Source organism: Homarus americanus, unplaced genomic scaffold (assembly GCF_018991925.1).
Source record: "Homarus americanus isolate GMGI-L3 unplaced genomic scaffold, GMGI_Hamer_2.0 scaffold14467, whole genome shotgun sequence".
In the NCBI taxonomy this organism is placed as follows: Eukaryota; Metazoa; Arthropoda; class Malacostraca; order Decapoda; family Nephropidae; genus Homarus; species Homarus americanus.
This window is the reverse complement of record NW_024733734.1, coordinates 9,642,225-9,786,403: the sequence shown is the minus strand read 5'-3', so window position 1 is coordinate 9,786,403 and position 144,179 is coordinate 9,642,225. Positions and strand designations below refer to the sequence as shown.

Here is a 144,179-nt window from a genome sequence, read left to right as displayed (position 1 = left end):
TGTTTCCTCGTTCTCTTGACACCTCGTGAGGATATAAGGCGCTAAGGGTCGAGAGTGTTTGGTTGGTGATGCTTCAGGTGTCGAGAATATAACCCATTTAGTGAGGTGAAAAAGGTGATGTGGTGGTGGTAGTGGTGGTGGTAGCGGTGGTGGTAGTGGTAGTGATGGTGGTAGCGGTGGTGGTAGCGGTGGTGGTGGTAGTGGTGGTGGTGGTAGCGGTGGTGGTAGCGGCGGTGGTAGTGGTGGTGCGGGTGGGTTAATTTTTTTTTTCTGTGTTGTGTGATGTCTGATGTTCTTATTTTTCTTTCTTCCTTTCTCTTTCTTTCCTCCCTTCCATGCTCTTCCCTTCCTCCTCACCTACCTCACTTCCTCCTAGCAACAAACCTTCTCTCCCTCTCTCACCATCACCACCTCCTCCTCTGACCAAAACACACAAAAATAACAGGTAACAAATTAGGACAAAACAGCGATGGATCCTCCCCTTGTTGCAGGTCATTCATGTCACCATTATCAACCCCCATTACTGTATTCTTCTTCTACTACTTTAGAGAGGGGGAGGTGAGGGAAGGGGTAGGGGAAGGTAAGGGGGAGTAGGGGAGGTGGGGAAAGGGAAGGGGAGGGGGACGTCTCAAGATAGTAAATAAATGGTTCTTCTTTACAGCAGACAAAAACAGGTCGTCCATCTCTCCTTAATAGAACAACGACGACTTGGTTAGGTATTCTGGGGAGGTATTTGGGTGAGTGGAGGGATGGAGGGTTGGTGGGGGTAGAGGAGAGGTGAGGGGTAAAGGGGGTGTTGATGGTCCTTGTAATTCTTCCTGACGAGGGATAAGGTCGTTTATGTGTCCTTTACTTGTCTCGTGTTCCTGAAGGAGGGAGGGAGATGTTACTACCATAGGAGACGCCCATACTTAACACACACACACACACACACACCCCTAATAAAACACTGTCACTAACACCCACGTCAAGTACTCGGTCGCCAGCACCCACACCCACACCAATACCCACACTAGCATCAACATCCACACCTACTTCTCATCCACACCCGAAGCTCCAAACCTCGAGTGTACGTTGGCAACAGGATGCAAATGTTGATGAAACGGAAATAGAGAGAGAGAGAGAGAGAGAGAGAGAGAGAGAGAGAGAGAGAGAGAGAGAGAGAGAGTTTCTATCTGATACTAGCAATTTGTATTTAAGAAAGGCATCAACAGACAGACAGAGTGAACGTGTTCTTCGTAACTGTATATAGTAATGTTTTAGCTGCTAATTTGCATATTACTAACAGCTGACGTTTGAGTGCGAGTTGGTGAAGTTAGTTTATTATTATTATTATTATTATTATTATTATTATTATTATTATTATTATTATTATTATTATTATTGTTATTATTTTGTTATTATTGTTATTTTTATTATTATTATTGTTATTATAAAGGTTATTTTTATATTCTACTACTACTACCACCTCTACTACTACAGAAGCGCCACAGGCTACGATTATCACACCAGTAATCGGCTACACCTCCTGGGCATAATACCCGTTAATACGTGCCCTCAATCATACCTAATTGAACCTGGGTATAATTAAAGGTGTTCTCTCTCTTTCCTTGGTCTAGTTCTTCTTAAACTCAATAGGTAACGTAAACAATTGAACGTCGTCGATTTTATGTACTAACTGAACATCGCCTACTATAAGATACTAAACAAATGAATATCGCCCGTAATAAAACAACTGAACATCAACCTCTATCTTATTAAACAAATGAAAATCGCCTTCTACCTTATAAAACAAATGAACATCAACTTCTACCTTATAAAACAAATGAACATCACTAATAAAAACAAATGAACATCAACTACCTTATAAAACAAATGAACATCACTAATAAAAACAAATGAACATCAACTTCTACCTTATAAAACAAATGAACATCACTAATAAAAACAAATGAACATCGCCTTTCCACGTACCTTATAATTAGCTTTCTCCTGGACCTACAGATTCTCGTACTTATTATTAAACTAATTACCCTACCCACACGTTACCTGCTCACAGCTAACGACAACCATTACTCTTCTTCCCTAATACCGACTTAAAACATTACTTGTGAGTATAAGGGGCCTGTGGGAGTATAAGGGGGCCTGGTCTGGGTGTCAGTGGTAAATAGGAGACGGTAGATGTTAAATAGGGGGAGTGAAATAAATAATGTGTTGGCCTTAAGGTGTTTTGGGTGAAAATTAATTGTGGGTGAATGTTAATATTGGTGGTGTTGCTTCCGTGTTGTGGGGGGTCTCTCTCTCTCTCTCTAGTATTTTTCATTTCCTATTTTCATATCCAATTTTACATACACACACACACACACACACACACAGAGTAAGATAGGTAGAGAGAGAAAGAGGAGATAGAGAAAGAGAATTAAAGAGAGAGAGAGACAGACAGGTAACAGGTGGTGACGGGAGGACCGACAGGTGTACTTGTCTCCTGGTCACACCTGTTGTATTCCAGTGATGATGTGGATGACGGTGTGGCTTTCTCCCTCATAGGTGTGCCAGTGTGGGTGTGTCCTGAAGGGTATCTGTGCCTGGTGGTGGCGCTGACGAAGGTAATCTAATGGTAGTGTGAGGGCGTGATGAGGCGATGTGAATTTGATAGGGTGGTGGGTGTAGTGGGCGGTGTGGGTGGTGACTGGTGTGGGTATTGGGTTGGGTGGCTGTAGGGTGGTGACTGGTGTGGGTATTGGGTGGCGTGGGTGACGGTGTGGGTGGTGACTGGTGTGGGTATTGGGTGGCGTGGCTGTAGTGGGTGGTGACTGTAGTGGGTGGTGAAGGAATAACAGTACTATAATGAGGTAGGGAATGAGGTAGTTACAGAATTACACCTGTATCTGTAACTATACCTGGACTTTGATAATATACCTGTAATTTAAGCTTTTATATGTTCTTGTACCTGTATTTACCTGTACCTGTAGTCTTACCTGTACTAGTTGTTAATGAATAATTGACTTGATAATTAATTGTTACCTGGATACTGAGATATAAGATTCTATTGTTATATAAAGATCTATTGAAGTAGTGGGCATGGGGAAGAGGCGGTGGGGGCGTGGTGGAAGGAGACGTGGGTGTGAGCGTGTGGAAGAGGCGTAGGTGCGGGCGTGGGGAGACGAGGCGTGTTGACTGAGGCGTGTAATATCCCTAAGCCAGATCATGCAGGCCAATCGATCACCCCACGCCTTTTGGTATGCGTTTCTCTTATACCCCCCGTGTGACTACCCATGCCCTAAATCCGGGTACATGGCGTTAGATACGGGTATAATGGTGATTGATACAAGGCTACTGTTGATTGGTGCGGGTATGTTGGCGTGGTTGGGTATGTAGAAGACAATAGTGCGGGTATGTTGGCGTGGTTGGGTATGTAGAAGAACAATGGTGCGGGTATGTTTATATAGTTATCCTGCCCGGTGGGTACAATGCGGTGTTCTCAAGTCATGTCTGATTCTGAGTTGAGGTGACATCTGCTGGATCACATGAAGATAAATCACCCCAATACTAACCTAACCAACCCTAACCCCCCAGGTAGTGTTAGGGTGATTAATCTACAGGTGAGATAATAGGTGGCTAATCATCAGGTGATCTTAAGTGTGGTAGTGTGTCAAGCACCTCTCACTTAACAGGTACTGAGGGCGCGTCACGTACCCTAGCTAAGAGTGTGTTTGACGACTGACATACTAGATCCGGGTCTTTGAGAACTCTTTTGGTTAGGTTAGGTTTAGGTTATGAACTTCGAAAATCCGGAGCCCAGACCAGACCATCGAGCAATAAGAACAGATTAAGTTTGGTAAAAGGGTGGAGGGTGTAAGGGAAAGGGTAGATAGAGGGAAGGTAGGGAGGGGTAAGATGGGAGTAATAAAGGAGAGGGGGGGAGGGGAAAGGGGGGAGGAGAGGGAGCAGGTCGGGGAGAGGGAGGAGGTAGGGGAAAGGAGGAGGAGGGGAAGGCTAACACGAAAACCTTGGCGAAATGAGACGGGGAGAAGGGGGGGTGAGAGGATTGAGAGTGTCCAGGGGGATCAAGGTGGACCTCCAAGGATGTGACCTCCAGGGATGTGACCTCCAGGGATGTGACCTCAAGGCTTAACTGGTGATACGAAGTGAAATGTGAAAGTTCCTGGGTGAAGTCTTTTGAGATTTAGGCCGGACTGAGTTTTTGTTACTTAAGGTCTCCAGGTGTTACTTGGAGGTGCTACTTGGAGATAGTTATTGTTAGGAGATATTACTTGGAAATAATTATTGCTAGGAGGTGTTACTTGGAGATAATAATTACTTGGATATATTACTCCAAAGTGTTGCTTGAAGGTGCAACTTAAAGATTTTACTTATTGTTACTTGGTACTTGTTACTTGAAGGTTCCAGTACTAATTTAATACGTAAGAAACAACAGGTGATCAGAAGTTTTGAGACTGTAGTTTAATCAACATCGTCTGTACACCTGTTCAGTTAGCTCATGGTCAGAGTACACCTGTTGATAACCTGGTGGGTGAGAATAGCGCTTCACCTTTAAGGATTTACAAGAGGAAACATCAATAGTTGACAGCCCACCATGACGACGAACTTTTTACATCACAAAAAGAGACTCTTGTTATTTTCTCTTTATTGTTGTTTCCCTTAAAAAATCAAAGAAAACGTAGAATCAGATTACCGTTTTTTGTTACTTTTATTTTGTTTTTTTTGAGGGGGGACAGAAAGAATCTTTGCTTTCAGTGTGTAATATAAGTTTTTCATGTATGTAGTTGATACCAAATTAAAAGGATTTTGTTTTTGCTTTTTTTTGTTTTGTGGACATGAACATTTTTGGGGAGATTCATTGTGCGACGCGAAATTTTACTCATTTGGTGTAAATTCTTGTGTGTTTTGATCTCGACCTTATGTTAGTGAGTGAGTGGAAGGAGGAGTGGGAGGAGGGAAAGAGTGGGTCAGGAAGTGAGGAGGGAAGGAGGAGTCAGGAAGTGAGTGAGTGAGGGAAGGAGTGGAGTCAGGAAGGAGGAGGGTGGGAAGGAGGAGTCAGAAGTGAGTGGAGGGAAGGAGGGACAGAAGTGAGTGAGTGAGTGGGAAGGAGTGAGTGAGTGAGTGAGGAAGTGAGTCAGTGAGTTTTGGTTAAGTTAGGTTAGCATTAGGATGGATAATCATCAGGTAAAATAACCTTTGTGGGAGAAACAAAATATTCAAATAATCTGACTAACTTATCCACACGGTACAGTAACCAACCACTCCTCCTCCTCCTCCTCCCCAAAGAACAATAACAAGAAAAGGTTCAATAATGCGGGCCCATCTGCACACACACACACACACACACACACACACACAAGGATTTATCCCCTCGTGTTGACGTGTGTGTGTGTTATTTCTCTCGGCTTCACCATGGTGGCAATACATGTGTGTTGTGGAGGCGACGGCGGCGGCAAGTCAGGGTGCGTCTTGAAATAACTCCACACGGAAAACTCGGGCGGACGGTTCAGTAATGACCTGTCTTAGTCTATCAGATGTCCCCGTCTTTTTTCATTCTCTGTCTGGGTGTGTCTGTCTGTGAGTGTCTGTGTATGCTAGGTGGTTACGACACACACACACACACATACACACAAGCGTCAGGTTACACTCCTCTCCTACTCTGTTCAGAAGTCAATTAAACGCGTAATAGTTCCCCCTTCCAATACTATCGCTCGTTTTCTCTCTCTCTCACATGTTTTCTTTGATCACACTTCAGTTCCCTGGATAAACTATAGTAGTGAGTCATATTATTATTTTGAGGGGATGATGTTGGGTTATATTCCACGCACACACCAAGTTTAGGTGTGTGTGTGTGTGTGTGTGTGTGTGTGTGTGTGTGGGTCAAAGGTTCCCCTAGCTATATATATAATGTTGAGGTTTATATCTTCTTCTATCTACTGCAGCCGACCGTATCCCTACTGCAGCCCAGGTTAACTTAAGTCATTGCCAGGTAGCCAGAGATGCTTTATAGCGAGATGGAGGGGGAGGGAGGGAGGTTGTGGACTGGTGGAAGTTTTGATCAATTCCACATTATTGACTCGTTGGATATGTTGGTGTTAAATGCCTCGTCACTAGTGAGTTGGTCTCTCCTCAACCCTCTTCAATCTCCCCACACCTCTCTAATCCTCTTCCTCCTCCCTGCCCCTCCCCAGCCTCCCCCGCCCCTCCCCAGCCTCCCCGCCCCTCCCTCTTCCTCAACCCTCCTTCCACACCTCTCTCCTACACTACAAGACACATGAACTAAAAACAAAACCTACCCCACAGGCCTCTACCTCTACACACACAAAAAAAACACACACACACACACACACACATTCCAAATTACTCACCTAATTACTAGAATCTCAGTACAGTTTGGTAGGTTAGGTTAGGTTAGGTTAGGTTAGGTTAGGTTAGGTGTAATGAACCTTTGATGGTGAGTGTCGGAGGTAGAAGCTGGGGTCACTGTAGGTAATATGAGGTAGAGGTTTAACATGTGATAGTGAGTGAGTTATGCTACACCACAACACTACACTACACTACACTACCTTCTTGCTGGTGTCGTTCACTCACTCATTCACTCATTTATTCAGTAATTTTATTCACTTTTCACTCATTCACACGTACATACACTCATTTACTCACACAGACAGACAGACAGACAGACAGACATATTTCCACCAGGATCCTCAACTCAATACAAACACAAGAGTATTATGTAAATTTAATTGTGTAATATTTATACCCGTCTGATGTTTATTAATTGTGAGTAGTTTATTTAATGTTGCCTAATTGTTGTTGTTGTTGTTGTTGTCATAATTACTGCGCCAATGTAGTTGTTTGTTATGGCGTAATATTATAATGTAAATAGTTGTTTTGTTTCATTAATTTTGTTTATATTATTATTAAGTCTTATCTTTGTTTATTTTCAAAGGTAAATATATAGAGATTTAATATATTTGGAGATAAAATGAAGAGGATGGGTTGTATTTATTATTAGTGTAGTTACTCCTTCATCCCGAACTGAACCTCCGTTTTCTAACACGGCAATGATTTGGTTTGAGAGAAAATGGGTGTTGATCTTTAAGGGTTTACTTGTATAGTTCGTCTTTATATTACTATTATTATTATTATTAACAACATATTTATTTGGGATAAAATGAAGATTAGGAGCCCTAGATTATTTCACCTTAAGATTAACTCTACCTAAGTAGTAGTAGTAGTAGAAGTATTTTTTTGTTTTACGACTATCCACCTGGCGTAAGATCAAACCTTGAGTATAATTATTACATTTTAGTTCATTCAGTACAGGTGGTGACTGACTGTGTGAGGCAGATAATGGCGTCTGTTGATTAGGCAAGCACCCAGGACGTCACATATCCACTCGTTGTTGCTATTGATTAGTTAAAAACATATGACGTCATGAATCCCCCTTTTTTGCATATGTTGATTATACTTTTACACATGGCATAGATCCACTTGTTGTTGTTGTTGATGATAAGACAAACATATTATGACGAAGTATCCCGTTTGTCAATTGTGTACCGAAATGGCGGCTGGCGGGCAAAACAGTAATGTTAACTGGACAGCGTCTCTACTGCCTCTATGTCACAATTAGTTGGGTAATTTCCAGGTCTGTGCTGTGTTGGAGGAGTTACTAATTATTGAATGATAAATAGGAATGTAATTTTGTAAGTTTTCTGCCAATATATAATTTTTTATGGGTTTACAAAGATTATTATTATTATTATTATTATTATTATTATTATTATTATTATTATTATTATTATTATTATTATTTTTATTATTATTATTATTATTATTATTATTATTATTATTTTTATTATTATTATTATTATTATTATTATTTTTATTATTATTATTATTATTATACTAGATGTTACAGAAAATCAATATTACCTACCGATCTCTTTACCAGCTTTAATATTTATGTTATGAAATCGTTTATAAAAAGCAATACACTTTTATTAAATGTTTATTTATTTTACTTTGTTTTCCTGTCAAAAATTACAGACACAAAAGACCTCTTCCTATTGGTCAGTACAGTGCCTGTGTAACAATTAGTGTGGTGATTAGTATTGGCAATATAGTGAGTCAGTCAGTCAGTCAGTTCAGTCAGTTGTAAGTTAGTTAGTTTCCAATGCGATGAACAGTGGTATGTATGTATGTATGTATGTATGTATGTATGTATGTATGTATGTATGTATGGTGAGGGTACCAGTTAAATGGATAAAAGCCCTAATGGGTAAATAATCAAAGGGTGGTAGTTAGAATGAGTCAGTTACCCCATCTGTCTTGCCCTTGGGGACCAATTAGGTGGTGGGTAGTTAAGGCCATTAAGAAGAACAAGGATCTGTGTATGTTTTTGCTTGTTTGTTTATTCCAGTGACCCAGACTAATATTTCTGTCTCGAATATAATTAATTAAAAATATACTTATAATTAATTGACCTGTTTATCTATTAACTGTTATTTAGTTTTCATTTTGATAATTAATAGTTTATTGTTTATTTATGTTTAGTTGATATTTTACCTAGCTTACCCCCCACCTCGAAATAAAATCACCTTGCATTAAAAAATTTCCTCAAGCAGTCAGTTTGTTTAAAGATGAAGATCGACATTGAGAGTTGAAGTTACATACAGACACTTGACCCATGGCAAAGAATCTGTCTCAAGAAGCCCCAGTTAGGAGGTGGATGAGAAATATATGAGAACAAGGAATTTTTTTTTTTTTTTGCCTCTTAACGTTGAACCCGGATTTACTTAATGTGATTTAGGATTCGTTCTCTGTGGTTCGGGATTCGTTCTCTGTGGTTCAGGATTTGTTCAATGTGGGGAAAATATTGGATCACCTGAAGATTCGGCACCCCAGGGTAGGTTAGGTTAGGTTAAGGTAGGTTAGGTTTAGTTAGGTTAGGCTAATGGTGGTACTGGTGGTGATTGTGGTGGTAGTAGTGGTGGTAGGGGAGAGGATGTGACCACCCCACATGGTAATAAGCTCAAAGATAGGTGGTTGATGGTGTCCCCTGCCTAGCACACACACACACACACACACACACACACACACACACACACACACACACCACACACACACCCACACCCACACCACCACACACACACACACACACACACACACCCACACACACCCCCCACACACACACACACCCACACCCACACACACACACACACACACACACACCACACACACCACACCCACACACCCAACACACACCCAAACACACACACACACACACCACACACACACACACACACACACACACACACACACACACACACACACACACACACACACACACACACACACACACACACACATATCATAGGTCTGTGAGCGGTAAATAACTGACCTAATACGCTCTTCTTTCAGCTCAAATTTACACCTAATAAAAATTTGTAGCGGAACAGTCTGATGTAGTCATGGTGTATGTATGTATGTATATGCATGTATGTGGGGGAAACCAGTTGAGCGAACCCTCCCTCCTCCCTCCCTCCCCTCCCTCCCTCCTTCCCTCCCTCCCTCCTCCCTCCTCCTTCCCCCCTCCCTCTCCTGCACTGTATCTAGGTGGTCTCTTCGTTCTGTTGTGGAATAGTGTTTGTGAGGGGTGAATGGATTGTGTGGATGGGGTTGAAGTGATGGTGTGGTGTGATGTAAGTGGGTAAGTTGGATGAGGTATGAGGAGGCTAAGGAGTAGTAGTATGATGAGTAAGTGTGTATAATGTGCGTAGTAGGAGGTAAAAGAGGTGAGAGAGAGAGAGAGAGAGAGAGAGAGAGAGAGAGAGAGAGAGAGAGAGAGAGAGAGGTATAAGTAGTGAGGATAAGGGTATCAGGGTGTACAGTCTCACGTCAGCTGGTACAATAACAGGTGGTTGGGGGACCTGTGTGTCTCTCTACCTTTAACTGGTGACACACTTACCTGTCCTCACCTGGCTATTGTCCCCACCTGACTTTTTCCTCAACTCACCTGTATTCAACACCTTGTCATGTTATCTCCTTTAATTTGTTATGTCCAATGATAGACAGACAGACAGACAGACAGATAGACAGATAGATAGATAGATAGATAGATAGATAGATAGATAGGTAATCAGTAAATTTATCATACAATTTCACTTTGAATTTGCATGTATGTATATAAAGTACACAGGTATACAGTGTACATTGACTGGACAGGTAATTGGTTTGTATATAGTTGAAGTACAGGTGTAAAGTGTAGGTAATGTTTGATTCATCTGTATAAGGTGGAGCTGGTCCATTATGGTACCAGTTAATGGTGGGGGAATGGGGGGTGATGGGGAGGGGGTGATGGGGAGGGAGGAAGGAAGGTGGTGGATGGGGGAAAGGAGGATGAGACAGGAAGGTACACACACACACACACACACACACACAACATTTCACTGCACCTTCCACCTGGCCCCAACTCCCCCCCCACTCCCCTACACCCCTTCCTAGGCATCATCCATCTCCTTCCATATCTCCCACCTGCCCCCCTCTCCCTTCCTCTCTCCCTCCTCACCTCCCACCCTCCCTACCCTCCCTCACCTACCTAACGGACTAGAATTCCTGGTGTTGTCTCGGCGTGGGGCAGGACACGCGGCCAGGTAATTACTTCTCTCACCTGTAACTATTGTCTCTCTCGGGGCACACTCACGCTGCCAGCTGTGTCGGTGAGGTGAGAGAAACAGGGAGAGAGAGAGAGAGAGAGAGAGAGAGAGAGAGAGAGAGAGAGAGAGAGAGAGAGAGATAAGAAACATTTTCCAACAGATAAAATTAAGCTCCTCTTCTAACACCACTACATCAAGTCACCATCAGTAATCAACCTCGAACAACCTGTTTTAAGTTCGCCCTCGATGTCTCTCCTCAAGTACGAGTAACATGAGATGGTGACAGGTTGGCGGACAGACAGACAGACAGATAGACACAAACATAACAACAGCTTCGAGGGGTGAAAAAAAGAAGGACTTTAATCTTTCAAGTACGAGCTGTGGTCCTTATCAACACTGGTCTAGAGTTACTGCACATGGCGTTCACAAAATGCACTCTGGGTTGTGCTCGGTGAAGCGTGTGAGCCCTCTCGACCTTACCAGAGCCCCGGGTGAGCCCTCTCGGCCTTACCAGAGCCCTGTACTCTCGGCCTTACCAGAGCCCGTGTGAGCCCTCTCGGCCTTACCAGAGCCCCGTGTGTGAGTCCTCTCGACCTTACCCAGAGCCCCGTGTGAGTCCTCTCGACCTTCAGAGCCCCGTGTGAGTCCTCTCGACCTACCAGAGCCCTGTGAGTCCTCTCGACCTACTAGAGCCCCGTGTGAGTCCTCTCGACTTACCAGAGCCCCTGTGAGTCCTCTCGGCGTTACCAGAGCCCCGTGTGAGCCCTCTCGGCCTTACCAGAGCCCCGTGTGAGTCCTCTCGGCTTACAGCTCTGTGAGCCCTCTCGACCTTACCAGAGCCCTGTGAGTCCTCTCGACCTTACCAGAGCCCGTGTGCCAAGCATATGAGGGTTGAGGAAAGAGATTTGAGGAACAGGAAGGAGGTGAGGGGCACAAGGGAGAGGTGAGGGTCAGGAGGGAGGTGTGAGGACACGAGGGAGGTGAGGTCAGGAGGATAAGGTGAGGGACACAAGGAGAGAGGTGAGGGTCAGGAGAGATAAGGTGAGGGGCACAAGGAGGTGAGGTCAGGAGGGAGAGGTGGGGACACGAGGTGAGGGTCAGGAGGAGAGGTGGGGACACGGTGAGGGGTCAGGAGGGAGAGGTGGGGACACAAGGGAGGTGAGGGGTCAGGAGGAGAGGGTGAGGACGAGGGAGAATAAGATAAGGACGAATAATAAGGAAGATGTAAAGACGGAGAATATCCAACGAGAGAGATTGAGGGAAGAAAGACAGTGAGGTCAGCAGCTGATGATGGGGGTGAGAGGGAAGAAGAGGGGGAGGGAGGGAGGGAGGAGGATGGACACAACAGAAGGCAGGTGGGAGGTAGGAGTGAGGTAGGAGGGAGAGAGAGATCAGGGCACGTGTTCAAGCCCTGAGGTACAGCTGCCACTACTACCACTTAATCAGGGAGTCAGGGACCTATATCAAGGCTGCTGACGGGGCGCTGACGGACTGACGCGCTAACTGGCTGGCTGACGGATCATCTCAAATCACCTGTACTCGACTTTTTAATTACCTGTATACCTGGTGATTGATCAGGTGATTGTTGATCATTTCTCTTTTAGTTATGTTGTTGTTGTTATTTATGGTGATTTATCGTTTGGTGTTATAGGTTTAATTAAGTTCCCAAATTACCTATAAGGTTTTTAATCACCTGTACAGCTGGTGATTGATCAGATGGCCGTACAGGTGACGCGATAGTGATCATTTGTCTATAAGATGGGAGTTTATTTTGATTCTTATAGCTGGTGGTGGCAATTAAGTCTTTCTTCTACGGACACGGTTTTAACAGAAGTCTCAGTGGCGGGCGGGGGGAGGAGGTAGTTAAGGTGTACGTAGTTGCGTCCTTAGTAAGTAATCACGGACGTAGTGTATGGACGTTATTCTCTTTCAGATACGATTTATTTGTTGTTTTAATCACCTGAAGATTAACCTAACCTAACGGAGAGAATAGGAGTAGAAGGAAGGAAGGAGTGGGGTGGTGGATTAAATGAGCACTGAGGGGGTGAGTGGTGGTGGTGGGATGTTTGTGAGAGGTAAAGATAAGTGGCAGGTGTCAGATGAGGCCTCTCAGTCTCTCACCTGGTCAGCGTCTCTCACCTGTCTCCCCCTACTCCCTATCATAGTACCAGCAGGGAACCAGACACCCTCTTCCTCCCCTCCCCCCTCATCCCCTCCCCCCCCTCCATCTCCCCTTATAGTCGGGACAATAGTTGGCTTCACCCCACCTGCCCCGCCGGCTGTTCTCTCTACTACCACCCACACCCGGCCCACAGCACCCACGCCCGGCCCACAGCACCCACGCCCGGCCCACGGCACAGGTTAGGTGTAGTAACTGCTGGTTCTTTTATTGTGGTAGGTAATCTGTTGGCCAGGGTGTGTGGTTAGGTTAGGTTAGTTAGGTTAGTAAGTGTTGGCTGGCTCTTACGCATGGTGTGGTAGGCAGTAGGTGTGGGCCAGGCTATGGGGTGTGGGCGGGCCATGGGGTGTGGACCAGGCCATAGGGGTGTGGACCAGGCCATAGGGTGTGGGCCAGGCCATGGGGTTGGACCAGGCCATGGGTGTGGGCCAGGCCATAGGGTGTGGGCCAGGCCATGGGTTGGGCCAGGCTGGGGTGTGGGCCAGGCCATAGGGTGTGGGCCAGGCCATAGGGGTGTGGGCCAGGCTATGGGGTGTGGGCCAGGCCATGGGGTGTGGGCCAGGCCATGGGGTGTGGGCCAGGCCATAGGGTGTGGAGCCAGGCCATGGGGTGTGGGCCAGGCCATGGGGTGTGGGCCAGGCCATAGGGTGTAGAAGTTCACGTGCCCGGCCACCTGCTTCCGGTGTGTAGCGCGGGTTGCCCCTTGCGGTTTTCTGGGATTATCGTCACACACACACACACACACACACGCACGCGCGCCGTCGTCCTCATGCTCCACCGCCACGCTCACGCCGTTCCTGGAGGCGGTGTGATATGATCCTGTCATGGCTTAGGAATTACTGTACCTGTAGCATATTACCTGTAGCTGTACCTGTAATATTTTCTGTACCTGTAATATTGCCTGTAGCTGTACCTGTAATATTACCTGTGGCTGTACTGTGTACCTGTAGCTGTACCTGTAATATTACCTGTGGCTGTACCTGTATATACCTGTAGCTGTGCCTGTAATGTTCACTGTAGCTGTGCCTGTAATATTACCTGTGGCTGTGCCTGTGTGTACCTGTAGCTGCCTGTAATATTACCTGTGGTGTACCTGTAATATTACCTGTAGCTGTACCTGTGTGTGCCTGTGGCTGTGCCTGTGTGTACCTGTGTGTGCCTGTGGCTGTACCTGTGGCTGTGCCTGTGTGTACCTGTGGCTGTGCCTGTGTGTGCCTGTGGCTGTGCCTTTAATGTTACCTGTAGCTGTGCCTGTGTGTGCCTGTGGCTGTACCTGTGTGTACCTGTAGCTGTACCTGTGTGTGCCTGTAGCTGTACCTGTAATATTACCTGTAGCTGTACCTGTAATATTACCTGTAGCTGTACCTGTAATATTACCTGTAGCTGTACCTGTAGCTGTGCTGGCTGTGCCTGTATGTACCTGTGGCTGTGCCTGTAATACCTGTAGCTATACCTGTGTATACCTGTAGCTGTACCTGTAGCTGTACCTGTGGCTGTACCTGTATATTCCTGTGGCTGTACCTGTATGTACCTGTAGCTGTACCTGTAACTGTACCTGTAGCTGTATAATACCTGTGGCTGTACCTGTATGTGCCTGTAGCTGTACTGCATACCTGTAGCTGTGCCTGTAGCTGTACCTGTAGCTGTGCCTGTAATCTGTGGCTGTACATGTATTATTACCTGTAGCTGTACCTGTAATATTACCTGTATGTGCCTGTGTGTACCTGTAGCTGTACCTGTGTGTACCTGTAGCTGTACTGTATATTACCTGTAGCTGTACCTGTAATATTACCTGTAGCCTCTTCACCTGTAATATTACCTGTGTGTACCTGTAATATGGCTGTACCTGTATATACCTGTAGCTGTACCTGTAATGTACCTGTAGCTGTATGTGTACCTGTAGCTGTACCTGTAATATTACCTGTAGCTGTACCTGTAATATTACCTGTAGCTGTACCTGTATGTACCTGTGTGCCTGTGTGTTACCTGTAGCTGTACCCTGTGTGCTATAATAATATTACCTGTGTACCTGTAATATTACCTGTAGCTATTATGTGTACCTGTAGCTGTACCTGTAAATACCTGTAGTGTATGTGTACCTGTAGCTGTGCCTGTGTATTACCTGTAGCTGCCTGTAATATTACCTGTAGCTGTACCTGTATTACCTGTAGCTGTCCACCTGTAGCTGTACCTGTAATTCTGTACCTGTAATATTACCTGTAGCTAATACCTGTAATATTACCTGTAGCTGTACCTGTAATATTACCTGTAGCTGTACCTGTAATATTACCTGTAGCTGTACCTGTATATTACCTGTATGTACCTGTAATATTACCTGTAGCTGTACCTGTAATATTACCTGTAGCTGTACCTGTGTGTACCTGTAGCTGTACCTGTAATGTACCTGTAGTCTTACCTGTGATATTACCTGTAGTCTTACCTGTACCTGTAATCTTTACCTGTACCTATGACTATTAGACACCCCAATTTATTTTACCCGATGGTTAGTTTAGCTTGGGGGTGTTTCATCTTCAGGTGATCCGCTTGTCCTTCACAGTGAGGGGGGAGGGGGAGGGGGACGTGGTTATCTTTGTCATCAACACAGTCGACCCCCTAACTTTAACAGTTAATTTTATCTTCATCTGTCAGGTATATTAACAACCTAACCTAAACTAAACCTAACCTAACCAATATAATGAGTGTACACCTTCAACGCATCGTAGATAAATTACATCGTAGTGTGTGTGTGTGTGTGTGTGTGTGTGTAGACAGGAAGGTCACGGTCGGCCGTCAAGACACCTCACTCACAGCTTACCTTCTCTCTCACCTGACTCACGTAATGACCACACCTTCCTTCTCTCCCCTTCTCTACCACCCTCCTCCACCTCACCTCCACTTCCCTCACCTGTGTTGCGTTGCCAATCCAGGAAATTACTCCCCTGACTCATGTGCCCAGCTATCGTGATTACCGCAAGACACATACGTTCATAATAAGGTTGCCCCTCGTGTAACGAGGATGGCCCGCCATGACACTGCATGACACTGGGTCATGCAGCTCGTTCGACACCCTGAGTTAACGAGCTGCATGACTCAGTGTCAAACTGAATAGAAGACCGGACAACTCGCCAACTGCACTGGCTAACCATTACCCCGGAACACGATCCGCAAATCGATTATCATCCAGGTCCCCAATTACTGCTGGATAGACAAGAGGCAAACGGCGTAAAGAAACTTGCCTATAGTTTCACCCTGCCTGGGGATCCAATCCGGGTCTGCTCGCTTCCAAGGCGAGCATGCTGACCATTACACCACAGGTCGCCACACACAAACACCTGTAATAACAAAACACTGTACGTAATTAACCGGTTTAACGTACAACAGTCTGATAAGTAATTTCCTAACTCGTGAGGTGAGCGTTATCTTGAGTCTTATCTGTTACCTCACGTGACAGTAGTGGTGTTACACTCTCTTACGTAACATAACAAACAAACAAAACTATCCTAACTAAACCAATATTAACCTAACCTAACCTAAACCAAACCTAACTTAACCTCGACAGAATATTAGCTGGTGAGATTTTGTCTATTTGGGATTTTATTGAGATTTTTGTTCTGTGTTTTTTTCGATAGGATTATTCTTGTTTGTTGGAATGTCTGGTCAACGGGACTGCCAAGGTTGACCGGGGATGTCATGGGGTTGGTGTAACAAGGCCATTAAATAGTTGGGGGGTGGTTAACGAGTCTCCACACACACACACACATGTTAAATAGGCCCCAGTAACAATAGGCCCCCTGAGTCCTAATAGGCCCCTAGTACTGGAGAGGGGAGGGTGTGGAGGGGTGACGGGTTAGGGAAGGGGTGAGGAGGGGGTAGGGAGGAAGAAGATGAGTCAACCTGTGTCGTTCAGGTGAGTGGTGAGGCGTTGGAGTACCTTAAGACTGACTCACCTGTGCTTGCCTCAGCTCCCCCTATTCCGCCATGCCCTTGGGACCACCTCCATGATGATACAACTCCCTCCTCTTCTCCCCTCCCTCCTCCCCCCTCCCCCTCCCCCGCAGGATGTAGCAGTTATCATCACCGGATAACTTCACCAATTACCTCAGGTTTTTGTGCAATAAGGAAAAGATTTGATTAGAGAAATAACAAAGAGGTTGGACAGGTGTATGATTACCTCGGCAAAACCACAACACACCTGTTTCCTCTATACCTGTGTGGTGGATACAGGTGTCGGTAGTGGAACACGTGCGCGATGGTGGTCATGGTTGAGATTACGCAATATACGCCGCTCTGAGCTTCGTACATTACCTGTGTTGTGACTCATGCAGGTATGGGCAGCCACGTGAGGTGTTGTAGTATTGTTAATGAATTCAGGTGATGGATGAGGTGTTGTTTGACCTGACCCAACTTGACCTAATCTAGCCGATTATCTCCTAACCTAACCTAACCTAACAAATTATTTAATTGTGGATAAAATAAATACGACTTAATGATAAAAGGGAAATAAGTCGAAATAAGGACAAAATAAGGACAAAATAAGGGAACAAATATCTTAAAACTCTATAAAATAATTAGTTTTCCCGGTAAGAAAAAAATGATTGTTTGTTTAAAAGGAATTCGCTGGATGACGTCACAGGACACTTAGGAAAATGATCGAGTGAGTTTGTGAGAGTCACTGGTCTACTGTCTACCTACCTGTCTGTCTACCTCCATGACTGTCTACCTCCATGACTGTCTACCTCCATGACTGTCTACCTCCCTGACCATCTACCTACCTCCATGAATGTCTACCTCCATGACTGTCTACCTCCATGACTGTCTAGTGTCTACCTCCATGACTGTCTACCTCCCTGACCGTCTACCTACCTCCATGACTGTCTGTTTACCTACCTGCCTGACTTATTCATCTGTCTACTTGTCTACCACACACACCAACCCCTCTCCCCTCTTACCTCGCCCCCCTCTCCTTTACCAGTCCTTTGTGCTCCTCAACATCAACTATTTATCTCAGGCCAAAATACACTCTCTCTCTCTCTCTCTCTCTCTCTCTCTCTCTCTCTCTCTCTCTCTCTCTCTCGATCTAACGGATATCCCACCCTGTTTGTTTTGTGTTTATGTTTATATCTTATATCCTGCCGTGCCCCATCGTCCTGAAGCCACCTCCTCGCTCTTACTCCCAGTAGTTGTAAACTTATCCTGGAGGTGAGGTTGGAGTTATCTCTCGACGTTCTTGTGTCCTTCTACCATCACTACCTCCTCCTTCAATGTCCAGGAGGAGGAGGACGAGAGGTTGTAGAAGTTATTGTTGTTGTTGTACCTCGACGCACGTGTATCTTCCACCTCGATTAGAAGGTGAGGTTCGTTGTTGGAGTTATACCTCGAGACCTTGTTTAGGGAGTGAGGGACCTGGTGAAATATCCGTTTCCCCTGAATGACTAAGATGAGGAGAGATTGGTGGAGGGAAGGACTGGCTGCTTCAGGTAATGTAAGTCTGCTACAGGTAGGTCATGTGTGGTGAGGCGGGGTTGTTATGGTAGTGTTATCTATAAATTCTCAGGCTTCTTCAGATCTGGGTTTAGTGGGCTAGTGAGGAAGGACACACACACACACACACACACACACACACACACAGTCTTTTGTGGGGGATGGTGTAAGATTGGTTAATGTATTGTGTTAAGTTGCGGCAGACTGTGTAGGAGTGGCAAGAGAGTCAAGCTAGTGAACACACACACACACAGTCCCCATCGCCCTGTTCCTGACGTCACCACCCTGGCTCCCACGCTGAATCACTCCCTCCTGCTAACTCTTCTGTAATGAGAGCGGCGAGCCCCTCTGCCTGACCCTCGTCCATCCTGTGCTTGATTTGGCTTTTCGTTCACATCTCCACCCTCCCCACTCTCTCTCTCTCTCTCTCTCTCTCTCTCTCTCTCTCTCTCTCTCTCTCTCTCTCAACAATATCACTCAGTAATCAAAACACCTGAAGTGGTGGTTTATGGCGGGGCAGGGGGAGGAATCTTGATTGAGGATTGTCATGGTAGTAAGATTAACTCACTGTGTGTGGTTACGTCATGTTCAAACACAACCCTTATAGTGATCTGATTTAGGGGCGATGTTATAAGATAGATAGATAAGAAGGATATTTTGAAACATAAACAGTTAGGTGTAAAAAAAAATGCTCCCCCATTTGCGAAAAAAAAGTTGAGAAATTCCTCTGTTAAAAACTTCATATTTAGGGTATAATTATATAAGTAAGCGATTAAATATTCCATCTTATGTAAGCTAATTAATGTAGTGTTAATGTAGTTAGTGTATTTATAAAGATTTCCTCATCCAGTTGCACGAAATAGCTGATAAATGTAAATAACTCCGTACTTTCTCCCAACATGGTCAAGTACATGCTGCTATCTGGTGGCCGCCTTGATAACTACTCACTTTGTTTACGCTTATGCTCTCCTATAGATCGACTTCCTGTAGCGGTGAAATAATACGCCAGATAGATAGATAGATAGATAGATAGATAGATAGATAGATAGATAGACGAGCCAAACTTTGTCATCTTGTTTTCATTACTTTCGCCAATTTTCTGTCATGGGTTTTACGATGTCTTGAAGTTGCTGTGGAAAGTTGGTTCTGGCGAGCCCTTGGTTAATTTGGGTACAGAGGCTAACTAAGTACTGGTCAATGCTATCCCATGTTACAGTCATAATTTTAGTTTGATTTTTGTATTAATTTTGTATCTTTATAATACAGTGTGTAATTTAATCAGGAAGTATAGTGACACTTTCGTACTTGTTATAGTAAGCTTGTGTGGTGTAGGGTGGTGTGGTGTGGTGTAGTGTGGTGTGGTGTAGGGTGGTGTGGTGTGGTGTGGTGTAGTGTGGTATATTGTCTTAATTATGTTTTATTTTATGTGTGTTTGACATAAAGGTGTTTAATTAGTGTTTATTAATATTTGTTTTCTCTTCCAGGTACGTTGTGATAGATGTTTATAAAGGATGGGTGGAAGATACAGGTAAGGTGTTTTGTCATTAGTTTACAGTGAAGTTACTCTATTATTATTACCTGTATATGTACCTGTGGGTGATGATGTTACAGGGGAGTTACTGTTCCTGTATTTGTCTCTGTACCTGTATCTTGTTAAACATGGTTGGTGTGATACAGTGGTTATTCCTGTATCTATAAAACCTTTGATTTCTGAGGTACAGTGATATTACCTCTGCCTGTATTTCTCCCTGTAATGTCGTTCTGATTAGGTATTTTGAATGTTTATATTATATTACAGTGTGTGTGTGTGTGTGTGTGTGTGTGTGTGTGTGTGTGTGTGTGTGTGTGTGATCTAGCCTACCGCCAACCTTCCATCACCCTTCTCCTCCTCCCCTTCCTCTCCTCCTCTTCTCCTTTCCCTCCTTCTCCTCTTCCCCCCTCCTCCTCCTAAACTTGGCTCAGAAGCGTGAGTGTGGGTCAGCCCCCCCCTCCCCTCTTTTCCCACCCCTCGTCGCGTTCCACCATCATGTGTCCCGTGAGCACTTACTTCATTGCTCACATTGCTGTCCCTGCTGCCCATCACCCGTAACACTCCTTCCTGCGTCACCACCCCCCCCCTCACCACGTGACGGCCATAACACACCTCTTCCTTCTGTCCCTCAACCGTCAATGTCTCCCGTACCCTCACCCGTCAGACCGTCACCCTCCTCACCCGTCACCCTCGTCACCCGTCACTCTACCCTTACATACATAACATAACATATAACAAAATGAAAGTAGTAGACAGACAGACAGACAGACAGACAGACAGACAGACATAATAGACAGGCAGACAGACAGACAGACTATTGCAGGAGCGTGTTGACAAGTACCTGAGTCATTATGAAAGGTTGGCGCGGCTAATCAAAGGGGTCAACATATCACAGGTGTTGACTACTCAACTTTGCAACATTAATGATGAGATGTTGCAATACTCGCCTTGTTGTTCTTACATGGTGATGGTCGTGTGGGTGTGTGGGTGTGTGGGTAGGGGATGGGTGGGTGGGGGAGGTGGGGGGGTGCGTGTGGTGGCATGCAATCCATACACACACATATACCTGTCATGCATATACACAATAATCTCACAATACGCAATCTCTCTCACACACACATACACACACTCTCTCTCTCTCTCTCTCTCCTCGCTTACCTGGTGATGGTAGACAGACAGAGGTCGGGCATCTCTGGTCTTAGGGCAGAATGAGACATATGTACTGAGGGGTGAAGTGAGACGTGTCTGACTGGCTGTGTAGACATATCACCATGTCTGTCAGCACCACACATGCACATTGATGGCTACAGACATGAGGCAGTAGTGGGTGGTGGTGTGAGTGAGTGATGTTAGTGGTGGTGGTGGTGGTGGTGTGGTGGCGGTGGTGTGGTGTGGTGATGGTGGTGGTGGTGAGGAGAGGAGATGGAATGAGAGATGTGGGGGAAGGGTGGGAGACATGAAGGACTTTGTTGAAGGAAGAGATGGAGAGAGAAGAGGAAGGAAGGGGAGAAGGAAGATAAGATTTGCAGGTCTGGGTTATTTCATCAACCAGCCTCACCATACACCCTCACCTCCCCTCCTCGCCTCACCACTAAGCATCATCACCTCTCTTCGTCACCACTACACGTCACCACTACACGTCTTCACCTCCCCTCATCACCACCACACGTCGTTCTTGAATTGGTTTTGTTGTTCTCAGTCGTAATTTATAAGAATTCGTAACAGTATTGTGACCTTGTTATATTCCCACCAGATTCATTAGAGACAGACAGACAGACACACAGACACACACACACACACACACACACACACAGACAGACATACAAACAGACAGACACACACACACACACAGACAGACATACAAACAGACAGACACACACACACACACAGACAGACATACAAACAGACAGACAGATGATTCTACATGATATCACAAATTACCATATTATTAAACTATCCTTTCACTAACTCAACCCAAGCCAACCCAGCAGCAGCAAGCCCAGCCAAGCCAAGCCAAGCCGAAATCTAACACGAACACAAACACTAACCTAACCAATCCCAGCAGGTAAAAATAAGCTACAGGTGGTATACTGTCTTCCAGGTGATCCCGAGTACACAAAAGTGGTTGGATCCCTTCCTGACTAGAGATTGGAGTTGATTGTGTTGGAATAATCTTGCCCATGACAATGTTACAGTCTGAAGTCTTATAGATTTAAGAAAGTCTTATTATTCGTTGAAGAAGATATATGATGGAGCTTAGAAATTATATACATTATATGTAGGTGAACTATTCTTAGATGGATGGAAGTGTGGTAGTCTCTCTCTCTCTCTCTCTCTCTCTCTCTCTCTCTCTCTCTCTCTCTCTCTCTCTCTCTCTCTCTCTCTCCTGTGGTGTTTTCAAGCATTATGACCATTCTCAGATGTCCTGTGTCCGGATACCTTTATATTCCGGACAAAGAAATGGAAGTAAGTCTCATAAGCTCCGGACGGACTTCCCTGAACAAAAGAGAGGGAAGTCTTCCTTTCATTGTCAATAGTGACTTCCGGTTCTCTCTCTCCACACACACACACACACACACACACACACACACACACACACACACACACACACACACACACCGCATAGTGACAACTTTTCCATCCACACTTTGCCGCCAGCCTCCTCATCCTGCCCTGCACACCACCCCTTTCCCTTATCCCTGTCCCTGTGTGTGTGTGTGTGTGTGACCACACGACCCTGGGATATAAAGTAACTCTCAGTCATGTCACCAATTTCCTGCGGTGTCTAACATGTTATCAGTCATATCACCAAGTTCCCTTTATCAGTCACCAGGCACTATGTGAGTCTCAGGCATGAAAGTTTAAGTAATTTCTCGTTGTATCGCCATGTTGTCAAAAGTACAAAGTAGGTATGAGTCACGCCCCTGGTCCTGGTGAAGCATAAAGTAACCTTGACTCAAGTTACCAAGACCCCGGCACCAGCATCACTGAGTCAGTTTGTGGTAGGCGTGTGGCGGCCACCTCCTACGCCACCCACCCGCCCGCCCGCCGCGCCCGTGGGAACAGTCACTTAAGGACCGTGGTTCAGCTTCTATTATTTTTGTCATTCAAGGCTCGAGTGAATCATGTGTGTGTGTGTGTGTGTGTGTGTGTGTGTGTGTGTGTGTGTGTGTGTGTGTAGGGGCGAGTGTTTATCATTTGGTGTCTCCGGGGCGCGACAATGATGGCTCCCTGGGGCATGACAACGAGGAGGATGATAGTGTCATGAGTGGTGATGAGCGGTGATGAGGGGTGATGTATGGTGGCGGCCCATCTGGGGTAGGAGGTGGACGATGAGGAGGAGGAGGGCGGTGATGGTCGTCCACCCTCTTATTGTCGTGCCCTGCCCTCATGCCTGCCGGATGCTTGCATTTCCGTGTAGTTTCTGTACTCTCATCAAGGAAGTGCACATTCAAGCACTTCTCAGAAACACATTATATTATTTAGCGTTGTTGATGATGCCGTCCAGCAGTCCCTTGTTGCCACACAGGACCTGGGAGACTGTGAGGGCGACTTGGTGGGAGGTGCAGCACATGTTGTGGCAGACTAAGAGATAACTTTTCACGAGGTCGTTGGTGTTTGTGCCCTCGCCAGTATCTTCAGGTTGCGACGACTCTTCCTGACGAAACCTAACGCCGAAGGAGTCGAGTGAGGGGATGAGTGTACCAAGCTAGCGAGGTTATGAGTCGTGTTAGTCATCACCACTATCTCACACCTCTCACTTTATCTGTTTAAAAATAACCGACTTGAGCCTTCTTGTCTACGATAAATTAGTGGTGGAGGCGGGGAGTGTCACCACCCTGTCCCTCCCTCTCTCCCTCCCTCTCTCCCTCCCCCGGATGGTAGAATGGCACCCTCCCTCGACCAGCTGGTGAGCCGAGTGCCACATGCTATCAGCAGTGCCAGAGGACAGTCAGAGATACCGAGGGTGGCAGTGTGGCTGTGTCTGTGGTCGACAGTGTGTGTGTGTGTGTCTGTAGACCTCGACACTCCTTCCATCGACCTTGTCTTCAGTAATCTCATCGACAGTTCCCGCCATTGTGAGAAAAAAACAAAAGTGTAACCCGAGGTCAGTGTATAGATGGTGTTAGTGTATCGGAAAATACATTAGTTAATCCTCTTATTATACAAGTAACGTCATAGAAAACGTGGACCCAGGGTGATGGTGGTGACTTCTACTAATGAACGCGTCTCCGCCATCCAGAAAAATAAAAAAAAAATAAAAAAACGGAAAATAACAGAAAAAAAATCTATACACCAAATAGTGATATAACGGCAGTGTGTACAGTGAGAGGTGAGGAATGACTTGGCAAACGCTGTGTATACTTTTGTGATTGGCCAAGTACCGTGTCCGTGTGAATGAGTGACACAACAACTTTCCACCACCACCACCACCACTCCTGTGAATTTCTGGGAGGTGGACGGTTAGTATATAGGAGGCCAGCCAGCTAGTGGTCAACCAGAGGCGATAATCACTTGTTTCAATGGAGTTTATTCTGGAGGGAAGGAGTCAAGCACGCTACCAGATATTCATTTGTTTTTATAATGTTGATAAATAATGAAGTGTGTGGACCTTACCATGTGATATTTAAATGTTAATAATAATAATAATAATAATAATAGTTAACGTATTCCTATGAACCCTTGACAACTATCTATCTATCTGTGTGTGTGTGTGTGTGTGTGTGTGTGTGTGTGTGTGTGTGTGTCCTCTTCGGTGTGTGAGGTTAAGAATTAATATTTATATAGAGAGAGACGTATAACGCTGTGTTTTAAGTGAACATGAGAGACATATGTTTCTGATGTGTGTTTAAGTGGGTCAATATGTATGCAGCCAGCTGATGTTATCGCCAGGTGACTTATCGTGCTACTGTGTGTTGCGATCGTGTGTGGGTGGGTGGGTGTGTGGGATGGGGCGAGTGGTGCAGGGGGGTGGGGAGGGAGTGTGTGGTGAGGGGTGTGGGGGGGTGGGGAGAGGAATGTGTTGCAGAGGGTGAGTGAGGGGTGTGGGGGGTGGGGAGAGGGAAGTAGGGTGTGCAGAGGGTGGAGTGAGGGGTGTGGGGGTGAGGGTGTGGGGGGTGTGAGGGTGTGGGGTGAGGTGTGGGGTGAGTGAGGTGGGGGGGTGAGGGAGGTGTGGGGGTGGGGGTGTGGGGGTGGTGGGGGTGTGGGGGGTGGTGAGAGATCCAAGGGATGCAATGAATGCGGTGGAGAGAGAGGGGGGGGAAGGAAGGATGGTTGAGTGTTGTTGGGGAGGATATTGGTTGTTGGTGGTAGTGTGGGAGGCAGGGGACGGGTGTGTGGGACGGTCTTTCCCCTCGCTCTCTCCCTTTCTCCCTTCCCTTCACTCCCTCCCTTCCTCCTTCCTTTCTCTCTCTCTCCTTCCTTTCTCTCCCTCCCTCCCTCCCTTCCTCCCTTCCTTCCATGTACAGTTAACAGTCAGTGTATGTTTGAGCTCCCTTCAGTTACAGTTGAGGGGAAGACTATGTCATGTGCAGTGTCCCGGTTATACAGTGTAGCAAATACGAGAGTGTGTTAGTTTACGTCGATACCTGATACTGTGGGTTTGCTTACGTGTGGGTGTGTTTTCGTCTGACTTTCCTTCACCCCCACCACACCCCCACCCCACCCCGTCCGCCCCCTTACCCCCCTCGTTTCTCACCCCTCCCTTTTCCCTCACCTCTCTGAGTCTCAGTACAGGTTTCCTTCTCCCTGCTTTTCTCTCTCTCTCTTGCCACACTCATAACACCACATCACCTCACTCACCACTCACCACCCTCACTCACCACTCTCACTCACCACTCACCACCCTCACTCACCACTCACCACACTCACCACTCACCAAGCGTGTATAGTCTCAAATTACTTTTACATAATCCTCGGAACAGCTGACCACCATCATCACTACCACTTGTTAACGAGGCAATGTCACGCATCTCTGCTACTTGAGAAGATTAGTGTTAAGGCGAGAGACTGTTAGACTGTTAAACTGTGAGACTGTTAAACTGTTAAAACTGTGAGACTGTTAACTGTGAGACTGTTAGACTGAGACACTGTTGTTAGACTGAGAAACTGTTAAACTGTGAGACTGAGAGACTGCTGTTAGACTGAGAGACTGTTAACTGTGAGACTGTTAAACTGAGAGACTGTTAAAACCGAAACTGAGAGACTGTTAGACTGTTAAACTGTGAGACTGTTGACTGTAGAAGGCGAAGAATTTATATAGTCTTTATCAACAACACAAGTGTCTAAGGTGACGTATAGAGTAAATCTTATCACCCCTATCACCAACACGGCTTATCGCCACCAAGCTGACTCCCAATGTGCTCTTTACACCACACATTACCCCCCCCCCTTCATCAATCCCCTCTTCCCCTAGTCTTCGTCAGGTAGGTCTTCGTCAGGTAGGTCTTCGTCAGGTAGGTCTTCGTCAGGTAGGTCTTCGTCGGGTAGGTTTTCGTCGGGTAGATCTTCGTCAGGTAGATCTTCGTCAGGTAGGTCTTCGTCAGGTAGGTCTTCGTCAGGTAGATCTTCGTCAGGTAGGTCTTCGTCAGGTAGATCTTCGCCAGGTAGATCTTCGTCAGGTAGATCTTCGTCAGGTAGGTCTTCGTCAGGTAGGTCCTCATCAACAACAATAAGGTAATGATGTTTTGTACTAGATAACACAGGTATATTTGATAACATGGTTCAGATGGCATGACAGGCTTATCTTATCAGGTGCGTTAAGCCTTCCAGGTGAAGCGCTGCTCTAGATTGGTCACTTCAGGTGGCAACACGCGTTTAGTTACCTCCCCGTCACTTATGGGAGTTGTTTTAACTAGTTCTGGGTCATTTTGAGTGTGTCGTTCACCTATTTGGGGGCATCATGTCGTCTACTTTCTGGTCGTGTTGGTCTCTAGACGACTTGGACGACCTGGGTTTGGATACGAACTTCGATCTGCCAGGTTAGTACGACTTTCAGGTGAGAGCAAGAGGTAGGCAGGTGAGGAGGACGACTACAGGTAAATGAGATGGATTACCTGAAGATTAACCACCTAAATTTTTTCACATTATAATTAAAACACACTTACCTAACCCCCTCCTCCTGGCAGCAATTGGATATTTTAATCAGCAGGTAAAATAAATGTGGGGTGTTAATCTTTAGGTAATCCAATATAATTATCTGTTTACCTGTCTGGGCCTTCGTTCAAGTGTGTGTGTGTGTGTCACCACGTCGTAGAAAGTAGATGAACTGCCTCTACATCCTCGACCATATATAAACATTCATTCCTGATGCTGTTTTGGGGGTGGTGGGGTGGGTTGTGGGGTAGGAGTGGGTGGTGAGGGGTTGGATGAGGTGGCTGTCAAGAATGTGGGTGTGGCTGGTACCTGTGATGACGAAGTGAAATGTGGGTGGTTGGGAGTGGGTGGGTGGGAGTGGGGGGGGGGGTGGTTTAGAAGGGAAGGTGGTTTATAGGGTGGGGGATGTTGTGGGTGGCGGTAGTGTAGTTGGGGTGTGGTGGGCGGCGGCATGAATGTGTGATGGGCGGCAAGATAAAGGGACAGTATGATGGGCGGCAGTATAAAGGAACTGTGTAATGGGCGGCGATATAAACCCAGTGTGACTTAGTAGGCATAGGGGGAGGAGGAGGAGGAGAGGTAGAAGAGAGGGAGAGGGAGAAAGGGGGAGGGAGAGAGGGAGAGAAAGGAGAGGGAGAGAAAGGGAGAGGGAGTGGGAAGGGGAGAGGGAGGTTAGGATGCCTTGACAACTACTCATTAAATTATCAACAAAGGATGAACTGAATGGGATTATGGGGGGTAGGGAGGGGAAGGTATATGGGGGCAGGTGGGTGGGGAGGGAGGGGCAGGTAGGCACGTAGGAGACAAGAAGCTGAGGTACGGTAATTACAGGTGAGGACTGAGTGAAATTAGGTGGGTCAGTGGGGAAGGTGATTCGCTTGTTGGGCACCTGAACGATACCCCCTCATAACTCTCCTTGCTCCCCTCCTCCACTCCCCCTCCTCTAGTATCTTTTGTGTTGACGTCAGAGAGAGAGAGAGAGAGAGAGAGAGAGAGAGATAGAGAGAGAGAGAGAGAGAGATAATGCAGTGAAATATATAAAGATAAAATGAGATTGAAAAAAAATAGGAACAGAAGAAGTGAGACAGAAAGACAGAGAGTGAGAGAAAGACGGAGACAGGGTAAGAAACAGACAGACAGACAGACAGAACAAAGCCAGGCATCACAGCAACAGTCGCCAGTCCGAGAGAAACTCCATTTATTCTCCTCACTCAATCACTAGTATACAAGGTTACAGGTACAGGTAAACAGGTACAGTCACAGGTACAAATACAGGTAAAAACATATTGCATGATACAGGTAGGGACACACACACACACACACACACACACACACAGTATTTATAAACAAAATGCAATTGGCTGTTGTTTACTTATGTAGAAATCCGGGAGGGGAAGGAGGGAAGAGGAGGAGAGGAAAGAAAAGGGCATGGGACTATTGTGGAAGAGGAACGAGAGGAAGGAAGAGGGAAAGGGAGGGGGAGAGGGGGAAGGGAGGATAAGGAGAAGCGAGGGGGGGGGAGGGGGAAGACAGGGACATACGTACCCAGGAGGACACACACACACACACACACACTGTAGGCGCGGCGTTCAACCTTCACACTAATTTAGAGTCGCTTACAGGTGAGGTCAATGTATATTAGGTATTGTATTGACGGTGAATACTGAGGAAGCCAACTTCTTCTTCTTCTTCTTCTTCTTCTTCTTCTTCTTCTTCTTCTTCTTCTTCTCCTCCCTTCTTCTTCTTCCTATGGTCAGTGCTGAAGATTAACTAACCCACCACCCCAACTTAACCTAATCTAACCTATTACATATACGGTTGTTTTAAGCATCAGGTGTAACAAACTAGGGGTGACTAATCCTCAGGTGATCTATGGAGTCTCGATTTAGGTCTTACGATCACAAAAACCCGATAATTTACCCCTAGAAGTTAGATTTTCGACGTAAGATAAATTCCTCCCTTATCAAGATAGCAAGGAGCTTTTATCTTACTGATCTGAGATAAAAAGATCAGAGGCGGCGAAGTTACCTTTAGACTGTACTGAGGTGTGGTTGGTGGTGTGGTTGGTGGTGTGGTTGCTGTGGTTGTGTGTGGGGGGAGGGGGAGAAGAAGGGGAGATGGAAAGGGGAGAATGAGGGAAGGGGGACGAGAGAGAGGAGAAAGGGGAGGAAGTCGAGAGGGAAAAAGAAGGGGAGGAAGTCGAGAGGGAAAAAGAAGGGGAGGAAGTCGAGAGGGAAAAAGAAGGGGAGGAAGGGGGAATAGGAGGACAGGAGAGGAGGAGGAATAGTAAGAGAGGATAAGGGAAGGAAAGGGGATGGAGAGAGAAAGAGGAGAAGGATGAAAGGAAGATAGAGGTGAGGAAAGAGTCGTTTCTATGTGACCCGGAAAATCGTCTGTAAAATTCTTACCACCGGACGCCCAAGGGTTAAAGTCTTTCCTGTAGAGAATAACCTTAACCTAATTTAGCTTTAACCTAATTTAGCTTTAACCTAATTAAGCTTTAACCTACTTTGACCTTAACCTAATTTGACCTTAACCTAATTTGACCTTAACCTCGCTTAACCTTCACCTAATCTCACTTAATTTACCTGCAGTTTGATTACTTAGCGTCAATAAGACAAACAAATGTATAAATAAATGAAAAGTTAAATGTGATAAATAATAATAATAATAATAATAATAATAATAATAATAATAATAATAATAATAATAATAATAAGTCGTGACCCAGCCATATTAGTTGTTTTGGTGTATGTATGCATGTATGTATGTATGTATGTATGTATGTATGCATGTATGTATGTATGTATGTATGCATGTATGTATGCATGTATGTATGTATGTATGTAGAGAATAAGTAATGAGCCTACAGGTAGGGAGGGAGGGAGGGGGAGGCAACAGAAAGTACAGATATAAGCGACCTCCACTTGGCGTATAAATGTGGGCCACATACACAAGGTAGCTACTGGTTCCCTGCCCACCTCCTCCTCTTGCCAACAGTAGTCCTCTTAAAACTAACCTCTTCTTCCCCACAACAGCATCTCTATATCACACACTACCCTTCAAAAACTAGGCCCAACACGGTAATTTTGTCACTTTCTGCCCTCGTCACACACAAAAAAAAAGTTGAAAGTCTACCCATTCCGCTCCGTCTCGTTCACTTTACTACACCAGAGGCCGTATCTCGACCCCTGAGCGCCTGAACATTACACCTGGATTGGGTTTCAGGCAGGTAAGGTGATTAGTAATTACCTCATTGTGTGTCTCTTTGTCTCGTGTAATTTCCTCGTTGTGGTTCGTCATTGTGATGGGGTGTAGGTAGGAGGGGAGGGGGTGTTATGGGAGGCCACTATGCAGATGGTGTAGGTATCGGACATGTTGGCAGTATTACCTACGGCTATTTTACTCCCTCCCCCCACCCCCCTTTACCTCTCCTCACGCCCACCCTCACCGTTCCCTCCCTCGCCCCCCCCTCCTCCACCCGACCTATGCCCCAGTCCGGGTTCCTGTTCCCAACGCCACAAACCATCGTTCACCATACATGCCTTACCCAATCATTAACCTCTTTATAACTACCCCATTAATACACCTCTTAACTAGTACTAATAAGTAAATCGACACCTTTATATTAAAACGAAAGGTGTGTCGTTAAGTAGATGAGGTAACAAAAGTAAAAATCGGGTCAGTTATTAAATCAGTGTCAAGTCGAAACGCAGTGAAACCCTGGTGTGAGCGTGGTCAGCCCTCACCTGCCTCGCCACTCTAGCAAGGTTTGGACACAACAAACGTGGTGTTCCGCAGCTCTCAGTGTTCAATCTCAGTTTGGGGGAGGATTTGTGGTTATCAGTGGCCGTCGGTGTTGTTGTGACGTGTGTTGAGGTACTCAGGCCAGTAAATGATGTATAAAGAGGCCAGAAAAGTGTTGGAAACTTACCGTACTTTAAGAGTATTGGAGATCCAGTGAAACGTTTAATATGACATCCGGTTGCAAGACATTGGTGTGTGTGTGTTCAACTCGATGTGTACTTCAAGAGACGGTGGAATGTATTGTGTTAGTGATCTGTGTATGTTAGGTGGTATAGATGTATGAAGTTGTGTATTAAGTGTTAAAGTATGTCGGGTGTTGGGGTGAAGTCTATAACGGGACGGTGTGCATACCATCAACAAAAGCGTTTCCTCGTCCAGCTGACCCCGTGTGGACGAGTGGTAGTAGTAGTAGTATCCCGTCACTACATCCTCTACGACACACTACACATGAATTACATCTCGTGATTATAATAAACATGGAAATTCGCTTCGTATATAACCCACTAAAACTATTGTAAACACCGCCTGGACGACCCGAGTGTTTGCCAGCATGGACGACATAAAGTGGTCTTGGTGGTGAAGTGTTTTACCTCGAACTTGTACACAAAAGGTAAGAGAAAAGATGTTAGCACGAGGAAGTGAACGTAATGCCTCTCTCTGCTCCTCCAACTCCACCTTCTACGTCAACCTGGTAGAGGAGGTTCCCCAGGACGTGTTCATCGTCAGGACCGAGTACCTAGATCACTCTGTCTTGGAGGAGGAGGATGAGGACTTGTTGCTTGAGGACGAGACCGACTGTGGGGACACCCTTAGTGAGCTCAGTTGTTCCTTGTCTCAACAACTAGACGGCTATGGCACAGGTGAGTGTGTGAGGGTGAGTGTGTGAGGGTGAGGGTGAATGTTGTATGAGGGTGAGGGTGAATGTTGTATGAGGGTGAGTGTGTGAGGGTGAGAGCTGTTGTGGTTGTGTGGTCATTATTGGGGTGTGTCGCTCTAATGGCACACACACACACACACACACACACACACACACACACACACATACACACACACACACTTCATCTAGCCAATTAAAACACTCTACCTGACCAGCCAAGTCAAGTACCCGGATCTCTCTAGTCTAACAATGCAATTCAACCGTACAATAATTTAGCCACCAATAATTGAATATACAATCTAACCTAATCTAACCAAACCTGACTCAATGTAACCTAACGTAACTTAACCTCATTTAACTTGACTTAACCTAACAGCTTTTTAGTTTGATGAAGTATCTTTCATTAGTGGTTGAGGTAATTAGCATACACCTGTTGGCAATTTACCTGTTGTTAATCTACCTGTTGGCTCCTCGAGTTAATAACAAGAATAACAATCAGAGGAAAGTGCTGGATGCTGCAGGTGTTCTGGCCAAGGTAACACCCCCCCCCCCTTGTTGTGGCACCCTGTCCTATAGTGGCACCACCTCTCCTAAATTGGCACCCTTTGTCCTTCTAATCCTAACCTAACCTAACCATGCATCCAAGAGGCACTTATTCCTCCACCACTGGCACCTTATCCAACTACCCTACTCCCCTGGCACCCTAATCCTTCTTCAGTGCCACTAAGAACCTCCTAAAGTGCCATGATGGTTAGTATGCCTGTGGTAGTTCATGATCTGAAAGTGTTGGTTGGTGATTAGGTCTTGGTACGTGGTCAGCATCGTTAAGGGCGCCTACAACTAGTGGTGGTCAGCCTGTTACCTGTTTATTTATGAGAGGGATGAGAGGGAGAGGGGGGTAGTGGGGTGAGTGGTGGTGTGAGAGAGAGGGGAGAAAGAGAGAGAGAGAGTAAAGAGAGGAGGAGACAATTAGAGAAAGGGGGGAAGATGTGTTGTGTTAATTACAGGTGTGTTCTACAGGTGTGTTCTACAGGTGTGTTTTACAGGTGTGTTCTATATTGTCATTACAGGTTTGATTTCTCTCTGTTTATGTTGTATATATGTAAATAATGCAGGTGTGTACGTATATGTTAAACTCATTAGTATAGACTGGACACACCTGTTGCTATACCTTATAATTATGATCATTAAGGTTCAGTATTAATAAAACCTCCACATAACGAACTTTTCACCATATAATCCGTTATTTGCGGGGTTTACATCTAACGGACTCCTTGATATAACGGACTTTCATCTCTATATAGTTCGTCAGATGGAGGTTTCGCATATAACGAACTCTTTGATATAACGAACTTTCATCTATATAGTTCGTTAGATGGAGGTTTCGCATATAACGAACTCCTTGATATAACGGACTTTCATCTGTATAGTTCGTTAGGTGGAGGTTTCGCATATAACGAACTCTTTGATATAACGGACTTTCATCTATATAGTTCGTTAGATGGAGGTTTCGCATATAACGAACTCCTTGATATAACGGACTTTCATCTGTATAGTTCGTTAGATGGAGGTTGTATATGACCTATAATCTGAACTTGGTTACTGATGGGGTTATGTGGTGGTGTAACATGACCTGACCTGACCTAACTGACCTGACCTGACCGACCTCACCTAGCTGACCTTACCTGACCTCACCTTGCCTTACGTAAATTTATTAATATAAGTTGATTATTAAGACAGATTGATTATTTGACCCTGATATAGCAGCTATTTGACCCTGATATAACGGCTATATTTGACCCCGATATAACGGCTATATTTGACCCCTATATTGCGGCTATATTTGACCCCGATATAGCGGCTATTTGACCTTGATGTAGCGGCTATTTAACCCTGATATAATGTTGGGTTAACGGTTTATTATCATTGTGTTGTTGTGATGAAGGTTGTGTTGTAATCATCGTGTATTATCAACGGGTTGTGTCTTAGTGATTAGAATATAGATAACTCAGACCTGAAGACCAGGTGTGTGTGTGTGTGTGTGTGTGTGTGTGTATTGGGTTTTATATCTAGAAGTGTAAGTAATAAGAGTGCAGAGGTCTTATTGCAACTATATCTTGTGGCAGGCTTTAATGAGTGACGGATGGCAGGTTGAAGGGAAAGATGAAGGAGGAGAGGGGATAAGGAAGAAATAATGATGGCAGACCCTAAGTGAGTGGCAGACGGTCGGGATTTGTGTGTGTGGTCGGTTTAATCTTCAAGGATCGCCGTAGTGTTTACATTAGGGAGGGGGGGGGAGGAGATGATGGCAGCCTAGGAGGCAGTGGCAGACTTCTAGCCCCCCTCTCTTACTTCCCAATTCCCCCTCCTCATCCTATTTCCCTCCACCTCACCCCCTCACCCCTCCCCCCCATCTCACCCCCTCTCTCCCTATTTCCCCCTTCCTCACCCTACTTCTCTCACCCCTTCCCCATCACTTGATTCTCTGCACCCCACCCTACTTCTCCTCCCTCACCCCATTTCCACTCCCACCCTATCACTTCACATTTCCTTTATCACCTTCCACTCCATTTTCTTGTAACAGGATAAGAGACAAACAAAGAGGGAGGGGAGAGATGAGGGGGGGGAGGGGGGATTTATCTGAACTATTAGCTTCCACTACTGCCTCTCTCTCCACACACACACACACACCCACACTTCCTCGCTAAAAGCATCCCTCACGCACTCACTCACTCACTCACTCTCAGCCACTTAGAGGTTCAATTTCACAACAACAAACAGTTCAAGATTAGTCTTCCGATTCACAAAGGTTCATAAAGATATATTTCTCTCTCACCCGAGGTTCAAAAGATACAGTAATTGGTGGTTCAAAATATATGTAGTGGTTCAAAATCACAGCTAGAGGTTCAAAAACACACACTCACACACCGACCTAATTCAAGACATCACTCAATTCAGGTTTCACAAGTGGGTGTCGAAAGTGCACTATAACAACACACACACTAATGGTAGCCTGAATCATTGTGTCGTTCCAGTTAAGAGAATGGAATAAACACACCTTATAGATTGTCTGACCTCCCCCTCCCCTCTGGCTAGGATCACGCCAACACACACACACACACACACATATACACACATATACACACATATACACAGAGCACGTATTTTTATTGAGGTTTCCTGGAACAGTGTGTGTGTGTGTGTTGGCGTGATCCTAGCCAGAGGGGAAGGGAGTGATGAAATAAGGCTGTGGGTGTATCAAGACTGCCACACACACACACACACATGTCTAACCAAGGCCTCATTAACCCTTTGAGTCTTTATAAGCTTTATCATGAACCTATTACGATTTAGACACATTATAATTGGGATTCATTATACTCTACTGCCCACTCGACCACCCACCAGCCACCCACCCACCCACATACCCTCATAGTGTTACAATGGTTTTTTTTTTTGTCATCCTTTCCTGTTCGTGGGAGCAGCGCCGGACATAGCAACGCGCCCCCCACTTTCCCAGAACCCTCCCAGGTGCTCCCATGGCCCAGTACTGGTCACGGGGCGGGGCGGGGTGGGGCGGGGTGGGGTGGGGTGGGGTTGAATGAGGTGGGGCAAAGGAGGAGAACTTATAGCATATGTAAGTTCTCTCCTTTGCCCCACCCTGCCCCCGCCACGCCTCGCCCCTGCTCCTTGCCCCGCCCCGCCCCGGTAATTACAGCTTGAGGTGGGTATCATTGTGTTGGGCCTGTATTGTTGTGTGTTAATAAAGCGTTGAGCTGAATGTTTTATACTGCTCTCTCGCCTATCATCTTTTATCCGTCTCCTTCCTTCCTTCCTTACAGTGAGAAGTGATACCACCCTCAGTGTCAAGACCTGACTGAATTACTCACAATAGGCAAACTGTACTACAAGCTTTGTCAATAAATTTGTTAAACTTAAAAACTACCTCCCTCCTTCCCTCTCTTTCTCCCACATCTTTCTTTCTCCTGTCTCTTCCTTCCTCTGTCCTCCCTTCCCCCCCTCCTCTTTCTTCCCTCCTCCCCCTCTCACCATGTTTATCCTTCTTTCTCTCTCTCAATCCACCATCCATATCCGGTGCTTTTAGGCGTCATCGACCATACGCCCCTGACCTCCCAATTTCCTCCCTGCCCTCCTTCACCTGCCCTCCCCCTGTTCTCCCCTGCCCCTCCCCTTCCTCTCTCTCGTCTTACTTCTGAATAAAGTGTTTGTTATGGTAGACTGGTGGTGATGGAGGGTGGTGGTGGTGATGGAGGGATGATGGTGAGGGAGGGTGTGTTGGTGAGTGATGGTGAAGAGTATTAAGGATGTGTTAATGGGGGAGGAGGGATGTGTTGGAGATAGGTAGTGATGGCGTAGGTGTGTTAATGAAGGAGGGAAGAGGCTAGAGGTGAACCCCCTCCCCCCCTCCCCTGTAACTTGAGGTGTTCTCTTGAGTGTGTGTGTCAGTCAGTCACTCAGTCAGTCAGTCAGTCAGTCAGTCAGTCAGTCAGTCAGATGAAAGCTATTTATACCTGCCTTTGTTTTCCTAGTATAGAAGTGATGACGTTACACATTGATTCTGGGTAAATTTATTGAACTTTTAAATCCTCTTCATCTGTGTCTGTACCTGTGTCTCTACTTGTACCTGTGTCTCTACTTGTACCTGTGTCTCTACCTGTACCTGTGTCTCTACTTGTACCTGTGTCTCTACTTGTACCTGTAATTTCTTTAATTAGTCCCGTACGTGCGTCTCCCAGCTCACGGAACTCGGCCTTCGGGACAGTCCAGTCTTACGCCACTCATGACCTAACGTGCCCCCCTGTGTGTGTGTGTGTGTGTGTGTGGACGTAGAGAGTTAAAACGCGGGGCAGTGATAAGAGAGGTTGTTACGTGTATTGAAAACAGCTACTGATTATCTCATGATAGTTGGTACGTTTAGGTGTTGTGGTGATTAGGTCGATACTGTTGCTATTAGGTGATTAGTGTGGTAGTTTAGTTATAGGGGTAGATACAGGTACAGGTAGAGACTAGTACAGGTGTAGATTCAGGTAAGTGTGCATATGAGAGAGAGAGAGAGAGAGAGAGAGAGAGAGAGAGAGAGAGAGAGAGAGAGAGAGAGAGAGAGAGAGAGAGAGAGAGAGAGAGAGAGAGAGCATGGTAAACACGTCACACACACGTTTCACATACACCTGTCCACTAAACAGGTCCCAACACGTTCAGTCCTCGTGTGTGAAGCACTAACACTGCACCTGTGTGTTTGTTTACCTGGGAGGTTTAATATTAAGCCCGGGGACCAAAACACAACCCAGAAATAACAATTGTGTTTGTTAAGATGTTTTTGTTAAATGTTGATGTTCGGTGTTTGTTAGGTGTTTGTTTTTTGTTAATATACGTGGTGGAGGGTGTTGGTGTGGTGGTGGTGGTGGTGGGTGTTGGTGTGGTGGTGGTGGTGGAGGGTGTTGGTGGTGATGGTGGAGGAGGGTGTTGGTGTGGTGGTGGTGATGGTGGTGGAGGGTGTTGATGTGGTGGTGGTGATGGTGGAGAGGAGGAGGGTGTTGGTGGAGAGGCTGGGTCGCTGTGTCCATAGACTAGTTCACCGTCAGGAGCATCTTACCCGACGGGACTTAGGTTACTTCTACAGGTTCTCCTTCGGTAGTGTCTGATGCAACCCAGGAAGATAATACGTACAGGAGGAAGATGAGGAACAGGAGGAGGAGTACAGAAGGAGGAAGGAGGAGAAAGACACAAGTTGACCAGAAGATTAACAGAGCAACTTGATCCTCGACTCAGCTGGAGGAGGGGTCGGCTTGGGGGGGGAGACCAGCTGTGGAGGGTAAGGGGGGGAGGGGGGCAGTCAACGCGATTACCAGCCACTTCTACGATACCCAAGTAGACAGTCGACGATTTAACCTAACCTAACCTCAAGTCGTATGCTGTGACGGTACTGGGACAGGTGATCGTGGTTTGGTTAGGTTAGGTTTGGTTAGGTTTGGTTATGTTTGGTTAGGTTTGGTTAGGTTAGGTTAGGAGAGCCAGAACACCTGATTAATAATGATGTAATTAACATGAGTATGGTGACAGTGTCCGTACCTCAGATGCTTGATCAACACTACTGAGGGTGGTGGTGGTGGTGGTGGTGGTGATGGTAGTAGTGGTGATGGTGGTAGTGATGGTGGTTGTGGTGGTGGTGGTAGTAGTGATGCTGGTAGTGGTGGTAGTGATGGTGGTAGTAGTGACGGTGGTAGTAGTGATGGTAGTAGTGTATGGGTAGTGTGGTAGGATGGTGGTGGTGTTGTCAGGTACATGAGTGATTGTCGCTCAGTCCATGCCGGAGTGAATTTGCCACCGTCTGGAACTCTCAACCTCTGCCCTGACCCCATCCCACCCTGCCTTACCCCACCTTGCCCCACCCACCAAACCCAACCTCAATCACACCCCTGCAAACCAAACCTCAACCTCACCCTGTCCTGTCCTCTGCCTGTCCTGCCTCTGTCCCGCGTCTCTGCCCTGTCCTCGCCCCCTGTCTCTGCCCTGCCCTGCCCCCGCCCCCTGTCCCCGCCCCCGCCCCGTCCCCGCCCCGCTCCGCCAGTAGGGGTCACCACAGTCACTGGCCCTGCCCCTCCCATTGCCTCGGGTCATCAATCGAGAACTTTCCTCACTCGTGTTGTTACGCTGCAGGTTGTGAGGTTGTGAGGGTTAAAAGGTTGTGAAAGTCTTGTTAGTAATGGACGGGTGAGCCAGCAGTGACCAACCAACACCTCATTGCGTTAGGTTAGGTTTTGGTTAGGTTTGGTTAGGTTAGGTTAGGTTAGGTTAGGTTTGGTTAAAAGGAATAAAGTAAAGATATTAAAGGATCACACACACACACACACAGAGGCCTTTGTGTGCGCAGAATGCTAGGTATGTGACTTTCCCTCGTTGGTAACCTGGCTACCCGACTTACCCGACCCGACCAAACCCGCTCCAGGTACTTCCTCCCTTAACCTGATTACTCTCTCACACGGTCCTGGGTACCTGTAGTTTACCTGTGTTCACCTGTGTTTACCTGTAGTTTACCTGTGTTCACCTGTAGTTTACCTGTGTTCACCTGTATTTTACCCTTGTTCACCTGTAGTTTACCTGTGTTCACCTGTAGTTTACCTGTGTTCACCTGTAGTTCACCTGTGTTCACCTGTAGTTCACCTGTTGTTCACTTGTAGTTTACCTGTGTTCACCTGTAGTTTACCTGTGTACACCTGTAGTTTACCTGTGTTCACCTGTAGTTTACCTGTGTTCACCTGTAGCTCACCTGTAGTTCACCTCATATTACTTAAGGGTATAACTCACTCTCTCACCTAACCTAACTTAACCTAACCACCAGTCCTCTATAACCCAGTATACTTACCGGATATACCACCAGGGTCTAGTATAACAGTGTATATTATTCTCAAGGGATATATTACTGGGTGTAGTTAGAGGCTGGGTGCCACCTGGGTGTAGTTAGAGGCCTGGTGCCACCTGGGTGTAGTTAGAGGCTGGGTGCCACCTGGGTGTAGTTAGAGGCTGGGTGCCACCTGGGTGTAGTTAGAGGCTGGGTGCCACCTGGGTGTAGTTAGAGGCTGGGTGCCACCTGGGTGTATCTAGTGCCAGTGCCGCGGTGCCCAGGAAGCTTATGGCATTAGGTGTGTAAATAAGACCCATCCAGAGAGAGAGAGAGAGAGAGAGAGAGAGAGAGAGAGAGAGAGAGAGAGAGAGTCATGTTATTGCCTGCTTATTATTTCACACGACTGTAATGATGTCATACGCGAGTTTAATGACATCACGCGAGTATTAATGACGTCACACGAGGGTATATTAATACGGAATACCAGCAGGTAATCCCGTCTGCGAGAAGCTGGGTGTTGTAATCAGCCAACCCTTGTTCCTTTTGTTGGGGTGTGAGGGACGCCTTTGTGGAGCAGGGTGAGGTGAGGTGAGGTGAGGTGAGGCAGGAGAGGGTGAGGTGAGGCAGGGTAGGGCAGGACACAGGATAATGGGCGGATACTCTGTGTTTTTGTGGGAGAGATGAAATGCCTGGTGGAGGGGGGGGAGGGGGGGATGGGGATGGAATGGGAGGGGGGATGGGGAATGGAATGAGGAGGGGGGGTGGGGGATGGAATGGGAGGGAGGAGGGGGGATGGGAGGGGATGGAAGAGTTATATGTGCAAGAGTGTTTATACAGAGGAGGGATGTGACACTTGTAGAAGGGATGTGACACTTGAAGAAGGGATGTGACACCTGCAGGAAGGAATACATTATCCACGGGAGTCACAGTATACAAGAGGGATGTGAGTGGGTGGTGTGGAGTGGGAATGTTTGAGTGGTGGTGGTAGGAGTGTGTTTACATGAAGTAGCGACATGAACAGTGTGAACGTCACCCCCACTCAATCACCCCTCTCCCCCACTCAATCACCCTTCCCACTCAATCACCCTTTCCACTCAATCACTCCCCTCTCTCCCCCACTAATCACCCTCTCCCCACTCAATCACCCCTCCCCCCATAGGCTTTTGAGACGAAACAAGGCTATAACACCTTTAAATATGACACTAATATACTATAACCCTTATGTCATGTCAGTATAAGGTCACTAATCTAAAATTCTTGTACCAGTACACCTTAACTGTACCTGTAATTATACCTGTACCTGTAACTACACCTGTATCTACACCTGTAACTGTAATTTTACCTGTACCTGTAATTGAACCTACACATTTCACCTGTACCTGTAATTGTACCTACACATTTCACCTGTACCTGTAATTGAACCTACACATTTCACCTGTACCTGTACCTACACATTTCACCTGTACCTGTAATTGAACCTACACATTTCACCTGTACCTGTAATTGAACCTACACATTTCACCTGTACCTGTAATTGAACCTACACATTTCACCTGTACCTACGCTGTTTCTAGAATCATTTAAATACAAGACAGTGAAAAATCTTGCTCTCCTCATGAGCACGCGATGGAGGTGGTACATTGAACACCTCTTTGTACCGCCATGAAGACCCCCAGTCAGTGTAGGAGTGATGGGACTCTCACCTTTAGAGACACAGACTGAGGCTCCACCGCTGTAGTTGACATGGAAATTGAGTGGTGGAGTATTTTCTTCTTGTCTCTAGTAGTCGGTGCATTTAATATGTGTGTGTGTGTGTGTGTGTGTGTGTGTGTGTGTGTGTGTGTGTGTGTGTGTGTGTGAAGGGAGTGTCGTATCAAAGTTTGTGTGTTTATGGTTCTTGTTATCATGTATACAGTGTTTTCGTTATTTATCGATTTGTTTTTGCTATTTTCGTCTTGTATTCGCTATTTATCGTTTTGTTTTCGCTATTTTCGTCTTGTTTTTGCTATTTTCGTCTTGTATTCGCTATTATCGTCTTGTTTTCGCTATTATTGTATTGTTTTCGCTATTTATAGTTATGTTTTTACTGTACATCGTATTTTCACTATTATCATCTTGTTTTCGCTATTTATCACTTTGTTTTCACTTTCCGTTTTGTTTTCGCTATTTATTCTACCACATCATTGTATCAAGAGAAGGCTATTACACCATACATTAATCTCGTTCTTAAATACAAAATACGAACGAACTTTTTTTTTCACTTAATATCATAACGAAAGATATATTAAAATCTTTACTTTTTACTCAACACAAAGTTCCAAGGAGGAAAATGATAGCGTATGGTGTGGTAACGTAGGAGATAACATAACAGGATAACATTTAATAACAGGATAACACAATGATAACAGTTATTTCATGCATTAAGGTGTGTTATATTTTTTTCGGGCAGTTAAAGATTACTGGGAAAGTATTAAGGTAAAAATATAACAAGCTGCTTTTGGGTTGTGAGTTGTGAATGTTATAGGTAGTTTTGGGGGTTGTGACGGCGTGTTATAGGTAGTTTTGGGGGTTGTGACGGCGTGTTCTAACCAGTTTTTGGGGTTGTGACGGCGTGATATAACCAGTTAGGGGGATGTGACGGCTACATTTCTTCTTTCTTTCACCGTATTCAATAACGTATCTCTCTCTCAGGGGTCAAATGAGCAACGTAACGAGAATTTGGCGTGAAGACAGATGGAAATTGAATCCAGACGCTTATCTTAACTAGTTTTCTTTTTCAATTACGAGGGGGAACTAACGTAAGACTTTTTTTTTAACCAGAGACTCAAAGATCCTAGCTCCTGGGTGATAATTGGAAGGTGTAGAAAGGGCTGGGTGTTGGCTGGGTATTCCTGGGCATTCCTGGGCATTCCTAGGCATTCTTAATTGGCAGGTGAGGGTAAAGAAATGGTAAAAGGGCGGGAAATATGCACCTGGCAAACACTATAAAAGATCAGCATGAACTTTCACGAACCCAGCTGGTGAGGGTTATTCTGAGAGAATGGTTTTTAATTACAGGTGAGTTTTATATGAGAGAATTTTATTTCCATTTTATACAAGGTAGTTAATTATTTTTAGGTTGTAGTTTAAGTGAAGTAGTTAGATACATTCTGCTGTTGATGGTTAGGTGGTAGAAACAACAACAATAACATCAATAACTACAACAACAACAATAACATCAACAACAAAAATAACAATAACAACAATAACAATAACAACAACATAACAATAACACTCAAATTACAGCAATGGCGAATCTTTTGAGAATTTGACCCAGTGAACAGCTGTCGAAAACCTATTCTCTTAAGGTCGTTAATCCCTTGAGGTGGGTCGTAAAGGGATTACTAATCTTGGTTGTTTTTAGCCTAGGGTGAGGGATTACCGTGAGGGAGGGGGGTGAGGGGGAGTTACTGGTGAGGGGAGGAGGGGGTGATGGGGAGGGGGAGTTTTGCAAGGAGGGGCAGGGAGCACAGAGGGGGAGGGGGTGGTGTAAGTAGAAAGCTGGGCAGAGGGGGGTGAGGGGGTGGGGTGAGGGGGTGATGGTAAAGGGTGAAGGATCATCCCTATGGTGGCTGGATCCTCACACATACATACAGACAGACACAGAGGGCGTGGGGCGAGGTATGGGCGGGTCCTAGGCTTGGTGTTTGTGATGCTCGTGATGATGGCTGTTGTTATTCTTCTTCTTTCTTCTATCTTCTTTCTTAATTCTCTTCGTATTTTCTTTCTTCTTCTTCATTCTCTTCTTATTTTCCTTCTTCTTCTTCTTCATTCTCTTCGTATTTTCCTTCTTCTTCTTCATTCTCTTCGTATTTTCCTTCTTCTTCATTCTCTTCGTATTTTCCTTCTTCTTCTTCATTCTCTTCGTATTTTCCTTCTTCTTCTTCATTCTCTTCGTATTTTCCTTCTTCTTCTTCTTCATTCTCTTCGTATTTTCCTTCTTCTCCTTCTTCTTCTTCGTCTTCGTCTTCTTCTCCTTCAGGATCCGTGTTCTGTTTTCCTACAGTAGAATTTAACCTGACGACGCCCTTCTCCTGTCAAGGGCACGTCACCCAGGGGAGATTAGGACACGTGTGTTATCTGTCCTACTGTATGTCCCTTATCAGAGTAGCCAAGTTGGTGTCCTATCTTGAGGTTGAAGCGATAAAGCCTCTCTATCACCTGAAGATTAACCACCCCAGCTTATTTTACCTGAAGATCAACCACCTCAGTTTATTTTACCTGAAGATTAACCACCCCAGCTTAATTTACCTGAAGATTAATCACCCTAACACTATTTTTGAGGGGATGAGGTTAGGTTAGGTTGGGGTGGTTAATCTTCATGTGGTGATTCTTCAGGTGAGCCAACTATTCAAATACATGTAAATAAAATAAACGTGTATGGTTTTAATATGGTAAAATTAATTGGTATTTTTTTCTTTATTTTGCAGGTAAGGCAGTGAGTGAGGATGGTATTAACCGTTACTTGATACCATCTTAGCTACCACCGTCTGGCTGAGTACCAGGTATGAAGGGGGGGTGGAGAGGGGTTAGGTCAGGTTTTGTTAGCATTAGGGTGTTAAATCATCAGGTGAAATAAGCTGGGCACCTTAATCTTCATGTTTTCACTAATGGTTGAAGGTGGTGGTTTGAGGGGGTGAGGTGAGGGGGTAAGGAAGGGGCCGTAGTGAGACAGGCAACAGTAGAGAAATAACTGGAGGTCAGAGAAGCAGCAACGCACTATATAATATGCTCAGTGACCGTCGCACCTCTCGTCAAGAATGCGCGTAAAAAAAGTAGTCCCATATGTATGGAAAACGCCCTTCTCAGTGGTCTCAGACGGGTAACCCTGTAAAATCATTGTACTGGACCCTTTCAGGCTAACTTTTCCCCCTCAAGGAGAATTTGTCAAGGGGCCAAGACTCTGAACTAGGAAGCTTCTATTATGCAAATCAGTTACTCTTAGGCTCAGGTAGAGAGAGAGACAAGTTAACAATTGATTCAGCTTGTTTGTAGACAATTCAGGTATACAACAATAAACAGTCAAGTTATTTAACACCAACTCAGTGATAATTTAGTCGTAAATATATTAATCTGACATCTTGACTTTCCCAAATATGTTGTGAGCGATGATTTAATATTTGAATAGTATGGATTAAGCCTCACAAACACCGATATACTAAAGGCGAGGGCAGATGGTCAAGGCTAGTGCACGAGGGAAGTACAGTATTATATAGCGTGTGTGGTGTGTGTGTGGTGGTGGGTGTGTGTTGTGTTCGACCTGGTCTCTGTCATATGAACCACTCGATACTCTCTCCCTTCCCTCTCCCCCCCCCCTCTCCCTCCCTCTCTCCCTACCTCTACCTCCCCTCAGGGATTTTTGCCCCTCCTCCAATTGACCAACCACTGGGTCAGCTCCCCATTACTCATTTTAGCCTCTGTGGTAGTGAGGTGCGTGTGCCGAGGCTAGCTGATGGTATTTCGGGGTTTGATATAAGACCTCAGGATTGCGGTACTAGGCATAGATGTGGTTAATGTGCTAGTACAGGTTGTGGTAGAAGGCTAGTAGTAGTGTCTGGTGGTAGTAGGGGCAAGGTCTGAGGTAGTAGCTAGTGGTAGTAGGAGGCAAGATGGTCGTAGCTAGTGGTAGTAGAGGAGTCGTAGCATCGTGAACTAGGCCATCAGTAGATCAAGGCAATACATCCACACCTTGCATGTTTATCAGATGCTCTTGTGCGGCTTCTTGGACTAACAAATCCTTCGCTGTGTGGTGTGGCTGTGTGGTGATGTGGTATGGCTGTGTGGTGCTGTGACTGCCTATGGTGTGGCGTCCTGTCCAACTCTGACGTCAAACACATAAACACGAAACTTTCCTACATATCCGGATAGCCAACTCATGAACCCACGTCCCCTCTCTTGCATCCGGATAGACCTTACAAGAACCACTCCCCTGCATTCGGATTTAGCCTACCATCTTCCCCTCCCCTCCTTCCTCCCTTTGATGCCAGGATTTGCAAGTTGTATTTTTTCTTAAACATACTTTTAGACAGAGACAGAGAGAGAGAGAGACGGAAAACCAAAGGAAATGAAATACAAGTGATATGGGAATAGACAAGTAACCCCCCCAAAAAACGCGGGAAAATAAGTGAAACAAGAAACAAAAGAATAACACTAAAGTATAATTAAAGCGTCTATTTTTTTGTTTTATATAACTAAACCCGGCCATTTCAGTGAGTAATGGTTAATAAAAAGAGTTGTAATATCTTTATCTGATGCAGTAAGGCTATTAAAAGAATCTCTTTACCTTTTTCTATGACTGTAAAGAAAACGATTTTAATGGTAAACTCAATTATTTCACCTGATGGAGTTTTATACCAAGATTTTTTTTTAAATAATTTTTTTTTATATAAACAGAGAGAGATATAGAGAGTAAGGTTGATGTGAGCGAGAGAGAAAGTTTGATTGTGTGAAAGAAAGGGGGAGTTTTATGTGAGAGAGAGAGAGAGAGAGAGAGAGAGAGAGCAGTTGGTGGGTTTCAGTGTCTGGTTATAAGCTGGCAAACGTCACTGTAGGAGAAGACGATGTAAAATGATTATCTGCACAGTTGTTCCTCGTCACTGTTGCGTGTTCCTTGTTTGCTGTTCCTTGTTCCTCGTCACTGTTGCTGTTCCTTGTTGTTCCGTATGACTTAAACCTAACCTAACCTTACCTTACACACACACACACACACACACACACACTTACCTCTTGTAACAGTTAATTAGAAATTGTAATTATTTTTAAATAGGAATGAGATCAAAGTGAATTCCCCATCAGCTGCGGGGTGGTGGTGGTGGTGGTGATGGTGATGATGATGGTGGTAGTAATGGTGATAGTAATGGTGATAACATTGCTTAATAGACCTGGTAACTTGGTTTAACTTCCGTAAGTCATAAACAGAAAGATGTGAACCTTGGGACTGTGTGTGTGTGTGTGTGTGTGTGTGACAGGCGAGGTGAGAGGGAGGAGTGGGAACCAAGATGGGGAGAAGGAAGAGGGGAGAAGGAGGAAGGGGAAGGTAGGTAGGGTAGAGAGGGGATGGATCATGAAGCTTGTAAACCCCTCTGACGGCCGGAAGTGAGGGAGGGGAGGAGAGGGGGGGAGAGGAGATAGTAAATACCGGGGGATGAGGGTGACGGGTGAGGCTGGTGGTGGGTGACGTGTGAGGTGGGTGAGGGGTCCGGTCGCTACACCACTTCACTACACTATAATTAGTATTAAAAATTCTTCCGGTTTTTCTTCCTATATTGATTTTACTACTACTACTACTACTACTACTACTACTACTACTACTACTACTACTACTAAATAATAATAAATACTAACTCTACATTGACACTAAAATATCGTGGCCGTGGTGTGGTGTGGTGTGGTGTGGAGTGGTGTAGTGTAGCCGTGGTGTGGCGTGGCGTGGTGTGGTGTAGCCGTGGTGTGGTGATAGTGGTGGAGATATAGTGTGAGTAAGGAGTTTCTGTGGTACGTTGAGAGTGAGTTGGTAGTGTGAGTGGAGGTATTGAGTGGTGATGCGTCATCGTGTGTTCAGACAAGCCAGTGAAGGAAGGCGGCGCATGTCTTGACCACTACACAAGGCTGCTGAAGGTAATTTACGTAGCCACAACAAACAAATGACAGTCACCTAACACACACATACGTAATTCTTATAATCTAATCAAATCATCTAATTATGTTACTGTTATCTGTTATGTTATTCTTAGATAAATACTTTTGTTGAATTACCTTGCGGGAAAAAAATATAATTATTTTAGGTCTGCATACAGCTAGACCACATCAAGACATTTTGGTTACATTATTTCAAAAACTGATGAAAGTAGCCATTAAGAAACCTCATTTCGTACAGTGGGTAAATGTTCTTAAAAACTACCCAAATGTTTAATATTTATAAAGGTAATATCTGTACTGTGTTCATATTAACATTGATCACGCGGACAATGTTACCAGAGAAAGGAATATTTTATAAATTGTTACGACCGTGTCGTATTTTTCTATTTTTGTTGTTGTATAACATGCTTCCATGTTCCATATTATTCCTGTAATGATGTGTTAAATTTGCTATTATATTATCTAGTCACCTTACCCTGTGCTGTTAAGGTTTTAACTGTCATTATTTGTTCAAACACATCTTATTTCTTTATATAGTATTGTAACAAGCATTCTTTGTTGCTCTAACGACCATTTGCATCGTTAAACGACCCATGTTCACATGCTGGTCGCTTGGCAGGAACTGACCATATATATAGTATCACTCCTGCAGACAGAGGGCAGTCCAGTCTCTTGTCATACAGTATTTGCTTAGTTACATTTAAGTAATTCAGTGTTGTTTTACGTTAGTTAATTTCAGTGTTAGTTTTTATATGTTTATGCAGTGTTAACGTAATCCAATGCTTTATTTTTATTCTTTTGATGTTTCGATGTTTTGTATCATTTGTGTCTTAAAAGTTTCGATGGTGAATCAATTTGTTGTGACTGCCAACGAGGCTCTTTATTGTGTTAATATTTAATTTACTTCACATTTTTGTTTGGTTACGCCTAGAACCTGGATATTTAAATAAATTAAGAGACGGCGTAACAAAATTCACTTGTAATGGTAAGTATGGTGATTAGAATTCCTTTTGTAGTGTTGTTCTCCCTGTGGTAGTCTCTAGTAAGCGTTCATCAAGTACAGCTGTTGAATTTCATAGCAGATTGATTTGCTCGTCAGGAGGTTTAAACTCATGATGTTAGATTGCCAAATTATGTAGCGATTCGATTACTTTGACTCCTATTTGGAATTGGTTTTTTAATTAATTCCTTTTGCAGTGGAATGGTTAGTAGTTTGTGTTAGAAGGAAGGCATCACACAGTTGGGCTATTAATGTATTCGAATACGGCGGTGGGGCGAGCGGGGAGAGGGACGGGCGGGGAGAGGGACGGGCGGGGAGAGGGGTTGGTTGGGGTGGCTATTGGCTGGGGGAGGAGGTGCCGCGCCACACAACTTCACATTATTTATTTCCTTAACTCAGGATTTAAATTTTTTTTTATAAATTTTTAGCGTTCATTTAATTAATTACAACTGATTATTATGACGAGATAGACGTTATGATGTGTAATTGGATTTTACGGTTAGTTGTAATCGGATAAAATTGATGCTTTGACAACTCGTTCCAACGTTCCGTGTTTTTGCGTCCTAGTCGAGCAGCAGCAGCTGTTAGTTGGCTGTTTACCCAGGACGAGGGAGGTGGTTGTCTGTGTGACTGGATTATACACACACACGCATCTTATAAACGGATACCTGATGTGACGTTGTAAAAAAGAAACTGACTTAAACGCTCTTTTGTTTTCGAGATGGAAACCCAAGCTCCTGAAATTGCCCAAGTAACGTGAAAAATAATATTGAGATACTCGTTATATTTTTTTTACGCATGTTCTTGGGCTAGTCAGCGTTTAAATGCAAAGATGCAAATTCGGAATTGGATTAGCTTCGCGGGGACTTCGAGTAATTCACCAGCGAGGTACCGGGCGACTTCAACTCCAACGCCGCAGATAACAGGAGACTTAGACCCCAGCGCGCACTATGGAGGTGAGCACAACATTCCTGGGTACTGAAAATCAATTGTTTTCAGTTGTGTGATGTAGGGCGGCCAGTACTACAATAGTCACTCGAGTCGTTGATTTGATTTTATTGCTGAATCTGTAATCGTCTACCCATTTGGATTCATTATGTATTGAGAAAAAAATGTACTTTAAACTATTGTACTGCCAACATTACCACAGCGCCCCGTTTAAATTCCTCGTTTTTTACCTATTAACCAAAGAATTATAATTAATTTTACATTTTTAAATAATATAATGTATCTGTGTCTGTCTGTGTCACTTGATATACTCGTGGTAAAGTTAAGTGTCATTGGAGCTTTAAACACTGATCCAGGCCCGAACTTTGTTATGTCACAAGACCGTAGTTGAATGTTTATCTTAAATATGTCATATGAAGATTACCCACCCCTATGTTTATTTCACCTGATAATTAAACACCCTAACGCTACCTGGGGCGGGGGTTAGGTTATGTTGGGTTAGTGTTAGGGTGGTTAATTATAAGGTCAAATATACTAGGGTAGTTAATATTGAAGTGATCATATCTGTAATTAGAATCTACCTTATACACGTTAATCATTTATTACAGTAGAGAATTATAAGTCTTATTATGCTTGAATATTACTCTCCTCGTATCCCTGAGTATAATATTAAGAGGATCATTTTAAGATAGTTTCAGTACATCAGCTTGGAGGATTAGGATAGCTCCCCCTTAAGGCTCCAGCCATTTCACGTAAACGACAATGGCTCTTGAGTCGCATTATACCCACCGCTTTGTCCTTGTTATTGAGATGTTATTGTAGTTGCGTTTTTTTTAGTGTCCCATTAAACATAAATACAACGTTTTACAAGTACAGATAATATTGGTGGCTATAAAGGGTTAATGTTTGTGGTGGTGTGAGGACAATTCTGGGGTGTAAAAAGGACTGTGTTTGTTTACGATTGTTGTGGGATGGAGAGAGATGCTCGTTTATAATTGTCATGGTTTAACAAAAAAAAAGCTTCTCATCCTACACCTGTGATTATAATGAAAATGGCGTAATTATACAGGAAAGCAGGAGATAAGTTGATATTCATTATAAATAATTTAAGTTTTAATAAATACATTTCCTGACATAACATTAGACAACTGTGGTGATATAAACTCCGTCTTGCTACCTGACTCTTGATATATATGAAGGTGATATTAAAAGTGAATTTGGTTGAATGGAATTATTGTATTGGGTTTTGTTACCACCAATTTTTATTCTTCATTACCTTACCTCACTCTGTTGTGTGTGGTGTTTTATTGGCTGTCGTCTTGTTGTAGTGGGTGTTTGGGAAGGTTTATTGGGTGTGTGTGTGTGTGTGTGTGTGTGTAGCAGGGAGTTGGGTTGGGTACGGATTCATGTGACCTTTGACCCCCCCCAATCCTAACTCTACTCGTCTCTCTGTCTACCTCCTCAGTAATATCTCATTTAGTATTATAATGTTAAAAAAAAAACCCCCAACACACCCACAATAATAGCAGCAGGTGTGTGAATACGTAATATACATTTGGTTATGACTGTAGCAAGTGGCAAGGCTAAAGTTAATGGTTAGCGTTAAGGAGGTGATCTAAAAATAAAGTGTGTGTGATGGTGGTGACCCAGGCTTAACCTTCCATGTGTGTTGGCGGAGATCCCGTTCGATCCCTACACGCCCCCCGCCCCACTTCGCCTCTCTGCCCCGCTTCGCCTCACTCCGCCCCGCCAAAAATCCAGTCACATAAACAGGGATTCCTTCTTGCCTCATCTCACTAGCTTAAAAGGTTAAATCCACGTTTACGCTAGCCTGAAATCCCACTCTTAATATCCAGTACTGTACCGCCATATTACAACACGTGTTACACAAACCTAATTACAATCTAAAAAAAAGTTTTTTTTTTTTATTATACGGAATGACAGGATGACGTGTTCGGATGTGCATGAAGTGTTTGTTTTAGTGACCCTCTTTGACACATCGTAGTCATGCCCGGATACGCGTGGATTTCTGTTTATTTGTTTTTTTTTAATATTCTTTTCACCACTTATCAACTTACAATCCTGTGGTGTTTGATAGAGTTACACGATAAACACACCCTTCTCACGCGTGTCTGGGCCAAGCAGGATTCGAACTTTTGACGTATTGGCGAGAGTTACGCTCTTAACTTCTGTCCCACCAACACCTCTACACTGGCCCCCCCCTGCACACTTCGCCTCGCCTGTAGATCCAAGTGTAGTTATCAAGACCCCTCGCCACCTCATAGTCTCACGCACGCTACACCTGGTTTAGCTTTGACGTGGATTTTTAAGACCAATTCAATATCTTGTAGTATTAAGGTCGCTCTGTGTGTTGTGTCGTGTTGGATTTACTCACTTAAGAAGATTTGTTTATGCTTTGTAAAACATTCCATGGCACTTGGTCGATTTTTTCCCTGTGTGTGCGTGTGCGTGCGTGTGTGCGCGTGTGCGTGTGTGTACGTGCAATTCAAAAGACACGGACCAGAGTACAGAAGGTAACTAGGTACGTGATGTTAATAGAGTACGTGAGCGCCCCACCCCACCCCACCCCACCCCACCCCACCCGCCCGCCCACCGCCCCGCCCCACACCAGAGCTGCTCACACCAACCTCACAAGAACCCCGGAGGCCAATAAAAGGATTGAAGTTCACAAGGTTATGGGAATGGTGACCCCCTTTGACCCCAGGAAGATGCTGTCTTAATTAAAGTGTTGACTATGGGATACTTCACACTTGTTTATGATTGGCTGTGTGGTGATGGTGGTGCAGTGTGATTGGCTGTGTGGTGGTGGTGGTGCAGTGTGATTGGCTGTGTGGTGGTGGTGGTTTACTGTGATTGGTTCGCAGTAGTTTTGTTTCCTGATATAATAATATGCGTAGATCGTGCTGGGGCGAGCGGCAAACAAGCAGTCGAGCAACAGATGTGGAAATCGAGCTCTGAAAGAAAGAAAGAAAGAAAGAAAGAAAGAACCGCGAACACATCCTCATTTCAGCAGAATCTCGTGACAGCTGATGTAAAATTTTGGCAGCTGGAAATGCCTAGTGATAGTAGCGTCCTGTGGTACAATAACACCCCCTCCCTCCAGCTCCCCCTTCCCCTCTCCCTCCTTTTCCGTCTCCTTCCCTCCTGCTGCCCCCTCCCCCTTTTTCTTTCTCCTCCCCTCCTGCTGCCACCCTTTTCTCCTCTCCTTCCCTACCTTTCCCCTCCCTCTCCCTCTTGCTCCCCCCTCCTATCCTACCTGCTTTACCTGTCTTGTTTAGCTCAGGTGGTCACTATGAGGGCCAAACACTGTATATACCACGTAAATGTTGGATATAAGGATCCCCCATGACCCCACCTGACTCCCCTGACCCCCTGACCCCCGGTGATCGGAAAGAAGTAAAAAGAAAGAGTTGCAAGGAAAAAAGTATCAGGAAAAATGTATCGGTGGTAGTATCAATTTACTGGGGAAAAAAGGATATGAAATAAAATATGAATAAAAAATATATATACAAGGACTTTATTGATAAAATTCACATTATTACATTATTGTAGTATAGTAGGTAAGGCATCCTGAAGGTGGTGAGGAGGTGGTGACAGCTTCTGGAGGCGGGGAGGAAGGTGTTCATAAACTGCTGAAATGATAGTTGGGTCTTCATCTTCTGAATGTTAGGTTGATGTAGGTTAAGTAAGTTAGGTTTAGGGATGGTTTAGGTTTGGTTAGGTTAGGTTGATGTAGGTCAAGTAAGTTAGGTTTAGGGATGGTTTAGGTTTGGTTAGGTTAGGTTGATGTAGGTTAAGTAAGTTAGGTTTAGGTTTGGTTAGGTTAGGTTGATGTAGGTTAAGTAAGTTAGGTTTAGGGATGGTTTAGGTTTGGTTAGGTTAGGTTAGGTTGAGTTAGGTTGATTTAGGTTTGGTTAGGTTAAAGTAAGAAGTTAGGTTTAGGGATGGTTTAGGTTTGGTTAGGTTAGGTTGATGTAGGTTAAGTAAGTTAGGTTTAGGTTTGGTTAGGTTAGGTTGATGCTTAAGTAAGTTAGGTTTAGGGATAGTTTAGGTTTGGTTAAGTTGGGATTGGGGTTAAGGTTAGGTTGATTTAGGTTTTGGCAGTTGGGCCGCACAAAGACAATTAGGTAGTTTGTGAAGCCATCTATTTACTGATATAATTTACTTTGTTATTTTTTAGTCGTTACTTATTTTCTTTATCTTTTTTCCCTTTTACTTTCTTTCCACACATTCGACTCCCCCCCTCCCCACAAGGTTCCCACAGATAGTTGAGTGAGTTACGAGAGCTCCTCTGGGAACAGGAGAGTCGCAAGTGAGCTTATCAGGACAGAGCTGCCGTCCTGACGTTGTTTTCTCGGGAACTCTTACGTAAATCGTATCTGGGTTTCATAACAGGGGGGTCAGCCTACTGTATACGTCAGAAATGCTTACACCACACACACACACACACACACACACACACATTTTCCTTCCTTCCTTCCGTCACATCTGCAGAGTCTTTCACAACAAATGGAAATATCCCAGCTAAACGATTTGAATAACATTACTAACACTCAGCCAGACAGAAAAAATAACTTAACCTAACCACATTTGATTATTGGAGAAGAATATTTAAAAGGCATTAAAAAAAAAGTATCTACACCCCACTTTCTCCCTCCTCTACCCTCCCCACCCCTCACTCTCCCCACCCCTTACTCTCCCCCTTCCCACACCCTCCCCACCCCTCCCTCTACCCCTTCCCACACCCTCCCCCTCCCCCCCGGTCAGTGCCTGGTGATGGTAAGATGACCTCGAGGTAAACTATTTGCCGGGGGTGTTATGTAAAGACCCTCGTGTTTACTCCGGCCGGGGAAGTATTAGCGTCATTGATGAGAGGCAGTGGGAGGTGTTCGGTATAGACAGGCAGAAGGCGTTGAGGGCGAGGGAGTGTGTGATGCTAGTTTCGTTACCTTGCTGCTAATGACCCTGCTGCTAGTTTCGTGACCTTACCAGCGTTGGATAGAGTTAGGGTGCCTATCATGTGAAATAAGCTGGGTTGTCCATCAGGTGAAATAAACTGGGGTGTCCAGGTGAAATAAGCTGAGGGTATCTAATCATCAGGTGAAATAATACTATACTAAGAATTTTTAAGCTTGGGGTCACAGTACAGCAAGCTTGTGACCTGACCCGTTTATCAGTTTGGAGAGTGAGTCAACTTTTCCTCCTCGTTAACCTGTTCGTTAACTAATCATTTGGTGGGTAATTAACTCTGTGTGTGTGTGGGGGGGGGGGTTGGAGGCTATGTTGGAGGCGTGTGTGTGTGCTTGAGGTGAAACTCGGTGAGAAGGACGAGGTGACGGTCTCAGCATACCACAGGGTCCAGCCAGACTTGCCAATAGCACGTGAGGCGAATAATACCACACACACACACACACACACACACACCTTAACTAGATACATGTTAAGTTAAATAACCAGTTAATAATATTTTAAGTATAGTATCTTTGGTGTTAATGTAGTAGTATTTAATTAAGGTTAAAATTTCATTGTTTACGTAATTTTAGAATGTATTTAATTATTTGGGAACTTAGTGAAAGAATTATTTTGATGCATTTTATACATCATTAGTAAAGGGAGTGGTAGGGGGGGAAGTTCCTGTCTGTTTCTCTGTCGCTTTTAAGAATTTATCCTGTCTGACGTACTGTAGACTGCCTAGGAGGTGGTTGGGGAGTGGGAAGTGACCGAGTTAGTGTCTCACCACAGACAGTACATACATACATACATGTCATTGATGCGTGAGTGTCGTGCTGAACTAATCAATGGGACCCACCTGACTGTTGTGTTACTTAACCCTTGGTAGGGGGGGGGGGAGGGACCACCTGAAGATTAAACACCCCTGCTTAATTGACCTAATGATTAACCTAACCTAAAGCTAACCTGACTTAACGTAATCTGAATATGACTCATTGGGAAAAGTTGGACTCGCGGCTGTAGGGATTTTTGTTAACTCTTTGACCCTTACACTCTCTCTCCGTCTCAGGTAACCTAACCTACTCTAGCATAACCTACTCTAAACGTAATCTAATCAAAGGTAGAGTTAAGGTATTTAGTCAACAGGTGAAATAAGCTGGGGTGTCTGTTCTTCATGTGGTCCTGTTTGGCCAGCCGGGAGGAAGGGAGAGGGTTAGATGCTTCCTTAAGTGGGGAACTGGATTTTACGCTGCGTGAGGCTTCCTTGTTAAGAGAATGCCTTGACGAATGGTTGTAGTGGTGGTGATGGTAGTAGGGGTGGTGGTGTTGGTAGTAGGGGTGGTGGTAGTGGATGTAGAAGTGGTTATAATCAAGATATCAAATTTTGGTTAACAGATCCTGAAGCAGCACATTCAGGAGTACCTATACTGAAATTTTGAACAAAATCCATTTTTTGGCCGAAAATGACAAAAATTGTAAGTCTATAGCCTTAAAGGATTTTTGGCCAAAAATACTTTTTCTCTCTGAACTAAAATTTAATGTGCATAACTTTTTAAGTACATCCGGAATAATACACAAGCACCAAGAAATGACCTCGAAAACCCATAAGTGGCGAGTAATTAGCATTGCAAAAGTAATTAAAATATTCTAAAAATCATTTGAACATTTTCTAAAAGCCAGTTGAACAAGTTATAATCAAGATATCAAATTTTGGTTAACAGATCCTTAAGCAGCACATTCAGGAGTACCTAAACTGAAATTTTGAACAAAATCCATTTTTTGGCCGAAAATGACAAAAATTTTAAGTCTATAGCCTTAAAGGATTTTTGGCCAAAAATACTTTTTCTCTGAACTAAAATTTAATGTGCATAACTTTTTAAGTACATCCGGAATAATACACAAGCACCAAGAAATGACCTCGAAAACCCATAAGTGGCGAGTAATTAGCATTGCAAAAGTAATTAAAATATTCTAAAAATCATTTGAACATTTTCTAAAAGCCATTTGAACAAGTTATAATCAAGATATCAAATTTTGGTTAACAGATCCTTAAGCAGCACATTCAGGAGTACCTATACTGAAATTTTGCAAATAAATCCATTTTTGGCCGAAAATGACAAAAATTGTAAGTCTATAGCCTTAAAGGATTTTTGGCAAAAAATACTTTTTCTCTCTGAACTAAAATTTAATGTGCCTAACTATTTAAGTACATACAGAATAATACACAAGCACCAAGAAATGACCTTGAAAACCCATAAGTGGCGAGTAATTAGCATTGCAAAAGTAATTAAAATGTTCTAAAAATCATTTGAACATTTTCTAAAAGCCATTTGAACAAGTTATAATCAAGATATCAAATTTTGGTTAACAGAGATCTCACAGCACATTCAGGAGTACCTATACTGAAATTTTGAACAAAATCCATTTTTTGGCCGAAATGACAAAAATTGTAAGTCTAGCCTTAAAGGATTTTTGGCCAAAAATACGTTTTCTCTCTGAACTAAAATTTAATGTGCCTAACTATTTAAGTACATCCAGAATAATACACAAGCACCAAGAAATGACCTCGAAAACCCATAAGTGGCGAGTAATTAGCATTGCAAAAGTAATTAAAATATTCTAAAAATCATTTGAACATTTTCTAAAAGCCATTTGAACAAGTTATAATCAAGATATCAAATTTTGGTTAACAGATCCTTAAGCAGCACATTCAGGAGTACCTATACTGAAATTTTGAACAAAATCCATTTTTTGGCCGAAAATGACAAAAATTGTAAGTCTATAGCCTTAAAGGATTTTTGGCCAAAAATACTGTTTTTCTCTGAACTAAAATTTAATGTGCATAACTTTTTAAGTACATCCAGAATAATACACAAGCACCAAGAAATGACCTCGAAAACCCATAAGTGGCGAGTAATTAGCATTGCAAAAGTAATTAAAATATTCTAAAAATCATTTGAACATTTTCTAAAAGCCATTTGAACAAGTTATAATCAAGATATCAAATTTTGGTTAACAGATCCTTAAGCAGCACATTCAGGAGTACCTATACTGAAATTTTGAACAAAATCCATTTTTTGGCCGAAATGACAAAAATTGTAAGTCTAAAGCCTTAAAGGATTTTTGGCCAAAAATACTTTTTCTCTGAACTAAAATTTAATGTGCCTAACTATTTAAGTACATCCAGAATAATACACAAGCACCAAGAAATGACCTCGAAAACCCATAAGTGGCGAGTAATTAGCATTGCAAAAGTAATTAAAATATTCTAAAATCATTTGAACATTTTCTAAAAGCCATTTGAACAAGTTATAATCAAGATATCAAATTTTGGTTAACAGATCCTTAAGCAGCACGTTCAGGAGTACCATACTGAAATTTTGAACAAAATCCATTTTTTGGCCGAAAATGACAAAAATTGTAAGTCTATAGCCTTAAAGGATTTTTGGCCAAAAATACGTTTTCTCTCTGAACTAAAATTTAATGTGCCTAACTATTTAAGTACATCCAGAATAATACATGTACACCAAGAAATGACCTCAAAACCCATAAGGGTGAGTAATTAGGCATTGGTAAAAGTTAATTAAAATATTCTAAAAATCATTTGAACATTTTCTAAAAGCCATTTGGAACAAGTTATAATCAAGATATCAATTTTGCTAATAGATCTCAAGGTATTATCCAGGAGGCCTATACTGAAATTTTGAACAAAATCCATTTTTTGGCCGAAAATGACAAAAATTGTAAGTCTATAGCCTTAAAGGATTTTTGGCCAAAAATACGTTTTCTCTCTGAACAAAAATTTAATGTGCCTAACTATTTAAGTACATCCAGAATAATACACAAGCACCAAGAAATGACCTCGAAAACCCATAAGTGGCGAGTAATTAGTATTGCAAAAGTAATTAAAATATTCTAAAAATCATTTGAACATTTTCTAAAAGCCATTTGAACAAGTTATAATCAAGATATCAAATTTTGGTTAACAGATCCTTAAGCAGCACATTCAGGAGTACCTATACTGAAATTTTGAATAAAATCCATTTTTTGGCCGAAATGACAAAAATTGTAAGTCTAAAGCCTTAAACGATTTTTGGCCAAAAATACTTTTTCTCTCTGAACTAAAATTTAATGTGCCTAACTATTTAAGTACATCCAGAATAATACACAAGCACCAAGAAATGACCTCGAAAACCCATAAGTGGCGAGTAATTAGCATTGCAAAAGTAATTAAAATATTCTAAAATCATTTGAACATTTTCTAAAAGCCATTTGAACAAGTTATAATCAAGATATCAAATTTTGGTTAACAGATCCTTAAGCAGCACATTCAGGAGTACCCATACTGAAATTTTGAACAAAATCCATTTTTTGGCCGAAATGAAGAAAATTGTAAGTCTATAGCCTTAAAGGATTTTTGGCCAAAAATACTGTTTTTTCTCTGAACTAAAATTTAATGCATAACTTTTAAGTACATCCAGAATAATAATATTGCCACTCCAAAGAAATGACCTCGAAAAAACCCATAAGTGGCGAGTAATTAGCATTATGGTGTTAATTAAAATATTCTAAAAATTGTTTGAACATTTTCAAAAGCCATTTGAACAAGTTATAATCAAGATATCAAATTTTCGTTAACAGATCCTTAAGCAGCACATTCAGGAGTACCTACACTGAAATTTTGAACAAAATCCATTTTTTTGCCGAAAATGACAAAAATTGTAAGTCTTATGCCTTAGAGGATTTTTGGCCAAAAATACCGTTTCTCTCTGAACTAAAATTTAATGTGCCTAACTTTTTAAGTACATCCAGAATAATACACAAGCACCAAGAAATGACCTCGAAAACCCATAAGTGGCGAGTAATTAGCATTGCAAGAGTAATTAAAATATTCTAAAAAATCATTTGAACATTTTCTAAAAGCCATTTGAACAAGTTATAACTGGTGATATCAAATTTGCTAATAGATCTCAAGCAGCACATTCAGGAGTACCTATACTGAAATTTTGAACAAAATCCATTTTTGGCCGAAAAATGACAAGTCTATAGCCTTTAAAGCGATTTTTGGCCAAAAATACTGTTTTCCTCTGAACTAAAATTTAATGTGCCTAACTATTTAAGTACATCCAGAATAATACACAAGCAACAAGAAATGACCTCGAAAACCCATAAGTGGCGAGTAATTAGCATTGCAAAAGTAATTAAAATATTTTAAAAATCATTTGAACATTTTCTAAAAGCCATTTGAACAAGTTATAATCAAGATATCAAATTTTGGTTAACAGATCCTTAAGCAGCACATTCAGGAGTACCTATACTGAAATTTTGAACAAAATCCATTTTTTGGCCGAAATGAAGAAAATTGTAAGTCTATAGCCTTAAAGGATTTTTTGGCCAAAAAATACTTTTTCTCTCTGAAATTTAATGTGCCTAACTATTTAAGTACATCCAGAATAATACACAAGCACCAAGAAATGACCTCGAAAACCCATAAGTGGCGAGTAATTAGCATTGCAAAAGTAATTAAAATATTCTAAAAATCATTTGAACATTTTCTAAAAGCCATTTGAACAAGTTATAATCAAGATATCAAATTTTGGTTAATAGATCCTTAAGCAGCATATTCAGGAGTACCTATACTGAAATTTTGAACAAAATCCATTTTTTGGCCGAAATGACGAAAATTGTAAGTCTATAGCCTTAAAGGATTTTTGGCCAAAAATACGTTTTCTCTCTGAACTAAAATTTAATGTGCCTAACTATTTAAGTACATCCAGAATAATACACAAGCACCAAGAAATGACCTCGAAAACCCATAAGTGGCGAGTAATTAGCATTGCAAAAGTAATTAAAATATTCTAAAAATAATTTGAACATTTTCAAAAAGCCATTTCTAAATCAGTTATAATCAAGAGATATCGTTCTTTGCTAATAGATCCTACAGCAATATCTTAGGAAAATTTATAGATTGAATGGAACAAAAATCCTTTATTTTTTAATGAAATGAAATAAATAAAATTGCCAAAGTCTATAGCTCTAAAGCGATTTTAATAAAAATACTGTTTCTCTCTGAACTAAAATTTAATGTGCATAACTTTTTAAGTACATCCAGAATAATACACAAGCACCAAGAAATGACCTCGAAAACCCATAAGTGGCGAGTAATTAGCATTGCAAAAGTAATTAGAATATTCTAAAAATCATTTGAACATTTTCTAAAAGTCATTTGAACAAGTTATAATCAAGATATCAAAGTTTGGTTAACAGATCCTTAAGCAGCACATTCAGGAGTACCTATACTGAAATTTTGAACAAAATCCATTTTTTGGCCGAAAATGACAAAAATTGTAAGTCTATAGCCTTAAAGGATTTTTGGCCAAAAATACTGTGGGTGGAAGCATTTAGACGAGGATATTATAACCTCCGCGGGAGTCAGCAGCTGGCGAGTGAATGAATGTCTCCTCCACTTTATCCCACTCGACTATAATTCAATGTGATGTAGAGACGAGCAATTTTATTTAACCCAATCTACAGTACAGGATTTACGTGAACTTTAACCGTATATTTATCCTGACGAAGGTGTAGATGAGTTCCAAAGACCTTAATAAAAACAGAGACGAGACGCTGTGTTCCCTCCCTCAATCACTCACGAACTGGAAACCGTTGGGGTGGGGTACTAAAAAAACGATAGGAAATCCCGTGTAATAAGGATTTAAAACACCACTACCACGCATCTACCACTTCCTGTCTGAGTTCCAAACCGTCGTCTTCACTACTACACCAGCTGGGTCTAGGAGTGTCTCGCGCGTAACATAAAAACAAGAGAGTAAGAGAAAGAATGACTGGGTCTGGTCTGCTTCCACCGACCAGTTTGTTTATAGTGTCTCAGGGTCACCCCACTCCAGGCCACCAGGAGGTAAATTCGTCGCTGGGGGAGAAATGGAAGGAAATTTATTATGATTTTAGATGCAATTGTGTGTGTGAGTTTAAGAGGTGTTGATGTAAATATTGTACAGTGTTGTGATTGTGTTTTTTTTCCTGTTTAGAGTGTTTATTTGACATTGATTTGAGAATAACTTGGTATCTTAATGAACGCTATTGGAAGTGATGAGTGATTATCTTTATCGTTTTCAATCTTTCTTGTTCTTTCTTTCTCTCTCACGCAAGAATGAAAGAGGTAGAGAATGACTTAGGACAACCCCTACTTTCTTCCACCTGCACCGTCTAAGGCCGTGGGTTGATTGGCCAGGTGAGGTAGCAAGCATCTGAAGGAGAGTGTCTAGGTGGTGATGATAATGGTGGGTTTCTCGTCACTTCCTGTCTGGACTTGACCTCTACCACCCGACGATCAATAAGATGCTGGATTGATAGCTTGAGGGTGATTAAAGAGACTGCTGACGAGGTGATTAGACGTAGGTGGTAGTTAATAGTAGTGTAGAGGGTGATGTTGATGTGATTTATCTAGTGGTAATAGTAATAAGCTTTAATTATTACTACTATCACTACTAATAGTCATAATAATAAGCAGAAAATGGTAAAATGAAGAGTTAGGGTACAGCTTTAAGTAACATTAACTACCCAATTACAGTGCTGAATGACTGAACAACCCAACGTCTCAATTCCCTGACCTTGTGTACAGCTGTGTCGCTTAACTTAGACTGGCTCGATATTTTTTGTCCTGACTCGTTTAAGAAATTTTAAATGTATTTTTTTTATGGCGGTGTGTGTGTGTGTGTGTTATGTAAAGAATAATGGCAGTAATTTGTATTAGTAGTTGTAACTCATTATTAAAGGGCCTCGGGCAGTAACGAGTTCCTTACTAATGAGGCGTTTTTCCGTGTTCCGTTAGTGGGTGTTATGACTACACTGCTACGTCACGTTAACAATTGTTGTTGATGGGAGTGGTGTTTACATGGTCTGTTACCTGATGTACTGTAGTTACACTGCTTATTGTACACACACACACACACACAGTAGTTCTCACCCTTCACCTGCCCTAATATTCTCTCTCTCTCTCTCTCTCTCTCCACCACCACCATCGTCATCCCATAGGCCTATACATACATCTGTTACCACACCATCCATTACCACACACCACTATCACAACTACCCCCCACAACCACACACCAACCACACTACACCACCACCAACCAAAGACAGCCCCTCTTCACCCCCCGACCCCAAGTTATGCCCAGACCCCCTCCTCACCTGCCTGGCCCCGCCCCCCTCACTCTCTGCCCCCTCACACCTGCCTGGCCCCCTCCTCCTCACCTTTCTCCCTTCCTCCTCACCTGTCTCCCTCCCCTCCCCCTCACCTGTGTGTCATAGGTAACCGGTTGTGGGATTCTGCTGCCCTTTGTCCTTACCGACCTAACGCTCTTTACGATCCTAGATATTTTTACCGACTTTATTGGGGGGCGGGGGGTGATGGTGTTGGGTGTGGTGAAGATGGTGATATGTTTATTGGTCATGGTCAGTACTTACAGGTGGGGCAGGAGAGAGAAGAGAGAGAAGAAGAGAGAGAGAGAGAGAGAGAGAGACATCATCATCATCATCACAACAATACTGACTCACCTGCCATTTGGGACGGACCTTCTGCCTGCTTGTCTAATAATATTGTTCTAAGGGATTTAACTGTATGGGGGACACAGGTAAGTGGGATTGACTGTGACGTGGTTAGATAAATCCCACCTGGGTAGTCGTAGTTGTAAGTGGGGAGGGGGCAGGGCAGGATTACACGTCGGCCATTGTTCGGTGGTGGTGGTGGGTAGCTTACCATTCCTCATGCTAACGAATTTTGTGTCCCAGGTTGGCTGTCACTCTCACGACATAACTGGCTTTCTCACCAACCCCTCCCCTCCCTCCCTCCTATTCCTCCTTCTTCTTCCTTTTATCTCACCTGTCTCCTCTCCCTCTTCCCTTCTCCTTTCTTTTTCTCTCTCTCCCTCTCTCCTTGTATACCTTCTTCCTCACCCTTTCATCGCTCTTTCTTTACCCCCGTCATCCCTTTCTCTCCCCTGTCCACTTTTCCTTCCCCTTCCCTCCCTTTTTTTTTTAGTTTTAAGGCCATATTAATTTTGACTTTGTTTATTTGTTTTAGCTGTTTTTGGGGCAATTTTTTTTTTTTTACTTGTTTGTAATGTTTGTCAATGGGCTTCTATGCTTTTATTTTTTTGGTCAGGTTACAGGAGGTCGAATAAGAGAGAGAGAGAGAGATGTCATTGGGATTTGTGGGGCACCTTCACGGTTACTGCCGGAGAGTTCACCTGCCGGAGAGTTAACACCTGCCTGAGAGGAACAGCTTCATCGGGCGGTAATGAATCGAGTGTTACCTGTACTGGACGTTATTAGTCGGCGTAAGAGGTAATTATAGGGTGTGTCGACGGCTCCTGTGGTCGTTACGGAACAAGGAGATCTACTACAGCCTTCCTTCCCTCCCTCCTCCTTCCTGCCCCCCCTGACCCTCCCCTTTCTCTGTCCCTTCATTCCTCCCTCTCCACCCCTCTTATCCTTCCCATCCTTCCCTCCTGCCCGTCTCCCTTCCTTCCTTCCTCTGTCCTTTTTCCTCCTTTCCTCCCCCTACCCCCCCCTCCTACTCTCTCTTTAACCCCCCTCCTCCTTTTCTTCTTCCCACCCCCACCCCCCCCCCTTCACTCCCCCCCTCGGTTACACCCTCTTACCCCTCCCTCCTGTAGCTACCCACCTTCTACACCTCCCTCTGTCTCTCCTTTACCCACTACACCCACTTCGATACACCTCCTCACCAGCCCCCCTCTTCTACACCCAGACACATCCTTCCCTCTACAGTTAGCTACACCCTCAAGTAACTACACCCACCTCTCTACCCCAACACCCACGCCCATCTATACAGTTACACGCCCAAATACAGCTATAGGTACGCCCACCCATCTGTCATTACACACTTTACCTGCAGGAGCTTACACCACCGTCTTCCAGGTAACCTCTCCTACAGGTGAGTCCTCTTGGTCTTCTTATGTGATGCAGACACCTACAGGAGCGACCGTCAGGAGGCTTGTGGTTGGGTAGTGGTGTTGGGGCGTGTTAGTGGCGGCTGGGTAGTGGCGTTGAGGTGTTAGTGGGTGTAAATGGTCGTGTAGGTGGTGGTGGAGAGGTGTGGGAACAGGTAGGTGGTGTTGGAGATAGTGATGGTGGTGGTAGTGTTGGAGATAGTTGTAGAAACAGAGAGTTGTGGTGATAGTGGTAGTAGTAGTGGTGATGGTGGTAGTAGTAGTAGTGATAGTGGTAGTAGTGGTGATGGTGGTAGGAACATGGTAGCTAATTGGTTACAAGCAGGTGATGGTTAATTATGATCAGGTGGCAGGTAGGAGGACAGGTGTGGTAACAGTAGCAAGAACAGCAGATGGTTCAGCAGGGAGAAGTGTGCCGACGCCCACCACACCCATCAGGGGGGGGGGGGGGGTTAAGAGGCCTTCCTAACTACCTTCCCCTTGTCACCTGTTGATTAAAGGCCCATAATGTTACCTGTGGACATTAGGTTAGGTTAATTTTCTGGTAATTGAATATCAGGTGAAATAAGATGGACTGTAATAAGCTGGGGTGCCTAAGCTTCAGGTGAAATAAGCTGGGGTGCCTAATATTCAGGTGATCCGTCTCCGCTTCTCGATATAGCCACAAATAGGCCACTCCTTATAAGAAAACAAACAGTGTGTGTGGAGGAGAAGGGCATAGTGTAGGTCGAAGGTGGAGGAGAAGGGCATAGTGTAGGCCGAGGGTGGAGGATGGTAAAAAGGGTGGAAAAGGGGAAGATAAGAGAGGTTATGAGGGTGTAGGTTGGGTGGTGTGGGGGTAGCCTAGTCTGGGGAGAGCAGGGTGGTGTTGGGGTGTAGTCTGTGTGGTCTAGCTTGGGTGTGGTTTCGTATAGGTGGTTGTAGTGGTGATGATGGTGGTAGTCATGGTGATAGTGGTGATGGTGGTAGTCATGGTGATAGTGGTGATGATGGTGATAGTAGTGGTGGTGATGGTGATAGTAGTGGTGGTGGAGGTAACAGAGGCACACATGAAGGGGCATAGCGATAAAAGTTAAGAGGAGGTGAACTTAACTCGGCTTAGGGTGTCTCGGCTGGGCGGGTGTGTGGGTGTGACGGTGTGGGTGGTGGCCCAGTGTAGAGCATCAGGGTGAACCACTACCACGCCCTTACCACGCCTACACACGCCTGGGACTACTTACACACACACACACACACACTGAAGCCACTTATAACGTCTTCAGTGGGGATAATTTTGTCATTTCTGGCAAGTGGTGTGTGTGTGTGTGTGTGTGTGTGTGTGTGTGTGTGTGTGTGTGTGTGTGTGTGTGTGTGTGTGTGTGTGTGTGTGTGTGGGATCAGGGAGCACCAACACGGCGCCTCCTCGTTTGCTTTAGCTGTAACCTTCGTCATGTCTGGATCCACCTCACCCACACCCTCCACCTCACCCACACCACCTCACCCCACCTCCACCTCACCCACACCACCCTAACCCCACCCTCCACCTCTTTAGTGACATTAAAACCAGCATAATATTGTCTTGTTTATGGAAGCGAGACACCAGTTATCTCTCTCTCTCTCTCTCCAGGGCTGTAACACAATGATGAGATGGTCTTTGTGTAGCCTACCGTAATTGTGGTTAATAAGGTGGGTGGGTGGGTGGGTGGGTTAAGCTTGTGGGTGGGTGTCAACATAGGGTGTATTAATTCCCTGTGTTGCCGCTAGTGTAGGTCATCCAGTGAGGGTAGTGTTGAAGATGGATGATGAGGCAAAGAGATGGTGGTGATTGTGGTGATGGTGGTGATAGTGGTGGTGGTGGTGATAGTGGTGGTGGGATTGTGGTGATGATGGTGGTGAAGAAGACGAGGAGGCAGCGGCCGTGACAGAGCCGAGGTGAGCTGAGTGGTGTTGGGTGGCAGGAGTGAGGGTGGCGGCTTATCAACAAAATCCCAGGAACCTCTCCCTTCTCCCCCCCACTGCTCACCTCTCACCCCTCACATCCTCCCCTTCCCCTCACCTCACCCCTCCCCTACCCTACCATTACATGTCTGATCACGAACTATCAGATTAGTGCTTTAAGTAGATGACCTGACCTGTCCCGTGAATGAGGGGTCAAACAGTATCTACCACCGCCCTACCATACCTGGACCCCAACCACCTGAAGTTTAACCCCCCCTTCACCCTAACGCGACCAAGAGGGAGTAAGGGTAGGGTAGGTTAGTGTCTGGTTAAGTTAGCATTACGTTAGGTTAGTTTTAGGGAGTTAATCTCGAGGTGAAATAAAGATAAGGGTTAAGTTAATCTCCAGGTGACATACTGACTGCAAATACTTCTCCCCCCTCTCTCTCCCCTCCCTCCCTACCTACCCCTTTCTCCCCTAACCCCCCCTCTCTTCCTCTACCTACCCCCTTTTCTCCCCTAACCCCCTCTCCCTCCTTCCCTCCTCCTACCCTTTCCTCCCCCTACCCCCTCTCTCCTCCTACCTACCCCTTTTCCTCCCCCTCTCCCCCTCTCCCTCCTTCCCCCTCCTACCTACCCCTTTCTCCCCCCACCCTTTCCTCCCCTACCCCCTCTCTCCCTCCTTCTCCTCCAACCCCTACCTCCCCTTTCCTCCCCTCTCTCCCTCCCTACCCCCCCAACACCTCCCACAGCAGTAAATTAAGAGACCAATACCACATATTCTCTACTCACCGCCTGTTTACCTGTACAGGATGTAAACAAAGGAGTACGCGTCAGGTATGAGACTTGTTTTGACTCGTTGCCAGGTAGGACAGGAAAGGTCAGGGTCATCCTTAACTTGTTTTGACCTGAGGGGTGGGTGCAGGTTTGGTGGGTGTGTGGGTGGGTGGGTGGGTGCGGTGATAGGGTGGTGTGCGTGAGTGTGGTGGGTGGGTGGAGTGGAGTTGATAGGTGGTGTGGGTGTGGGTGGGTGGGTGGGTGGGTGGTGGTCATGGGCGGATGTTGGATGTTTCACGCTTCATCGTCTTGGAGATTAAAGAAGGTGGTTTTGGGTTGAATGGAAATCTCAGAATGTGTGTGTGTGTGTGTGTGTGTGTGTGTGTGTGTGTGTGTGTGTGTGTGTGTGTGTGGGATTATTATTTTTTTATGATAATCAGCAGTTAGAAGGACCAAGCTGCGTCATTTAGTGTAGAACCAGTTAGGAGGTGGTGGTTACCTCCCTTGTCCTTCACCACCTGCTCCCCCATCCCTCACCACCTCACCCCACCCCCCTACCCTCCACCACCGTCACCCACCCTCCCACCACCTGCACCCTACCACTACCTACCCCTCACCACCACCTCTCAACCACCTGCCCCTACCACACACCTGTCCCCTACCCCCTCCCCATCCCCTACCCCCCCTCCCACCGCTCATCCACCACACAGGTTAAGAATGAGGTGGGAGAGAGGAATCCCTAACACTGTACCCCCATCCCCCGACAGGTAAACCACACACACACCTCCCTTAATTTACCTCATTCACCTGTTCCAATATTGACGCTAAGAACCTATTGTGTGTTTGCTGTGGCCCCATAGGCTGTAGTGATGATGAGTGTTCTTATGAGGTGCACATTGTATATAACTGTTACCTGTTGATCTGAAGGTGGTAAGAAATGGGAAGTGATTTGATGTGTGTGGAGGTGTTTGTCGAGTGGAAGGGGAGTTGTGTGTGTGTGTGCAAACTCCTCTCTCCCTCTCCCTCCCTCTCTCTCCCTCTCCACCCAACACTTCCTGTACCTACTCTTGTTTAACGCCTCCTTAACCACCACCTTACTTTTTACCTGAACATTAATCCTCCCTTGTCAACCTAATTCTCACAGGTAACTTCAGGTGATAATACTACTAATGAGATGACTTAATAATAATAATAATAACAATAACACAGATGGCATTCTTACCTGTTAATGCTCACGTCCTAGATTAAGTTCACGTACTATTCAATCTTCAATTACGCGACATGGCATTAACCTTTCAACGCGCGCACACACACGCACACCTTGGGAACGAGATTACAGGTAGCAACAGGTCACGTTCACAGGTAGCAACAGGTCACGTTCACATTTAACAGTCACGTTCACAGGTAGCAACAGGTAGTTGCAGGTAGCAACAGGTCACGTTCACAGGTAGCAACAGGTCACGCCTGCAGGTAGCAACAGGTCACGTTTACAGGTAGCAACAGGTCACGTTTACAGGTAGCAACAGGTCAAGGGGACAGGTGCGAGATACAGGGAGTTCGATTACAGTCGGGAGGTGTTGGTCTGTGGAGAGAATTACAGGTAGGGTAAGCCTCTAGTAATAAGGGTACAGGTACAAGGAGATAATACAGGTAGAGGCGTCGTTTTAGGTGAAGTTATTTAAGACGGAGGTGAGACTCTCTCTCTCTCTCTCTCTCTCTCTCTCTCTCTCTCCTTTACACGTGGCGATGTGTATTGTGTTGGCGCAGTCATCTGTGGTGTGTGTGTGTATTCACATGATAATAGCATTTGTTTAGGTCGTACTGCTCAGGTTGGGGTCGTTCACCAGCCGCGATTACTTATTTTCCGTGTGTGTGTGTGTGTGTGTGTGTGTGTGTGTGTGTGTGTGTGTGTGTGTGTGTGTATAAAAAAATAATAATAATTGACGGTTTATTGAAAAGTTGTGCGCCGAAGGCTGAAAATATACATTGGACATAAATGACTTATTACATACATTGGTGGTTTAACAAAAGCCTTCATTAGAGAAGGTGAAGGAACATACAGTGAACATACAGATTAATGTTTACACACGTAGATCATGTAAGCTGAAGTGTTGAACAGCACACACGTAGTGTAGTAACTCCCTCACAGAGGGCATCACGTGGAGTACTGTTCCCACAGGTGTGTGTGTGTGTGTGTGTGTGTGTGTTAAGCCTGATTTCTGAACACGTATACAAGAGCTCCAGGTACACCACGACAGGTAGAATGACACAGGTTAATGGCCTCTGTGCACCTCGTTATTACTGACTTATGCTAATCAGGTCATTGGATTACCATTATTAAAACGCTTGACAGATGGTGGTGGTTGGGTGGGGTAGGGGATCGTGGTTGGGTGGGGTAGGGTCGTGGTTGGGGGGGTAGGGGTCGTGGTTGAGTGGGGTAGTTGGTGGGGGTGACCCTTTCGTATGACCTCTTGACACCACTCTTTGACCCGTGTTTGACCTGTTAACCTGTAAGTGAGACTGGTGTATATAGCAGGCCAGGTCACATGACGTTGGCTATAAATACACTGTTTATATACTCCGGTACTGACTTGGGGATCATGTGAAGAATAGACACCCCGGTTTATATCACCTGATGATTAACTTAACCTAACCTAAACCTAACCTAAACCCAACCTAAATTTAACGTAATCTAACCTAACCTAAAGGCCAGCCCATACAGGTAAGGCTACCTTCTCTGACATGTGTCCATCAACAAGAAGGTAATGAACGCGCGTGTGTGTGGGGGAGGCAGTGAAAGTGTTTGGCAGTGATGGTGAGGGGGAGGGTTAGACTAAACACAACACGACTTGGGGTCATGTGCAAACACACCCACACACACACACACACACAGGAATAAGGTGGTGAGGGTGTTGATAAGCCGCTATATTTATCTCCAGGTAAACTGTTGTCATTAGTGAGGGTGTAGGTGTGTGGGGCAGCCAGGTACACTCCCTCTACCTTCCCTCTCCTCCCCCTTTACCCTCTTTTCCTTCCCTTTTCCTCTCTCTCCTTCCCTCTACCCTTCTTTTCTCTCAATTTTTCCTCTTCCACTCTCTTCCCCCCTCCCTACTATCTATCTATCTATCTATCAGTCCTCCACCTCACCAACAGCCATCAGTGGTGGGGGAGGGAGGGAGGGGTGGGGGTCATGTTGCTTCATCAACCCCGAGCCTGTGACACTAACCAGCCAGTGAGCCAGATCACCTCCTCCTCTCCCTCTTCTTCCTCCCTACTCTTTTTCTTCTTCCCTTCCTCCTCCTCCCACCTCCCATCCATCCCTCCCACAACCAGAGCCTAATCATGTGTGTGTGTGTGTGTGTGTGCGTGCTTGGCCAGGTATACATCACCAATAAGACACACACACACAGTTCTCCCCTTCACAACTTATGCTGCCGAAGGTCTCTGAGTGGTCGAATGGTGATGACTCCTTATGTAAGAGTGACTGTATGTATGTCACGTGTGTGTGTGTGTGTGTGTGTGGTTCAATCCAATCATAACAGTGCCCTAACATATATACCTTAACACCGTAACCTAACCTAACCTGAAGGAGCACAAGGATTAATTTTAAGGTCCGCCGCCAAGAGACAATGGGGGTGTCACCTAACACCCGTCACAGTTAGTGGGGTTTGGGTAGGGTAGGGTTAGGCTGAGGTAGGTTGAAAGGATATTTTTTTACCTTTATTACCCAAAAATCCCATATCCCAGACTTAAAATTTCCTTCTTTCACGCCTTCCCTGTTACCCCCTCCCCCCTCTATTCCTCGTCCCCTTCCCCACACCCTGTACTCCTCCTTCTGTTACTTCTTCTCACTCCCCCTTAGCCCCATCCACCACTTCTCATCCCTACACTCTCCACTCCCTTACACCCCTTATCCCCTTGGTGTTAAGTGTCGGGGCTTTTGGTGTGGTTGTGTGGGCCTGTTCGTGGGGTGTGGGTCGGTGTGGGTAGGGTGTAGGGTGTGGGTTGGTTGTTCTGGTAGGGAGGGAAGGGTGTATGCTAGTCATCGTGGGTCGAGGGTGTGAGTCATCATGGGTGAGTGTGGGTCAGCGGGGTTGAGGGGCTTGTTCTTTCCATGATTACGCTGGACAACACAACTAATTAGAGAGAGAAAGTGTTTAAGGATATTTTAAAGTGTGGTGTGCGGTGGTGTTGGTGGTGGGTGTTGGGTGGTGGGTGTTGTGGTAGGTGTTGCGTCTGTTGTAAGGGGTGTTGTAGGTGAGGGGATCCATCTAGGGAGGGATGGATGAGGACTATTGTATTCTCTATGCATTGACACACACACACACACACACACACACACACACACACACACACACACACACATCAGTAATTTATTTCATTTTATCTTATCATAATTTGTTCTCTTATCTTTACAGGTGAGGCTGATATGACTGGTAACCCTGAGCCCTTCACTACCTTCAGGACGCCAGCAGGGTAAAGACCACCTCCTCCTCCTGTAGTAGAGTTGTACGAGTGTTTTCTGCCTCCTGGGTTACCTTCAGTTGAATCTGGGTTGGGGTGGGGCACGGGTGGGTAGGGCGTGGGTTGGGGTGTGTAGGCGGGTTGGGGGACGGTGGGTAGGGGCGTGGGGTTGTGGGTACGGGTGGGTAGGGGCGTGGGTGGTATGGGTTGGGTGAGGTTTCTTCGGCTATAGAATGTATACAGAGATGGCGGTTGGTGGTTGAAGGAGAGAGAAAGAAAAGGGAAAAGAAAGAAAGAAAGAAATAAGGAGAAAAGAAAGAAAATGAAAAGGAGAGAGAGAGAGAGAGAGAGAGAGAGAGAGAGAGAGAGAGAGATACTATTGGAATGGGAATAGGTGAGACATGATGTTCGTCTGTCTGTCTGTCTCTCTCTCTCCACTACAGATCAAAATAACCCCCTCCCTCCCTCTCTCTCTGATTGGCTGCCATACAGTAATTTAAAGTCTGTTTGTTTGTTTGTTTGTTGAGAATGTTTTTGTTGGAGGTTTAATGTGTGACTTTACTTCCTGTTGAGTGAGAGAGAGAATATAACGTGTGTGTGCGTGCGTGTGGCTGTGCGTGCGTGTGGCTGTGCGTGTGTCGTGGAAGGGTGAGTGCCCGTCCCACATCAGCTGATCTTCCCCTTCCACTGCTACTCGTCTTCCTGTTCCACCCACGCCCCCTTTCCACGACCGCCACGCCACGCCTCCTTGCACCCCGCGCCTCCTCCTACTGTGTGTGTGTGTGTATAGCGTCATGTTGTGGTCGGTTACTTTAGAAATAACCTTATGAAATGGATTGACACCTCTTGCCCTTTAACCTCATTGCCTTGCCCTAATTGCCCTTTAATACCGTATAACTTCTTGCCCTTCTTGAGGTGGTAATGGTTTGTTTACTTCCGTGATAACAGGAGTCTCTCCCCAGTCTTAAGTTGATTTTGATTTTCTGTGATTTATTCCTCCTCTACCTCCTCCTCCTCTTCCTGATCTTCCACCCTACTTCCTTCTTTTTCCTCCTTCTCCCTCCCCTCCCTCGTCTGACCACCACCAAGGAGAGTTATGGGTCGCGGAAATCACACTCCTTACCCCGTTTTCTGTTCACTCTCTTCTGGGTTCGTTGTGTGGGGGGGGGGGGACTAGTGTAGGCCTCGCCACCTGGGAGGGAGGGAGGGGGTGTAGATGGCTATTAGAGTGGTGTTGTTGTTGCCTTTCTCTTGTTAGATAAAGGAGGAATTGTCTTTGTACTGAAGTAATATTTTTAGCGGGAATAAATAAAAATAATAATGATAATACAAATAATAATAATAATGATGATAAGAAGAGGAAAAGTAATAATAATAATAATAATTTCTGCTCCAGTCTACCAGCTACCTGTCTTCGTCTACCTGTGCAAGACCTCATTAACACACTAATTATTTACAGTACAGGTGACATCTTTCTCGCTTCATTTATTTATTGAATTTCATCACGTTACACCCCACCTACACACACACACACACACACACAGGCTTCTCTAGAGTGTGTGTGTGTGGTAGAGGTGGTGAGATATGGTAACAAAATAGAGAGGTGTAGTATGGTCAGGTCCCCCTTGTGTGTGTGGTGCGATAAGGTGAATGGTCTGCATACATGGTGCCTGATAAAGGAGATGGTGAAGTTGATAGTGTGGTGGGTGTAGTGGTAGGTCATGGTGGTGGTAGTGGTTACTGAGGGGAGGTAGGGTACTTGTGGTTGGTAATTGTGGTTGTTGTGATTGATAGTGGTAGGTGGTTAAGTGTTAGGAGTGTACAAATAAGATGTTGATAATTGTGGTAGTTGTGGTAGGTGGAGAATGATTGTACTACTACACAAGGTTACTCAAGTTTGTTCTTACTGATATTAATGAAGCCTTGACGAGTGTGGCTAAGCGGGGGGCGGGGCGGGGCCGGTACACCTGTAATATACCTGTGGGAACACCTGCAGTTTAGACACCCTGGCTTATTTCACCTGTAAACTAATTATCTCTAAAGCTTACCTTGTGTAATGTTATATACTTAGTTATGACACACACACCTTGTTTCGGTCAGTGTTTGCGCAGGTACAGGTAAAATGTTCACACCTGTAATTAACTTGTTGCGTATATTAAACTAGGTCATACGCATTTATTTCCTTACATAAGATTGTATGAGTTTTATTATTATTATTTTTGCGTATATACATTAGTAAATATATTTTAATTTCGTCGATAATATTCGCTATATACGCATTTCCTCGTACGCATATGATCATGTTACGCATTTTTTTACGTACTTCATATCACGCTACGCATTTTTTTTTTGGTTCCGTAAGCTACACACCACGATACGACATTCTGAAGGATCCCCCCTTACCCCCCCCCTCCCCCACCCCCACCCCCCAAAAAAAATCTAATCACTGGGCCAAACATGATGGCAGCTAGACAGTACAGGCATGATAGCAAGAGTTCCCGGTAAACACAATCAATATCACGGTAAAAAAAAAAGAAAACCCACCTTCTTCATCAACACCCAAACACACACACAGTACCCGAGTGAACCCCTCTGTCAGCAGCCTCTCACCACCTTCAGGAAACAGACAGACACATGGTAGACACAAAAAGATTTAATTGTCTGGAAGCGGCGGGGAATAATATTAGGTTAAGGGTATTAAATGGTTGAGGTACTGTGGGAGAGAGAGAGAGAGAGAGAGAGAGAGAGAGAGAGAGAGCACACAATAGGTTGACCTCTAACTCTCAATGTCAACAACAGTAACAAGAAACACACCCTACTTACTAACAAACACACCGACCCTACCAAGAGACGCCAGGTGTGTTGTGAGGATGGAACACAACACAACACAACACAAATACCTATAACACTTAACCACAACACCTTAAGCTGATTTATTTTGCCATGTACTTCCAAGATCTACCGCTAGTCATCCTTAAGGCGCTGTTGTCGCTGTTCTCATATCTCGCTACTACGAAGATCTGTACTGGCGTTGTATTAGACTTGTGTTAACCCGGATGTTGTAAATATTGTCAGGTTTCGTTGTTATCTCTTATCAGTAAACGCTCGGTGTGTTATCTAGGGTGTGTGTGTGTGTGTGTGTGTGTGTGCGCCCAACAAACATCGACATAAAATAAACCTAACCTACCCTAACCTATTCTTAACTTTACTTAACCTTCACACACACACACACACACACACACACATGCCAGTTATGTATGTTATCTGGCTAAGGTATTCTCTACACGTCCAATTGGCGATAACAGATAACAATAATAATACTGCCTAATTTGGCGAAGGAAAACATGGCGTGTTGATTTGGCATTAGATAAGGAGACGTCAAGGTAATATTGTACGTGAGATTAGAGTGGTGTACGTAAGATTGGACTGATGTACGTGAGATTGGACTGGTGTACGTATGATTGGGCTGATGTACGTGAGATTAGACTGGTGTACGTAAGATTGGACAGGTGCGAGATTGACTGATGTACGTGAGATTGACTGATGTACGTGAGATTGGACTGATGTACGTGAGGTTGGACAGGTGTACGTAAGATTGGACTGGTGTACGTAAGATTGACTGATGTACGTATGATTGACTGATGTACGAGATTGATGTACGTAAGATTGGACTGATGTACGTGAGATTGGACTGGTGTACGTATGATTGGGCTGATGTACGTGAGATTAGACTGGTGTACGTAAGATTGGACTGACGGACACAAACAACCTCCTAGTACACATAACATTATCCCAGGTACTAGCACACGTCACATCATAGCCACTAGCACCACCATCCCAAAGCTACTAGCAACATCACATCCAATATTTACTACTACTAGCACAGGTAATATCATCATAGTGGCGCACGTAACACACCTGTAGCGGCGCAGGTTAATGGTGTACTGTACATTTTGTGGTCATTTACAGGCAGGTGGTCTACTTTAATCACGACCTCTATGCCTGTTTGACATTTGGCAACACAACAGAAACCCACAGTAGTAACAATGGCTCGAGAGAGACGCTGGGGGAAAAAAGGGGACCTCACTCGCCCCCCTATCCCCACCCCCCACCCCACCCCAAAAGAGATCCCCTTTCGATTCCCTCCCCCAAAAGACCCCACCTCCTAAAAAAAAGACCCTCTCCCCACATCCTCTTAACAAATAAAGACCTTCCCTTCCCTTCTCTAAAAAGACCAGTCTTCTCCCCATAAATTAAGACCCCTAACCCCCCCCTTTCTTCTTATTTTACCTTATTTTCACCTGATGATTAGACACCCTAATGATATACACACACACACACACACACCTACCTTTGGGAGAGGTTAGGTTAGTGTTAGGTAAGGTTAGGTCAATGTTAAGTTAGTACGTTAGGTTAGTGTTAGGTTAGGACGTTAGGTTAATGTTAAATATTCATAGGCATAAATATAAAAAAAAACGCTATAACTTAACCCTGAAGTAGAGTCTTCATTTACGGTATATTATCCATAGATCCATCTACTTTAAACCCCTTATTCTCAAAGGTACTTAGGGTAATCTTATCGCTTAAAGGCGGGGTACGTTATCGAGCTTCTCAAACTGTAAATAAAAAAAAACTTCCCGTAACTACTTCGGGTATTTTTTGTTTATTGTTGATCCTCAAAGTATTTAATCGGATCTAAAGTGGTTAATTACCCCCCCACCCCCTTCGACATCCCAACTACCCCTATCATGCCAGCCACCCCTACTAAACCCCACCTACCCCCCCAACTACCCCCCCTCCTGTCCTTCTCCCCACCAACTCTCTCCTACCCTCCTCCCCCTCCCCACCAGCTCCCCCTCCCACCTCTCCCCTCCCTACTCCCCCTCCCCTCTCCCCCCCTCCCCTGCTCCCCTCCCCCTCTCCCCCTCCCCTCTCCCCCTCCCCTGCTCCCCCCCCCCTCCCCACCAACTCCCCCTCCCCCCACCAACTCCCCCTCCCCCACCTACTCCCCCCCCCCCCTCAGTAGTACTAATATGGCGGTCAAAATGAATACGAAATTACACCGAGACTCGACCATAACCAAATGTGTTGTCTTACGCTATTGAAGGTAAAAATAAATTAACATAGGGTTAGGTTAGGTTAGGTTAGGTTAGGTTAGGTTAGGTTGAGAGTGGAGCTAGTTAATAGGACTAGAGGTTCCCAGGTAAGCTAGTACAGGTACCTACTAAGGTAGTACAGGTGAATATTCTTTTCCTTAATACGACCATAAATAATCTCTTATCTTACCATCAGGTGTGTGTGTGTGTGTGTGTGTCTGTGTGTGTGTGTGTGTGTGTGACATTCTCTGCATCCTTCCTCCACCCACAACACTATATTGATACTAACACCCTCCACTACACACACACACACACTCACACACAGTTGGAAGGGGGGAGGGGGGGGGGGCTTTATACCATATGGTGCTCTTGCCCACATTAAATCTTCCCCTTGCCATTGAGATCTACTCTATTGCCCTCCCTCCCTCCCCTACCCTCCCTCCCCTACCCTCCCTCCCCTACCCTCTCTCCCCTACCCTCTCTCCCCTTCCTCCCCTGTCTAGATTTTATTTCCGCGTCGCGTTGTGTTGCACCTTCGTTGTCTCCTCACAGGCGACAGAAAGTTTGTGTGAAGTGTTTTGGTCTGGTAACACTGGTTGAGGAAGTGTTTTGATCTGGTAACACTGGTTGAGGAAGTGTTTTGATCTGGTAACACTGGTTGAGGAAGTGTTTTGGTCTGGTAACACTGATTAAGGAAGTTGTTAAAGATAAGGTTGAGAGACATCATTGAGAAGGTCAGGTGACGCCAGGTGACCATTAGTACTACTTCCAGGTGTCACTTCCAGTACAGGTGTCACTTCCAGGTAGCAGACACTTAACACAGCAAAGGTATGTGTGTGTGTGTGTGTGTGTGTGTGTGTGTGTGTGTGTGTGTGTGTGTGTGTGTGTGTGTGTGTGTGTGTGTGTTATCCAGGACTGGTTGAATGAACGATAACAAAACTGGATGGATGAGGACAGGTGTTGGTGGTGTTGGAGGTAGAGTGAGGGAGGAGGAGGAAAAGAGGTCAGGTCAGGTGTGTGTGTGTGTGTGTGTGTGTGTCAAAGTAACTGTATTATAAGCTCATCACCATCACTCTGCTGTTAGTCTCTCTCTCGGCCACCTGACTGTCTGACTGGTGATGACTGGAGCGGCGCGCTATCCAAATGACGTGTTGCAGATAATAGTCTTGTGAAATGTTAATATTGAATGGGGGGAGAGGGGGGGGAGGTTAATGAACTGTGATGGTGATTTTGGCGATGGTGACTGATGGTGACTAATCTACAAGAGTATGAATCACTAGAGACAGGTGTGTGTGTGTGTTTACGTGTCGTTGTAATTATCTGGTTGTGTTGAGTGAATGGGTTCATAAATATACTACGAGTCGTCGGTGAAGGTAAATGAAAGAAGCGTCTATAAAAAGAATCTGAAAAGGTAATTAATTTGTGCTGTTTGATGTATGTTGAGCGTTACTGAAGGCAGGTGGTGGTGAGGGGGGGGGCGAGGTAGGCCTACTGTCTCCTCCCCCCCTCCCCTCCCCCCCATATTAGTGAAGCATCTCCACGCCCGTGTCAAGTCGATATCAATAGATGTGTATCTTGGGGCGGGCGTGGGAAGAGGGTGCGACAACACAGGCGGGCCCAGGGAGCGAGTGTAACATATGGTTGGCCGATGACTAGGGGTTGAATAGGGCGAAGGGAGAGGTAGGGAAGATGTGAGGGGGGGAGGGGAGGGGGAGGACAGGCGTGAAGAAAGACTTAAACACGGTGAGAGAGGAAAGAAAAAAGGGGGGGTGAGGGGTGGTGAGACACGGTGGTAGCAATCACTGTTCCTTTTGGTAATAACACGTGTTGGCCTTTTCTCACTGCCTGCACCTCACTCTACCTGCCTCACCTCACTCTACCTGCCACATAAACTACTCTTGAACACCTTTACCCCCCTCCCCTTCCCTTAACTGAGTCTTGTGTTTTGATCTTGAGCGTCGTTCATGTTACCTGAGAACCCCCCCTCCCCCCTCCCCCCTCCTCAAAGAAATAAATACCAATGGGTCACGAGTGTTGTGTGATGAGGGGAGATAATGAGGGGGTGAAGAGGAGGGGTGAAGAGAGGGTCGGTGGGGAAGGAGAATTGGGTTAATGGTAGGTGAGGGAGGGAGGGACGTGGTTGGTTGGTCCCCTTGTGTGTGTGGTAATTCTCAGGTGCAATAGTTAGTGGTGTGTTAGTGGTGTCTTGTTGTGGCCCTGATGACCACTGTGTTGTACTTTGTGTGTGTGTGTGTGTGTGTGTGTGTGTGTGTGTGTGTGTGTGTGTGTGTGTGTGTGTGTGTGATGGTGTGTTGGTCTTTAGTGCTCACCTCACACCTCACCTCACTTCCACCTCCCCTCACTTCACCTCACGCCAGTCCTGAATGTGGGTATATTATGTACGTTCTCTGTGTCGTCACGCATTAAGCCACGTGTGTGTGTGTGTGTGTGTGTGTGTGTGTGTGTGTGTGTGTGTGTGTGTGTGTGTGTGTGTGTGTGTGTGTGTCACCATCTGGTTGTGGTTTGGACCAGTTGCAGTGTAGTGGTGGTCTTGAAGGACACTGTATTATGGTGCAGGTATGGTGTGAAGGAGGTGTGGGTGAGGTGTGAAGGTGTGGGTGATGTAAGGGAGGGGAGGGGAGGGGGGGGGTGGTGATCGCCAGTTACTCGCCACAGTTCTTACATGACTTAGGAGAATGTCTCGCCTTGAGGCAACCACAACTACTAACCACTATCAAGCACCACCATCATCAACCACTACCACTGTCAACTACCACTATCACCATCAACTACCACCACCTACCATCACCACCATAGGCCTAGTAAATTAATAGAAACCTTGTATATTTTGTGAGGCCTAACCTAACCTAACCTAACCACGGAGGGAGGGGACTTGCTTCAGTTCCCTTTTCCAGTTAAATATGTAAATGTGACGACCCCCCCTCTCCATCCCCCTCCTCACCCCTCCTTCCCCCTCCCAACCCCTCCATCCCCCAACCCCTCCAACCCCTCCTCTGGTCCCACGCTTATTGTCGGGTTGTTCTGAGCACCGCGGGGCTTCTGGTGACGCTTATGGGGGAGTGGGCAGGGTATGGTGAAGTGGGATGTAAGGGGATGGTGATACAATGGTGTTGGTGGTGGTGAATCAAGGGAGAAGGGGTGATGGTGACGCAGGGTGGGTGGTAACGCAAGGGGTGGTGACGCAAGGGGAAGAAGTAGTGGTGGTGATGGTGGTGACGCAAAGAAGGAATGAAGAGGGGGTAACGATGGTGGTTAGGTTAGGGGAGGGTATTGGTATTGACAGTATTGAAGAGAAGATGGGGGAGGGTGCTGGTTATGGGGTGATAATTAAAGGTTATTATTGGAGATGGGGAGTAATCATGGGTGGTGGGGAGAGGAGAACACACACACACACACACACACACACACACCTTACATCACTACTCATAGAAAAAAAGGGCAAAATATATCACAAAAACCAATCACCACCGTTATTAGTCGCCATCACTGCCATGACTCACAGTAACACAATGCACTGTGTTACTATCAGCTGTTTTAAACCCACCGTGGTTAGGGAGGGACTACAGCTATCGGGTTATGAGTCACTGCAAATTACAGGTAAGGTGTTGTGATGGTTCTTGTACCTGGTGGGGGGGGGGGGAGATTCAGTTAAGGTGGGTGACGAAAAGATCCATCCAGTACAGGTTGTTGTTTTCGTCCTTAATTCACCTGGAGACGATCAAGACATTTAACCTGTCTCTCTGAACTGTATGTAGACGACGTGTGTAAGTTTAGAACACCTTCAGGATGACACGGGGTCACCTGCAGGTGTTAATTCAGGCTGTGAAGAACACCTTTGATATCCTCACCGTCCCAATATCTTCAGGTTTTTGTTTTGTTTATGCTCTTGGCGTCGAGAGAGAGAGAGAGAGAGGTGGCAGCCTGTGTGTGGGGAAAAGAGAGAGAGAAAAAGAGAGAGAAAGAACTGAGGACAAAGAGGAGTGCAGAGGTGAGTGACAACGCTTTATTACTCTGTCCTGTAACCCACGCACTCAAACGCACACGCACTCACTCACTCACCCTGAACACCAATATGGCTACAGACACACCTCACATATACACAGTACTTACACTCTCTGCTCCTTCCCTGTGTTGTGTTCCCTTTACCCCAAGTCAGGTGACCAGGGAAAGGTGTTCCATAGCAGCTTTGTACAGGTGAGTTATATGAAGAATTGAATTATGGAGGAGGAGGAGGAGGAGGAAGGAACGAAGGACCGCATAAGAGAAACTGTGTAGAGGCTTGAGTGAGCTTGGGAGGCGTGGAAAACGCTATTTTTTAAGCTTTGACACTTGCAGGTGTGTGTGTGTGTGTGGGGGGGGGTGCAGTACTGGACCACCTAGGCTTAAACGTGATAAAACCAAGGCGACTCAAGTCACCAGGGTTTACGGAGAGGAGGAAGACAGCAAGCAAGCCACACGACCGGGAGAGAGGAAGGACCGGACCTTGGCTTCCATATGAGAGAGAGAGGACATAAAAGATGGTTTAGTTGTGATTAACGACAAACAACCCTTGGGAGCTCTTACGACTGGTGGTGTAGACGATGGAATGAGAGGTGGACGTGGTGACACCCTCCTGCCGTCACTAGCAACACCCTTACCACCACCTACACTCGTCTTCCTACCACCACCACCTACACCCCTACCACCACCACCACCACCTACACCCCTACCACCACCACCACACCAGTATACTGTACAACATCTACCCACACACACACTCACTCGCTAGGAAAACCATTATTGATACCCACATCAAGTCCATACCCAAAGCACTCAAGGTCATAATACCATATAAAGACCAATAGTAATTTCCTACCTTAGTTTCTTTGTCTTTAGGTAACAACTACGGCACGACGATTAGTGAACCATTTCCTACCAAGTTCTCATCTGTATGACGCTATCAGGAGACTTAAGAGTGTAGCTTTAGCTGTGGTAGATAAAAGCTAAGGAGGGGTGGGGGTTATGGAGTGTGTGTGTCAGAAGTGGGTTTGATGGGGGAGTTCATGGGGGGTGTGTTGTGACCTACGCTGTTTGGTTGGTTATACCTTGTGGAGTGCTGCTGATGGTGTCTGCTCTCTCTCTCTCTCTCTCTCTCTCTCTCTCTCTCTCTCTCTCTCTCTCCTGTTAGGTTGAAGTGCAGTACATTTTTCTACCTCTCTCTCCTGTGTTGCCACTTACATTCTCACCAGCCCACATACTCCCGCCGCCCACACGGTCAGCCACCCCATATTCCTTCGTCACACACACACACACACACACACACACACACCGCCGCCCACACACACTGCCGCCCACACACAATTAGCCGCCCACATTCCGCCACGATATTCTCCCCCACCCACACTTTCCCTTCCCACAATCCCCCCCCACACACCGCCACCCATTCCCTCGCCCACCGCCGCCCATTGTCCAACCAGCATAGTTCTCATTCCAGTACAGTACAACAGTTAACCGCCCACCACCGCCACCACCAGATGTCACCCTGTTGATCCATACCTCACAACCTAACCTAACCTAACCCCCACCAGGTAGCGTTAGGGTGTTTAATCAGCAGGTGAAATACGTCACTGGGAGTTAATATTCAGGTGTTCTCAATTCATTAGTTCTTGTAGTCGTGGCTGGAGCAAGGTGAGAGGTTATTACAGGTTAATTGGATATGTACTGATACCTGTAATTACCTGGATGACTTTTTGTTTGGGTTTGGTTAAGCCTGATATTCCTGCTGTGTGAGTTAGGTTTCTCTCTCTCTCTCTCTCTCTCTCTCTCTCTCTCTCTCTCTCTCTCTCTCCTTCCCATACTTGCCCTCATTCCTCCTCCTTTCCATGGTAACCCTTCCCTTCCCTTTTTCCTTCCCACAAAATACTTTCTCACTTCCCTCTTCCTTTCTACAGTAACCATTTCCTCCCTCCTTCCTTCCTTCCTTCCTTCCTTCCTTCCTTCCTTCCTTCCTTCCTTCCTTCCCAATAACCTCACCCAGAAACCTTATCTCCACATTGTTAGTAGTACTGTCTTGGCTGGCCACCCCACCAGGCCCCAGACAAACACCTCAGGCCCCCCACCTCAGGCCCCAGACAAACACCTCAGGCCCCAGACAAACACCTCAGGCCCCAGACAAACACCTCAGGCCCCAGATTCTCGCCCTTAAAGTACGGTACGACGTTCCCTCTGCCCCCTCCGTTGGCTGCCAAGGTCGTATAATCGGCCCCCTTGTCCCGGCTGAGTGAGACACAGTTGAGGTCTCCTTTATACACCGTGCCTTATACAGCTTCACTTTGACAGGGAGTAATTGGAGGGGTGGGGGAGAGATAGGTAGTGGTGTGGGCGTAGGGTGTGGGCGTAGGGTGTGGGCGTAGGGTGTTGTGTGTGTTACTGTATCATACATGGACACAGTGCAGTACAGTGAGGGGAATTGACCATAGGACCTAGCTTGGGGAGGAGGGGGTGAGGGAAGGGAGGGGTGGCGGGTGAGGGAAGGGATGGGGGTGGGGGGTGAGGCATAGTTCCATGAAAGTCAACAACAGATGACGTCACCTGGAACTATGAGGCCAGGCTCGTGCAGGTGATGGACCAGCACCCACATACTTAACATCACTGCTGTCACTCTCGTCTCCTTCGTCAGCCCGGGTCTACTGTCAGCCCGGGTCTACTGTCAGCCCGGGACTACTCTGTCAGCCTGGTGTCTCACTGCCACCAGAATCGATGTTTTGTGCCTGAATAACTCGTCTAAAATTAGTAAATTATGATGCTGTATCGATTATGTCTGTCTGTGTCTGTCTGTCTAAACTTCAACTTGCATCTCTCAAACTCTCATCATTATGCGTGGGTCCGTCTGTCCGTCCGTCCGTCCGTCCGTCTGTCCGTCCGTCCGTCCGTCTGTCCGTCCGTTTGTTTATCAGGTCACCATCCGCACAACCCTCCGACCTATCGCCTTCAAACTTTCATTTCACTACGTGTGTGGGATACTGGTAGGAGGGGGTGCTGGTAGGAGGAGTGTTGAGGGAGTGATTTGAGGTCTAGTGGGAGTTGGTGGTGAGTGCTGACTGATGGTGAGGGAGGTTGGTGGTGCTGACAACACTCTCACTGATGGAGTGAGTGGGGGAGGGAGTGAGTGGGGGCAGGGAGGGAGGGAGGGAGGGAGTGAATGGGAGAGTGTATGTATGTGTGTATGCTGTTCAGTTCTGGTTCCCCTATTATAGAATGGATATCAATTCACTAGAGTCGGTGCAGCGAAGAATGAAGAAAATGATTCCGGGACTTAGAAACCTTCCATATCAGGATAGGTTAAAGAAACTTAACTTGCATTCCCTAGAAAGACGAAGAGTGCGGGGAGATATGATAGAAGTATTTAAGTGGGTGAAAGGAATCAATAAAGGGGATATAGATAAAGTTCTTATAATATCCGAGCAGGATAGGACTCGGAGCAACGGATTTAAGTTGTTTAGGTTTAGGAGGGAGATAGGAAGAAACTGGTTCACAAATAGGGTGGTGGACGAGTGGAACAAGCTTAGCAACTTTGTAGTAAGTGCTGGAACGCTGGAAAGTTTTAAAAGGAGGCTAGATAGATTCATGGACGATAGAGAGTGGTAGTAACTCGACAGGAGCTTAAAATAATGGAAATAAAAGGACCACATGAAATTTAGACACCCTAACCTAATCTAGCTTTTATTAATAACTTAGTGATATACCTTATTTGATGCTTTAATCGTGACGTAATGATAGTAATAATAATAATAATAATGATAGTATATTATTTGTAGTTTTAGTCGTAATGGTGATAGAAAATACATGTACTTATAATAGTAACAATAATATAAAATAAACAATAATAATAATAATAACAACAAAAATAGTAATACAAATATATCAAAAAAATTCCCCAGAGACTCAGAGAAACAAAAAAAAAATCCAGGTAATCTCAACACAAATAACTAATTACCTTCACGTGACAGGTAAGGTAAGAGAGGCTATATATCTTAAGACAAAAACACTCAACAACAAAGAAAATTCCCGGTGTTATTTTTAGGGTTAATTTCACCAGGTATTTGAAGATGCCTGGGTAATTATTTTCCACGTGTTGAGGGTGTCGTGGGTGGGTGGGTGGGGCGGGGTGGGTGGCTTTTTCTGAGACTTAATAGGAAGAGGAAGTATGAAAGGAGAAAGAGAATGAAGAGGAAGAAAGTAAATAAAGAAGAGGAGAAAGAAGGAGGGAAAATTAGGAGAATAAATAACGAGAAGGGAGGAGGAGGAGGAAGGAGGTTAGGTTAGGTTAGGTTAGGTTACAAATACTGGGTCACCACCACCACCTTGTAATCCAGCTTCACCGACCTTTGGCACACACAAGTTCAGGAGATAATTATATGATTTTTATTATTATTAACACTAATTTGATTTATTTATGTTCTATACAGGTGTTCAGTTATAGCGGCCCAGGTGTGCAGGTTAATTAAGAATTTACTGAATCAAGACGCAAATGGAACAGAAAATTCACCTGAGAAACCTAACCTAACCTAACCTAACCTAACCCACGATCTCAGACGTGTAGGGTATAGGTTGTGGTGGTCCGGGTTATAGGGACATAAGGGCCGTCATTGTTGTGGTGTCCAATTATTATGTGTGTGTGTGGGGGGGGGGTGATAGGCCTATGATACTAAAGGTGTATGGTGGTAGTGAAGGTGGGTGTAGTAGGGTGATAGGCCTGTGGGAGAGTAAAGGTGTAGGTGAGTGTGTCGTCAGGGGAGTGTAAGGTGTGTGGTGTGGGTGCATGACAAGGGTGTTAGTGTTGTGTAGTTGCCATGGCAGCCCCCGCCAACGCCTGCACTACCTCAAGTACCCCCACTCGCCACTGCTCCTGTCACTCCCCTCGCCCCTGTCACTCCCCTCGCCCCTGTCACCCCCTCCTCACCCTCCTTCTTAACCCCCTCCTTCCCCCTCAACACCTCCTTCCCCGTCACCACCTCCCCTCCTCCTCTACCCCCTCCCCCACCCCTTCCTCCTCCTCAACCCCTCCCCCCTCTTCTCTCCCTCAACCTCCCCCCCCTCTTCCCCTGATCAGGACCACAATACACCCCTACAAGTCGGTCAGGTCCAACCAGATGTGTTTTATTTTATTACATCTCAATACATTATCGCTCGGGTGGGCTGATGACCGCTCAGTACCCGGTAATAAAAAAAAAGTGGATGGTGCTTGAGTTCGATAAGTTAAGCGCATGCGCAGAGCCGTCCATACAGCGTGCGCAGGAATAAAGGAGACTGCATGAGTATATTCCCTTTGATGTTAAGCCCAGGTGTCACTCTTGGCCTGTGGAGTTTACTTGTACTTGTCTTCAGGTGACTTTACCCTACCTGTCTGCCCCCCCTTCTTTCTGAACCCCCTCCTCCACTACTTCCTTTACCCTCCTCCCTCTACTTCTTCCATCCATCTCCCTTTCTTCATCCCTCCAACAACCTTCACCCCCCTCCTAAACCTCCTCCTTCACCTCCCTCAACATGACCCAACTCCTTGCTCAGGTTATCTTCTTCATCGTGTGTGTGTGTGTGTGTGTGTGTGTGTGTGTGTGTGTGTGTGTGTGTGTGTGTGTGTGGACAGGTGAACTACAGGTATATAGGTTCTAGAATAATAATAAAAACATTGATTGGGATGAACATGATGTCACCTGGGGGGGGGAAGGAAGGAGGGAAAGGAGAGAGGGGTCTGTATGTACGTGTATTATAACGAGGGCTAAAATTAATGAAAAAGTTTATATTTGGGTGGGTATATAGGAAGGCATTGATCGTGCGCGGGCGAGGAAGCAAGCAAGGGCAGAGAGAGAGAGGGAGAGAGAGAGAGAGAGAGACACACACACACACACACATTGATTTGGGCGCGTTGGTGTACAGTAGATAGCCTCAGTCGGTACCCTGTCCATACACCAATGTTTATCTTTAGGTCTGTGTGTGTGTGTATGTGTGTGGTAGTGATCGTAGGCGGATGAACAAGGACGTATAACAAGCAATGATGAGTCCTGGAATACATTGATTTAAGTTAGTTAGAAAGAGAGTGTGGGCGTCCGGGGAGGTGTGGTCTGTTGGTTGGTAGCGGCGCTGTGCCCGTTCGTGTTCACGCACACACATACACACACCACAGCACCGCCCACCTGTTGTACCGCCCCTCTCGCACTCCCCACACTCTCACACAGTACCCACCCACCACCCATCACTACAACACCTCTTGTTCTACCTACTTCCATGTTGGAGTGTTTTAATCTTGCGAGTGATAGCGAGGGGGCCGTCTCCTTGTCCTGTGAGTGTAAGGTGACCCCAGGTGACTGCGCGTCTAAGGTGACCCCTAGGTGACCGCGTGTCTAGGTGGCCTACCAGGTGACCGCGTGTCTAAGGTGACCCCTAGGTGACCGCGTGTCTAGGTGGCCTACCAGGTGACCGCGTGTCTAGGTGGCCTACCAGGTGACCGCGTGTCTAGGTGGCCTACCAGGTGACCGCGTGTCTAGGTGGCCTACCAGGTGACCGCGTGTCTAGGTGGCCTACCAGGTGACTGCGCGTCTAAGGTGACCCCTAGGTGACCGCGTGTCTAGGTGGCCGCGTGTCTAGGTGGCCTACCAGGTGACCGCGTGTCTAAGGTGGCCTACCAGGTGACCGCGTGTCTAGGTGGCCTACCAGGTGACCGCGTGTCTAAGGTGACCTCCCAGGTGACTTAAACTATCGTGTCCGTGATAAAAGACAAGTGATTAACGTGTTCTCTCTCTCTTTACAGGTAATGCATTTGGCAGTAGTCAGGGCCTGGACAGGGAATATGGTGACGTATTATGCTTTGTACATTCATGGCTCTTAATATGTTAGTAAACAAAACAAATAACCTTTATAAGTACAAATATATACAAGGTTCATTTGCATACTGGAAATCATTCATCCAATAAACAAAACAAAAAATTGAAATTAAAACTTAAACTGTGTTGATATTTGTACATGTAATGACCGCCGCTTGGTACAAGACCCAACACACCTTGAGGATTTTAATCAGGGTATGTGAGAGGCACTCATGCCCCTGCCCACCTGAGACCCGACAGGTAAGATCACGTAGGTTATGGAGGGAAGGTGTGTGTGTGGGGGAGCAAAACCTGGTAGGTACTGATGAGGGTGTTGAAGGGAGGGAAGGAGGGAGGGAATATCTCTCTGAGTGCCCAGGAGGAAGTGAGAGAAGGCAGGGAGGAAGTAAAGGAAACGGAGGTAGAAGGAAGGAAGGAAGGTAGGTAGGTAGGTAGGTATACAGGGTGGTAGGGGAAGAAACGCATAAGCAAGCTGATGGGCAGACCTCTCCTTCCCTCTCCCTTCCTTCCCTCTCCCTTCCTTCCCTCTCCCTCCATCCCTCTGCCTCCCTCCCCTCAGATAACGTAATGAGGGAACTACATCATTAACTTTGGGGTGGGTCCTAATGACTCTGTGACACCCCAGACACACCCACCCACCCACCCACCCACCCCGCTAATGACCTTATGCCAGTGCCCGAACGCGGAAGGCCAGTACGGGCGAACGTTCACGTGGTTGTACTCTGGCGAAGTGAAGTGTTACGCCAGGCGACATTGATTTCTCTCACTGGCACTAGTTTCTATGTTACGGGTGATTCTGAGTAATTAACTACGTCGATGAGATGAATTTTAAAGCGAATGACATGAGATATGGAAATTTCGACCCTGGACCAAGAAGAAAACCTAACCTAACCTAACCTGACCTAACCTAACCTAACCTAACCAAGAAAAGACTGCTAGTATTGTGGTAGGTAATATTAGACTTAATTTAATGCTAATATGCTCGTAAGACTTCATGAGAAAATTACGTCTTTTGAAGAGGAATTGGAGACGTATTGACCTGTTTTAATTGACCTTTTGATTCATATGGTTAGGTTATGTTGGGTTAAGTTAGGTTTGGGGTACGGTAGGTTACGTTGCTTTAGGATAGGTCAGGTCAGGTCAGGTCAGGTCAGGTCAGGTTGAAATCATGACCGACATGATAATTACAGTCTACTACCCTTTTGGACTGTATACAGGACGTGAACGTGTAACTTGTTTGGTCTCACTAATGTGACCTTTCAACAAGACACCTTCCAGATACCGGGGTCATTACTCTACCTTTAACTGTAACATTCGAATGGTATCCAGAAGCTTCCCCTGATTGGGTTGGTGGTGGTGGAGTGGAGGGAATGGGTTAGGTGGTGGAGTGGAGGGAATGGGTTAGGTGGTGGTGGTGGAGTGGAGGGAATGGGTTTGGTGGTGGTGGAGTGGAGGGAATGGGTTAGGTGGTGGTGGTGGAGGAGTGGAGGGAATGGGTTAGGTGGTGGTGGTGGAGTGGGAATGGGTAGGTGGTGGTGGTGGAGTGGAGGGAATGGGTTGGTGGTGGTGGTGGTGGAGTGGAGGAATGGGTTAGGTGGTGGTGGTGGTGGAGTGGAGGGAATGGGTTTGGTGGTGGTGGTGGTGGTGGAAATGGGTTGGGTGGTGGTGGTGGAGTGGAGGAATGGGAATTTGAAGTGTGCTGGTGGAGTGGAGGGAATGGGTTAGCTGGTGGAGTGGAGGAAAGGTGGAGTGGAGAAATGGGTTAGGTGGTGGTGGTGGAGTGGAGGGAATGGGTTTGGTGGTGGTGGAGTGGTGGAAATGGGTTAGGTGGTGGTGGGATAGGAGGAAAGGATTAGGAATTTGAAGTGTGCTGGTGGTTAGGTTAGGTTAAGAGATTGAGTCTTAAGGGGATAAGGGCTTGAAGTTAAGTGTTTTAGGGCTGTTGAGGGCTGAGGTCTAAAGTGGTAAGGGCTGAAGGCTTATAAAGGCGAGATAAATGGCGTGTAAACAGAGAGTTGCAAGGTGCCTCCCCCCTCCTTCCTTCCTTCCTTCCTTCCTTAAGTCACCCCCTCAGCTTTAAGCCAGTTTCTTTAGGTCTGCCCTCCCTACTCACTCACCTGTCACCCAGCCCACCAACCCAACCCAACCCACCCCACCCCACCCCACCTGCCCTTGGCCTGAACCCTGATATTAAACTTTCTTTAAGGTGGTTGTTAATGAGGCATTGAAACTCCTGCAAGAATGGCCCTGAGAGAGGCATTATGGGCCCCCCCCCTCCCTCTCCCCCACCCAAGAGACATAATTTGCATGGCAGGAGTAGACAAGGTGTGTGTGTGTGTGGGATGAGGAAGAACAGTTCCCAGGTGTCATCCCCCTTCCCCATCAGGGTGAACACCTTGATGATCGCCAGGTCTTCCCCCCCAACACCGTTCCGATGATCCCGAGATCGATTACATTTATCCCATTTATCCCAAGTCTCATTCTCCTGTGGAACTCCTGTCAGGGCCGCCATTCAGGGAGCCACATTCCTTATCCACCTCCATTTCTGCCCCCTTCCTCCTCCTCCCCCCCTCTTTCCCCTACCCCTCACCTCTCCTCCCACCCCTCACAGTCCTATTGAGGTGGTGGTGGTGCTTCATGGTGTCGGGCCTCCCAGGATGTCCTTGTGTCCCCCAGTCCTTATTCTCTCTCTCACCCCTCCTCTCTCACTCTCACCCCTCCTCTCTCACCCTGTCACCCCTTTCTGTCTCTCCCCCTCACTGTTTTTCCTCCAGTGGTCGTTCCTGAGGGTCGTGATGTCGTAATCTGGGATTTTCATCTGTTGTGTGTGTCCTGTCATGAGGCACGCTAAGCCTCACAAAATACGACTATAGCTCACTTACTTACCTCTGTGTGTGTGTGTGTGTGTGTGTGTGTGTGTGTGTGTGTGTACGTGTGTGTACCGCCCGTAATACACTTATTCACACGCATTGAAACGCACTACCTTTTCCGAGGGAGAGAAGAGGCAAGGTGAGGAGAGAAGAGGCAAGGTGAGGAGAGAAGAGGCAAGACGAGGAGAGGAGAGAGCAGGTATTAGGGATGGTGGCAACACATGGTAGTTCACACAGTCTTCTTACAGTGGTATAATGCATCTGGTGTTTTGCTGTTACGACACATCATTCTGAACGCTGCTGTGCCCTGAGACTCGCTATTGACAAACGGGCGACGGGGAAGAGGATTTCGGGGGGGCGTTTCAGTAGATATTCCCAGGGAGGTTCAAGTTGGATGATCCATTGATCCAACGAGTGAAGAAATATAAGATAGTATTATGGTCCGTGGATGGGATTCTCAATTTGTTACTTACGAGGTGTCAAATTCTGGCGTCTTAACCCACTGGGCCATATTTATTACACACACACTCACTCACTCACTCACTCACTCTACCACCCCTCCTCCTCCCTCCCCTCGGCGAATCCCTGGGGTTATTCTCTCTCAAAACTCACCCATGGGGACTTTTAGGACCTACCCCGGGGGAGGACCTACCTAGGGGGAAGGAGAACGTTGAAAGGTACCGAGAGAAGGTATATAAATTAATTAGTGAGTACCATTGTGTAAGTAACCTAGCCACCACCACCACCACCATCTACCACAACAACCACTACTACTACTATCCATAACCACCACTACCACCATCTACCACCATCACCCCTTAACTGGCAACCATCATTTACCACTTATGATCACCAACCACTAACACTAACCACCACCACCCCCTCCCCCCACCCCCTCCCTATATAGCCTCCAGTTTAAGTGAGGAGAAATCGTTCCAAAGACCAGTTAATATTTTTTTTGTAGGGAGTGACTCACATAACCAGGTGTTCTTCCTAGCCTTCGTGAGTCATTTAGAGTCAGTTAGTATTCGGGATATGAGTCGTTTATAGTCAGATGATTAATTTCTATGAGTTTAAGGTAGATTGGCTTTCTGAGTCTTTGATAAAATAGTATTCTTGTAGAGAGAGAGAGAGAGAGAGAGAGAGATCATAATTAAACTCCAATGTAATTTACCTGAGTCATTTTAAATATAATTGGATGACATGAAAATTAGGCACCCTACCCTATTTGACCTGATTAAAGGTCAGGTTAGGTTAGAGGGAAACGAAGAAGAGGAAGGGGGGGTAGAGAGAGAAGAATGAGAATAGAGGGAAGGAAGGGGGAGATAAGGAGGAGGGATAGGGAGAGAGAAAGAAGGGGGAGAAATAGGAAGATAAAGCGACGAAATAAATAGGAAGAGGGTGAGGGAGAGAAGAACGAATGAAGGAGGAGGAGGAATTCACAGAGCCACGTTATAAAAGAAAACTGATACATATATTATTTTAAAAGGGGTAACTAATGTAAACCTTTAAAGCGGTCTACTAAGTAACTAGTAAATAAGTATTGGTCTGTGTGTCGTATTCTTAGTCTTAAATCACTCGGTTAGGGGATTGGATCGTCTTTGATGAGTAGAGTTACGATTTTCATTTGTTTTCTGAGCCCCTTTATGGGTTTTGATTCTCTTATAAATATTTGTCTGTTGATTCTGAACCTGGAGATGGGTTCCTGATTTAAGGGTCCCGGTTCTTGGTTTATGGGTCCTGGTTCATGGTTTAGGGGTCCCGGTTCCTGATTTAAGGGTCCCGGTTCCTGATTTTAGGGTCCTGGTTTAGGGGTCCCGGTTCCTGGTTTACGGGTCCTGGTTCCTGGTTTAGGGGTCCTGGTTCATTGTTTAGGGGTCCCGGTTCTAGGTTTAGGGGTCCTGGTTCATGGTTTAAGGTCCCGGTTCTTGGTTTAGGCTCCCAATTTCCTTCTTTAGGTTCCCGGTTCCTGATTTAGGGGTCGGTTCACTAGACTTTAACCTGAGCACTGGGAAGGTAAAGGAGGAGGAGGAGCCGCCGCCTCAGTGTACCAAGTGAGACGTCAAGAGGCGCGACAATGTCTTCCCTCAAGATCAGAATCCAATCAGGTTAATGTTTACGCTCTTACTGTGTGTGTGTGTGTGTGTGTGTGTGTGTGTGTTTTGGTGACTTTATTCCGACAGATTGAAGAGTTTGTAGGAAGTGGACGGGCTTTTTGACATGGCGGGGGTATTCTTTCGTGGGAGTTGGTGTGGAGTTGAGTGAGGGATGACGGTGTGTTTGGCGGGGGGGTTAGGTAGGTGTGTGTGTGTGTGTGTGGATGGTTAACTGGTCCTCGGGTAAGGTACAGACCTCAACTGCTTCATCACCCACTCTCTAACATTGGTGGGTTTTACGAGGAATAGACCACTTAACTGTAAATACACATAAGAGTTGTGGATTATTTCATCTCTTTAAATATTGATGTATGTGTGTGTGTGTGTGTGTGTGTGTGTGTGTGTGTGTGTGTGTGTGTGTGTGTGTGTGTGTGTGTGTGTGTGTGTGTGTGTCGCGACTTAGGACCAGCTCCAGCCTGCAATAGTATGATACAAAGGACTCTCTGTGTGACCCCTTACCGTCCTACACCTCAACCACCCTCTCCCCCCTTCACTACATCTACCTCTCATATCTTTAACCCCAGGATTACCTCACTTATCCTTATTTCCTCGTTATCTTTATTTTTTTCTACGTCTTCTTCCCTCATCTCTCTTCCTCTCCCCTGGTGTCACTGTCCTTAAATAGCACCACCAGCTCCAGGTAGCCGGTAGGTGTCACATTATGCTGGACCTAACCAAGCCACGGGGACCCCCTGACGTTTCTCGGCGCCTTCTCCCCGGCCCTCCCCCTCCCCCCGTGTGTTTATAAGCACTAGTGATGTGGCTGACAGCAGGAGGAGGGGGGGAATCTGTACACTGGAGGGGGATAGATGGTAGGGGAGTGTGTGTTTGTGTTGTCAGGAGTCTTTTGCTCGTCCTCCCTCCCTGCCTCATCACACAGCCAGCTAGGTTGATGCAGGGGGACGACACACGCGGGGTGGGCCAGGTAGAGACGTCTGTGGTGGTGTATACACGGGTGCAGGGGGGGCGATACACACGGGGTAAGCAAGCCAGCCAGCCAGCCAAGCCAGCCAGCCAAGCCACCAGCTAGCTCCTGCGACCTTGAGAACACCGCTTCCTCTGTGACAGCCCCGTGCGCCTGGCTAAGTCCTCGGGTCAGATTTATTGACTTCATATATCATTTCAGCGACGGGGAATATTTCTCAATATCCCGCGACTGTATTGCCGAGTTAGGTTGCTTGTAAATATGCTCAAGTTATTTCCCAGCTGCAGTCAATAACATCGAGGGACCCTGAAGATAAATATTGACGTGAATTTTATATACTGTATGTAGAAGTTTAGCTCGTGTTTCAAAGCGATAAATTTAAACCTTGGTAAATATTTTGGGTTGTAAGTTTAATTAAGTTTCCACGTTAGAGTGAGTTAATTGTGGCCAGGTAATTGCTCTACTGGTTGTTTGCAAAGCGGCAAGGTGCATGTGGAGGTGTGAGTGGTCGGTCAATAGTGCTGTAGACGCCCACCCGCCCTCCTCGACACAGACAGACTAACAACCAGCTATTCTCAAGGGGATGAACATTTATACTGATATTATTTTCACTCAGGCAACAAAAAAAATACAACGTAGTATTTATAAATTTCATGAGCTTATTGGCTAGGCTAGGCTAGATTAGATTAGGTAAGGTACCAGCATACTCCCTCAACTGGATGCGAACCACCTACCCATAGGACAGGAAACGAGTTCTATACCCACTCATCCCTCTCCCCCCACCCCCCCCCCATCTTCGGAAATAAAATAAAATAATAATAATAATATAAAGATTAATTAAGTTCACCTGAGGAAGAAGTTTACGTTTCTATTGGTCGACAGAGAAAGGTACACAAGGCTCACCTACTTTGGTTACTCTTATAAAACAAAGGGTCTTGTTGATGTTACTTTGTAGAGAATGAGTTGTTAAATATTTGAAATGATACTTATGAACGCTAGGAGTTTTTAGTTACATATTTTTTTATTTACGTGTATTAAATTAATTGTTCTAGGTTACACACACACACACACACACACACACACACACACACACACACACACACACACACACGACTCAACGCAGCTGGGAGACTTTTCTTGCTGTGTGACGTCAATCTTGGTGGGGGATTCCTGGCTACATCTATTTGTTGTTGTCTTAGGAAAGTGACTTAGCATTTCCGGTCACTTTCTTGTGCTTGGACTGACCTAACCTAACCAAACGACCCACATTCACCGATGGCACACCTTGAAGTCACTCGCCCACTATACTGAACACACCGTTATATAAGGTCGATGCTAGAATATGTTTGTCACCTCGATAATTGGGAAGAGTGGCTACACCTACTTTTGGTTGCAGCTACCTGGAGGGGGGAGGGGAGGGGAGGGGATACCGCCTTACCTGTTGCACCGCCCGGATGATTAATATGTAACGGGACAGGTGAGGGGTTTCTGTAATGAGTCATAGTGATGGTGAATTATGTTTGTTATGGTGATTTGTGAAGTTAATAGGTATGTGTGTTTTGTTGTTTACGAGAGGTCAGGTGTGTTGTGTGTTTGTACAGGTAAGATAGGTATTAATTAATTTGTTTATACAGGTAAGCTAGGTGTGTGTGTGTTACGTGTTCGTATTTATTTATCCAGGTAAGATAGGAGGTAATTACTGTTTGTAGGTGTTTGTGCAGGTAAGCTAGAAGTTTGTGTTGGTATAATGGAAGAAAGATATAACACTACTTATATATAATTTTATAATAGTCAATAGCGGATTTGACGTCATATAAAGGTAAGATTTTACTTAAATCAATATATGTTGTTTACCTGTGATTAATGTTAATTATTAAGATTACCTGTACTTTATTTTGATAGGTAAATGGCATAAAACTCATAAACATAACGAATAATGTGCTGTAGTGTTTATTGAATAATGTTGTAAATGTTTAATGTTATATACGAGTTATATTATTGGTTGTGAGGAATGTTGCTAATATGTATGTTTGTTTTTCTTCTTCAGATACGTCATATGAGAAGGCGTGTGGTTCGGACAGGCGTGGGTCTGCTCCAGCCACGCCTATACTGGGAGCGCGCCCGGCGGATTCCACGCCCAACAGACTAGTGGTAAGTTATGTGTGTGTGTGTGTTGGTAATAGCAAAATTTTGCCTTCATTGTAAATTGCCACCATCTTCCTACGGTTATTTTTACCTGGCAATGTCTCTTTTTTTACCTGACAATATCTCTTACCTGTCAGTGTCTGTTTTTACCTGTCAATCTCTCTTTTTTTACCTGTCACTTTCACTCACTACGTCTGTGCCGCCGTCGCCACACCCCACAGGTACCGGGTCTTACACCAGTAGCCTGTTTCGTAAGCGAGTTAGTGGTAGTGCAGATAAGCTGGTACAGGACAATTGGGCGGCGAGGAAGGAAGAAGCGGTTTTGTCACGTAAAGATAAACTTCACACACTTTGTTTATTGTTTACTTAGGTGGGTGTGTGTGTGTGTGTGTGTGTGTGTGATTAATCCGCCGTTGCCCTGTCTGAAAAAAAAGGAAGAATTTTATCCCATTACTGGAAAAGTTGGCACATTGTACATCGTAAATGTTATCACCAGTAGATAAGAGTACTGACATCTGAGTGAGTCAGACCCAGAGATAAGAGGTGGAGAGAATCTGAAAGGAAAGGAGGGGAGAGGAGAGGAAGAGGAGAGGAAGAGGAGAGGAAGAGGAGAGGAGAGGTGGTGATGGTTGGCTATAAGGTGTGAGGGTCTTGAATGTTAAGTGCTGGTTAGATTAGATTAGGTGCTGGTTATACCGTCGCTCCTCAGCCTGGGAAATATCTTATCGGGTTTTTTACTGGTGTGAGGATCAAGGAGATAGGTGACGAGGGTGGGTAGGTTGTGCTTGGGGGTGTAGTATCGCTTCTGATCACCTTCTGAATGGTAGTGACTCCTCCCTCGTTACCGCCGTACACAGTCTTACCTGAGTGTACCTGGCGCTTCTCACATTAGTCAATATGTGTTACAGGGTAAGCTACGCCATCATAAAGCTTTGTGTTTTTCTAATTTTAGTGAGGTCTTGTAGCCAGGTGTGTGTGGGGCTCGTGACCATCAATATGTACGCAGCTTACAACCTGACTGCGGTGTACAGCCACTAGCCATATCCACTTTAAGTTAGAATGACCTTTCCGGTCGTGTTGGTAAAGGTTACTTTCCTCTTTAGCTTCCGTACTTTCATTTGCTTTCCGGTAACCGACAGCCGGATGTGGCCCAGTACTGTGCACGGGCCGCGAGTGGCTCCCAACCCGCCTCTTCTGACTCCATCCCGCCCCTACCCGCCTCATCTGTTGCAGACCTTTAACATATTCAACAAATTCTTCTGTACTGTATAAACTACCAGTTGTATACAGAAAGTATAGTGAGCCGGAGGATCAGAGTGAAGTGAACTTAATCTGAAATTCGTCTTCAAAGAGTTCCTTGAAAATAACTTGTCAAATTATTTATTTCATCTTGGTGGTTAATTAATTTTGATAGACTAATCAACCCAAACCTGTTGTGTGTGTAGTGTTAGTATACTTACACTCGGCGTCTTGTGTGTGTGTGTGTGTGTGTGTGTGTGTGTGTGTGTGTGTGTGTGTGTAGTAGTATACTTACACTCGGCGTCGTGTGTGTGTGTGTGTGTGTGTGTGTGTGTGTGTGACCCATGATATCACCAGAGTCTCGTGAGAGTGGGGTAAGCCTGGGACACACCACACTGCGTTGTTCCCCTTCAGTGTTGGTCGGTCACACGGCGCCTCTCGGCTGCCCCGGTAAGTGTAGACCCATGACGGGGTCTACCTAGTCAGGCATCAAAGTGATTATTATGTCAACAGTTTTGTATTGAATTTGGTGAAGGAGCTCATGTAACGGTTACCAACGAGGGCGTCTGGTGGAGTCAGGTCTTTAACTACGCTGTAAAGTATTTCCGTTCCCCAAGGTGCTCACCCTGGCTCCCCCGTCACTCCTCCCTACAATTATGACCACACACACAACGATGACCCCATAACGAGGGTCCTGTTGCTGCTGTAAAACTAATACAAGTAGTATATGTGATTGTGCTAGATGGGTGGAGGAGAGGACAGTTTACATACGGAGGTGGTGTGGTAGTCGTGGAATTCAGAACACCAGATAGTAATGAGAACTACACACCATATCCGGCCCATCCGGCCATGCGCGTTAGGGTTAACCCACAGTACAGGGGTGACGGCCACTACAAGTTGGTCAAGCCTTGCCCCGCACCCGCTGTAATAGTGTTTATACAGCCAAGTGCAACACGGCTCTGGCAAGACTCCGGCCGCCCCTACTGCTGCTGTCTGGACCCTGCAGCTGTAACCACCGTCTCGCTTCTCACCAAGTTACATTATCAAGCAACATTCACCACCAAGTCTGTACAGCTGTAACCCAAAGTGACATAGCGAATCAACAACAGACTTACGATTTAATATATAAGTGAAGTGAGTTACGGTGATTTTATGAGGAATGGAGATATTCAGCCGGAGTGAGGAACACCTCCACTGGGGCGAAAATGACTTTGTCTACAGCTACGGGAATTCGGTAACGTGTTGTGAAACTCTTGTACGAACTAATTTTCATATACCTAGTTCAGTGATTTGGTTGGTTGCACTTTTCTTTCTGTTGGAAATATATTAACGGTATTACTGAAGGTTAAAATCTCTGTTATTAAATCATTCAAGAAATAATTTATCACAACAAAATATATCCCACACACCGTCACTTTAATTATCTAACAAAAATAAACGTCCTTTGTGTTAATTGTGTAAGCAAAACGCACATTGGTCCGTGCCGCTAAGTAACCCGCAACCTCACGTGCATAAGTAAGCTTCCTCAAATAGACAAAATCCTATCTTGAATGACAAGCTTTGATTATAGCAGGAACGGACCAATAAGCTGTACAGTGTATCAGTTTAGCAGTGGACAGTGTGGTATGTTATTGTGAATATCATAGTTGAGTGTTGTTGTTTTTGTGTTCATAAAAGCTGAGATAAATACTAATGTAATCTTTAGGGTCTTTGAAATTCCTTTATAAAATCATCTCACTGTCGCGGGTTGAATTCTAGAGATATGTCAAAAAAGAAGTGTGAATTATGTTAACTGATAATAATAATAATAATAATAATAATTAATGTTTATTAAATAAATACTGAAAATATACATTGGACATAAATGACTTATAATATACATTGGTGGTTTAACAAAAGCCTTCATTAGAGAAAGGTAAAGGAACATACAGTGAACATACAGATTAATGTAGGTGTTGAACAGCAAACATGTAGTGTAGTAACTCCCTCCCAGATAGTGTTAGGAGGGACCTCACGTGGTGTAGTAGCTCCCTCACAGATGGTGTTATGAAGGACCTGACGTGGTGTAGTAATTCCCTCACAGATGGTGTTATATGAGTGAGGTGTGGTCCCAGTCCTTCCTATCGTAGACGGATTAACACATCGCTGGTTGTTGTTGGGTCTCACGGGCCGTTATCACTGGGTACCTGGGACCTCACTGTGAAGGTTTTAAGTTGGATACGACTGTTACTGTTGAGTTGTTCTCACTGACTTACCCACTGTTCACCACTGTTCACCTCTGTTAACACTGGTTCCATTCGTTTCCTAAATGAAATTGTAACTTCTGGCGAGAACTTGTTGATATTCCGGTGGGGAGGAGGGTTCAGGGGAGGGAGTTGGTATGGGTTGACCTGGCTTGGTTGACCTGGTTGACCCTTCGGTGGTCAAGGATGTAGTGTGTGTGTGTGGGTGTGTGTAGAGGAAGGGGGAGGGGTGGAATAACGTTTAAGTACAAGATGCATTAAAGTTTTCCATTCCACGGTACCTGGAACGGAAGAGAGGGCGCTGGGGGGATGGGAAAAGGGAGAGGGCATTGTCCTAATAAAAAATCTGACAACGTACCGGACAAGTGATTTTTAAGCCCTAACCCGATAAACTCGTTTGCATCGTAGAACAAAAGCGTATTTGTTATTGGTGATGGGAAGCTGGTATTTTTTCCTCTCCCTCAAAAAAAAAATAATAATAATAATCCGCTCCCGCGCTCTCTGGCTTCTACATGATCATCAGTGATTCAGTGTTCCTCCTTAGCCCCGGTCATCCTGCGCTTATTACCACCACCACCCGACATGCCTCACGTAACCTCATTTACTTCCAAACGATGCGGGAGGGTTTAAGGTTTAATCTGAGTGGGATTACCAGTCGTGATGGAGGCTGGCGTGGTGTGTGTGTGTTTATGTTTGTGGTGTGGCCGGCTGGGTAGTGCTGGTGGAAGCGGTTTGTAGGCTAACGGTTGCAGCAGTAAGACCGTTTTGGGTTGATACGCCGCGTCACCCACTGCTGGTCAAGGTGTCAAGGCTGTGTTGTAAAGTGGAGTCATTGTGTGTGGGACCTGTTGGTAATAGTTCCTTGGTTTACATTTTTTTTATTTGGGAGGTATGAAATTTCTGACCTCTTGACATGTTCTCACGGGTAAGATAACACACCCACACACACACACACACACACCCACACACACTGACAAAACTGCTAATATTAACACACACTCATACACGCATTTCCCAGACCCAGCCACCCCCTTTGTATTACGCGTTTAGAAGACCTAACCACCGGTAAACAAGGGGTTACGTTAGGTGGAGGGAGAAGACCGGATACGTTAGTAAGAAAAGCCGCCTTCTATCTCACCGCATCCTACCACTTCCTCACATCTGGATATCTTTGTTGTAGGACTCTTACACTAGGATACCTGTGTTCTTCTACCTTGCTTATATAACGTCTTTCCAGCACACCTGTATCTCAGTAATATCTCCCACGCACCTAGTAATATTGCTCTTGCGAATGTTATGTTGGCCTGCAAATAGTAACAGTCTAGGTGATCAGGGAGACGTACAGGAAGCTTAGTTGTAGAGTGAGCTCCTGAGATCGGCTGGCTGCTCTTTTTAGGCGGAAGATTCCTGCGGGATCTGTTCATACTCTGATTTTGGTGTGTGTGTGTGTGTGTGGTCTTGAGAACTGTCCGCGTTCTTTGTCACTGTCGGAAGGGATATGGTTGACTGAGATCTCTCTACTTCCGATCTCCATTGAAATAGTCCACAACGGGTTTGAAAGACTCGTAGGAAATTGGGGTTATTGTCTGGATTTGAGTCGTCAGAGGAAGCCTTTGTTACGTCAACACAGGACCTGCCAGTCAAGTCGGTTTTTGTCCAGCCTTGCCACTACGCCGGGACTGGGTAGTGTGTGTGTGTGTGTGTGTGCGGCTGTGCGCGCCGAAGGAACCTTTGTTGTGCCATTTCTTGGACCTCTTAGTTACTGTAAGACTTATATTTTTGGTGGTTTTAGGTCAAAAATTAGATTTAGCTGAAAATCACAGTATGGGTACTCCTGAGCTTGCTGATTATGAATATGTGGTCCACGATTCGATTGGAGAGTAATTAGTGGCCAAAATGACCCTTGAAATATATTAGACATTTTTCAATGCTAATTACTCATCAACTATGGGTTTCCAAGGTGTGATTTAGGGTTTGTGTGTTATTCTGAAAGTACTTAATTAGTTAAACCCCTTAAATTTCAATTCTGAGAAAAAAGTATATTTTGGTCAAAAATTTTGTAAGGTGTAAGACAGGGGTGTCAAACTCATGGCCCTCGGGCCAAATGTGGCCCTTGGGATGGTCAGGTGTGGCCCGCGGGGTGACGGTAAAATTTATCATCCCGTGAAATTATGAAAAAGATATAACCTTATTTATTTAATAAAATGAATTTTACATACTTAAGATCAGACAAACCCAAATGAGCTATTCCTGGTAAGCCAGGTAAGGCAATGTGTGAAGCTGTAAACTTTAATCCTGCAAATATGTGATATAGCACTTGTTGGCCCTGAAGAGGGTAACTAAAATAAGAATTGGCCCTCGAAAGTTTTGAGTTTGACACCAGTCTTAGTACGCATCTCTCAATTCAGTTATTTTTTTCTGAATTCTTGAATTGTGTTTTGTTTTTAGTACATGCGTTGTACTAAACCTTCCAAGTGCCAGATATTGCGGTATATTTAGTCGTGGTAACTAGGTATTGTTCTGTGCTTTTCATGTTTCTAATTGGGAATATCAATGGTGATATTTTACTCAAAGACAAAAATAATTAGTAAGGTAATAGTGTTCGAGCTGCAATGTCAATGTAAAAAGTGTGACTCATACGTAATGTTTCCATTTGTTTTGTATCCCAGTACAGTATTTAATCACGTAGCCTAGTGTATCATCACGAACATTAAAAGTCTTTTGTTAGTGGAATTGGTTGAACTTTTATTATTTCAGCGGTAGGATTTAGTCCAATGGGAAATCATCTTGTGCGGGTTATGTCCTAGTGTAGGTGCGTCTGTCCGTGTTTGAATAATATTAGTCTTGTAATTTTGTGTGGGAGTTTGGTCGCTTTATCAAACCTTCCTAGAACCAATTTCAAAGGTTCTTTTAATACGTTATTGCGTTACATTTATTCCGTAGTAGTACAGGAATACCGTTTGTATGTCAGTCAGTACGTAGGTTTTATCAGTTACGGTGTATATACTGTATGGCAGCGGCCCTGACCATGTGTTGGTGCGGCCCTTGGAGTGATTGAGAAATTTTATTTAGTGTGGCCCGGGTTTAAGATAGATGCAGCCAATTTATACTGAGTAAAGCAATAATTCGGTGTTCTTGTTCGTTGTAGTCTCGTGTATACAATATTTAGGTTCGTTGACCGTTTTATCAGATATCTTTGTTGACGAGGGGCGAGTGGGAGTAAGAAGTATTTATAAATGCGGTGGGCCAGTCCAGGGGAAAATACCACCTGAACAGGACTGAGGTGTGCCCTGGACCCCTGCGGATGCGGTTGTTAGCCACGACACTTCCTTCCGAGTGACGCACGCGCGCTTGTAATAACAGCTTCTTGCAAGAAACACCATGCCGTAACGTGCTGTTTAACTTGTTTTAGAACGCATCGGGAAATTAAGTTTTGTAAAGAAAAGGTCAGCTATAATGGTGACAAGGTTAGTCAAGACTTAGAAATGGAGCTGATGAACTGGATTGGTTTCTAGGCGTAAAAGAAGAGATTTGATGGTGTGTAGTGTACGTAGGTGGGGGTGGCTCAGTGGACCAAGGTTGGAGGGTAGCAGAGGTGCCCCGGGCGAGGGAAGCGCTCCATAACCCGCCCTGGTATAACCTTCACAACCATCTGCTACTGTCGCGTCTGCGGGGTAATGGAGGGCACGAGCTATGGTGAACTGATGGGTCTCTGTTTAATGACCTTCCGGTGGGTGTCCTATTGAGCCTCCGATTATGACGCTCGGGGCTATACAACAATGTTTCCTGACCACATCCGCGTCTTTGTTACAACTTTGTCGCTCAAGCACTTACGTGTACAGTAGATAGCTAGTGTGTGTTAAGTTTCAGTTGCCTCAGGTTTGTTCAGTTATGTGGTACTCGGAGGTTACACTAGTGTAAGTCCTCAGTGTAAGGGCTGAGCAGCCTCCGTTTCTGTTATGGTGGCAGGTATAAGTTATGCAAGTGATTCCAGTAGTGTGGCGGCGACGTGGTTGAATGCCACCTTGCGTACCGCATGCGGCTTAACCTCAACATCCTGTCCCGCGGCAACCGTCTGGTAATGGCCGCCGGGGACACACTCGCTTGCTTACATATCACATTAACTCATCTTACTGAATACATGTGGACTGTATTACTGGCCTTAAGACATCGCGGCCGTATGTGTTGTGTTATGTAGAAAGTCTGGTGTTTTAGTTAGTGAAGTATATATACAATATGAACTAAGGGAGATATTTCTTGGTTACAGAACTTCTTCAGCAAGAGGTCATTTAAGAGTAACCCGCTGAAGAGGACCAAGTCAGTGACCAAGTTAGAGCGGACCAAGCGAGGTGGTCGCGGAGGCGTGGGTGGCCTGCTGGAGCCTGACCCCCTCAGCTTGGGCTCTACAGCGCGCCTCAGGTCCTCACGGTCACACGAATCCCTCTTATCTAGTCACAACATGATGAACACACTCGACCTGGCTGCTGGTAAGTAAATACAGATCTGTTTAATCTTCAGTCATTCTCCAGCCAAAGTTAAAATAACCTTTTTGATATTTGTATCGGCTCATTTTGAAGGTGAAAATGGGCCTATACCAGCCGATACTTTTACCAAATATCTAAAAATACGATAATTTAAAATTTGAATAATAAAAAAAATAATTAAATTAAAAATTATAATGTATCTGTTGTAGTAACTGTACAGACCGACATGGCTATATTAATAACATCAATACTTTTAGTGTGAGTAAAATTCACATAATGGTTTTAATAATTTCCTTTCTTCAGTTTAGAACTAGAATATTGATACAAGAATTTGAGAAACAACTTAGCGTCTTTAAAATTGGGATAATTAAATTTTTAAATATACAATACTGAATAATGATAATAACAAGGAAGTCGTAATAAACTTTAAAGACTAGAGGGTCAAGATTCGACAATAGTCACAATATTAAAGTTCTAACTTCTAGACCACAACATAAACACTACTGTACTGTACATAATACATTAATCACGAGTTGGCAACTGTACAGCCCACACGTGCGGACAGTCGTCAACAAATACTTTAGCTAAGGACGAGTTTTAATAACTAGGCAAGTACAGTATATAAGTAATGAACAAGAGTCTAAATTAATAAGTTAAATTAACAAAGGAAAATTGAGACTGGCACTAAGCAATGATTCACATCTAGGTTAGTAGATAGACCTGCAGGAAGAGACGCATCTTTTGTCGTCTTACACATTATAAAGTATTTCTTACCAAAATAGAAGGTTTGTATTGTTCACACTTAGGGTAAAAATATGTTATATGACTGAGTAAACTTGCAGATAGAACTTATTAATGTTGTATAGCCGTAAATATCCCTCAGTAATGAAAGCCAAATATGAGGTCAAGTGAACATTCCTGCCAAGACTTCGCCTTGTTTTTCTAATATTCAACCAATAGCCTTAGCCTATTTTCTTATGTATATGGCTTATGATAACATGAAAGGCTATAAATTTCCATAGGCTAGCCAAAATTAAATGATATTGGATGTAAATTAGGGATTGCAATTAACTTGATTAATAGGTGCCTATATAACTGCTTTTTCAATCTTAGGCAAATAAATGTTTAAACATGGGGCCTACTTAATTTAGTTAGAACATGGGGATTATTTAAATAAGAAATTATACTAATAGGGTATAGGTTAGATAGATAGGTTTGGTTATGTTATGTTATGGTATGTTAGGTTAGAGAAGGTGTACATGGTTTTTAGGTGAGCGTCAGGCCGTCAGTGAGACACTTAGTCTAGCAGCTACCTTAGGCCTAGTTCCAGACTTTCCTTGAACATTATCATAGGTAGAGTATTAATTTAAGAAAATTTACGGCTAATCCGATATATTTTCAGGTTTTAAATTGTTGTTTTTTGTATGAACTTGAAGACAATTCAGACCAAATGTTCCCAACATTGAAAGGAAAACACCAGGGTCTAGGCTAAATGAGTAATTTAAGAGAAGTGATTTGTCATTTAGGTTAGGCAAGGCTATGCTATCAATAACCAATTTATTTGAATTTGCCCAGAATAAGGCTATCTTAGTATAGCTTATGTGTCTTGTCACAGGCCAACATTATGCAAGGGATTATTTACCTAAATTCTAGTGGGGTAAAACACCAAATACTGTGAGATCTCTGTTAGCCAGAACAATTGGTGAAGAGCACTACCGTGAATGAATGAGTGTTTTCCCGTTAACGAGACAGTTATCACAAATCAAGAAAATATCCCTCATCCCCAGAATGTTTATGGTAATGGAAAAATTTTCTCGGTAGTTCCTGCAATTGCCCATTACATCATCTCTCGAACCCAGAAATATATCCCCCATCTCACTAAAATTAGGTCGTCTCTTCTTGGCTGGTAGTCCTTCCATGTTTACAAAATAATATTACGTGCGTCGCTCTGAGCTGATTTCTCCTTCTCTTGTGATTGGTTGATGATTTTGTTAACTGAGCGTTGATTGGCCAACTAGCATCTGCACTGACATCTACCGTCCGACAAGAGAACTTAATTTACAGGGTAAACACTAGAGTTACGAGAACTTACGGAAGGCTTACGGAACCATAATTAAATTTTGAGTTTGCTAAATTTATGGTAGTGTAAGGCTTCCACAATATATGGTACTGTATCATGCTGAAAAACGTAACTTATGAGGTGTTTTGAGTATCCGGCCCCTGTCCAGTACGGGTGAATCCTCTAAATGTTGGGAATTAGATAGATAGCTTACTAGAAATTATCGGCGTCAGCTTTAGCATGGGTATCGGTATCGGCTCATCTTTAATCAAAATCAAAATATTAATTTTTTTTTCACTGTAATTTATAGCACATTTAATATTAAGTGAATGAAGAATACCCTGTATATACAGTACTGCCGCCCATAAGCTGATTTTTTGCTCCCGCAGGCGAGGTGACCATCAAACCACTGCATGCCAGTATTCTGGGCCAGGAGCATTGCTTCCAGGTGAGTCGTGGTTGTCCAGTTAGTCTCGTTAGCATTGTCAATAATTAAAGTATTGTGGCGACTTTTTCCCAGCATTTCTTAGTACCTGTATATTTAATAAATATGTATGCAGTACTGTTAAGATAGTGTAATTTAATCTACCTTTTTCATTTAAAGTTACATAAGGAGGGTGTAAAGGGTTAAGGAATTAAGGTCACAAACATGTACAGTATAGCATCGTGTATTTGTTGCTCTTATGCTTGGTGGATGCAGTTTATTTGTACAATTCATTACCATAGTACAGTTCATATGAGTTTCTAAGATATTCTGGACTGTATTAACAACACTGTGTACCCCTCCAGGTGACCTCCCCAACAGGCATCCGTTACTTCAGCTGCAGAACTGCAGATGAAAGAGACAGATGGGTAGACTCCCTCCGCAAAGCTGTCAATCCTAACTTTGACAGTATACGGAGAACAGAGAACTCACTCAAAATATTCATCCTGGAAGCAAAGGGTGTTGGCAATAAGAAGAGGTAAGATCCACCATTTCTTATTGTAGGTTTAAGAAATATATGGTATGGAAATCAAATGCAGTAATGAAATAACTTTATTAAAACACTGCAGTTTCTTTATCTACTGGAATAGTCTTCATTAGTGAATTCATGAGTGGGTTGCTACCTCTTATTCATACACCAATAATTGAAGATAACAGTGAACATTAAAAACCTCTGTTTTAATTCAATTTTTACCTTTTACTATAGGTTTTATTTCTGGCATCAATCAACACTCGCATTACTGTTCATTGATTATTTTAAGAAACTTGCCTTTTGTTACTATTAACTGGGTAATTTAAGTGTACATTCTGTAGTTACTCCACTTTCATATTTATTTTGAAGCAGGGTTGAGTGATGTAAACCATTGGCTTAAACCAAACAATTTTGTTTTTAATCCATGCCGTTTTCTTGGTTTTGATAATATTTTGGTTGTTTTTTATTACTTACAGATGGTTTTAATATTTTATAGTAGATTTGTAAAAGGTATATAATAGGGGTGAACAGATAAACATTGTGGGAGGTATTATGTACAAGTGTATGGGGTGGGAGGAAGGCTGTTAAATGCAGTAAAAGTATTCTTTGAGAACAGTAGGACAACAGTAAGAGTAAATGAGAAAAATGAAACATTTCAAATATATGTGGGTGTTAAACAGGGATGTATTATGTCCCCGTGGTTGTTCAGTATAGACGAGGATTTTAACTACAGCTCCTCCCCGACTTACGACGGGGTTGGGGACCCAAATCCAGGTCGTAAGTCGAAAATGCTTAAATAATACATAGAAAATCTAAAATGGGTGTCTCTTTTTCTTCTCAGCACCACAAAACTCACTTTTAAGCTTGCCAGCCATTTTAAAGTGAATTACAAACGAAAATTTTGTCAGTACACAGCTCAATCACTGACGTTGGGACTCGAAAATACGTAATTTGACAAAATTTTGGTACGACTGGGAACAGTCGTATGTTCGGGTGGTCGTAGGTCGAGGAGTTCCTGTACTTTAGTTTTATCATTCTGTACTGTCTCTCCTTCAGGTACTTCTGTGAACTGCTCCTCGATGCCTCCCTCTTTGCCCGTACGTCTAGCAAACAGAAGAGCGAGATGTGTTTTTGGGGAGAGCAGTTTGAGTTTAATAATCTACCTTCTGTTGAGAATATTAGTGTTGCTCTATACCGAGAAGGAGAGAAGAAGAGGAAGAAGGTAAGATTTAAGCCGTGTTATATCTGAATAATTAGCTGGATATATTTGAGCAATTTGTAGTACATGAGTTAATTGTTAATCTTTGTAAGTGATAGAAATGCACAGGCACATTCTAGCTTTCGGGAAAATTACATTCCTGTACCACCACCTCGTCAAACTTCGCTTGTAGTCTGATCCAAAAATTTCACCCTATTTAGGACATAACCTTTTATAAAGAAGCTTGACAAATTTAAGGACCATGATTAGGACTTATTTACTGTACAGTACTTAAATTCTAGTTACCTATATGTTATTTTGTGAAAAGAAGCTTACTTAGCAACTTGATTAATGGATGAAAACTAGCGGATTGTTGCACTGATCACATTAAGCCACAGCAACATCATGGCTGTCAACATAGCAGGATGGGACAGGAACTATTGTTTTAGGCAAGGTATTCTAAATGAAATATATTTCTTAAGTCTACTATAACAAAATTAATAAAATAAAAAATTTCCAGGAAAAGAATCTTCTGGTTGGGACAGTAAACATACCCGTGGCCAATGTGACAAGTCGATGTCATATTGAGAAGTGGTACCAAGTACAAAATGACAACAGGGCACCAAGTAAAGACAATGCAGCTCTCAGAATTAAGTGCAAATTCCAGTCAATTGATATCCTTCCAATAGAACTGTATACAGATTTCCTCCAGGTAAGTTAACTTTCTTGTTATGATACATTACAATGCAGAAGCTAATTTTTAGAAGTGTTTATATACTGTACTGTTATTTATGCCGACAAAATTTCCATTGCGCCAGTAAACGTGTGTTCCCAGTCAGATGATGCCATCTTTAAAACGTCTGGGAGAGTATCCACTTAACAAATTTATTTAAAGATCTTTAAATTGAACAAAACCATCACTGTCTTATCCTCAGCTGTATGAACTTCGTTTCTTTGCAGTATGTGAAGACAAACTATGGTGTGATATGTGAGTTGCTGGAACCAGTCATTAGTGTGAAAGCCAAAGAGGACATTGCAACTGCACTGATCCATATAATGCAAAGAGAAGGCATTGCACGGAATTTCTTGTCCGACCTTGTCATGATGGAGATTGATAGAATAGGTAAGTTAATTTATGTAAATCATCTGTACAGTAGTTTATGACAGCTATACTATACAGTGTTACAAATTGATTTCATTTCATTGTAAAAATTTAGTTCTCTGTAAAGCTCATTTTAAAATGTAGCTTGAATTTTGTACGACAGTAATCATTCATTTCTGTGACTTTCAGATGATTCTCATCTGTTGTTCCGTGGTAATTCCTTGGCAACAAAATCCATGGAAGCGTTCATGAAGCTCGTAGGTGGCAAGTACTTGTTGGATACATTAAGGCAGGTCATCAACAAAGTTGTAGAAGCTGGACTTGACTGTGAGGTAAGTGTTACTCCACCATGTCTGTATTAATAATTATTCTGTTTGCCAACACATCACTCCAATTAATGTGTGCTGTAGCCATCGCAGAACCACCGTGATTAGTGTACAAAATAAGTACAGTATATTTTTTTAAAGTCATTTTATTTCTAAAATTCTGAATAAATTGCTTAACTCTTGGAAATTATTTTCATTATGTTCTTAATATCAATGTTAGATTGGAGAAATATTGGATGAGATATTTTCAAAATGATTGTCATTTGAAATCAAGTTACTGTATATATTATTTTCCTTGTTAAAATTACTAAACTTTGCATACCAAGCCATGAGCAACGTAGACCATCTTTGGTTAAATTTGGAGTATAAAATAGTATCCAAAATTTGCCCTTCCTATAGTTTTGAACTATTTGGGTATATTCTTGGAACACTTAGCAGAAGGGAAAGACAAAATATACTTTGTACCTTGGTTTTGGCACAGAACAGTTGAAGTGCAATTCAGAAAAGTATTATCTAGTTCAGTACTGTACTGTACTACATGAGCATCTTGCATAAAATATATGTAGATGTTTAGAAACGAGTCTTTTATATGTTTTATTTCTATAATTGCAGGTTGATCCAATGAAGGTGCCACAGATATCTGTCCAAAAGCAGCAAGAAAACCTCTTGTCTATTGTGCGGATGACCTGGTCCCGAATTCTTAATTCACATCCATATTTTCCATTGGAACTCCGAGAATGTTTCTGTATGTATCGGGAACGTTTAGCAAGTATTGGGAAGCAAAACCTTAGTGACAACCTGATTTCAGCATCTATTTTCTTACGATTCCTGTGTCCTGCTATCCTCTCTCCTTCACTTTTTAATATCACACAGGAGTACCCTGATGAAAGGTCATCCAGAAACCTCACCCTTATTGCCAAAACCCTTCAGACACTAGCAAACTTCACAAAATTCCAAGGCAAGGAAAACTTCATGGAGTTTATGAATGAATTTATTGAATTGGAGCAAGCTCAGATGAAATCATTTTTGAAGCAGATCTCAAGTCCAGCATCCCATGATCACAGAGCACTAGAGTATGACAAAGACATTGACACTGGCAAAGAGTTGTCCTTGTTGCATACCTTCCTTACTGAGGCTTTAGTAAAGTTATCAACCTCCACTTCTAGAACCACCGTCAGTGTATCTCAGCAACGGTACTTGGATAAACTTAGTCAAATCCTGGGAGAGATAAGTGTTGCTCAAACTCAACCAAATATAAATATTGTGCAACGACTGTCATCTCATAGTACATCAGAAACACCATCCTCGGATCCAACATCTCCCCCTGAGAGTGGAAGAATGGAAGATAGACTTGGTTATCAGAGTCTCCAGAGAAACATTTTCCGATACAATGATCCAACCGTCAGTGAAGATTATAAGCCTGTAGTTCCACCACCAATAAATCATCTCCAGCCTCCTCCTCCAGACACACCATCTACTCCACGCCCCTCCACTTTACCTAGAAATACATATCTGATGGGCTCAGCTCGAAAGCCAGCAGTCGACCTTAACACAGCTGATGACTATGTTCTGTTCTCTGCCTTAGAACCTGATGGAAGGCCCAGAGAAGCCCATCCTATTGGTCATAGCTACAGTTACAGTCACCTAGCCCCTGGCCCAGCTCTGAATGCATCTTCTCCAGTTCACAGTCATCACCACCACTTCCATAATCACACTGCATGGTTCAACAATAGACAAGTTTTCAATGGTCACCCACAAATGAATGGCCATGGACAAATTCATCAAAATGGCCATATGGTGTCCAATGGAAATCCAGAGGAACCTTTAGACATGAGCCATGAGGAAAATGATCGTAATTCCACAGGAGAAACTGAAACAAACATGAAAGGCTCGCAAACTTCAATTTCCCAGTTGTCTAATGTTGCATCCTCAGGATATCAGAGTTTTGCATACAGCCAGTCGTCTAGCCCAGTGGATCCATCAATAACCCACCATGATGCTGCTAATAATAATGCAGCAATAAACAGTAGCGGCAGCAGCAACAACAGTGGTGGAATGCATGTATCACCCCATATGACCCCACCACAACTAGCAGCGCCTTTGGCTTTTAACAATCCCATGTATCATCTTAATGCTGCAACCAGCTCTCCCCGACCTGTCCCACAATGTGGAGCTCGCATAGCTCACCATCATCATCATCTTCACCAAAACCTTCAATTACAGCAAAGTCCAGTCAGCTCCTCTCTCAGTTCTGCACATAGTGTAGAGGACTTGCCAACTGCTCCAACAATTGCTCCTAGCTTGCCCTCAACATGTGGTCCCCAACGTACCCACTCCTCCTCTAGTGAAGATAGTACATCACTAGCATGTACACCACCATTAGAGCACAGGGCATTTAAGTCTGGAGCTCCACGAACCAATCCAAGGTGTGTACGTCCTGGTTGGAGTCAACCAGCAGTGGCACCTAGTACAGCTCCAGACCACCACCACTCTACATCAGATCTGCTGGGAGGGGGGGCACAGTGCCGAAGAACAAAAATGAGTCGTCGCCAGTCAGCAGAGGTCGGCAATGGGAGACGGCAGCGATACCCATACGACAGTGACTCTTCAAGTGATGAGCAACAACCACCCCCTGCCCGTCTGCGTCCCCCACGCACAAATCACCGAACGTCTGAGACCAAAACTCTTGATGAGGTTAGTGTGTTAATATTGAAAATGTCTTTAAAATTGTATAAATAACTTTATTGTTTATTTAATTAACTTTAAGAGTTATTGATCCTTTTAATTATGCATACAGTACCCTGCAATATCCATATGTTTTCCTTTCTACAGTATGAGCAAGAAATCCTTGCCCTTCGTACAGCCATGGAAGAAATGCACCACAATTTGGTTACCCCTGATGAACACTTACAGGCACATCCTAGTGGCCCTGAAACGTCTTCTGAGGGAGTTCCATCTGCCCTAGCCCATGATTCCCGTGCTCACCACCACTCTGCAAATTTGAGCAGTAGTCCAGTTCAGCCATCAGCTCACCAACATAACCGGCACAATCACCACAGTCCCCAGTACCCTCCTCCCCAGCAAGTGATGGATACAGAGGCCCAGGGAGCTCAGATGAGAGAGCTGCTTCAAAAGTAAGTTGCATAAATAAAATAAAAATATTCCTGTGCAGTCATTCATAAAAAACAGATGGTGTGTCTAGTATTGTAATTTATGTAAGACAGTTTGTACAGGATTCTGGTACACATTCACACAGCTAACTTATGTACAAGTATTTGTGTAAAACGTTATGTACCGTAGATGTTAATTGTATGCACTATTGTATATCATGAATCCATTTTAACTTGATTCAGAAGTACTGCACAAGTTATTGTCTGAATATTATAAAAGAAGAAATTTAACCAGTGTATTGTTTCACTTTTAGGCTACAAGAACAGTTTCGAAAGGAACAGATGAAGATGTCAGAACTGATGTCAGAAAAGGATGCAGTAATTCAGAGACAGGAGGACAGAATCAATGCACTGGATCGAACTAACACACAACTTCTTATGGCTCTCGAGCAGATCAGGGAGTTGTAAGTCAACCCACAACGCAGAGTTCCCAAGACTTCATTAACTTACCCGTAGGCATTGCTAATTGTTGCTTTGAGAGCTTGGCTTATTATTAATATTTAAATTTCAGGCTAAGAATGATTTTTTAAGTGAATTACAAAAGTTCATCTGTAAGTGAAAAGATAGTTAAATACCATTAAACGGTAACTTTCTACTTCAATTCTGGCTGCTACACAGTTACTAACTTTGTCACTAACATTGTGAACATTTCCTTTCTTTTTTTTTAAGCTGCTTGTGGCTATGTAGAAGAGCATGGCAGTCCTGTAGTACAGTAAACTCCTGAACAAGTTTAACTTTCATGATTGATTATTCACGGAAAAAAAATTTAAGACTGTTATTGTAATATTCTAAGATGTTTATACTAAGTTTCGCAATATTAATGCTACACTAGTTAATGTGCACAGCACATCAACCATGCTTCATGTCTTGCCTTGGATGATGGGCAACTTGACTAACTCCCCTAACCCCTCATTGTCACTAGGCAGACTAATTAGATGACCTCCACTTGCTCTGAATATTTGTAATATTTCCTCATATACAGTACATTCATGATGCTTATAGTGCCTGGAAACAATTCATGGTATTTGATGACTGTGATACAACATATGAGGTACAAATTGCAATACAGTAAACCCCACTTTATTCACATCTGTGGGGTTTGCTTTTATGCAAATTCCTTGATGGTACAAGTTTGTGTAAAAACAAGGAGCAATTGTTTTATTAACTCATTCATTAATAAAACATAAATTTGAATTATTAAATAATATCTCCCTCCCTTCCCCCCAACTAGTGAGCCAGAGACCTAACATTTATTGGCCCAAAAAGTTATGTTAATCAGTTATTGACAGACATAATTACAGTACACATAAATGTTCAGGAGTTTACTGTACATCATTTACAAGCTTTGGACACTTGGATATTTATCTGAAATTCACATTTCTCACATCTGGTTTGCTAATATTATTTACAAGGCATGCATTATTTACTGGAGAAGGTGGAGGAGTTTGAACTAATTCTTAATAGCCATAAAGAACTAACTGGGAATACAAGTCATCCACACAAATGATATTTGGTAGAAGGTGCAGTAATTATGGAAATTCTTTACTCGGTACATTATCTGAAATGATTATTGATATACACTGTACGTACTAAATAATTTTTACGTAACAGTAATCAGTCTAGGGCAATCAAATGCAGAGCTCTTAAATCATACTTTAAAATAAGTACTTGTATTAATGTTTGTTTTAATATTTGTTGGTTGAGTTACCAATTTTACGTACAGTATTGTTGAAATTAATCTTTGTTGCTGATGGTTTAAAGCAGGCATGGGCAACCTTTCCTCAGTCATGGGCTGCATTACGATTTAGGTATTTTTCTGCGGCCCAACCCACCAAAATTTATGTCCTACCTAACCCAAAAGTAATGTTCATATTGTATTAGCACGGACAGTGAAGCAGTTTATCTTCACGTCCACCTTACGATATTTTCAGTTTACAATCAGTCTTTTTCCCATTTATGAAACAAATCCATCGTAATCTTTTTCTTTTTTTTTAATATGTTAATGTTTCTTGGCATTTAACAGAAGATGAGTGAAGAAGTCTGTGAATACATTGATTTTTTGTAGAGTTACTGTACAGCTTTTTTCTTAATTCTGAGATGCCCACCAGAATAATGCCATTGTTAATATTGGCATATGAGGAACTACAATGAAACAACCTAACATATACCGATGTTAATCTTGGCATATAAGGTTGTTAGGTTGTTTCATTGTAGTTCCTCATATGCTAATACAGGGGGTGTATTAACAATGGCATTTATTCTGGTATTTTTGGCCAAAAATTAGATTTTGTTGAAAATCTCATTATAGGTACTCCTAAGCATGCCGATTCCAAATCTATGGTCCACGATTCAATTGTTGGGTAATTAGTGTTGTAATGGCACTTGGAAAATTTTAATTACATAATTTCAATGTTAATTACTCGCCAACTATGGGTTTCCAAGGTGTGATTTTGGTGTTTTTGTGTTATTCTGGAAGTTCTTAATAAGTTAAACCCTGTGTGACCACCACCCATGACCCCACTTAGACTTGCCCAACCTTAGTTATTTCCCAAGTGACCCACTGCCACAGAGCAGCTAATCCATCAGACAGACAGTGCCAAACTTGGCCTGTAAACTCGCACAACTTAAAATGTTTTTATTGTTGACTATATACCTATTTCACTTATATTTTTGTAGTTACTTACTCTTAAGTGATGAAATTGTAACGAATTGTGTGAAGATTATTCTTTTTAATATTGCTTTACTCACCATAAACTGATGCGTTTACCTGAACTGCAGGCAACATTAAATAGAATTTCTCAATCACTCCACGGGCTACATAAACACAGTGTTTTCTGTCTTCACGGGATATTAACTAAATATGTATATTGTTTGCACAACATGTACATTTGCTCCAAACAGCATCTTTATGTAAGGGTTTGATGAATTTCAAAATGAACACAGCGACTCCTGTTTTCTCGATAGGGTTGTCTAAATCCTTTGTCTGTTGTGCTGCTGTGTTATAAAGGTACGTTTTGGAGCAAGTGTACCTATGCAATTATTTATAATCTTGGAGCTTTTACAACACAACCCCATTTAGTATTGGGATCACAGTGACACTGTCAAAGGTTTTACTTTTCATACAGTGCACACACAGTAAAGCAGTTGCCATGTGTATATCATCACACTGCTTCTGTTTGAATCTACTATTTAGTAGTTGGATTGTGCTGATTTGAACTTTACACAACTAATTACCACAGATGGAATTCACTCTTCATTATATTATATTATTCCAAGTAAATCTGGAAAAAATTGTAGCTAATAGACTTTTCAGAAATCTGAAACACAGTACAGTAATATTAATTACATGACTGCTTCACACCTTAACTGGGCAGAACACCTCAGTAGCATGATATTGTGCAGTGGTACACCAACATAAGTGATTACTCTTAACAAAGTTATTGACCTCATAAACAACATGGATCCTTCTAAGGTCTAAATAATTAAACTTAATAATCCTTTTGAAATGTCATTCATTGGGAATGAAGATGGACACATCCTCACACTCACATATTGACTGAGTGCATTATTTTTGTACTCCATTACAGTGGTATTTATGACAGTCTCTCCCTCTCTCTCTATTGCAGGAAGCTGAGAGAACAAATAAACTCACAGCTCGGCCCTCAGGAAGTCAGTCAGTTGTCGGACACTAGTGACTACAAGAGTAGCTCCTGTTAACACCTGACAAACACAAATTTTCAACCACTCTGTAGTGGAAGCTTTATTTAAGGACTCCTTTAACAGTGAACACATTTTTCATATCAAAGATTATCTGTCACGAGGCGATGCCAGTACGTGACACGGTAATGTTTTAAAGAATAGTGTTTAATACTGGTATACATAGAAGACATTTTTGTATCAGTCCACTGCTGATATTGAATAATGGTGAATACTGTAAACATGTCTCCTGATAATGAATGTTCCCCATTTTCCTCCATATCACATGCTGCCTAAACTTGTGTATGCTGTGTGGACCTTTCTAGTTTTTTATTCAACCCTGTGCATCATCTAGTTTCATAGATTATGTAGAAAAGTCAGTAAAGCTGTAAGCTGGTCATATATTGTGTATATGTTGAAGTTAATAATTTGAATAGCTTTTATTGTCTATAACTTTTCAGTCTGGCTTCATTCATCTTTCATTTTAATAACTGAAAGCAAATAAGCCAATTCAGATACCATCAATATTCGTAGGCCTTAGAGCATGATGTAAACCTTTTTTGTGAAGTAATGCAGAATCGGATTAAAAGAGTATGCTGGACCAGAACTGCAATTATGTAGGAGCTGGCTTACTAGTTTGTCAGTCAGGATATTAAATTTGACATGTGTAAAACACCTGTCAAATTCTCCCAGCCTGGACTAACTAGTTTCTTGTCAACCAGTTATTCAGGACCTGCATGATCCAGATACTGGAGCATTTCTTTGGTTTATATCAGTTACCAAGTCCCATAGCCAATGCTGCCTTACTGTTGGTATTATTACTTAACATAGATCACAGAGAATGTAACCAAAATTAAGAAAGCCAATACGTATATTTAAAAGTAGATAAACCCAATATTTCATATAACAAACAAACAAACAAACACAGCTGCTTCTAGTGTTTCCAGCTGTGTTTTCCACTTAGTGATCTGTATGTTGTTTCATTCTGTGTGGTTACCCATATACAGTATTGCCTTGCTCACTATTTTCCTCTGCACAAATATCATGCAAGGCTGATACTTTCTGTTGATATGTCAACTTCAGCACCTCAAATTCTCCCATTATTTGTTCTGTTGTCTGTACCTTTATAATATAATCATTGCCTCTTTATGAGAGGCATCTCTAACCAAAGATTCACATTTATATGTTTGGATATAGATATATAATTTTTATTGCTTGCAGTTCAACTATGTCACACCAAGGGCTTTAAAAATAAACAAATATTGAAAATATATTTCAAGTCAGAATGGCAATCCATTTAAGGCATGGAAAGAGGCAGTACTTGGTAATTACTGTTTGCAGTCACTGTCATCTCATGCCGTGAGTGTGTGCATCAGCCCATTCCAAAAAGTCTACTAGCTTTTTTGTTCTTGTATATGGCAGATGTTCTCTATTTGTTTCAGAGTGTATTTATTTGATTTAGTATTTGAATTGCAGAATACTGTACTTGTATTCTGTAAATGTATATAATGTAAATTTTATAAATTATGTACACTGTTTGGTACCTGTTTCATGATCCTCATGCACATTATGTTGTCTCAGTTAGACATGACTTAGGTTATCCTGTAAATAAAAAGGTGTGAAAAATAAAATCTATGTGCTAAGTTTTTGGTTTAATATCAATGACCAGTAAGTGCAAAGCTAACATGAATTTTGAGGAACAGCTTTTACTAACTGATAGTCTTCAGTAGGTTGGTTAATTAGAACATTTCATTAAACATTATTCTACACATTCATACCTAAAAACCTTTACGACTATCTTAATTTGTATTTACCTTACATTGAGTGAACAACCTTAGGAGTCTGTGTAGAAGATGTCTGATCCTGTGGAGGAGAAGTTCAAAGGTCTGGAGACAGGAAAGGATGGAGGCACCAAGGAGAAGACCCATGAACCCTCCGATGTGGCTAACAAGGGCGGAGGTGGAGTATGCATAGGACTCCACTACTTCCTCATACTGTGCTCCCTCCAGATAGACCTTTAAAGATGTCAGATTAAACTAAAATTAATTATAATTATCAGTTTAGGGGTTACAACATGGCAAAAATGTTAATTTTTTGCATATATAATATAATAGTGTATAATATATATTATAATAATACTCAGTATAATCTAACGTAAGAGTTTCATGATGGAAAATTCCCATATTTTATGACAAATTTCATGTTTTCTATAACATCTTCCCATTTTCTATGGTATTATCTTATTTTATTTTATATTATATATCCTATAATTTATATTATAAGGACAACTGCTTTGCTGGTACCAATATTTATTTAAAACTTTATAGAAGACTATTAATAGAGCTTTTATATTTTATCTTTGCAATTTAACATTAAATATTATAATAATTTAATTAAACTAGAAATCACGCATATTTTCCCTATAAAATCCCGTTGATTTCGAAAACTTCAGATCACCATTTTTTGGCAGAAATTCTGACTCGTGAGTATGACAGTACTGTGCTATATCAATGTCTTCACCTTCGGAATAAAGGAATTTTGCTTAGTGTGATAGCCCCATTGGTAACCAAAGATTCTTATTATTCAAAGACAAATGGTATTATACGACACCTGTGTTTTAACTTGGGAGTAAAGTCTTACCTTAATAACGGAGTACTTGTTGCTGTTCCACGTAGTATCTGCGTTGCGACGGTAGATCGTGGAGGAGCAGGCCGGAGGACAATCACACATAGAATAGTTGAAGTTACCCTTGAAGAAGAGGTAGTGCACTAAATTCTCCACCTTCTGTATTTCAATTCTTGAATGACACTCCTTCCCAGTAACCTGCATATATGGTAACCTGAAAGAGATACCGCAATCATGATGTAGGTAACTAAGTGAAGGGAAGGCAAAGATAAAACTCAAGACACATTAGGGAAACATTATATAGTTCAGAAGGGAGAGGAGTTACACAGAATAATAACTGTCAACTTTCAGATAATTAATTACAACAGACCATAATAATACTTAATCTTTTGGGGGGAAAACTGTAGTATTTTGGCTGAAAACACCTTTTCTCTGTAACTGGAAATTAATGTGTTGAACTATTTTCAGCACTGTACATCCAGAAACACAAAACTCCAAAAATAACATTATTTAATATTGTTTTGCCACTTACAATGGCTAGTTTATTGTGCACCCAATATGCAGCCTGTGAGTGTCGTGCAAAAGGATTACAGAGTTCACAAAGGATCTGTATAACTAACCCAGTGGTCAGGAAGGATATTATGGCAATGAATGTTACAACGTATTTCAAATAAAGTCTTTGTTTAGTTTTGTTACAGAAAGCGGACGTCTCGCTATTACTGAAGCAGCGAGAAAATGTACGTCTCAGTAGGGTGACTCAAGAAGTAACATGTTTTATGGGCTATGAAGCGTAATATTTATCACCTGATTTTACGTTCGCTAACATGTACTGACTGTGGCCATCATTCACAAATAGGTTATTCTGCACCTTTACGGGATTATACAATATGATACACCTGATCAAGAAATCTGATTAACACTCATCATGACTTCTGTCGCAGTAATCGTTGCAGATGGTTTCAGAGCCAAGGTGCACAATATTTTTTTAGTGAGTGTACATGCCCAGTACTGGACTTGCTAACAGTTCATAATAGATAAATGGCCTACCGCACAACTGGCTAGCGAGTCGACCAGTGGCAAAGAAGGTAAAATAATGTCAAGATTTTTTAATATTTCCATACCATCCAAAGTAAAAAAAAAATTACTGCTGTTCTAAACAAGGGTCTGCTTTTAATGAATAGCATCCTAAAACAAAAATGCCCCAAAAGAAAGCATCCATAAACAAGGAATAACAACTATGTTATGAAGGGCATCAGCTAAAGCTTGTAGATGGATGAATGGACAGACAGACAACCAGTTTATATATAAGCGAGGCTCTAATAATGTTTGATACCTGCAGCCACACTGGTGGAGAATATGGGTGTAGAGGCAGGAGGTACGGCAGGCCTCGGTGCTGTAAGTTCTATGCTCGGAACATGGCCGCTCTGGACGGTTCATCAGGTGGATCCTCTGCAACAGTACACGCGTGTCACCTGATATGAACTAAAATATCTAGAGTATAAGCTTGTCTTCATAATTATTAGTTTGCTGTGTTGGGCAGATCTTTGTAAATAGTGTTTTAGAAAGCAGTTGTGTTTATCAAGCAATAATAGCTGGGTATTATATTCATAAAGTCAACCAGGTCATACTGATGTAAGGAATTTTTCACACTAGTGCTGCATCTTCTTGAATATAAAAAATTAAGGATATCAAATTGTATGGAAAACACAGCAGGTGTGTGTAGGCATTTGTTTGGGTACAGCTAGAAACAAATCTGGTGCCAAATATGCACAAAAACTGAGTGTGTGATCCATTATTCAAAGGTGAATCAAAAGTATAAGGTAATGTTCAAGGTAGTATCAGCAGCTGTTGAGGAAAATTGAAAAGATAAAATAGCGAGCCAAAATTGAGCATTTTAAACAGTAACACTAGACCAGCAAGGCACTGAGTGAGGTGCCATCCAGGTCACACAATAGGACAGCTAAATGGATTTTTTCATATTTAAATATTATACTATACTGTATAGTTAAAGGGCCACAAAAACTTGTTAGATCGTACTGTAGTACATCTAAGGAATTGTGACCACTGTATAAGTTAGGTAATCTTCTATCTGAAGATGCTTGGGATACAGAGATCAGGGAAACAACAAAGCCCTCCTCTGTTCTGTGGTAGCAGAGGAAGACTCTGTAAATATCTTTAATGATATCAGTTTCCCAGTTATAAACTGAATTACATGTACAGTACCCACAAAATTATTAATACTATATAGTATTCCATGTCATCATCAGACTGTACTAGGCTGGGTTAGTAATACTTTAACATTTGGCTCCTGGTGTCCTGTCATCCCATGGCAGACCCTTATATTGAGAGGATGGGTGATAACACGAACAAAAATCCAGATAATAACATCCAGGAAAACAGTGAAGCAACATTTTACTGAGGAAGATGGACTAAACTGTCTGGTCCAAACAACTGATTACAATTATTTTTGAAAGCTCACTTTTATTTAATTTGTTTAATATAAATTGTCAAGATACCTCCCGTCTTGTCTAATTTTTAATATTACTCTTGAAGTTGTCATCAGAGTATTTTTAACTGTTAATGGACTAGTGTAATTACTAATCTTATACGCTAGAAGACCCTAGCTGTTGAAGCACAATAACAACATTATTATGTCAACTTCAGGTTAGTTTACTATCCTTCAGGAGTGAGCCAATTGGCAAATGCAGAAATACTTTGTTTTTGTTTTTTGAGTGAAGGGTTGGCTATTTCTTTTTCACACCCTGTACTCACAACTACCAGTGTCTTCTCCTTGTGTGCAAATGATAACAGCAATAAGTCCATCATAGAATAAGTATGTTGGTATGTTTGTGCTGCTGTTTTCAACTACAGTAGTATGATAAAGATGGAGACACTCCACTTTTTTCTTAGTTATTACAATTAGGTACCTGAGTAATGTCTCTGCGTGAATGATAAAGTGACAGCACAAAATGTTTTAATAAAATTTGTATAAACTGAAACTGGGGTGCTATAAACATCCAAAGGCTATTGTTATGCAATATCATGCACCTAAATAAGCATAGTTTAACCAGTAACAGACTGAATGACAAATGTGGAGACTCGGGCAAGGGGATCCGGAATGACTTACCTGCAAAGAGACAGAGACTAGGCGATGGCAGCCCAGTTTCCTGCGGTGTTTAGTGAGCTTCTGGGGGCAACTGATACCATCCTCAATAGCTTGAGAGATGGGGACGCCAGGGTTGTGTACGGCCACCTGCGACATCAGGGAGAGATAATTAGGACTTTGCCCAAGTCAGGTCTGTATTCTCCATGATGAGTAGGTTCAGTTCCCCTCCTATATATCTGGGATTCTAGAGTGTGTTTAACTGGTTCTCTTACCTGTAGAGTAGTCCATGTGACAAAGCTGGAGGCCTATGTGACATCAAATGAACACTATCAACTAACACTGAGCATTAAAGTTTTTAAGTAACAAAGACCAGACCAACTGTCCGAATGGCTAGTAAGCTGATAAATGGTGAAATGATAAATAATTCAGTAAATAAAGTGACAATAATAATTTACCTTCAACTGAGGGAAAAAATTTTTACATAGGCATCTTCTGAGAAAATTCCCGTCTTTTGTTACTGGTATTGAAACTCTGCCATAAATTACTATTGTAAGGGTGTCTTTGGAAACTAATTATTGTACTGTATATCATTCATCCCACAGTAATCATATGTGACCAGGAGAGGAATGAAGGAGTGTGAATCGCTCTAACTGCCAACCAATGATTTCCAACTCACTGTGTGCTTACCAGTTACACTACTCTGTGTCGCACGTATGTCTGTCAGATTATATTTACGTCTATATATTTATCTACCAGTGCCTTTGTGACTGTTCATCCATATATTAATAACTGTCTGAGTGTCTGTCTGTATTTGTTCATTGGTTTACCCTTGCCCATTGCGTGTGTCTTGTCAATCTGTCTGTTGCCTCAGTCTATCTCCTAATAACTTGACGATGAAAGACATCAACAAATTTAGTCTCCGTGTGGAGTAACAGGATATTAGTGGTGTTGTGTTGAAGGGAAGGACGGTGACCGACTTAGGATTAATTATTGAAGGGGATCTCTCTCTCTCTCTCTCTCTCTCTCTCTCTCGTGTAACAGTCTGGTCTATGTTCACTGCAGTAAGTATGAATACAAACACACACATCGTTGTCTTCACGATACTTGTAAATTTCCATACAAGTGAGTTGACATTGGCATTACACACACAAAACATGGATAGGTACATATCATGTTTGTGTGTGTGTCCTGGTATGTGTATACTTGCAAGGTAATAGGTGTGTGTGTGTAATAATAATAATAATAATAATAATAATAATAATAATAATAATAATAATAAACGATTTATTAATAGAGTTGCAGCCGGTGGCTGAAAATATACAGACTTACATTTGATTTAGACATAATGTGTGTGTGTGTGTGTGTGTGTGTTTTGTTTGTACTATAAAGGATAGATAAAATTGAAGGCAAAACTATAGAAATTCAGTAGCTGTACTTGTTTATGAAGTTAGTTCCCGCTGTAGGGAAGGAGAGGTATGAAGGGCTCACCTTGTACCTGTCACAAGCTAGATTCTGTACTCACTATGTATCCTTGGAAGGGAAGGCCATAGGGGTGACCGCGGTAGGCCAGCTTCAGGTAGATCCCAAACAAGGTGCCAGTCATGTAGGTAGTTGCTCCTGGGGGCACAGACAAGACTCACATTCTGAACGACCTTTTACGATACAACTTGTACTACACCTTGTGAAAGACTAAACCATGTGAAGATTGGACATCCCAAGCTTATTCCACCTGCTGTTTGGAAACCCTAAAGCTACCTGCAGGGTTATATCAAGATAGATTAGCATTAGGGTGATGAATCATAAGGTGAAATATACAGAAATGGATGATCTTCATGTGATCCGAAAGACCTTATCTGAACCAGCCATAACTACTTTAACGATGTTTAAGTAACGATCTCTTACCATTGAACAAGTACTAAATTCGATTATTTAGGTCCTTATCTCCCCCCCCCCCTTTCACTAGGTGATTACTGGATTCGTTAAATATGTATACACGAGTGCCATTAGTTAGGCCATTACCCCCTACCCGACCCCAACACCTAGTATTAAGGTGGTAGTGTATCATATATATCAGGGTGTCATTATGTCATCTCACGAGCCTCTACTCATGTGATGGGACACAAAGAGAATGAATTAAGACACATGGTGGCTATAGAGGTGTGAGGTGAAGGTATGAGAAGTCAGGTGATGATGAGAGGTGAGGAGAGTTGTGAGAAGGACAGGTGAGGGGTGATGAGGAGAGTTGATTAGAGACGTGAGGACAGGTGGGGGTGTAAGACATACCAGAGAAGGTGTAGCAGAGGCCATATCGTGAGAGTATAGGGGTCCAGGCACCTTGGTCCTCACACCGACCCCCGGGACCCACGTAACACTGACAACATAACAATATATAAACCAGACCTTGAAAGAGGACTGTAGTACTGTAAGAGAAGTATTTTAATAATATCTAACAGACAGACTGACTAGCAGACATCCATAATGTGAAAGTTGGTCTCATAAGCACTGCACCTTGTTTACAAATAAATTTATCTTGGAACACAGTACCTGTCTAACGAGGCTGTTGAGCTTATATCCGCCCCCTTCCCACACCTCCCGGAGCGTCAGGTTACTCAAATCCAGCAGTTGTAGGTCACCGTCTTCGGGTAGATTATTCCGCTGCCCTGTAATCTTCCACAGCGCCAGCAGGTTATGGAAGTCATACTTCTCCCTAAGGTAAAGGACGGCCCTTGTGTTAGGGACATGGGTAGAAGACACGGGTAATCACTAAGGAATCTGCAGGCAGGTTTGGGATTTTGGGGGGTTGAGTATACTAGTGGATATGCAAGGCTCCAGAGGACAAGCAAGTAAAGCCCGAGCTACAATTAGTGTTAAGATCACACGCCAGATGCTTGTTGTAACACTTCCCACCCGCTTACAAATATTTAGCCGAGATGAGATAGGGGGAAGATACAAACACAACTCTTTCACACAGTCGGGGGATCTCACATGACACTCTGCTTGTGAGGGGTGACTACTACGTGTTCCCTCAGAATACAGTAAGTTAATTTTTACTCCATATCATCATCATCATTACAGACAGAACACAGGTTAACATTCATTTAGCATAGTTTTTGTATGGATACTCTAGTGGGTGGAAGTAGAGAAGCCACGTTGACTGCTAATGTTGGTCCTGTTTTAGAAGACCGGCCTTCGTCTCAAGTAAAAGTGAAGGTGTCTTACTAAATAAGCTCAACATCCCTACCTAAGCTACCCACATCACCTATACAGTATAAAATATCTCAAGGTAAATCCAATCCCTCCCCCAAAACTATTTCTCGATTAATTCTACAACAACATAAAACAGTAAGTACTTGAGGCAGACGGTGATGGCGGGGAGAGCGATAGAGGAGGAGGTGGTATAGGACACACGCACGCTGACTGGGTTGGACAAGTACAGCAGGATCCTGTGTGTGTTGAGAAACAGCATCCCTATCAACCCGCTCACCAGGAACACTGCCCACAGCACCCGCCTGCAGGTAGGACACGCCATGGTCAACAGGTCAGACCAATATACAACTTCAAAACTCTGGAGCAAAGAAGTTGAGCTTAGGTTTATTGTGTTCACCTGAGGTACAGTGAGGTGTTCTTAGCAACTAACAGAAATAATAACGTTAGTACTGTACCTAAATCTATATTCAATAGTCAGCAAATAGTCCTAACTACTGTGATTTTGAACAAAATCTATTTTTTGGCCGAAAATGACAAAAAAATTGTAAGTCTTACCCCTTACAGGGTTTTTGGCCAAAAAATAGATTTTATTCAAAATCTCAGTATAGGTACTCCTGAATATGCTGCTTAAGGATCTGTTAACCAAAATTTGATATCTGGATTATTACTTGTTCAAATGGCTTTTAGAAAATTTTAATTATTTTTGCAATGCTAATTGCTCGCCATTTTGGGTTTTCAAGGTCATTTCTTGGTGCTTGTGTATTATTCTGGGTGTACTTAAGTAGTTTGGCACATTAATTTTTTTTTCTGAGAGCAAAGGTATTTTTGGCCAAAAATTCTGTAAGGGGTAAGCCTTACAATTCTTGGCATTTCGTCCAAAAATAGATTTTGTTCAAAATCGCAGTATAGGTACTCCTGAACATGCTTCTTAAGGATCTGTTAACCAAAATTTGATATATGGATTATTGCTTGTTCAAATGATTTTTAGATAATTTTAATTACTTTTGCAATGCTAACATGCAAACATTTCTATAAATTTGGGGGCCCACTGATGAGTTTGGCCTGGGGCCCACAAGTAGGTAAATCCGACCCTGCAGTTAGTGTATTGTTGCGATGCCCACCTCTCTCTCTCCCCTTCCCCTTTAGTAATCACTTTTAAAGGGACACTCTTATTTCCACAATATTATCGTTCCCACATAGCAGCATTTCATCGTTGAATAAATAGTTTTTACTAAGACTCCACCACTAGAAAAATAAATTTCCTGTTGTCTGTGGATGCATTTTTGTTTTGTTTTGTAAACATCAATAAGAAATATGTATGGAAATACTGTATGTATGGGAAACCTTTATACTGTAGTGCAGTGTACTACTTTTTCTACCATTAATGATGAGATTAAATGTCGCTCTTGCTTCATTAACCCCAAAAGCCTGGGTGACGTTTCTCTACGTGATTTGAGCCCCCAAAAAATAATTAAGTAAAGAAGGTACAGTATTATAACGTTTTCCTTTTTTTTATATTATTATAATAATAACACTGATAAACATAAATCAATAATGTACGTGTGTAGTGTACATACCGTGCCCAGTGTTCGCTGCTGCTGGCCACCCTCTTCATCCCCACCAGCTGGATGTGGTCGAGGCCCAGATTCTCTTCGGGCTGGAGGTTGGTCACCACCGCCGCCGCCACCATCGGCACCCGCCATCGTCCTCCCCTCAACCTGTATCACACAAAGCACTATGTCACACGCTCGTCTTCCTCTGAATGTTTTACTTTCTCTCTTCTATAGAGTGTATACCACATCTAAGGTGCTGTAGCCAAGAGAATGCAATGCTCGCCCTGTCCTAAGGATAACTGGTTTGAGTCCGGGGCACTCCAGTCCACCCCTGCAGTTGTGATCTGAAGGCAGTCATGTGCAGTGCCAATCGTGCTTTTTATTGTGCTGAGGGCTTAGTCTTCAGTGTGCTGTATCCGCACCATCCAAAACGGGTCGCCAGAATTATGAGACCTAATTTCCCTTTCACATCAGAAGCCAAAGGACCTGGGTCGCCATTCTGTGATCTGACTGTTGGCGTCTTAAAGGTACCTTAACTACACACAATCCCTCTGCCAGGTGTAACTATACTCCAGTACAGACAATTAATAACCTACAATACCTCTAGTATTATTATCAACAGTTTTTACGTAGTGTTCATTACCTGGCATTGGCGTTGTGGGTGTGGTCGGTGGTGTTGTGGGTGTGGTCGGTGGTGTTGTGGGTGTGGTCGGTGGCGTTGTGGCAGGGACGTGGAGGGTGGAGGGCCTTATCCACTATCACTCCACCAAGGTCCACCTCCTCGTTCACCTCCAGCATCTGGTAAAGACAAAATATTAACAGGTTTACATTGGCGATCAACGTCGTGCATGTAATCACCCACCTAACCTAACCTAACCTAACCTAACCTAACCAACCCAATCTAACCAAAACTAACCAACCTAATTTAAAAACGGAGTGATTCCGTCTTTGTTGATAAGAGGGAAGTCACGCCTAACAGTCTAAAATAGGTCATTATATCTCCCTCTGACCATACCAAAGAGCTGTTCTACCCGGAGTTAACACTTACTTCTTCCCCAAAAATATCTAAACCGAGAGACGGCAAGAGGAGCGAAGAGAGTCACTAAAACGTATGAGTAACCTGGGCTGTCACCTGGGCAGGACTGAACCCAGGTGAGCCGCCCGCTGATTGGCTAGCCTCGCCTCCAAAAGTAAACAAGACACTTCGCGCAGCCAATGACTCATTTACGCATCTGCACCCCAAACACATACAGTAGTGATGTTGAGTTACGGTTTTATTAAGAGATACTGTAATGCCTCTGTATCTATTGCTAAAGGCTCACGATTCTGAATCTCCAGGTTCGTGGTTCATGAGGAGAGAAGACGTGACATTTTTGAGTGACTTGTGACTGTACATTACATTTCATCCATTGTTTTGTGTTTTATAAATTCTCTCACAATATTCCCTGATTTTACTGACCAATTTTACTAACACTGACACTCCTATGACTTAACTAGCATTTCCCTGACCAATGACAACTTTTACTTATTCCCACCAAAAACATTCAGATAAAATGTTCGATTCTCCTCACACCCGAAAGAAGACCATACGTGTTTTTTTTAGCAGAAGAGATCCTGTTATGAGATAGTTGTGTATATCCAGACAGATACAAGGGACTGTAAAGGTATTTGCACAAATACAAGAACACAAGCAGGTACAGACACAATGCACAAGTACAGTATAAGTGTAAGTACAGATATAGGCGCAATTAAAGGTAAATACAAGTACAGGCACAAAAACACCAACTTATAGATACAGACACACATACAGCTATAAACAAACAAGTCAATATTTTAGTGGCGTTCGAGTTTTTTACATGACAACCTATTTTACTGGTGTATTTTTGGTATGTTTTCTTCAAATATGGCCTCCATTTCCTTGGGAAATTGGTGGTTTTCAAGGAAATGACGAATTTATATGTTAAAAACAAATAGAACTAATAAACCAAAGAAATCTACCTAACATTTACCTAACTTCTTAGCCGGGGGCGCCACATTAAACAGAAAGTACTTATTTTGATATATATTACCAATGAAAGCAACTTTGTTGAAGCGCCATGCTGCAATTTCACATTTTTATTGGACGTGAGAGTTTGCAAACAAACAGACGACACCTAAATCTAAAGTCCAAATAGCAAAATCTTAACTCTTTCTATAGCAAATACGAACGTCAGTAAAACCAATATTAACCCACAAATTGGTACAGGTACAACCACAAGTATACAAGTCCAAGTACGATACAAAACACAGATGGATCTTTTAAGTAGCTGCTATTACTTACCTCATCAAACTTTAACTGAGTGCAGCCCACGACACAACGGCAACACCTGACTCAAAGACGTCCCCCATAATGCATCAATACGGATTCCCAGGCGTTCGAGCGTTGAATTTCTTCCGCCTTAAAAATACGTATTCCCAGGCGTTCGTAAACTTGAATATATTCCTTGTAAACAGATGGCACGACGGAGTATTTAATATAACTCACCTTTGATCCGTAAACAGAGGGTAAAATGGTGTTGAAACTGTACTGAGACTACCTTGACTAGATAAGTTATGGGGACGAGTATTTTACTATTTCAGGATACGAAGGTTTGAGAATCGGTGTCATCCCCCCCCCTCTCCTCCTCCCCGCTCCGTGGATGGTATTGAATTCTGATAGGAGATAATCACCTCTCATATGTAACAGCCTCGTTAATGGTTATAAACAACCTATTGTTATCTCACGGTAGGGAGGGAAGGTGCGAGGAAAGAAGGAAGGAAGGAAGGGAAGGAGAGAGAGAGAGACCAGCACCCATCATTATCAATAAAGTTTTCATAGCAACACATATAATGGTGATAATCCATCTAGGTACCAATTAAGTGTGGAGAGAGGTGTGAGAGGGCTGAGCGTGATACTGTGTGAGTGGGTGTGAGGGAGTAACACTGTATAAGGGTGTCTGAGTGAGGGTTTGTGAAGGTGTGAGTGTGTGGGCAATGTCTGAGGGTGTGGTAGTGTGTGAGGGCAGTAATGGACAAATGTGCATCCAGCACTCATACACTTATTCATATACGCCACTTACCTCCCTGCTTATGCCTGACCCTGTTAGAAAGAATAAACTACACTATGATAATCCTAAGACATGGGTAATTTAGAACCGGCCATAAACCCAGTTAAGCCACACTTGGGAAAAAAATACCCCCATGCATAATATCTTCCATCTGTCAAGTCGTGAAAGGCGCGCATTAGATAGGCCAAGCACAGTGAGGATAGACAGGTTTTGGTGTGAATAAACGTTACCAATATTATTACACATAAATCTGATATTCCGAGAACAGAAAACGATAACTACTAGCGAGTTGAAAATTGCAACATTTGACGACACCATAATAATATAATCGAATATTTAATAGAATTACGCCAAAAGTCACAACATAACAAAAGAATTGCAATAAATCTACCACTGCAATAATACAACATAAGTAATATATGAACATACACGTAGATTACATTTCAAAATATGGAGGCATTTAACACAAATCTCACTTATCCCAAGCAGCAACAAAAGCCCAAAAGATAAATCATGTTACCGTAATATCTGACAATAATAATAATAATAATAATAATAATAAATACACTGCGGATGGAACTTGAAATTGCAACATTAGGAGAGTTTTGGCGATGGAGCAGCTGCAACAATAATCAGTGGGTGGGATCTCGCTAAAACACACGTCGTCGCGGCTACACTACACCGCCACCGTCTACGTCACCAGGACCACATGTTCCCCCCACACTCGTATATTCTCAAGTGGCAGACTATTTTTGTCCCACCACACAACCCTCCATAATGCACCAACACAATTCCACTGAAAAACAAAGTCCTACTATAGGCAAAGTTACACCGGAGAAAAATACCAAATACCATTAGATAATTTGCCACTGAACAAATTTCCAGCACCAGAATAAGGCTGGATAAATTTCGACCGTACAAAATCTCAAAATAACAAGAGCAAACTAAATATCATAGCAAGTTGTCTTTTAGGATCGAACGCATAATAATTGTTTGACATCAATTCAATTTCAATTTCAGTTGTTTATTCCTTGATAGAGGAAGCGGGATCCTAGTGCTGTCACTAGGTACCCCTGTACAATGACACCAGAAGTATCTGGCAAGTGTGACAAGTATGTTTGACATCTTCGTTTTAAGGCATCGAACGCAAATCTGGAGGAGGAGCAGAGAAACAACTTCTGACTGTGTACTGACGACGCAACAAGTTGGCCTTGGTTTCCGCGACTAGTGCAAATGAACGAAAACCATCCCTGAACCACTGAGCACAACCGAACTTGAAAGATATATCCTGTTCCAGTTTGTGCCATGGTATTGTAAGCCACCTTCCCTCACCCACCATCTAATTGCCAAACTATTATCATCATGTATAGACGTCAGCTGTTGGTACTCGATATTAAAAGGTCAATCTTGTTATTAAAACGCAATTGGTTATTGTCATTAAAAGGCCAAACTTGTTATTTAAACGCCTTTCGTGTTATTAAAAGGTCAATCTTGTTATTAAAAAGCTTCACTGCTATTGCTACTACCTCTGGTTTAAAATTGAGATTACCACATCTAACTTTGTAGGCACTTTTACGTCTCCCACACTAAGCACATCTATAAAGTATAGTTCTCTCCAATGTACAGTTTAACTTTATATCTGTATAGCTACACTACCACACTAAATTCCTTCCTTCTACCAATGGTCCCATACCTAACATAACTACCACCTCATAGTAAAATGTTATTATTGCTACACTAAACTCTCCTCACCCTTCACATAGCTTAGAACTGCAGGTAACACCCCGCTTAGTGTAGCACCTGCACTGTACCTTGATAATCATATACCCGTGCACTTTGCCTAGTCCTACACGAACACCGAATTGTAAACCATATACCTTATTATTAAGCGACAACATGTATATGGTATACTGCTATCAACTGCCACTTGACGGAAGTCGAAAGGGCAAAACATTAAAATCATAAAGTAATGTCAAAACTGACAGAATTTTCCAAGATACTCTGTTTATGTCTCAGTCGGCTAATCTGCAGCATATATTGAGATATAACGTATTTTATCTTACCATTTCTTGGTTGCTAGTTCCGATAACGTCAGATAATGTAGCAATTACTAAGCAGTAACACAACTTAATCCATTGTACCTCCATGGCGGTACCAGACTTGGGCCAATTGCAAGAACGGTTACGGGGTGTACGACGCCATTTATGATGACCTTCTTGCCATGGCGATATATTAATGGGACTCTCATCCAGCAGTGACCAAGATACATAACACTTTGGCAGTGACATGGTCTACAGTAGACTGTGTAGGGGCATTAACTATCGCTGCTGGGTGTTCAGTTTACACCCGCCATGCCGTTTCACCGCCGAGAAAGACGAAGTAGTGCGAAGCTCGGGGCCTAATTTATAATAAAAATGTAGGTGGGTATGATGTCGCTGTCAGAATAATGATGTTTTCCACAACCTATACAAGTTCTTCACGTCTCTACTACCAGGATTTTCTCATAGTTCACAGAGTCTGACTCTTCATAACAACTACAGCATCACATTTCCTTCCAAAAATATACCTAGCCACATTACATCACAAGCTGTAGATTCTAACAACAATGAACGTCTCAAAATACCATAACCCATTCTAACCTAAATAAACGATATTAGGAAAACTTTGTAATGTAATTAACGTTATGGCTGGTATATTAGGTTTAATAATAACCTTTTCACGCTGCAGTTGTTAGCCATATATTATTGTATTAGTTCAGTGTATGTCTTGGTCATAAATAACTTACCATGTTACTTTGCCACATAAATACTTCACCAGTTTTAGCATTTATCCCTTTACCAATTAATTGATCGTCCTCCAAGTAACTTTTTCATCGCATGTAAATTTGTAAAACTAAACTTTATAATAAAAATGAGTAGGTACTTGAAAAACACCAAGACGGTTTTTCTATGGGTTTTTTTTTATGAATGTCCACTGGTAATGACACTGTAAAGTTTGGCGGCTTAGTTATGGCCTTCTCCCTAAACTCTACTTCAAAATACAACTAGATGCAATTATGTGCTACCTGACTGTAGAACTCATTTTTTGTTTTACTTACCAGGTTTGTATGCCACCTGTTACTTGCAGAACATGTGACGCTAGGACCTTGTGTCACCCGCAGCCGACCTCTGGAGTTTGAGCAATGGCTGTTATGACGAACATTTAGAGTAGTGGTGTACTGGGTATTAATTCGTGCATTGGTAATTTCTTATGGGTCTTGCTCCACTTGGCACAAATTCAAATGTTAAAAGTATATGTAAAATTATTATAATAGAAAAAATTCACACGAGTAAAGGGACGTAGAGTAGAACACTTCATATAGTAGAACAACTGGGCTAGACAAGTTTTTTTTTCTTTTCATATTACCTGGTCCTCGTTTACTACAGAAGCAACTGGCATTATACTGTAGGCAGGAAATAATCACGCGGACGTGATTTCATTTTTATTACAGTCAACATGAAAAAAGATGAAAATTACAGTTTGCAACTTCATATAAATTTTCTAAGTAGGTAGTAAGCAGCTATCAAACAGGGAGGTACTACCGCCTGGGAAGATATTGGAAGCATAAATGTGTTGTCTAATGGTAGACCCTGCTGCCATATGGCATCACAAAAATTGTGACCAAGTCCCAGGTTGCTGATCTGTCTTTCTGCCTCATTTACACACAATTGTAGGGTCTCAATATTGATAATTACTCAACTATGATTAAAACTTTAATATCATTACTCATAAATTACTTTAAATAAGGGTGAAAAGTTCATTACAGTTCTGCAAGTGCAAAAATTAAGACATAACGAACCTGAAATTCGTCGTAATGTGCATATATTATATGCAAACAACACATTTATTATGAATTATTATGACTATTATTTATTATTATTATTAAATTTTCGCCCCCCAGGCACCGATGTGGGTCAGTGACCTGTGCCTGGGTGGGCTAATCCCCGTAAAAAAAAAAATACAGCCGCCAGACGAGAGAACATACAGTACGTAGTGGAGCACCACCTTTCCTGTATAAAAATGGATCAAGCTGCGGGAAATTGTTGACTGGTTGACTTTTTTCCTTTTTGTCTTTCTTTCCATATTTTTTCTATATATTTTCTTCACTATTTCTTTCTGTATTATGTCCAAATAACAGTTCTAATTTTATTAAGACTATTGTACAACAGTTATTTCCAAGACACTGTACAAATGTCGTATTTTTTAACGACAGTCCGGGAAAGCCAACGCGTTAGCTATTCCGTGCATCTCAAAACACCTTTACTTGATGTCAACTAACATGGCATGCAGCAACAAGATATACTGTACTCATATAAACTACAAGTATTTCCTGCAATATACATTTACTTTGTAGTATATAGAACTTACATTATAATCACATGCTTGAGGCTCTATTTATTTATACCTTGTACAGGTAAATGCCAAAATATGCTTTCCTTTTACCACAAATGGCATTATTTTACCAATCACTGCCAATATCATGATCATTTGAATTTATTTCTTATGTGTATGACTACACATTACAGTAATTTCATTGTGTATAGACTGTACATGGTAGTAAAGCATTAATCTGTTTACATCTCTTCACTGTAGTCATACCTGGCACTTTGACCTGAAGATGCCGAGGACACAGAAAGTAAGCCACAAGGGACTTGTCAGGTGAGGACAACACAAAGAAGGCATCAAAACTCTTAGATCATCCTTTAAAATAAATCTTTATTCACTATCGAAGATTCATTTTAGTTAAATATGTGTGTAGTAATCTCTCATAAATTACTAAGTGTATCCTAGTGACTAGCAGTAGCCATTCGCTCCCTCATGGCACATTTACATACACACTCCCTCACTTAAACACCTCTTTGTCCCTCACTCCTTTTCAGTTTATAAAAAATCATGTTTTTAACATATAAAAATACCCTACAAATAACTATGCTTAAATACTTATTGCTATGGTATTCTGTAACAATCAAAAAAATTTTGAAGCAAAAAATTCTTTCAACAGGAATAGTAATCAATTGTAATTAAGAAAAATAATATATAAGACTCATAACAAAACTTAAGAAGTACATCTGGGTAGAGGATGGTGGCAGGGTTCGAGTACCTCTAGTCATTACTTGTTACATCTTCACTGGTCCCATCTGCCACCATCTTTACCCAGGTACTGACACTCAACAGAATAGAGAGAGAGAGGTTAAACTATGGTGGATCTTTGAGAAAAAAAATCCATAAATTCAACAGGTAAAAAAGTAATGTACTTTACAACTTTCCTGCTGAGCAGGTCTTTATGAACTTAAAATAACCTATTACCTAATTAATCACAGTTGTAAGGAATATGATACTGCAATACATAATACATATATCAATTTTAATAAATATTTATTTTCAGGCCGAGGTATCTTCCATATCTCCCTTGGCAGGTCACAATATAACACTGTATCTCATTGTTTAACTCTACTGAGGGCTCTTCCTGTGGGGCAACTATATCTTTCCAATAAACTGCTCTAATGCCATGAATACATTGTGTTCAACCAAACTGTCGCTCGTCTTCTCTGGCAAGTCCAGCTGTGGCCAGGGAAGAGAGAGGTGAGGTCTGGAGGTTCACCCACAGGGAGGTCTGGAATGCGATTCAAGTCCTCAGACATCTGGAAAGTGGACAAGGGCATGTGTGGGTGAACACGTGAGCTTCAGGGCAGTCCTGAGCCCTGGTAAGCCATGCAGGACGCACCGTGGGTATGCTGAACGACAACACGCACTGTGACAAGACTAGATTACAATAAATAATGTTCAGAGACAGCATTAAGGGACACAGGACAATACAGAGGGGGTTCTCCTTATAACATACACAAGAGACACGCAGTGAAGCGATGTGCAGCCAGACATGCTTGTCGGAAGAGTCTATAAATCTCTCGAAAGTCAAATAAATTAATTGTTTGAAAGGAATTGAGTCTTCCTTAGAACACTGACTTGTTTTTGTAAAGATAATCAAATCGAGAAGATGCATTCATGGAACCAGAGTTTTCAACAAGTTTACATCTTATCACAATATGTCTATACAAATTACAGGTCATACAGAGTAGAAAAATTCAAGACATGTGCTCTTATTATATGCATATATACAGTGAAGAGCTCAGTGTGTCTCATTTGTAGGTTAGAAAACACATGAAATAATTGAAAGAACCAAGGAAGGCGTCCCTGTTCAATGGAATGTTTGCAGGTGGGTATTAGTAGTGTCAGGTAAGAGTTGAAGCAGCGAGTCACACATGTCAAGATATTTAGTTCCAAGTTTGATCCATCACTGAAGTGGCTGGAGGCAGAAGTTTGTTGACAGTCCAGATTTCTCCTGTGACCGAGTTAAGCAACACTGACTAAACAATGAAGCAATATTGTGTCAGCTGTTGATGAGTATGTGAGAACTGTCTCGCTGTCTCTGACTCAGGGTTAGAAGTTGTTAAGGTCTTTATACGCGGGGGTCTGCACACCTAAAAAAACAAGACAAGACACTGATGTTAGACAAGGGTGCGTACACACAAGTTGTCTTTCGTCAACACAGGAAGTGAACACATGTAGGTACAGGAGTGTATATAAAATTAGTGTAATTTACTAATAATAAATAATTCCTGACAAATAACCTATATGATTATTATGTCGAGCATCATAACCATAATGTACGTTATTATGTATGCCGGGAATTGGATGTTACAAAATCTTAAAGGGTCACATCAGGGATACCAATGTTTGCACAATTTCAGAACCTCCGTGTGTTAAGATGATGTTTATAGTGCTTATGGGCCTACAGTACAAGTTAGGGTCTTAGGAACTGGGAACCCCAAAATCTAAAACAGAAATTCAGGTATGTTGGGAAGACTTATATTACCTAACACTTAAATTATTGTTTACGATTAAATTCTGATGATGAAAGAAAGCCTGACACTGACCATTTCACCAAAAGACACACTATAGACATCCTCTTTCTACAAACACGCAACTACAGAAAAAAAGTGTCATGCCAATCCAAACCCGATATAACCAGTTAAGATTAATAAAGAACAAGTGATGCAACTTACCTGCAGGTGTTCTCGTCGAAGACCCTTCCTGTGGTACACTCTGCTTTATTATTACAAATGCATTCACACGTCTTCTCATTCCACACCTGTACAGTAACATTCCAAAGTCAGTGTTATTATTTAAGAAAGAGTTAATATCACTTGGAATATATATATAAAGGTCAGGTTAGTAGTCTAGTTGGCAATATTACACGATATATGGTGCGTGTGCGTGTGTAAGCGTGTGTGTGTGTGCGTGTGTAAGCATGTGTGTGTGTGTGTAAGCATGTGTGTGTGTAAGTGTGTTTGTGTGTGTGTGTGTGTAAGCATGTGTTTGTGTGCATGTTCAAAGAAAAACACTGTTCTATCCCATCAATATTTTCACTCTTATGATAAATGGTATAACACAGACCTTGCCACTGGAGCAAGTACGTCTCTCTGTAGGACAATAGCAGCTGCAGGAATCACTATGGTAGCGCTGCTTCTCTGTACAGTCTGTCTCACGCACCTGTACCATGACAAGAGCAAACAGGTTATTTACTGTACTCAACATAATATCTATATACTGCACAGTATAATTATTCTAAACAAGATTCATATATCCAATTCAACAAAAAATTCATCTGTTGTCTAAGTGATTATGACATTTGGGTGTTTAGTTGGTTACTTTGGCTCTAGACTCTGGGTACGAGGCTCCAAATGGCCAACCATAAGTCTCGGAGTGAGCGAAGCATCAAAGGTGTAAACTATGATAATCTTCAGCATACATGTCTCATAATTTAAAAATTTTATTGTGAAAAGTTGTCAAATTATAAGATTAATAAGATTTTGAGACACTGCTGAAATATCTAAGTGTTAAATTGACTTAAAGTTTGAGCTTATGAAATGCATATTCCTCTTGGAAGAAACAAATACTGTACGTACCTTACACTCACACTGGCACTTCTTGTGTTCTTCTACAGTGACTTTATGCAACAAGTTACCAGATGAAATGGCAGATGTGTCCCTCCTGGTGGCCAGTACCTGTTGGATGTAAGGAAAACAAACTATTTTTTAGATATACAGTAGTTGAAAACATTAACATTAATATAATTTGTAGAAAAAAAGTACAATGAAGTTGATTAGTGCTGACGACAAGATATATATATATATATATATATATATATATATATATATATATATATATATATATATATATATATATATATATATATATATATATATATATATATATATATATATATATATATATATATATATATATATATATATATATATATATATATATATATATATATTTTTTTTTTTTTTTTTTTTTTCTAATGTTCAATATAAGAAAGGTTAATTTAATGCAGTTTGAATAGTGAAGAAAAGTATTACTATTCAGCCCATCAATGTTTTATGTACAGCTTCTCAACAAAAGATACAATATTCATATAAATCCCAGCCACACAACTGTCACACTTAATCTTATAGCAATATAGAGTATATAGCCAAATGCTGCTTCCCAAAGTTTCTGTCTTTGTTTGCATGACAACCTTACTATTTCTCATTTACTTTCTTACACAACTCATCTCTCTCATGTGTGTGCTATCCTTATCCTCATCCTTGTCTCTTTCCACTTTTATAGCTGCAAGAGGTATGGAGATTGAGATGCATACAGGTACTGACATAGGGAAGATGACCATACAGTTAATGATATAGGGAGGGAGGATGACCATACAGGTACTGACATTGGGAGGATGACCATACAGGTACTGACATAGGGAAGATGACCATACAGGTACTGACATAGGGAGGATGACCATACAGGTACTGACATAGGGAAGATGACCATACAGGTACTGACATAGGGAGGATGACCATACAGGTACTGGGAGGATGACCATACAGGTACTGACATAGGGAAGATGACCATACAGGTACTGACATAGGGAGGATGACCATACAGGTACTGACATAGGGAAGGTGACCATACAGGTACTGACATAGGGAGGATGACCATACAGGTACTGACATAGGGAGGATGACCATACAGGTACTGACATAGGGAAGATGACCATACAGGTACTGACATAGGGAGGATGACCATACAGGTACTGACATAGGGAAGGTGACCATACAGGTACTGACATAGGGAGGATGAACATAACAGGTGACTAATATGACACATGAAGTCACTAAGACTCTGGACAAGCACAGTATTACCCAAAAAGTCTTCTTCTTTATCTTGGTAGGTCGGCACTCAAGGAACGGGGAGTCACAGCAGCCACCACACTGTTTGATATACACACAGGAGGGCTTCAAGGACGTTATGTCCGAGTCATCGTTGGGCAGCTTTACTACCGACTTCTTGGCGTTACACTGAATCTTCTTGTTCCTGAGAAGTGATTCCAGCTTCTTCATACGTTTGTCATTTACAGAACCTACAGAAGAGGAGGGTATGGTCAGAACATTATTTACCATTGAACTAAACCTATGATTCAATTTCTCAACACTCAAGCTATTGATGTGCTATTCAATCATAGTAAGCAGATATAAATAGACAATACATTAATTGCTTTTAAGTATCTGCATATCTTGATAAAGCATGAAAAGCACAAGCACAAGAAAGTGATATTTCATTTTATAGTTATTATTATTTTTTATTAAAACTTGAAGATGGAAAACAAATATGGATACAGTCATATACAAGACATCACATACAGTATATTTTTTTTTTCCAGAACCTTATCATGGCCTGTCTAGTAAGCCATGATGTTGGTGTCACTGTTTGAAATTCATCCAGAGAAAAGGGGTCAAATTCCATTGAATATAATTTTATTATTATTTTTTTTTGCCAAGGCTTCACTGCATAGTTGAGCCATTATGTGAAAAGTTACAAATAAGAGTTGGGGACCAAAAAAGGATATCAGATAAAAACAATCATACGGACAATCTTCGTATTTTGGAAGATTTGAGAGAGGAACTATTTTGTTCACTTAGCACTACGTCTACCTGTGGACACTACGTGCAGTGACACGCAACTTACGGTCCAGAGTGTTCTTGGGACTCGAACGATTTGTACTTTTGCGACGGTATCTGATCAACGTACTTTCTGACAATTTTGTAGAAGTGTTTATTGGGCTCCCACGGCGCCCCTGGCACCGTCTACTCCACCAGATCTTGGCCCTTACGTCTGTTTCCTCCTGCAAGAACATACAAAGGTGAGGACAAATTCATCATTACACGTATACTAAAGACACTAACATAGACGTAAGAAGTCATTACCATATATAGATACAAGACCACAGGGTTATGATGGTCTGGGTCAGGAGCAGAAGTGAAAGCCAGAGAAAGTGAGTACGTACGGTACAGATGAGACACATGAATACTGATAAGAGATATTAAGTTGGAAGACAACAAACAGTGTAAAGTTGAAATGGAAGAGACAACTAAACCTTAACAGAACCGGAAATAAATTCAAATTGTGTGTACCTGTATATGTGGACTGTAGCAACAATTCTCATTACGAACACTTATACGTCAATACGGACAAAATTCTAAATACCTAAATACTTATTGAAATATCCTGTAGTTTGCCTTCAAAAGCCTTTTCCAGTGCCATTTTCTTTCTTAAATTGATATCTGTATATCAATTTAGGGTAATCTTATTTAGTTACACAAGACAAACAATTCTCTCTCTTCCTTCTTCCTTTACTATGGTTGAGTTACGTGTGCAAGCTATTACATAATCACTAAATAAATGTATTTTTCTTACTGGTATTTATAACAATCATAGCACAAAAATTTTTACCCAAACTCTCATTTCGTTTTGTTGTTACCTTGGTTTTGTACCTGAATAAACTTTACATTTTCATTTCAGAACGTGTAATATTACCACTAATATTGTTTCTAAATAAATGAACTAAATTTAATACAATGAACATGAACTGGATCAACCCGAGGAACCTACCTTGCCCAGGATGAGTTCTCGTAGGAGCTTGGAGGAGCAGATCCTTGGGTCCTTCACATATTTCATGATGTATTCTCGCAAGTCCGTCGTCTGGGTCATGTTAAGCACCCGAGCCTTCGAGAACTGCCACAATAAACATGGATTATACATTGGTGAGAGAAGGTTTGAGAGAGACATTTTTTTTGTCATAATTGCTTTGTGTAATGTGAGACCCTACTGGAAATAAGCATCGGGTGGCTCTGTTGGGTATCCTTGGTCGAATTACCTTACTGTTTATCACTGTATACATAACCACACTATCTAGTTACATTGTCCATATACATGCTGAAGTAACTGAAAACTTGTATGACGGCTATATTGAATATCTGTCTATGTATTATGAATGTTGTTCCCATGCATTGGCTATAAAGACAGGGCGGAATACAGCTATACCCTAAGTCATCGGTTTATTTCCTCATTCATAAACAAAGTTACTAATTACAGTTTTATAATAACTTGTTACGTGTATTGTGATTTTTTGGAATAAAAATCAACATCACTTTCAGGTTAGAAATATTACGGTAAAATTAGTCAGTATACACGAGTCATCACTCACCGGGGGAAGACTGGGAATGGCTGGGTAGACTTGGTTGGTAGGGTAGACCTGGATGGTCGGGTAGACTTGGTTGGTCGGGTAAACTTGGTTGGTCGGGTAGACTTGGTTGGTCGGGTAGACGTCGTTTCTAGAGTAGTGGAGAAGGTTGGGGAAGCCGTCGGTGTCAAACAACTTAGGGAAGACCTGGTCCTGCGCCGTGATACCCACGACCACCGCCGCCACCACCACCACCACTGTCCACCATCTAGTGAAGGAGGAAGGATATATATGAAAATAGTTTAAAAATACCTCCCAAAGTACGATGTTGGGCCAAAGTTGTTATATTCCCCTAACTTGGAATATTAGAACATAAATATACCAGACCAACATCAAACATAACACAAAACAGTAATTAATATGGAATTCAAACCTACACTGATACTACCCTCTTACAAGATGAATTTTAAAGTACAGAAATTTGAGAATCCGGAAGAAATATTTCAATGTTGTTTCTTTTCTTATGTAACCAGGATTTGGATTTTTGGACATTCGTGGTGTCTGTCGTGCCATTTAACTCAAGACTAACCCAAGTCATTTAGGTAACATTGATGAAAGTTTTTAATTAGGTTACAAGACATTTACAGTTCGTTCATGGTAATATGTCCAGTGTCTTTATATTGATGTTCGTCGTGCACACAGTAAAAAGCGACATGTTAGTATACAGAAAGGCATCAGCAGAACTAGCTAAGCAGAGTAAACTTTCCTTCAGATATTAAGGATGATAAATAGTGTGTGTATGTGTGTGTACGTGTGCTACAACAAAACAACAGCTGACTACAGAACGTTGTGTGACAAAAGATAACTAACTTTCACCGTCACACAGTCTATGACCATGATACATTCTATGAATTCACCGATTGTGACACACATTAGGTAATGGTCTAAATAGGAACAAAATTAATATTTGAAAAAGTAGTTAACAGAACAAAGTGACAGTACAAAATCAGTTCTAAGTCAGGCAAGGGTTTATTCCAAGATGGGCAAGAACCACTGTTTACTACCTGACGCCGTTATGGTAACAGCTGGCGGCAGTCTTAAAAATAATAATGAATTTAGTTATAATTTTACTCCTCTACCTTTAGCTTCCGTACGTACATTTATTAATTAAAGTACTGTGTACATTTGGAGAACGCATTACAGCCCTATGTATAAAGTGACAGGTTAAAGAACGCTCCAATTTCTGTCATTTGATTTCAGCGCCATTAAACTATCTACAAAACACCTAAATTTTGTATGACGAAAAGGAATTTTGCGGCAGCGCACCATAAAAAAATAAATAAATAAAAATAAATAAATAAATAAATTATATATATATATATATATATATATATATATATATATATATATATATATATATATATATATATAATAAATAATATATATATATATATATATATATATATATATATATATATATATATATATATTGTAAGGGCGGAAACGATCTTCCTGCTGGTTACCGCTGCTAACTCGCTTGTTTGCTAGTGCGGACGACACTTGGGGCTGTTTGGACAGAGGTGAGAACGGCAGCGACTATCTGCGTCACCGGCAGATTCAACCCAGCCGCCATACCGTCAGTATCTAGCTACCCGGCTGTCCGTCAAATTCTGGCTGTGATCTCATCATAGGTCCTGGACTCGTGGGCTGTGTCCCCAGACCTTCACCTATCAACTGCCAACTCTCTGGTCATCTACCGCATACCACGACCATCAGTTCATCACATTCCGTCTGTGCCCCGGTGTTCTCCTGCCATTTCAAGACGTCGCCGAGTGTGGAGTTGAATGGACGCTTCCCTACCCTGAGTGTGCATCAACGTGTTCCAGAACCTTCCCCCAGGACCACTGCCGTAGGAAATCTTTGTTCATTGTTTGATTCTATGATTGTTTGATTCCATTAATTGCTGTCTCCCCTTTATTGTTCGATTCTATCAATTGTTGACTCCATTTAATTGTTTGAATCCATTAATTGCTGACTCCCATTATTTGTTTGATTCCTTTAATTTTTTGCTTCCTTTAATTGTTTGACTCCATTAACTGTTGACTGCCTTATTTGTTTGACTCCCGTAATTATTTGATGTTTGTTGAGTGGTGTCAGAGTTTTGTTATATTTTTTATAGTTAAGTGATGCCAGTCTCAAACGGTTGTTTGTTATTCCTCAGAAAACCATGGTCCTTGACTTTCCTTTATTAAGATCCTGATTAGTCTGGAAAGGGATTTCTATCCCTAAGTCCTAGGTCTTTACATATATATATATATATATATATATATATATATATATGTGTGTGTGTGTGTGTGTAGTGGCCTCACGCCCGTATTGTTAAACAACATCTTCCCTTGAAGAGGGTCGTCGTGTTTCAACCCGAGTTTTAAAATAAACGAGTCCTGAGGGACACCGCAGTACAGTACTTAACGGGGTGGTGTGGCGGTACAAGTAACTAATTCCAATAAAATTAATTTATAATATTGAAATTAGTTAATTGTACCGCCACACCTCCCCGTTAAGTACTGTACTGCGGTGTCCCTCAGGACTCGTTTATTTTAAAACTCGGGTTGAAACACGACGACCCTCTTCAAGGGAAGATGTTGTTTAACAATACGGGCGTGAAAGTCTCCCGGTAATCAAGGACGGTTGTAAACAGACCTTCACGCTACTAAAACTGAACGCACTGTACTGACTCAATAAACGAATCAGAAATACACTAATTCACAACTCTAGCCTCGTATATACTAACTCACAACCCCGAGAAGGATGTTACTAACTTAAAACTGTACTTCTTCTTTTCCGCCTATATATGGATGCCGTCATGTAGTAATGATCTTATAGTTGACTCGAACATTAATTTTTGCTTGTCACCATCGACACCACATCACTCCACATACCTCCACATGACCACACACACACACACACACACCATTACACCACATGACCACTCCACTATACATAATGTAAACACGGAGGAATTAACATGGGCAGTAGGCCACACGACTCTCCATACTATATCATCCCTGTACTGTACAATATGTGGACCAAGATTTGGCCATCTATTAAACCGCTAAGACTTGGAGCGTGAGAACATGAGCTTCTTAGTGACTGTGTAAACATACAGTGTGAAATGGCGCAGCACTTGATGTTGATAGTATGTATGATATCTTAAAACTATATACACATTTTACGCCAATATATCAATTCCTATATAAAAGCTTTTGTGAACATGTGCATTGAATCAACTCTATAATATTTAATGCTACGTTGACTATTGAGGTGTGATAAAAGTGATATGTGACCTCTACAGTCTCTATGTAATCATGTTGCACTACCTCTCACAGGTTCAGTAAAGGGTGCACAATACACTAGGCTATATCAGTTACAAATTCACCGACACCACATATCCTTTTACACTACTACTGCAATATCCTGTCTCAAAAATAAAACACCAGTCTTTAGATATGGAGCTTTTCTGTCAACATTACACCATTCTTTTGTATATAATTAACACGTAGGTTTAACAGGTCTTTTCCTCTTCTCGTTTCCCGCCATTTTTCATTATATACATCTCGTGTCTACCGTGTCCAACCTGGAATTACATGTAAGGATTGTGTTGTTCATTCGCTCATATATTAATTACATTTATCTCCCTTAGTCAAAG

At 43.1% G+C, this 144,179-nt stretch overlaps 2 protein-coding genes across 11 annotated transcripts in view; one reads left to right on the top strand and one right to left on the bottom strand.

Annotated features, from left to right (window-relative positions):
- Positions 1-23,789: 23,789 nt before the first annotated feature.
- On the top strand, positions 23,790-116,928 carry LOC121870034 (ras GTPase-activating protein nGAP-like). Of its 7 annotated transcripts, XM_042371775.1 has the most exons (14): positions 23,790-23,963; positions 31,136-31,617; positions 94,715-94,818; positions 102,562-102,781; positions 105,227-105,285; positions 105,627-105,799; positions 106,850-107,015; positions 107,512-107,703; positions 107,952-108,114; positions 108,283-108,425; positions 109,032-111,113; positions 111,252-111,553; positions 111,844-111,993; positions 115,216-116,928. In XM_042371775.1, the coding sequence occupies exons 2-14, from the start codon at positions 31,380-31,382 to the stop codon at positions 115,304-115,306; spliced, it is 4,083 nt and encodes a 1,360-aa protein (XP_042227709.1). In that variant the 5' UTR covers positions 23,790-23,963; positions 31,136-31,379; the 3' UTR covers positions 115,307-116,928. The 7 variants fall into 7 exon arrangements, with proteins under 7 accessions (XP_042227709.1, XP_042227713.1, XP_042227710.1 ...); XM_042371779.1 differs by lacking the exons at positions 23,790-23,963; positions 31,136-31,617 and adding an exon at positions 26,378-26,835; XM_042371776.1 differs by lacking the exon at positions 23,790-23,963 and having other exon boundaries at positions 30,452-31,617; positions 111,333-111,553.
- A 16,671-nt stretch (positions 116,929-133,599) lies between these two features.
- LOC121870033 (balbiani ring protein 3-like) overlaps positions 133,600-144,179 on the bottom strand; it is an 11,483-nt gene continuing 903 nt past the window's right edge. The window contains exons 2-9 of one of the 4 annotated variants that reach the window (XM_042371769.1): positions 140,495-140,738; positions 139,900-140,022; positions 138,976-139,132; positions 138,153-138,370; positions 136,869-136,967; positions 136,357-136,452; positions 135,966-136,051; positions 133,600-135,380 (exon numbers count right to left, since the gene is read on the bottom strand). In XM_042371769.1, the coding sequence (XP_042227703.1) occupies positions 135,359-135,380; positions 135,966-136,051; positions 136,357-136,452; positions 136,869-136,967; positions 138,153-138,370; positions 138,976-139,132; positions 139,900-140,022; positions 140,495-140,738 (1,045 nt within the window). In that variant the 3' untranslated portion in view covers positions 133,600-135,358. The remainder of the gene's footprint in view (positions 135,381-135,965; positions 136,052-136,356; positions 136,453-136,868; positions 136,968-138,152; positions 138,371-138,975; positions 139,133-139,899; positions 140,023-140,494; positions 140,739-144,179) is intronic. The other 3 variants (XM_042371771.1, XM_042371772.1, XM_042371773.1) reach the window with 3 other exon arrangements.

Excerpts from the sequence above, each read along its gene's own strand:
- LOC121870034 (XM_042371775.1), top strand. The coding sequence starts at position 31,380 with ATGTTAGCACGAGGAAGTGAACGTAATGCCTCTCTCTGCTCCTCCAAC. Across the intron at positions 111,114-111,251 it reads AGACCAAAACTCTTGATGAG|TATGAGCAAGAAATCCTTGC; the intron begins GTTAGTGTGTTA and ends TCCTTTCTACAG. Across the intron at positions 111,554-111,843 it reads ATGAGAGAGCTGCTTCAAAA|GCTACAAGAACAGTTTCGAA; the intron begins GTAAGTTGCATA and ends TTTCACTTTTAG.